Source organism: Chlorocebus sabaeus, chromosome 20 (genome assembly GCF_047675955.1).
Source record: "Chlorocebus sabaeus isolate Y175 chromosome 20, mChlSab1.0.hap1, whole genome shotgun sequence".
Taxonomy (NCBI): Eukaryota; Metazoa; Chordata; class Mammalia; order Primates; family Cercopithecidae; genus Chlorocebus; species Chlorocebus sabaeus.
This window is the reverse complement of record NC_132923.1, coordinates 4,576,580-4,720,758: the sequence shown is the minus strand read 5'-3', so window position 1 is coordinate 4,720,758 and position 144,179 is coordinate 4,576,580. Positions and strand designations below refer to the sequence as shown.

Here is a 144,179-nt window from a genome sequence, read left to right as displayed (position 1 = left end):
AGAAATATTGGCTTGGATCTTAAGTCTGCCTTCAGTTTATAAACTTGGGAGTCAGCATTAATAAATATGTAAAATCACAATTGATAAAATGTAACCAGAGGAACAGAGCTGAGAACAAAAAGAAAGAGAAAAATGGAAAGGAAATGCTTGAGAAATGCAGACCAAAGAAGGGAAAAGACTAAAAATTGTCCAAGACGGGAATTATAAGAGTACAGTGTTTTCTGGAGGTTAAGGGGCTAGACAATTTCAGGAAGGTGAGGGTGGTGATAAAACAAGAAAAAAGTATTAAAATTAAAAAGAGGAAGCTGTTTTTATACTTTTTCCTATTGGTGCAAAAAATACACAATTGCTATTTACTGAACAATCACTATGTAGTATATACTGGACATTTTGCTAAAAAATTTATACATATTTGTTTAATTATCTTAGGAATACAATGTAGCTGCAATCTAAACTACCAAGTTTAAATTGGTACAAAAATATAACTGCTTAAATCAGACAGAATTTATTTCTCTTTCATATAGCCCTACAGTGGTGAGTGGTCCATAGTTGGCAGGGCCTGTGGAACAGCTTGACTTCACAAGATTGTAAAAAGCACAGGCAGATGGTTGGTCCTCTCAGACTCAATAGAAGGCTTCTATTGGAAGTCCAAGGTACTATTCTGTTTTTCTATGTCCTTTCCATCAGGAAAGCAGAAAGAGAGAAACTGATCTTCAGAGAGAGGTATAGAAGTTTCACCCATCATTTCCACTTATATCTCATTGATTAAAAACTTCGTCACTTAATAGTCAAACCTGGCCACAGAGAAAGCTAATAAATGTAGTAACTAACTGGCCATCTGTGTACTCAGCTAAAATTCCAGAGGGTTTTATTACTAAACTCATAGCAAGAATATATATTATCACTGGCAGTTTCAGATTCAAGAAATTATGATCCTGTTAAAGAGGTAAAATGATGCTTTAAAAAGGTAAGTGATTATCACAGAATCACACAGTATGTGGCAGAGACAGAAATTAAACTCAGATCATATTGATTTCGAGTTTATTTTTATATGACTATAGATTCATATGCAATTATGAGAAATAATACAGAAAGATCTCATGTATCCTTTACCCAATTATCCTCAAGAGTAATGTCTTACAAAACTATACTATGCTGTGACAGCTAGGATGTTGACATAATTAGAGTGAAGGTACAGAACATGTCAGTCACCACATGAATCCCTCTTGTTGCTCTTTTAGAGGCACATTCACTTTTCTCTTACCCACATTTTTTTTTTTTTTTTTTTTTTTTTTGGGGAACAATAAAGCTTTTTAATCACCTGGGTGCAGGTGGCCTGAGTCTGAAAAGAGAGTCAGCAAAGGGAGATAAGGGAGGGGACGTTTTATAGGATTTGGGTAGATAAAGGAAAATTACAGTCAAAGGGGGGTTGTTCCCTGGCCAGCAGGAGTGGGGATCACAAGGTGCTCAGTGGGGGAGCTTTTTGAGCCAGGATGAGCCAGGAAAAGGAATATCACAAGATAATGCCATCGCTTAAGGCAAGGACCGGCCATTTTCACTTCTTTTGTGGTGGAATGCCATCAGTTAAGGCAGTGTATGGCTTTTGCACTTCTTTTGTGATTCTTCAGTTACTTCTGGCCATCTGGGCTTATATGTGCAAGTCACAGGGGATGTGATGGCTTGGCTTGGCTTGGGTTCGGAGGCCTGACATTCCTGCCTTCTTAATAAGAAAGATAAAACAAAATAGTGTTGAAGTGTTGGGGCAGTGAGAATTTTTTTGGGGGGTGGTATGGAAAGAGAATGGGCGATGTTTCTCAGGGCTACTTCAAGTGGGCTTAGGGGCGGCATGGGAACCTAGAGTGGGAGAGATTAAGCTGAAGGAAGATTTTGTGGTAAGGGGTAATATATGTAACTCACATTCTTAACCCTTAGCAGCTTGGCAACCACTAATCTATTTTCAATTTTGATAATTGCTTCATTTGAAGTATGCTATACACACACACACACACACACACACACATCTCTGTGTGTGTATATATATATGACAGAATCACAAACCTGGTATGTGACAAATACAAAAATTAAACTGAAATGTAAATATTTATGTATTTATAAATATATATGTATACACATAGCTGTATGGATTTATAAATATACATGTATACATTTATAAAGGTACATACATATATATTTTTAGTGCTCTTGTGAATTTTTCTCTTCAGTGATTATATTTTCAACTCTAGAGTTTTCATTTGGTTCTTACTTACATTTATTTATAGTATGTACCTTTAGTGATATTTTTCATTTAGCATAATTGTCTAGAGATTGATTTAGATTGTGTGTTTCTATCAACAGTTTATCCCTTTTCATTGTTGAGTAATATTTCAAGACATAGATATATACAGTTTAAGTAGTTTCTTCTTGAAGAAAATTTTGGTGATTTCCAATTTTGTGTGTGTGTGTGTTAGTTTCACTCTTGTTGCCTAGGCTGGTGTGCAATGGTATGATCCTCTGCCTCCTGGGTTCGAGTGGTTCTCCTGCCTCAGCCTCCCAAGTAGCTGGGATTACAGGTGTGTGCCACCATGCCTGGCTAATTTTGTATTTTTAATAGAGACAGTGTTTCACCATGTTGGTCAGTCTGGTCTCGAACGCTTGACCTCAGGTTATCTGCCTCCCTAGGCCTCCCAAAGTGCTAAGATTACAGGCTTGAGTCACCATGCCTGGCCTACAGTTTTTGATTATTTTAAAAGAAGACAATTTTAAAATCCTTGAGATTGAATTCTTAGTTGACAAGTTTTGTTTTGTTTTTTGAACACTGAGTATGTTATCCCACTGCTTTTTAGTCTTCGTTGTTTCTGCTAAAAAGTCAGCTGTTAAACTGGGGCTGACTTGTAAATAATGGGCCATTTTTCATTTGATGCTTTTCAAAATTTCCTCACTTCTTTGACTTTCAGCATTTTTGCTATGATGTGTCTTTTTGTGTAGCTCTTTGCATTTATCCTATGTGAAATTTGTTGAGCTTCCTAGATGTGTAGCTTTATGTTTTTCAATAAATTTGGAAAGTATTCTGCCAGTATTTCTTCAAATATTTTGTTTCTTATCCTTTCTCTTTGCTCTTTCTTCCTGGTACTTCCATTACACCAGTTTTGGTGTGTTTAATTGTGTCCCAGATTTCTCTAAGGCTCTATTTTTTTCATGTTTTTTTTTGTTTTTGTTTTTGTTTTTCTCATTTTCCTTTGAGCTGCATAATTTTTATCACTCTAACTTCAATTTCATCATTTTCTTTTCCTGTTAGTTCAAATTTATTGTTGAGTGCTGTTGTAAACTTTTCAATGGTTATACCTTCAATTCCAGAGTTTTAATTTGGTTTTTATTTATAATTTCTGTCTCTCTGTTGGTATTCTGTATTTGATGTAACATTGTCATATATCTTCCTTTACTTCTTTAATCATGATTTTCTTTAGATCTTTAAATATATTCACAATGGTTATTTGGAAGTCCATCTTTTAGGTATGGCATCTAGTCACACTCGTCAGCAGTTTTTGTTGTCTGGTTTTCTTTTTTTTTTTTTTTTTAAGTATGGGTCATATTTTTCTCTTTCTTTGCATAGTTTATAGTTTATATGGGAAACTGGAATTTTGTATAATATATTTTAGAAACTCTGGTTACTAGTCTTTCTCCTCTCTCTCTCCACTAGGTCTTGCTTTCATTATTTGCTTGCTTACTTGTTCAGTGACTGGCTGGATTATTTTTGTAAAGTTTATCCTCCCCTATACTTCTGCTGTGTTAAGTCTTTGATGTTGCTTTTCAGAGGACACACATATGCCTAGTCACCCTGGGGTGACAATAATTTTGGCAGAGCTTATGTTGTCCCCTTTCCTGACTATATCCAGCTTTTAATCTAATAATTACCTGCTGATTTCTCCATTGTTTCCAAAATGCCCTAGAACATAAATTTCTCTACTGAGTAATTCAATAAAATTCAGACTTCTTTGAAGGAATGATTACTGAAGTCAGAGTTTGCAATTTGTTATTACCCAAAGAGGGTTCCTCCTGGCCCTTTCTTTTTCCTGTTTAGAGGATGTATTAAATGATATTCAGGTAGAACAGTCTATTCTGGGGATGTTGGCCAACAATATGGGTAAATTCTATAGTGATCTTATGTGGGTACTATATCTCCTGAGTGCTGCCATAAATCTTTATAACCCTTAACTCATATTACATCATAATTTCTTAGCCTTCCCACTAGTAGAATGTAAGTTTTTTGAGAGAAAAAAATATGTCTTGTGTGTTTTTGTTTTCCTCATGGTTAGTGTGGTGTCTTGAACAGAATGAGTTTTTCATACATATAGAAGAGACAAATGGATATTTTTTCACAAAAAGCAATCTACATTTAATGTAGAACAGAAGTAAATTATCTCCTATTTTGATTCTTCATTAATGTCTTACTATATTGCTTATTGACAGGAGAGAATATTTTCATTTCTTCCCATTAAGGAAATTTCTTGGGTATAAAAATTTAGAAAACCCTAATGAGAAATTGGGTCAGAGATAAAGTCTTGAATTATAATAATATCTTAGATTATAGAAGAAAGATATGATATAAAGAGGAAAAAAAGAGTTTCACATGTATGCTGAAGTATATAGCTATAGTTTATTCATTTTTATTACTACATGCTGTTACATACATGAATATACCATAATTTTTCTATCTATTCTGTAGTATATTAGCTGAGTAATTTTCAGCTTTTGCCATTTTGCAAATATTGTGTCTAAGGACATCTATGTATGTCTTATGATACACATATGCCGACTATTCTTTAGGGCATACACATAAGAGTAGAAAAGTTTAACCACAGGGTATGAGAATCTCCAAAATAAGTTTATAATACTAGACTGTTTTCTAAAATGACTGAACAAGTATACACTCTTATTAAGAGCACTGTTGGCTCATGCCTGTAATCCCAGCACTTTGGGAGGCCATGGCGGGTGGATCATCTAGATCAGGAGTTTGAGATCAGCCTGGCCAACATGGTGAAACCCTGTCTCTACTAAATATACAAAAATTAGCCAAGTGTGGTGGCAGGCACCTGTAATCCCAGTTACTCGGGAGGTTGAGGCAGAAGAATTGCTTGAACCTGGGAGGTGGAGGTTGCAGTGAGCCGAGATCACAGCATTGCACTCCAGCCTGGTTGACAGAGCAAGACTTATTTCAAAAAAAAAAAAAAAAAAAAAAAAAAAAGCAAAAAAAAAAAAAAAAGCACTGAAGGGTTCTTGTTGCTGTTGCTTCATGTTTCCTTTTTTGACACTCGTTAATCTAGACTTTTAATTTTAGCCATTCAAGTGAGTATGTAGTAGCACCTCATTGGCTTTTTTTTTTTTTTTTTAATACTTTAAGTTCTAAGGTACATGTGCACAATGTGCAGGTTTGTTACATATGTATGCATGTGCCACGTTGGTGTGCTGCACCCATTCACTCGTCATTTACATTAGGTATATCTCCTAATGCTATCCTACCCCCTCCCCACAATAGGACCCAGTGTGTGATGTTCCCCTTCTTGTATCCAAGTGATCTCATTGTTCAATTCCCACCTGTGAGTGAGAACATGCGGTGTTTGGTTTTCTGTTCTTGCGATAGTTTGCTGAGAATGATGGTGTCCAGCTGCATCCATGTCCCTACAAAGGACACGAACTCATTCCTTTTTATGGCTGCATAGTATTCCATGGTATATATGTCCCACATTTTCTTAATCCAGTCTGTCACTGATGGACATTTGGGTTGATTCCAAGTCTTTGCTATTATGAATAGTGCTGCAATAAACATACGTGTGCATGTGTCTTTATAGCAGCATGACTTATAATCCTTTGGGGGTATCCCCAGTAATGGGATGGCTGGGTCAAATGGTATTTCTAATCTAGCCTTTTAAATTTAGCCATTCAAGTGAGTATGTAGTAATACCTCATTGAGATTTTTAAAATTATTATTGGGGTTTTAATGTTCATTTTCATGCTTACTAGTGAGACCCAGCACCTTTTAAGGTATTTATTGAACATTTGGATATTCTCTTTTATAAAAGATCTATTTGCATCTCTTAGAAATTTTTCTATTGTCTTTTAATTTATTTTTTGAGAATTTTATTTCTTTTAGAAATTGTTTATACAGCCATATACCACACAATAATGTTTTGGTCAATGACAGACCACAAAGACAGTGATGGTTTCCCAAGAGGATAAAACCGTATTTCTATTGTACCTTTTCTATCCTTAGATATGTTTAGATACATAAACACTACTGTTAGAATTGCCTGCAGTATTCAGTACAGTAACACGCTGTACACATTTGTAGCCTAGGAACATTAGGCTATATCATACAGTCTATGTGCGTTGTAGGTTTGTGTAAGTACATTCTGTGATGTTTACACATTGACAAAATCACAAAGTGACACATTTCTCAGAATACATCCTCATTGTTAAGTGACGCATGACTGTATATACCAAACGAGGGCTTTGCCAGTTACATGTCACAGACTTTTTTCTCTTTCTGTGCATTGCTTTAATCCTTACATTATAAAATAAAATGTAAACACAGAAAATTATCTAAACAAATACACAGCTTAGTGAATCTTTCACGAGCAAAACCCTTTGCAATTACTACCTAGACCATCAGGAGTTTTTCCTGTGTTGCCCAGGCTGAGGTGCAGTGGTACGATCTTGTCTCACCGCAACCTCCGCCTCCCTGGTTTAAGCGATTCTTCTGCCTCTGCCTCCCTAGTAGCTGGGATTACGGGCGCACGCCACCACACCTGTCTGATTTTTGTATTTTTAGTAGAGACTGGGTTTTGCCATGTTGGCCAGGCTGATCTCAAACTCCTGACCTCAAGTGAACCGCCTGCCTCAGCCTCCCAAAGTGCTGGGATTACAGGTGTGAGCCACCGCGCCTGGCCCAGGAGTTTTTCATGTGACCCTCGCCTTGCCCAATCACAGACCCTCCTTCTAAAAGTAATTATGATCCTAAATTTCATACTTATCACTCTGAAATTTCTTTATAGCTATATGATTTGGCTTTCTTTTCCACTCTCTCAATAGTGTCTTTTGATGAATAAAATGTCTCAATTTTGGTTTAATCTGCCTTTTTCACTTCAGTCAAAAATTTTACATACAATTTAAACAGTATTTTCTATCCCAAGTTGGTGAAGATATCTTCTTAATTACCTTTTAAAAGTTTTATTGCTTCACTTTTCAAATTTAGTTTTCGATTTCCTGAAATTGATTTTTTTTTTCAGATTTTGTTTTTCCCATATGGATATGTTATTTTCCTAGCACCAGTTATATTGAAAGTCTATCATTTTCTCACTGTACTGAAATGCTTTACTTGTCATAAAGCAAGTGCCCATATGGGCATGAGTCGTTGGGTATTTTCAGCTTCCATTTACTTACTTATTTCTGGCACCTAGCAATCCCCACCACAGTCACTATATCAGGCACAAGCAGGCTAATTGATCCAAATTTAGGTTCAGGATCTTGAGTCTAGACTTGACGTAACATCCTCTGCATCCATAATAAGGGAGTAAATAGTATTTATTTTTGAGACTTTTAGCTTCCCTAGATTGAATAACCAATTGTCAGGAGTGGAACCAAAGTAAAACAAAATGCTTGCCACTAAGTAATGGCTGCAGATTGAAGGTAGCAGAGATTTTTGTCTGCACTTGTGTCATGAAAATAATCCCAAAGAAAGAGTGTCATGGTCAGGGATAAATTTAATCAGTTAATGTGCAAAATAAATTTATCCATCATTTCATTTATTTCATAACATTCCCATAAGTAACAGAACTCAAAATTACATCAATACTCTTACATCTCTTATCAGAAATGATTTGTCTCATGGGAGGTGCATTTCAGTGCTTCATAGCTTTTGCCTAAAAAAAATCCTTAACTCTTACATCTTTTATTGTTATTATTATTATTGTTGTTATTATTGTTTGAGATGAAATTTTGCTCTTGTCACCCAGGCTGGATTGTAACGGCATGATCTCTGCTCACTCTGCCTCTTGGGTTCAAACTATTCTCCTGCCTCAGCCTCCCGAGTAGTTGGGATTACAGGCACCCACCACCATGTTCAGCTAATTTTTGTATTTTTAGTAGAGATGGGGTTTTACCATGTTGGCCAGACTTGTCTCAAACTCCTGGCCTCAAGTGATCTGCCCACTTCGACCTCCCAAAGTGGTGGGATTACAAGCCTGAACCATGGTTGACATCTTTAGATATTTAAACATCTCTCAGTGCAATGGTTTTATATGCTGTTTTACAAGCCTGAGCCATGGTTGACATCTTTAGATATTTAAAACATCTCTCAGTGCAGTGGTTTTATATGCTATTTTTTCCTTCCATGCTTTTTACTCAATTCATGAATAGTGCAGGACACCTGGAAGTTGATTATCAGAATCTTATATCTGCAGGGACATTCTTCTTCTGACACTGGATAGTAGAAGGGTTGAACAGCTTCTCTAACAAGCTAAGTAGATGCCTGTGTTGACTTAGTTCCCAGTCTGAGTCACTTGCTTTTTATATCCCAACCTCTGGAACAAGGCAAATGGTATAGGTTTCTCCAGAGGTCACAGGATAAATGCCCCTATTGAATTCTGGGGACATTGAGCCATTCTTCAAACAAGCAGCAACAACTTAAGATTATTTTTCAAGGCAATTGTGTTTCCCATCATTCTTCTAAAAGCATTTTTCATGTCCTTATTCCTCAGGCTGAATATGATGGGGCTGAGGAAGGGGATAATGACAGTATAAGGGACTGCTATGAGTGTGTCATCTCCTGAGGCTTCTGGCTTCAAATAAACAATAGATGCAAAACCAAAGTGGATTACAACCACTGTGAGATGGGAGGCACAGGTGGAGAAGGCCTTCTGCTTGCCCTCAGCTGAAGGAATCCTGAGGACAGTAGAAATAATGAAGACATAAGTCAGGATGATGAGCAGAAAGGTACCCAGCAAGCCGGACACTGAGATCAATGTTACAATGAATTCTGTCAGATTACTGTCTATACAGGAGAGCCTAATAACTGCCCGCATATGGCAGAAGAAGTGTTTGACAAGGTTGGATCTGCAGAAAGAGCCCCTGAATATCAGTGCAGTCTCTGTAAGAGAGATAAAGAAGCCTGCAGCCCAAGCAGAGGCCACAAGTTGTCCACATACAATGTTGGTCATAAGCAGTGGATATTTTAGAGGGTTACAGATGGCAAGGAAGCGGTCATATCCCATCAAAGTGAGGATGATACAGTGTGTACCACCAAGTCCCAAGAAGAAGCACATCTGTAAGCTACAACCTATAACTGAAATGTTTCCGTCCTTGGCCAGTAGATCTTTCAGCATCTTTGGGATGATGGTCAGTGTGTAGCAGGTCTCAGAGAAGGAGAGTGAACAAAGGAAGAGATACATAGGGGTGTGGAGGGACCTGTCCACCCAGGTTAGGCCCATGATGGTCAGATTACCTGCAAGGGTGAGAAGGTAGAGACAAAAGAAGACCACAAAAAGAAATGTCTGTACATGTGGGTACACAGAAAAGCCAACAAGAATGAATTCCTTCAGGACTGTCTGGTTGATCTTCATCATTTGAATGTCTGAAATTTGAAAGAAACAACAATAAACCTTCAACTTTTGAATGATACCATCAAATGAAAATTGTGATGACTAAGATAAATCATCAGAATTACAATTACCACTGCTTTTTCATGTAGTTTAGCAAAACTATTTATATGTAGATAATGTGTTTTTCTCATTTTTCATCCATTCATTGTTTCCTTTATTCAGCGGCTAATTAGTGATGACTTAGTAAATGACATCACTATGTATATGACAAGAAGGCTTGCTCTGGCCTATTTTTAAAAGGATTTTATGAGCAGGTGATATAATATGGGAGGAAACACTCCAGTTGATGCTCAGATAAAGGAGGTTCAGATGCATTAGGTGAGCTTTATTTGGATGAGCTTCTGAACACAGAGAAAACTTTTAGGTGGATAATAGACAGAGTCAGGGTCCAACACATAAACTTCCACACATTGTATGGTCTATAAATATTTACTGTGTAAATATCGAGAATTGATTTCCAAGTAATTTTAGGACAAAACTTGGACAATGACTTGCAACGTTTGAGAAACCCAAAGTCATTAACCCTTCTTGGAGAATATATTTAGGTCCTAGAATTTTAAAGGAAAGTGAAAAAAAAAAAAAGTGTCATTATTTCTACTCTGAGAAGAGGGAAAGAAGAAAGATAGGGAAGCCTAGGACCTTTAGGATTAATAGTAATTAATTAAATCTGTGGATGGTTTGATAAGCAGACTGCACAAGCGTAGTGCAGGTGGCAATTGAGATTGTGTCTATTTTGTTAATTCCAAGCTCAGCATTCAAAGAAAATAAGTGGCATTTAATAATTGTATAAATTTCTCAATAATGTTACATCTGATTTAATCGCATACTCCTCTGATTTTTATAGCATGTTGTTTGTCCTTATATTTGACACATTGTTTCAACCCTGTAGTATACTGAGCTACTGTTTTCTCTGCCCCATATGTCAACATATTTAATAACTAGCATTTATGAGGTTTATATTTTTCCAAACTATTTCAAATGTTTATTGATTTTACTCTTCACAGCATAAATATAAAGTGCATGGGACAGCTGTGAAATGGGTAGGACAAATGTGATTACTTATTTTAAAAATAAAATTGTGTCTCAGAAGTGGCATATTTGAGACTAGATGCAAAGATTTTTGACTTGAACTGTATATTCTTTTCATTTATCAATGCTGAGTGCTTCAAGAAAGGGACTGTAAGTCTTATATTTTTGTATTTTTCAGAGTAATAATACAGAACACTTTAAGAAGGTAATAATTCCTGGCGAATGTTAGATGGATGAGTTAATCATCAAAAAAGTGGTTAGTATATAAATGATTTTTGTTTTCCTTTGTTATTCAGCACTGCATAGCATTTGATTTTTGAGCATGGAGGTTAACAGACTTTCCACTCTAATTAAGTCTTGTTTAGGCTAAGATTAAGCATTCTTATGGCAGAGTCTAACTTATCACTGAGAGTCAGAAGACACAGTAGAAAAATGGTCTGAATTGTAAGTGGCTCCTGAAATAATCCACAACCCTCTGGACTCTACTTTAAAGGCGCCTTTGGTGCTTTGTCTTCTTAGACCTTACAAGATTCTTACTCTCTGACAGTCATACATGAATCACATGACTTAATCTTTTCTTATCTCCTATCAACTGTTTCTCTATTCTGTTTCCCTTTCACTCACTGTATCTATTCTTCTTAGTGAGCAGTTATTTCTCAATAAGAAGATCATTTTTCTGTTCTCTTACCTAAGGGAACATTATAGAGGACCATTTCTATTAAAACCCGGGGCGTCCTCGTGAGGCCTTTTGGTGTGAGCCTCTTTAGTAACCACATTCAGTATGAGTATCTTTGGTTTCCAAATCTACTTGTAGATGATTGTTCCACTTTTCTCTATGATCAGCATTCTGCTACATTTTCAACTATTTCAGAGGCATCTTTTTCCTTCCAGAAGTATTAGGCTTCAATAGGTTCCTTCTACTTATTCCTAAGCCACTGTAAAAAATTCCTCCTATCAGTAGAGTGCTTCACACACCAAGGCTCCAAAGCACTCTTGACCCGTCCCAGTAACTCTGTAAGAAAGGAAATTATGTGGATTCTAGAACTAAAGGATTAAATATAGCAAAGGGAAAATATGAAACAGATTAGCATAGCAATAAGTTATTTTAGTACTTGATGTCCTTGGTACAAAACCCAAGCTTTTTCTAACATACTACCAGAAAAAACAGTCTGATTTTACACGTGTTCTACCTCTTCCACCACAGCCCTGGAATTTGAGGCAGAGACTAGGAGGCAGCGAAGGGGTTGGAGGAGGTGCTGTTTTTAAAGTCACCATTAAATTCATAAGCATTTTGAAAATGCAAATAATCACCCATACAAATTCCAAGATAGCTCTTTCCTTATCTAGTCCTTACTTGACTGTGTGCTAAATATTTTCTTGGTGAATCATCAGCAGTAGAGTATAAATGTCAGAATCTCTACTTCTGGTATATTCCAAATGTGTGCAAGATTGTGTGTGTGTGTGTGTGTGTATGTGTTGTGAGGATATTATGTCCCACCCTACCTCATCTATCTCTGAAGTTGTCCCTAAATCCACCTGTGTCAAATTTAATTTGAGTTATGAATCCACTGACACACATATATATGTTATATACATATATGTGGTGGTATATATATATACACACATATGACACATATGACATATATATGACATATGTATGACACACATATATGTGTGTCATACATATACACACACATATGCACACACACTTTCCAAAGAGAAATGGTGATATGGAAAAGATATGTAATTTTATCCCAATGACCCTTTCTTTTTGTAGTGACAATTAGTTATGAGGAGAAGAGAGTAAAACCATCTAGAATAGTTTCCTACCTCGTTTATTTTATCAGGCTCCAAAGCCAATTCACTGTCACGATTATATTCTTCCAAAAGATAATCTTCACAATATCGCTGGAAGCATACTTTTTTCACCGCTCGAAAGAGACAGAGATTGATTTAATATGAAAAACATTGGTGTTAGCTTAGTGACATTGCGAAAGCTGCTGCATCTTCTGAATTTGAGTTTCCCCAGATGGGAAGTAAGAAAAAAGGTCCTGAGTTCATGCAAGCTGTAATATTCTACAGCTCTAGAGTTCTGTGACAGGAGTTGTGAGGTTAGGCCATACCTGATGTGATCAGCCCCCACTGCCCACTAAATTACAGTGGTTTAGAACCTCCTTTCTACGGATTTAGAGGTATGGTTTGATTATTATAAGCGCTTGAGATTCCTGAGCTCTAGAGGTTTGGTTTTGGTTAGGAGATCCTAAGGGAGTCCTCTCTCTTTCATCAGAGAAAGCAGATAACTTCCTCACCCAACTTTGTAATTTGTTCTCATTAGTTACAGTGCTTTGTGTAACATGTGACTTGTAAAACTCTTCTGGGAGTCTCTGGAGATTTTAAACTTGCAGAGTTTATATCCTGCCCATAAACAATGCTTTCTGCTACTTTATGTTTTGTTTTTGGCAGAGAGGGTGAATAAAATTTGCAACCCTAATGCTTATTCAATTCATTCTCTTGCTGACAAAAGTGCTCACCTAGGCCAGACTTTAGTCACACTCCTCTAAGCTCTCTTCTCAACTGGACTTCAGATTGTCCATCCTTGTTGAGTCTGTACCACCTAGTTGTAGCAAGAACCTTGCTAAGTCAGGTTGGAGAGAATCCCTTACCATTGATATTCAGTCACGCTCAATATCTAATAAAATTCCTCCTCCTCCACCAACCTCTGGGTAATATATAATCATCCTGACCTGTCTTTAGCAAGTGTTCTGTTAGATCAGTTCAGTGAGAATTCCTCCTTACTCCTGATGTGGAGTCATATTCACTGACTCCACTACCCATCCTTTGGCTATGGATCCCCGCTTTTCCACACTGTATTCAAAATTAAGCCCACTGTTAAATGGACATCTGTTTTTCTCTATTGCAATGGCTCCTGAATAAAATACATTTTGCTATCTTAACTACTGCATAGCTCTGGATTTCATTGACACCACTCACCACAAATATACTCACTATTTCCCTTTAATCACTGACTCCCTTTCTGGGTACTTAAGAAAGGTCTACAGTGTATAAAAGACTGCTCCAAATATTCCAGGAGAACTCAGAAAAATACAAGAAATGATATCTTCTAACAAGAGGTTTATACTCCTTTGGAGGAAAGAAGGTTGTGTCCATGAAAAGTGTATTGTAGTAAGTAGCACTGTAGTAAGCTGAGAACTGCAACAATGATTAGATGAGGTAAGATAAAAACAACTGGACCAGGTTGTCAGAAAGACATATAGAGTAGGGGTGTTAGGAAAGACTTCTAAAAATAAGCAGCAAATCAGCGGTGTTTGCTCATGCCTGTAATCCCAGCGACTCAGGAGGCTAAGGCGGGGAGGATTGCCTTAGGCCAGGAGTTTGAGACAAGCCTGGATAACATAGTGAGATCCCATCTCTAAAAATAAATAAAATAATAAATAAAATAGAGTTGAAATTCCCGTTTCCATTGTACTATAGGTTGTACTATCTTGTGGCAGTTCAGTACAAAGATATAATTAGATGGGAAATAAGTACTTGAAAAGATACTCAGCCTTATCATTTATTAGACAATACAAATTAAAAACACAATATGATTCTACTACATAAGTGTTCAAATATTTAAAATTAAGAAAAAAAGATTGACCATACCAGTATTGGTGAGGATTTGAAAGAACTATAACTCATACACTATTCTTAGAGATGTGTAAGTGATAAAATAGTCTGAAATTTTGAAAAATAATTTTTCAGTCTCTTGAAAAGTTTAATCTATTCAGGTTCCCAGACAAGATGATGTATATTCACTATTTTTCTGTCCTCCTTCTCTAAATACAACCAAATAACCTGGAAAGAATTCAATAGACAATCACAAAATGACTCTAAAAGGTGAAAAAGAAAGAGAAGGTGGACTGACCACATACCTCAGGACTTGAAGAACACCACCACAGTAAGCTTCCTAGGATTTATTTTATCTCTCATAAATCCCAGACTGGGATGTGGAAAGTCCTACAGCTCAAAACCTTGAACTGGCAACAGGCATAGACAAAAACAAATAAAGGAAAGATAAAATCCATTGTCTTTGGTCAAAGGAAAAGTAAAAGGAAGCACAACAGAGGCTTCATAGGGAGACTCATCACCAACGGCAATGAGAGCTGTAATCTGTTTGTAGCTGCACTACCAAGAAAGCTTGAATCCTAATTCAATCCCCATCTTGCACCAGCCATTTAGACCTCATCTGCCCATAGATGCATGGCCAGCAGTGCCTAGAAGAACAATCTATCCTCTGTCTCACACAAGCTGACAGTAGCAGGATGATCATTGCCCGAAAAACTTGGGAAGTTCAACTTGTCTCTTGGCCCAGTGTTGATAGGTGGTGAGCTCTTTGACTCCAGAGTCTGTGTCAACAAGGCCCGGGATGGTTTCCAGAACCAACGCACTAAGTCTAAATATGGAGACCTTACCAAACTATTAAACATGCCAAGATTCAACTGAAAATCATCCCTGATACCAAGAACCAATACAATCTCAATTAAGTGAGAAAAGACAACCAATTGATGTCAGTACCAAGTGAACCAGATAGTAGAATTGAAAATGATTTTAAAGTAGCCTCCATAAGATTGATTCAATAGTAATTACAAATTTCCTTGAAACATATGAAAAAAATAAAAATTATAAAAGCCATAAAAAATGGGATTACAGAAATGAAAAATATAATAAGTAATATCTCAGATTGTCTCAGATCGGCTTGGGAAGTTCCCTTTATATTGGGGACTGCTAAATATTTATTTACATATGGAGATAAATAACTATCATATATTATATATATTACTGTTTTAATATAGTCCTGTTAGCTCATTTAAAAAAAATGTATTCAATACAATTTAAATGCAAGAGTAATTTGTTTTACATATTCCATTAATATATATCTTATTTTTCTTTTTGAAAATTTCTAATACACACACACATACCCCATATATATTTATGTGTATACATCTTTTGTTGACTGCCTTATACCTTTACTTATACTTTTGAACATTTACTTATAGTTTTGAACATTTCTAATACACACACACACATATATATACACACATATATATACACATGTATACATCTTTGGTTGACTGCCTTGTACTTCTCTATAACAAAATCTTTGTTGGTTGATTGCAAAATAAGTTTTTATTATACATTATATAAAAGAGAAAATGTTAGTAAGTGTGATAGTTAAAATTTTAAAGTAAAATTATCCCCGAATAAAAACACTGCTTTAAAATTACTTCATATATCCATGATAAGTATTTATTTTTATAAAAACAAAACAGATCAGAATCCATTTTATTGCAAAATGTTTTATTTTTACAGACAGAAACACTGGAAATTCTTATTTATGGTAACATGAAGAAAATCATTAAAGGAGTTTTAATGAATTTATTTTTTTTAATAGTAATGCTACTCGATTCTTTGAATTCCATCCAAGTTATATACCATTCATAGATTAATGATCTATCACTTAAAGTTCAATTCAGTAATTTAAATGGAAGATAATTTTATCAGTTCCTTTTTCTATGTTCCCAAAATAATAAGGACTCTACTTGACTTGTAAAGAAAGGTATTCACTGTTTTTCATTAACATTCAATTTTCTTTCAGTTTCTGAGTAATTCATCATAAGTTTTCCAGTTATTATCAAATGATTGTTAAGTATGATTGTTCAGCTGTTTCTTCTGAACACTTTGTTTAACGTTTTATGTCCAGAAGTTTGGGAGAAATGAAAATACTGTTTATTTCAATCACCTTGATTCATAGATATTTTGGTAAAATCCTTTTAGCCTACAATATGCTTTAGCTATTTATACTCTTCTATTCACCCTATCTCCCATGGAGGTGTTTGTGGAGACCATGTAGGAACCTGGGATTTCCACCCTCACTTGGAAGAAGCAAGGCACTCTGTGGTGTCGAAGACACCTACTGCAGAGTCAGTACTTTCACCACTTCCCAGAGGTAATAAAAGTGAAGTACAGGTTCCTCTTCAAAGGCACTTTCCTCCCAGTCAAATTGAGAATAAATAGTAACCTCTCTGAGAAGCAAAATTTACTCGAATATCTGTGCTAATATTCTTAAATATCTGCTAGCCATAATAAAGAAATCAATATACTTTGTGTTTTTAGCTCCTACATTTTAGCCTAAGATATCTGCTCTGGCACGTCTAAAAAGGTCCAAGCAAGCATTAGGTCATAGCCTGTTCCTCTTGGTTATTTGGAGGTGTTTTTGCTTTTCTCAGCATTCCACAAGTTACTTCCTCTATTCCTTTGTTCTCCTCTGCTTTCACCTCTTTTGGAAAGTTCTAAGTTGCTAGCCAATTGGGACAAGGATAGAATGTGAGGTCCTGTTCCAGCCGATGGAAACTGGACACAGTCTAGGATGGATGAGTCAGGTTATAAATGACCCTGCCTCCTTCGTTCGTGTGTGCTCTCGTGGCAAGACTGCTAGCAAGTGGCACCCTTTCTGCAGAAGGTAAATTAGCCTTGCTGAGAGATCCTTTGTCTCAGTGTCAATTCTTATGACACCAAATACCCATTCCCAACATAATCCTCAATGATGTCAGTGGAGGTTAAGGGAGCCCCAAAGGGGCACCCGTTCAGAATGGTCAAAATAGGGTAAGCAAAAGAGAGTGGGGAGCTGGAAATCCCACCCAGCCCAGCAGTAAGGAGGATTCCCTCCTTAAGAGTATTCCCTTTTCTGAAGTCAACAGAGGCAGAATTGAGAATGGACTTCTAGCCTAATCTAGTAGTAAACGTGAACACTCCCACTTTCCCCTGTTGGAGCAGTGTTAAAAGAAGCAAGGTAAAACAGAAGGTTTAGGCCAGGCCTGGTGGCTCACGCTGGTGGCTCACGCCTGTAATCCCAGCACTCTGGGAGGCCGAGATGGGTGGATGACGAGGTCAGGAGATCAAGACCATCCTGGCTAACATGGTGAAACCCTGTCTCTACTAAAAATACCAAAAAAAAAAAAAATAAAAAAAAATAAAAAAAAAAAAAAAACATAGGCATAGTGGTGGGCGCCTGTAGTCCCCGCTACTTGGAAGGCTGAGATAGGAGAATGGCGTGAACCTGGGAGGTGGAGGTTGCAGTGAGCTAAGATCATGCCACTGCACTCCAGCCTGGGAGAGTGAGCGAGACTCTGTCTCCAAAACAACAACAACAACAAAAACCCAGAAGGTTTAAATTAGATCCAAAGGGTCAAAACAAGATAACTCAAATACCCAGGTTCCAATAGAAAACAGCTTATCATGCTAAAAACCAAGAAAGTTTCCACTTACTTTTTCTTTCCATTTTCTTTTGTTGTTGTTGAGCAAATACTAAACAGGATAAAATCAAATAATTCTATACCAAGACACATCATGGTAGACCTTCCAAAAGACTAAAGACAAAAATATCTTGAAATTAGCAAGAAAAAGTGATATTTTATCTACAGGGAAAAACATGTTTAGCAAAGAAGTGAACATTTTTGGCAGTTGATGAGTGATATGTGTTTTCAGTATTCCATTAAAGCATGAGATCTTAACAGAAAACTAAATTATCAGTTTAGCCAGCAGCTCCAGCTTAATATCATTTAATTGTCTGAATATCAGATACAAACGGTCTAACTCTGACAATCATCTCATTTCAAGCTTTCAGCATCGAAAAGAATACCAACTCATAAGTAAGACACAATTGAGGTATAGTTATAATGCAGTTTACTTGTCTCAAAGAACACATGTCTTTTTTAGGAACTAACATATATAGTATTTTGTTTAACTTAAACACAAATTCACATATTTACTTTTAATGGAAATAAGAGTTAGGTTTATGACAGTTATAAAAATAGAGAGTTGACTCATCCAAAAGTGAACATCACATTTCATTTTTAAAAGCATCATAAACAAAGGTAATTTTACAATGTATACTTTCTCTAAACTGCAAATATTTATTGATTCTCTCTTCAATGGAAATTTGTTTTCCTGGCTATTAAAAAGCCAAAAAATAACAGTTGTTTGCAAAGTTGTGGAGAAAAGGGAATGCTTAGTCACTGCTGGTGGTAACGTAAATTAATTCAGTCACTGTGGGGAGTAGCTTGGAGATTTCTCAAAGACCTAGAGGCAGAAATTTGACCCAGCAATACCATTACTGGGTACATACCCAAAGAATTTAAATAATTCTACCATAAAGACACAAGCATATTTATATGTATGTTCATCACAGTACTATTCACAATATGAAAGACATGGAGTCAATCCAGATGTTCATCAATGGTAGAGTGGATAAGGAAAATGTGGTACCCGTACACCATGGAATACTACACAGCCTTAAAAAAGAATGAGATCATGTCCTTTGTAGCAACATGGATGAAGCTGTAGGTCATTATTCTAAGCGAATTAGCATAGTAACAGAAAACCAAATACTGAATGTTCTCATTTGTAAGTGGGAGCTAAACATTGAATACATATAGACACAAAGAAGGAAAAAATAGACACCAGGACCTAAGGTGGCAGGAGGGTGAGGACTGGAAAATTATCAGGTCTTACGCTGATTACCTAGGTAACAAAGTTATCTGTACATCAAACCCCTGTGAAACCCAGTTTACTCATGTAAAAAACTTGCACATATACCCCCTTGAACCTAAAATAAAAGTTGGATGTAAACAAACAACAGCAAAAAGCCTAAAAAAAAAAAAAATAGCGATATTACCACATGCTGATAAGGCTGTGAAGACACAGGATCTCTTGTAAACTGCTAGTGAGAATGCAAAATGGTGCAGCTACTTTGGAAAAATAGTTTGTCAGTTCCTTTTTAAACAAAACATATACTTACCATACCACCTTATAATTACTTTGGGCTTTTCTCTCAAGGAGATAAAAATTTACATCTATACAAAACCCTGTATTCAAATGTTAATAACAGTTTTATTTTTAAATAACCCAAAACTGGAAATTAAAAGATATCCCTCAATAGATGAATGGTAAAACAAACTGTGGAATATCCATATCATGGCATATTTCTCAGCATTAAAAGTGAATGAACTATTGATATTGATTTAGATGAGTCTCAAGTGTATTATGTTGAGGGAAAAAATTGTAAAAGGTCACATACTTTATGATTCCATTTATATAAAATTCTGAAAATAGCAATTATAAAGGACGAAAACAAATTAGTGTTTGTCAGGGGTTATTAATGGTGAGGGTAGGTTGGTGAGTGTGACTATAAAAAAGTAGCACAGGAGAGATAGAATACATCTTGATTTTGGTGATGGTAAAATAAACCTACACATGCCATAAAATAACATAAAAATATACACACATATTCCAATATCAATTTCCTGGTTTTGTTATTGTCTTTTAATTATGAAAAATGTAATGATTGAAGTAAACTAAATTAAAACTTTTAAAAAAGAATCATTTTCCAAGAAGACCTTGTCAAGCTTCTGTATCTGCAATTCACATCAATAAGACAACATATTTTTAAATTGAGATATTATTTAATACATTAGGATGCACAGATCACAAGTGTAGAGTGAGTGTTGACATGTGTTTACATGTGCATAGGAAATCAGATCTGAATTCAAGATCCAGAACATTTTTATTACTGCAGAGAGTTTCCTCATATTTCTTTCCAATCAAAATGCCAGAGACAATCACTGAACTGATTTCTGGAACCATTATAACATTTTCTTATTCTGTAAACTCATACATGGAACCATACTGTATATGTACTCTGTTGCTTCTCTCTTCTTTCACTCAACATGTTTTTCAGATTTATCCATGCTGTTGCATATTGATTCCTTTTAATTGCTAAATATTATTTCATTGTATGAATATTCCACAACCTGTTTATTTACTTGCTTATGAACATTGGGCTATTTCTAGTTTTTCATTATTATGAACTAAACACTAAAACTTATTTCTACAACTCTGTGGAAATAAATATACTCATCCATGTTTAGCTAAATAGAAATGGGTATTTCTTATAAAGTAGTTATATAATTTCCTCTGTCTTTCTGCTCCTTGATGAGCAGTTTTTAATTTTCATACTTTCATTTGTTAATTTTCTGAGTCTATGTGTTTTATGTTCTGGCTAAAAAATCTTTTCCTACCCTACCATAATGAAGATATTCCCCTATGTCGTATTGTAGCCACTCTATATTTTTGTTTCTTCATTTAGGCCTGTGCTCCATTTTGTATAATTTGTGTATATAAAACAAAAGAGGAATTAGGTGTTTTGCTTTTCTTATACCAAAATGCAGTTTATTTTTGTACAATCTGTTGGAAAGATTTTCCTTTCTTCATTTCATTGCACAGGAACCTTTGTGGAAGTTAAATAGGAATATATGTATGAGTTTAGAATTAGTCTATGAATTTCTATAGCAAAACTTCTTGGAATTTTGATTAAGAAGGCATCAAATATGTGGATAAGTTTGGGGTATTCATATGTTTACAATATCGAGTTTTTAAATAAATTAATATTGCATTTGTTAATTTTCTAAGTCTATGTATTTTACGTTCTGGCTAAAAAATCTTTTCCTACGCTATGATAACGAAGTCATTCATATTTGGGTTTAACTTAATTTCTACCCATTAACTTTATAGTTTTAAGTATAGGATACTTTATCATTCTTGTTAAATTTAATTCTAATTGTTTTATATTTTTGATGCTACTAAAATTGACATTTTAAAATTTCATTTCTTATTTCTGTTACTAATATAAAAAATTAATTTGATCTGTCATCTATTTATTTACCTATCAATCTATCATAACCTGAGATCTTGCTAAATGAACTTATTAGTTCTAGTAGCTATTTTTGTAGATGTAGTGATATTTTCTAAGTACTCAGTCACATCATCTGCAAATGAAGAAAGTTTAATTATTCCCTCCAAATAAATGTACCTTTTATATCTTTTCTTGCACTAGCACACTGGTTTGGGCTTTTAATAAGATGTTGTACATAGCTGGCAAGAATGGACATCTTAGGAGAAGGAGTTCAATATTTTGCAATTAAGTGTGATGTTAGCTTTATGTTTTTCATAGAAACAAAGTATTTACCAAAAATAAATATTGATTTTTACAAATACATTTTTTCACAAACATTGAGGTGAATAGATCAATGTGTCACCTTTTGTCTGTTAGTGTAGTGAATTATATTAATGTATTTTCAAAAAATAAATCAGTCTTGCACTCTTAGCATAAATCTCCTTTGACATGGAATATTATCCTTCATATACATTGATATAATATGTTTTCTATTATTTTGTTAGAAACATTTTTGAAAGTATTTTAATATATTATAGTGGTCTCTAATTTTGTTTTCTGATAATATACTTCTTGGGTTTCAGTTTTAGTGCTATTCTGGTTTCATAAAACGAGATGTTAATGATTCTCCAACATCTTATTTCCTGAAACAATTTGTGTAAGCTTGTTTTATCTTTTCTCTTAAATAATGAAACAACCTTGAACTAGAGTTTTCATCCTGGGAAGTTTTATAGTTTAAAATCAATTGCTTAAACATAATTTTTATTTTTGGTAGGTTGTGGTTTTAAGAGAATTTGTTGAAATCTAAATTTTCTCCTTTATTGACAGTAACTTGTTCCCAATATTGTAAGACCTGAATTAATATTCTCTCTTTCATCTCTGCTTTTGTAATTTCTTTCTTTTTATTCCTGGTCAGTCTTCTTAGGAATTTATCAATTTCTCTAAGAACTGCAAAGACTCAAATTGTGATATTGCTGATTTCCTTTTTGCTCTTTTTTAATTCTTTACTTTTCATGTCCTTATTATTTTCTTCCTTCTCCTTATTTTTGGGTTAAATTTACTTTTTCTTTTACATTCTTAATTTTAAGCATAGATTATGCTTTTATTACTATCTTCTTTACTGATATCAGAATTTAAAACCATCTCTCTTTGCTGACAATATGATTCTATATCTAGAAAACCCTAAAGACGCCACCAAAAGGCTACAAGACAGATAAACAATTTTAGTGCTATTCCTACCAAACTACCACATCATTCTTCACAGAATTAGAAAAAAATTTTTCTAAAATTCATGTGGAACCAAAGAAAGATCACAAATAGCCAAAGCAATTTGAAGTAAAAAGACAAAGCTGGAGGCATTACAACACCCAACCTCAAACTATACTATAAGACTATAAGAATCTAGTAACCAAAGAAGCATAGTGCTGGTACAAAAACAGACGCATAGACCAATGGAACAGGAAAAAAAAAAAAAAAAAAAAAAACACCTCAGAAATAAAGCCTCACTCCTACAGCTATCTGATCTTTGACAACACTAACAAAAACAAGCAATGGGGAAAGGACTCCCTATTAAACAAAGAGTGCTGGGATAACTAGCTAGCCATAGGCACAAGATTGAAACTGGACTCTTACCTTTCACCACATATAAAAATCAACTCAAGATGAATTAAGGATTTAAAGGTAATACCCAAACTATAAAAATCCTATTTAAAAAAAATCTAGGAAATAACCCTCATGATATTGGCCTTTGTAAATAATTTTTGGCTAAGTCACCAAAAGCAATTTCAATGGAAACAAAAACGGACAAATGGGCCTAATTAAACTAGAGTTTCTGCATACCAAAAATAAAAATAAAATTAAAAAACCTATAAATAGAGTAGACAAATAACCTACTGAAACCTACTGCATGGGAGACAATATTCACAAACTATGCATCAGACAAAGGCCTACTATCTAAAAGTCTATAAGGAACTTAAACAAGTCAACAAGCAGAAAACGTATAATTGCATTAAAAATGAGCAAAGAACATGAACAGATACTTCTCAAAAGAAGACATACGATTTGCCAATAAACATATGAAAAAATGCTCAGCATCACTAATCAAGAAATGCAAATCAAAACCATAATGAGATACCATCTCCCAAAAGTCAGAGTGGCTATTATTAAAAATTCAAAAACCAACAGATGCTGGTGAGGCTCAGAAGAATAGGGAATGTTTATATACTGTTGGTTGGAATGTAAATTAGTTCAGCCACTATGGAAAGCAGTTTAGAGATTTTTCAAAGAACTTAAAACAGAGCTACCATTCAACTCAGCAATCCTATTACTGGATATATACCCAAAGGAAAATAGATCATTATACCAAAAGACACACGCACTCATACGTTCATCACCATGCTATTCACAATAGCAAAGACATGGAATTAACCTAGGTTCCCATCAATGAATGATTGGCTAAAGAAACTGTGCTACATATATACTATGCAATACCAAGAAGTCATAAAAAAGAACAAAATTATGTCCTTTGCAGAAACATGGATGGATCTAGAGGCCATAGCCCTAAGTGAATTAATGCAGGAACAGAAAGCCAAATACTGCATGTTCTCACTTATAAGTGGAGCTAAACGTTGAGTACACACGGACATAAACATGGGAACAATAGATACTGTGGACTATTAGAGGAGGAAGGAAATGATGGCAGCATGGGTTGAAAAACTACTTTTTGGGTACTATGCTCATTACCTGGGTGCAATACACCCATGTAACAAATCTGCACATGTACTCCCTGTATCTAAAATAAAAGTTGAAATAAAAAAAAATAAACTATAAATTTTCCCTTAAGCAATTTTTAGGTGCATTTCACAAACAAAACAATTTTTGTTTTTATTATCATTCAGGTATAAATGTTTCCTTATTGAACTTGTGTATTACTTTTTGGCCATAAACTATGTAAACAAAAAAAGAGAGAGAGAGAGAGAGATTAGCCTGACTTTCTTCATTTGCTCACCATTTGTACCAATTACTTCATCCAGAGACTTATGTACTCAGATTGGCCCGGTTAATATTAGGTGGTCATCCTAGATTGAGACATGGGTTGAGAAAAAAGGATATTAAGCAATAAACATGGGAATTAGGGATGTTGTATATGAAATAAAATAGAGATAGTAAGAATGGAGTGAGAAGGTCCAGTTATTCCTCCCATAGGTAAAAATTATGAAACATGGACAAAAGCACTAGAAACAACGATTTGAAGTCATTAGAAAAAACAAACGCTGTCAGGAACTTGAGAAGCAGCTAATAATAAAATATTGCTATTTTATCTTATCAGTAAGAACTATGGGTTTGAAGCTTTATTGTTTAGAAACAGTCTCCAGCATACCCAAACCAACCCCTAGAGGGCAGATTATAGAGTTTAAAGCAGACACAAAATTGGAAATTTAGAAGGGAAATTTTGTAAATGAGAGAGTTATTGAAGAGTTAAAATACCAAATCTGACTATTATTTCTGCAAAAGCCCTGACTTATCATGGGGAGCTCAGTGGAAGATAAAATACATACACAAGGAAAAGGGAATATACTCTTGAAAGACTGAATGACTCTTGGTAATATTTGTGAGTTTGATAGTTTATAAGCACTGCCTGAGTGTATTCCTTTTGTACCATACAGATTTGAAGGCTGCAAGTGAACACCATATTGGCTTAAGCTGTTAGACAGCAGAATTCAGAAGTGTTAAAGGAACTACAGAAGTAGGAAAATGCAGAGAGAAAATCTCAAGATCTGAAGATAAATTCTGTACAAATATTTACTGTCAGCTAAACTATATGCAGACAGCTAAACTATACATTCAGTGGAGATAATCATGAGGCCAGACTAGAAAAGTAAGATAAAAGAAATAAAGCAGCCTCCTGAAGCCAAATAACATGAAAAAATACATAAACTGCTGCAAGCAGTTGGTGATAAATATTTTGCGTTGCTCCAGAAAAATTAACTGCCTATTGAACACACAAAAAGAATAACTCCCCAAAAATCAGATTTTAGAATCACTACAATGTCTTTCTAAAATGTTCGATTTTCAACCGAAAATATTTACTAATACAAAAATTTTGTAAACTATTTACACACAAGAAAAAATATAGCCTATAGAAATTGATTTCAAGTGAACTCACAATTTGGATTTTGCAGTATTCACATTCAGGTTTTTTAGAAATATGATCAAAGAATAAAAGGAAAATATGCCAATAAAGAGTAAACATGTAGATAGTATAAAATTATAAAAAGAAAATAATAAAAAGAAACCAATTGGATATCTGGAGCTTAAAAGTCCAACAATGGCTGAACTGCAAAGTGTATGAAATGGCCTCAACAACAAATTGGAGATAGTAGAAAAAAGAATAAGTGAATCTGAAGCAATTTCAAAAGCAATTATCTGATCTGAAAAAATACAGAAGAGAAAATATAAATAAAATAATCAAATAAGACTTTTTTTTTTTTTTTTTTTTTTTTTTTTTTTTTTAACAGGGTCTCACTCTGTTACCCAGGACAAAGTGTGATCATAGCTCATTGCATCCTTGACCTTCTGGGCTCAAGCAATCCTCTTGCCTAAGCCTTCCAAGTAGCTGGGGCTACAGGCATGTACCATCATGCCCGGCTAATTTTTTGATTATTTGTAGAGACAGAGTCTCACTGTGTTGTCAAGGCTGGTCTCAAATTTCTGGAATCAAGCATTCTCCTACCTCAGCTTCCCAAATTGCTGGAATTACAGGTGTGAGCCACCATGCCCAGCCTCTTTCAGACTTGTGAGACAATATTAAGTGATCCAACATATATGTAATTGAAATCTCAGAAAAAGACAGAAAGAAAAAAGACTTCAAGATGGCCAATTAGAAGAATTTCATGCCTATATCTTTCATTTAGAAGAACCAAAATAGCATATAGACAGTCACACTGCACATACATTATCCAAGAAGGAACACTGGAATTCAACAGAGAAGCAACAGGAAACATCAAAAGCAGAGAAAGAGAAGGGACAGTGGTAGTGTGCCTGGCCAAGATCAACTGGGAGCCAGGAGTGACTTCCCATCATGGGCAAAGAGTAAGTGAGAGACTTCTAGCAGTCCACATTTGTACAATGGAATCATACAAACGTGGCCTCAAGAGAATCCCTTGATCCTCCCAACTCCTAAAATGAACATAGGGAGCTGCTGGGAGACTGTGGGATGGAACTGCTCCAGAAAGGGAACTCATGACATGTCCCACACCCTGTCTGAGACATAATTGGCTACAGCAAAATGCCAGCTTCAAAACTAATCTTTGGCAGATCCCATGCTTTCCTGGGGCCCAGAAATGCTAGAACTGAGGTGTTTCAGAAATTCAAGCTATCACTTCTGGAATGGAATAATGAACTAGGGGTACTCCCAATGCTGGAGCTAAGAAGTAAGCAAGGTGTGGGCTACAGCTGCCAGTGCCAGGAAGCAAGTGCTACCAGGCAGAGATGGGAATCTGAGAGGGGCACAAGTTGCCACTGAAACTTGGTCACTAGCTGGTTGGGGCTCCTGCAGCAGGAGCAGGAGTGTGAGCTAGTCATGGGCTATCACCACTAAACCTGGGAAGGAAGCCCTGTTGAGACAAGGGAATGAGAGGGACACTCTTTGCTGACCTTGGCAGTGGTCACTGAGGATGACACAACTCTCTCCATTGGCAAGGCCTCAACGTGGATGGTACTACCCCTCACTGAACACTCCACCTGGGGCCTGATGATTTCCCCTCCAAGCAGGCTAGTGCCTGCTCTCGTCATTGGCGGGGCTGGAGCACTGGGTGACCATGCATGGTTTTGCCCCCCACCCTGAGAGCACATCCCCTGAAGTCCTGGAAATTACCCAATCCAATCCACCATGTTGGACACCTGAGCACTCCTGGGTGTTCAAATTTTGGTATAAACTTCTAGCTGTTACCACCTGTATCAGTCCATTTTCATACTACTATGAAGAAATACCCAAGTCTGGGTAATTCACAAAGAAAACGGTTTAATGAACTCACAGTTCCACATGGCTGGGGAGGACTCACAATCATGGCAGAAGGTGAAGGAGGAACACAGTCACATCTTACATGGCAGCAGGCAAGAGAACATGTGCAGGGGCACTGCCCTTTATAAAAAACCATTAGTTATCATGAGACTTATTCACTATCATGAAAACAGCATGAGAATAAACTGTCTCCATGATTCAATTACCTCCTGCTGTGTCCCTCACATGACACATTTGGATTATGAGAGCTATCATTCAAGATGAGATTTTGATGGGGACACAGCCAAACCATATCCCCACCTCAGATGGCACCTATCTGAAGGCCTGAAGACTGGCCCACCAAGTCCATCACATTCAGTGCCAACATCAACACACACCATACAGGACCCAGAGAATCATCAAGCCACAGCTATTGCCATCACTCACACCATGCCAGCTTCCCTGTGTCCTGAGAACCTCACTACTCACCTAGTCTGCTACTGCCACTACTGAATACAAATAAGTCACCCGGAGGCCAAAGAATTGGCTTGCCAGTAACTGCTAACACAGGTGTCAGTATATATCACCCTGGTGCATAAAGATGGGCACTCACAGCCCACAGCTGCCACCACTGGGGCCTGACAACCAGCCCAACTGGCATCTTGGACTGTAGCACCATTTACCACAGCCTCCATTAATAACCACACCTTAATCCACCAAGGAAATCACAGATGCCACTAACCCTATTTGTAGGCAAAGAAATCATACAAAAACTACACTAATGCAAATACCTGGATTCAAAGCCAAAGTACCCTATCCAGCTAACACCATAGATACATCTTCAGGAAAAAGTCCTCCCCTACAAAAGTAAATTCAAAAATGGAAAGAAGTGGTGGTTATATCAGATGAGCAAATATAAATGTAAGACAAAAAAATTTTGAAAAAGCAAGGAAATATAACACTTCTAAAGAAACATGTTAAATTTCCAGCAATAGATCTTAAATTTTTAAAAATTCAAAATTTAAGAAAAAGAATTAAAAATATTTATTTTCAAAAAGCTCAGTGAAACCAAGAAAATTGTGCACAACAAAATAAAAAGCTACAAAAACAATAAAGGATGTAAATAAGAAATAGGTTGTTTAAAAATAAACCAAATACAAACTCCAGAACTGAAGAATTCATTGAAGGAAATACAAAATACATTTGAAAGTGTATACAATAGACTAGATCAGGCAGAAGAAAGAACCTCAGAACTTGAAGACAGGTCTTTTAAAAATAATCCAGCCAGACAAAAATAAAGAAATAGTTTAAAAAATGAGCAAAGCCTTTGTAACATTTGAGATAATATAAAGCAATCAAATATTCAAATTATCAGTGTTTTCAAAGGCAAAGAGGCAATAAAATAATTCAAAAACCTATTTTTACAAATGATAGATAAAATATTTCCTACTTTAACAAGATATGTAGACATTCAGATACAAAAGGCTCAGTGATCCCTAGCAAGGTATAATGGGAAAAGTGCTTCCCCGTGGCACATTATAGTCACATTTTCTAAAGTCAAAGAAAAAAGATGAATCCTAAAAATTGGAAGAGAAAAGCCTCTAGTAATCTATAAAGGAAAATCTATTAGATAAAGAGTGGATTTTTCAGTAGACACCTTATAGGCCAGAAAAGAATAGGATATTTTCAAAGTGTGGAAAGGAAGAGAAAACGCTAACAACAAATAATACCATGTCAAGCAAAATTATCTTTCATAAATGAAGATGAAATAAAGTCTTTCCCAGATAAGCAAATGCTGAGGAAAATCATTACATTGTACTGACCCTAAAAGAAATGCTCAAGGAAGTCCTAAATCTGGAAGCAAAAGGACAACATCATGGAAACACATGAAGGTATAAAACTCACCAGTAAAGCAATTGCACAAAAGATAAAGAGAAAAGACTCAAATGATACCATTACAGAAATCCACCAAATCACAATGGTAGTCAATATAGGAAAAAGAAAGCAATAAAGAATATAGAAAACAACCAATGATATGACAACCTCACAATTACTAATAACCTTGAAAGTAAATAGATTGAATTTTCTACTTAAAAATATAGAATGGGTGAATGAATTAAAAAACATGATCAAACCATATGCTGCTTAGAAAAAAACTGGCCTTAAGGAAAAACTTAAGAAGAATTTTTTAAAAAATCATGAAACAAATGAAAATGGAAGCACAACACACCAAAACCAGTGGGATACAGCAAAAGTAGTGCTAAGAAGGAAGTTTATAGCAATACATGCCTACATCAAAAAAATCGAAAGATAAATTAACAGTCTAACAATGCACCTTAAGGAACTTGAAAAGCAAGAACAATTCAAACTTAAATTTAGCAGAATAAACGAAGGAATAATGATCAGAGCAAAAGTAAACGAAATAGAGACTAAAAAATTACAAGGGTCAAAAAAATGAAAATTTAGTTTTCTATAGAGGCAAAAAATTGATAAACCACTAGCTCAACTAATGAAGAAAAGAAGAGAGAAGACTCAAACAAAATTGGACTTTAAAAAGAAGCCATTTCAACTGGTAAGACAGAAATTCAAAAGATCATCACACACTATGCTGACATATATGCTGACAAACTGGAAAACCTAAAGGAAATGGATAAATCCTGGAAATATACAACCTCCCAAGGCTGAGTCAGGAAGAAATAGAAAACATGAACAGTCCAATATCAAGTAGGGAAGTTGAATCGGTTATAAAAGGTCTCACAACAAAGAAAAGCCCAGGAGCAAATATATTCGCAGGTATATTCTACTAAATGTACAAAGAACTAATGCCAATTCTTCTGAAACTATTCTAAGAAATTAAATAGTATGAAATTTTTTTCCAACTCATCTGTGAGGTCAGCATCACCTTGATATTACAACCACATAAGGACACAACAACAACAGCACATCACATGCCAATACCCTGATGAACACAAATGTATAAACGCTCAAGAAAATACTAGCAAATGGAATCTTGGAGCTCATAAGAAATGTATATATGATGATCAACTGATATTTATACTGGGCATGCAAGGATGGTTCGTTATATGCAAATCAATAAACATGATACTTCACATTAATGGAATGAAGCATAAAAACCATATGATCATCTCAATAAATGTAGAAAAAGCATTTGCTAAAATTCAACATTGCTTTATGATAAAACATTTTAACAAACTAGGCATAGGAGCAACATATCCTAAAATAATAAACGTTATATGTGATAAACCCACAGCAAACATCTTATGAATGAAGAAAATGTGAAAGCCTTTGTTCTAAGATATGAAACAAGGATACCCACTTTCCCCAAAACTGTTCAACTTGACACTGGAAGTTTCAGCCAGAGAAATCAGGAAATAGAAAGAAGTCAAGGCATCTAAATTGGAAAAGAGGAAGTCAATGTCCCTCTCTGCTGTTAATATAATCTTATATATAGCAAAATCTAAAGACTCCACCAAAAATTACTAGATTTGAATTCAGTAAAGTTGCAGGGTACAAAATCAATGTAAAAAATTCAGTAGCATTTCTATATATCAATAATTATCTAGCTGATACAGAAATCAAAAGGCAATAACCTTTATAATACCTACCCCCCTCCAAAAAATACAGAGGAATAAATATAACCAAGGAGGTAAAAGGTCTCCACAAGGAAAACTATATAACATTGATGAAAGAAATTGAAGATGACACAAACAAATGGCAAAACATCCTGTGTTCATGGATGGGAAGAAATAATAGCACAGAACAAGAAAAAAAAAATTCTAAAATTTATATAAAGCCCCAAACAAGCCTGAATAGCTAATGCAATCCAGGGCAAAAAGAACAAAGCTGGAGGCATCACATTACCTGACTTCAAAATGTATTACAAGGATATAGTATCCAATACAGCATGCTGTTGGTAAAAAAAAAAAAAAAAAGACACAAAAACCCATGGAATAGAATAGAAAGTTCAGAAAGAAAGTCACATTCTTAGAGCCAACTGATCTTCAACAAAGCCAATGAGAACTTACCTTGAAGACAGGACATGTTCTTCAATTTATGGTGCTGGAAAAATTGGATAGCCACATGCAGAAGATTGAAATTAGACCCCTGTTTCTCATCAGAAACTCAAAATTGATTAATGACTTAAACATAAGACCTTAAATGATAAAACACTAGAAGAAAACCTAGAGAAATATTTCCTGGACATTGGTTTAGGCAAGTAATTTATCACTAGGACATAAGAAGAACAGGTGAAAACAACAAAAAAAATAGGACCACATTAAACTAAAAAGCTTCTGCATAGTAAAGGAAACAATCAACAAAGCAGAGAGCAATCTTTTGAATGGGGGAACATATTTCTAAACTATTTATCTTGCAGAGAAATTATATCCAGAATATACAAGCAACTCAACTCATCAGGAAAATAAACCCAAATAATCCCATTAAAAAGTGGGCAAAGAACATGAATAAACATTTTTCAAAAGAAGGTATACAAATGGCTAACAAGTATATGAAAAAATGGTCAACATCAAAAATCGTCAGACAAATGCAAATCAAAACCACAATGAGATATCATCTTACCTCAGTCAGAACGGCTGTCATTAAAAATAACATGCTGGTGAGGATATGGAGAAAGTTTCACATATTTGCTAGTGGGAATGTAAACAAGTACAGTCATTATGAAAACAGTATGGAGAGTTCTCAGCTATTTTATCCAGCTATCTCACTACTAGATGTCTATATAAAGGAAAAGAAATGGATATATCAAAGGGATAACTACTACACTCACATGTTTATTGTAGTACTATTTACAACAGCAAAGATATGTAATCAAGCTAAGTATGCATAGATGGATGAATGCATAAAAAACAAAAATGCGGTAGATATACACACTGAAACAATATTCAGGCATAAATGGATGAAATCATGCCATGTGCAGCAACATGGATGGAACTGGAGGTGATTATCTTAAGTAAAATAAACCAGACACACAAAAAGTAAATACTGCATGTTCTCACTTCTATGTGGGAGATAAAAAATTTGATCCCATGGAAGTAGATACTGGAAAGATAAATTAAAAATACTGGGAAGGGTTAGGTGGAAGGGTTGCATGAAGATAATTTTGTTAAATAGCATTAGTCAGGGTTCTCTAGGGGGACAGGACGAATAGGATAGATGTATATATGAAACGGAGTTTATTAAGAAGTATTGACTCAAACAATCACAAGGTGGAGACCCACCATAGGTCATCTGCAAGCTGAGGAGCAAGGAAGCCAGTCTGGAGTCCCAAAACCTCAAAAGTAGGGAAGCTAACAGTACAGCTTTTGGTCTGTGGCTGAAGGCCTGAGAGCCCCTGGCAAACTAATGGTGCAGGCCCAGGAATCCAAAAGCTGGAGAACTTGGAGTGCAATGTTTGAGGTCAGAAAGCATCCAGCACAGGAGAAAGATGGAGGCCAGAAGACAGCCAGTCTAGTCCTTCCACACCCCTCTGCCTTTTATCCTAACTGCACTGGCATCTGATTAGATTGTGCCCATCCACGTGGAGGGTGGGTCGGCCTCTTCTAGTCCACTGACTCACACGTTAATCTCCTTTGGCAACTCCCTCACAGAGACACCCAGGAACAACACTTTGCATCCTTCAATCCAATCAAGTTGACACAATAATAACCATCACCCAGCACAAATACACAGTGAGATGGAGTAAATGCAATGTTTGATATCAGAATAGGGTGACTATGCTTAACAAAAGTGTCTTGTGCTTGGATGACAGAAACTCTGAATACCCTGACTTGATTACTATGCATTATATACATGTAACAAAATATCTCATGTACCCTATACATTTGTACGAACAGAAAAGAAAAAGATAAAGAAAAATATTGAAGAAATAATAGCAGAAAACTTCCCAAATTTGGTGGAAAATATTAATTTACTGGTTCAAGGTGTTCCATAAGCCACAAGTAAGAGAAACACATAAGGTACATTTGAGTATATTTTAGTTAAATTTCTTATAGTAAAGAGAAAATATTAAAGCAAAAAGAGAAAAATGACACATTACTTAAGGGTAGAAAAATGATACAATTAATGATAGCATTCTCAACAGAAACTTTTGAAGACAGAGACATTGAAAATGGCATAGAAAGATGAAAGAAAAAAGCCCTGATGACTAGTAATTTTATATCCAGCAAAAGTACATTTTACAAATAAAGAAAAGGTGAAGATATTTTCAAATAAATAAAAATGTAGATAATGTATTGCTAGCAAAACTACACCATAAAAAATACTAAGAGAAATCCTTAAGGCTGAAGGAACTTAAAATCTGACTATACGAGAAAGAATGAAGAGCACTGAAAATGATAAACATTGGTTAAATATAAAAGATTATGCACAAAGGTAATTTTCTCTTAATCTCTTTATGATAGCATATGCCTGTTCAAAAATTACGACAACGTGTCAGTAGGTTTACATAACTGGGACTAAAACATTGCAAATTTTCTACATTTAACTGGAAATAATTCAATGTTAAGTTTAAGTAGAAAATGTTAAAAATACATGCTGTAATTCCTAGACCAACAACTAAAACAACATTGCAAGAAAAATAGTTATAAAATCAATTGTTATTTTATTCCGACATCTACCTCATCTTTTGGATCTTCCTAACCCCACAGCAGGATCCTGGGAATAGTATGGTGAACAAAAGAAAGGCTTCTTAAGTTTACTTGCCACTGCATCACCAATTGGCTGTGTTATCTTGGGTAAGTTATTTAATATTTTTCATGCCTCAGTTTTCTTATTGGAAAAAATAGGAATAATAATAATACTTATATATTTTATTAAATTTATATAATGAAATTAGTCGATATCTGGTGATGAATACATGTTGACAATTACCATTGTTGTTTCTATTGAATCAGTCAATGAGTGAAGATGTGTGTTGAAGGTACAACTATGTACACGATTAGTATATCAGAGAAACGTGCATTTTAAGAGTGACAAGTCAGATTAACCTAGTTGTAGGTAGACTTTTGGGACATTTTAAGGTTCCAGAACAATCTGAAGGTAGAAATATCACCTTCAGATTGTGAAGATTATATCAGATTATATCACATATATCACATATCTGGATGCAGGTATTGCAGCATAGTTGAAACAAAGGAAGAGGATGAAAATAAGCTAAAGTGGCTTTTAAAATGATGCATCTGGGTAAAAAATGGAATAGACAAATGAGGATGCAGGAATAGACTGACCCTGAAAGAGATCAGAATTTTCTTCAGAATGACTTCAAAACCAGACACATATCCAAAGTAGTTATAGCAAGCTCTTGAGACAACAGTGGGGAACAGCTGAATTCTTGTTTCATTTTTAAATTATACATCTTATGGCATAAATTTATAAGCATAAGTCCTTAGTTCTGTAATTTTGGACCGGTTATTTAAAGTCTATTAAGCTCAGTTATACTTCTATAAAGTGTAACTATTAACACTATCTCACTAGGCTGCTGTAAATTTTAAAAGAGATTTATCTTGTGAAAAAAATTAATGTAATATTTAGCACATGGTACCATATTTATTATTTAAATCATGATCCTAGTATCTCTTTTTCACATTCCCCTTTCTGCTTTCCCCAAAAGGATATTCCCAACTAATGACACAAAAACACAATTAGATGCACTTCCTGAGACAGCACCCATTGGGACTAGGGGGTCCTCCGAGAAAGAAGCTGTTTGGATGGAAGAAGATATTATTTACCACCTGGAAGTAGGGGTGTGGAAGAAGGTTTCTTGGTATCATTTGGAGACATCACACTGCTCAGAATAGGAGTTTCCAAAATGCGTCTCAGGTCCTCTCCTGTGGGCTAGCCTGCTGGGAGGCAGTCTAGTGCATGGGAACTAAAAGGCAGGACTTGCTTTATGAGCCTCTTCAGGTCAGTGTGAGCCTGTTCAGGCGAGGGGAGAATCCTCCCTTGACTTATGCTTTGGTTTAGAGTAGAGTTTTTGGAGGCAGCAGTACCTGATTTTGGACTGAGAGATGCCTGCTGCACAACCTGCCTCGAGCTCTGGCTTTTTCTTCAGTGCTCAACACAGATTCACAGGTAAAAGGTGTCCTACTCTGCCCAAGGAATTTGGAAAGGGTAAAATGGCTTGGAAGAGGGGTTGTATAGATACAGTGATTATTATTGAACAAGCTATTTCTTATTCTATGTTCATATTAGTGTGTGTTCCATAGTCTCTAAAGAGAGTCATCATTGTGTGGGGAAAATAAGGATAGGTTAAGACTCACCATACCTGTTTTCTAATCCTGGTTCTGTGTGACTTCAAGAAAGTCATTTCACCTCTGTTAGTCTTTGTACCTGATCTGCAAAACAAAATCCATCAAGATCAAGTCTCTCCACCTCCCCACAAAGTTTTAACAAGCAATATGGGTGTGTCCATATGTGTATTTTCACATGACAGTGTATGTATAAAGACAACATAAACATATATGTGGTGTGTGTATCTTTATATGTGATGTGTGTATCTATGAATTTGCACACTCTAAATACATATGTATTTGTAATGTATGTGCATGCCTGATATATTTGTGGATATGGCCATTAACATCAAATGTACAATTTATAGTTTTGAATGTGTCAAATATGCATAATTATGTGTAAATGCTATAAAGCATATATATGCCTTCATGTATGTAGTCATATGTATGTTTGTGTACAAGTATGTGCATATGAATGTCTGTGATTGTGTATCTATGTAGATGTATATGTACATACAGTCATGTGAGAATGGACCCATAAATTTGTGTCTAACAAATACGTTTTTGAAGTTTGAGTAGAGTCTAAATCAGAGTTTCCTTTTTAAGTTACAACAGGAACAAGAGAAAAAGAATCCATATCATCCACCTTTTAAAGAAGCCAGGTACCTACTAGCAAGGTGGAAGAAATCATCAAATCTATCCGAGATATATCTGTCAGAATGGGGCAAACCAATGTAACCTCCTGGAGGGATTTTGTCTTCCTGGGCTTCTCCAGTTCTGGGAAGTTGCAACACCTTCTCTTTGCCTTGTTCCTCTCTCTGTATCTCGTCACTCTGACCAGCAATGTCTTCATTATCATAGCCATTCGGCTGGATAGCCATCTGCACACCCCCATGTACCTCTTCCTTGTCTTCCTATCCTTCTCCGAGACCTGCTACACTTTGGGCATCATCCCTAGGATGCTCTTTGGCCTGGTTATGGGGGACCAGGCTATCTCCTATGTGGGCTGTGCTGCCCAGATGTTCTTTTCTGCCTCATGGGCCTGTACTAACTGCTTCCTTCTGGCTGCCATGGGCTTTGACAGATATGTGGCCATCTGTGCCCCACTGCACTATGCCAGCCACATGAATCCTACCCTCTGTGCCCAGCTGGTTGTTACTTCCTTCCTGATTGGATACCTCTTTGGACTGGGAATGACACTAGTTATTTTCCACCTCTCATTCTGCAGCTCCCATGAAATCCAGCACTTTTTTTGTGACACACCACCAGTGCTGAGCCTAGCCTGTGGGGATACAGGCCTGAGTGAGCTGGGGATCCTCATCCTCAGTCTTCTGGTCCTCTTGGTCTCCTTCTTCTTCATCACCATCTCCTACGCCTACATCTTGGCAGCAATACTGAAGATCCCCTCTACTGAGGGGCAGAAGAAGGCCTTCTCCATTTGTGCCTCGCACCTCACAGTGGTCATTATTCACTACGGCTGTGCCTCCTTCATGTACTTGAGGCCCAAAGCCAGCTACTCTCTTGAGAGAGATCAGCTTATTGCCATGACCTATACTGTAGTGACTCCACTCCTTAACCCCATTGTTTATAGTCTAAGGAATAGGGCTGTACAGACTGCTCTGAGGAATGCTTTCAGAGGGAGATTGCTGGTTAAAAGATGAAGGTTACACCAATAGGACACTTTCTTCTGTGTAGGCTGGGCATAGACCAAGAACCCAAGCCAAAGGACCAGGTATTCAAGTCCTCAGGCCAAAGCTTTCCTACCCCCAATCATCTGGAAAAGCCTTATCCTGCCTCTTGCCCTTCCCCACGACTGCTTGGAAATGCAAAGGCGGTGCTTCCTGCTCTGCTCACTGTGCACAACTCAAAATGAGCCCAAAATCTGAATTTTAACTTTCAGCCTCCTAGATGCCACCCCTAGTTACTGAAACCCGTTAAGAATTAAAAAATTTAATTAAGATAATCAAGAATTTTTTAATTGAGCTGAACAAAAGTTTGGAGTGTTCAAGTTCAAGGCAGGGCTGGCAGGAGCCTATCAGGGACACTGTAGAGATTTCTAAAATCATTACATAATTAGACTATTTGACCTGTAATGTTCCTCCAAGATTGGAAACCTGGTGAATATCAGCTTGACAGGTTAGTTTAAAGCTTTGTTAAATGAACAGGTGGGTCATTTTTACTCTCACTGGGTGTCTTTCATCTTTTTATGCTTTTACTATTTTTTTTAATTTCAACTTTTATTTCATATACAGTGGGGCACATGTGCTTCTAGGTTCATCATTGTGCTATTGACAGTAGCAAAAACATGGAATCATCTTTTTATATAGTTGTCTTCCCTATCTCTGACTCCATTGCTTTGCCCTTTTTGTTTTAATTGATTTTCCAAGCTGGGTGGATTCTATTTCAGAAAATGTATTTACTTCCTTTTTTTTTTGATAATTGTTAATGCTCTCTGATAGCTTCAGAATCTTGCATGTTAAAGACCCTTCTCATTTGGGTCACTCACTAAACTAGATACTGTTCTTTTGAATCTATTGCAGTACTATCTATTCTGCCTATTTCACTTTCCACATATAATATAGTTATATATAGTGGCAGACATTATTTGAGAAAGTGTCATGAACTCACAAGACCGTCAAGCAGGAATTTGAATCCAAACTCTTCAACTTACTAGCTGTGTGACTCTAGGTATGTTATTTAACATTTTTCAGCTTCAGAGTTCTTATCTTTAAAATGGTTATAACTTCAGTTTTGTGTTGGTGGCTAAACAGGATCATGCATACAAAGAATTTAGCACAACCCTTGGATCATAGTGATCTTCCAATAAATTCCAGTTGCTACTATTAAAATGTGTGAAGGAAAAAGATACTGGCTTTGAGTTCAGGTAGAGTTTACTCTAGGTAGAGGATCAGAGAAGACTTCATGTCTTAAATAGTATTTGAACTTATTCCTAAAGGATGGATGAGCTTTGAATGCACTGACTGGGGGGGGAGTACATTATCAGAAGAGAGAACATAAAAGCCAAAGGCTTGATGGTAAGACAATATAGGCCCGTTTCAGAGTGTGTGAGTTCCTCAGAGGGGCTGGAAACACCTCACAAATGATGCTGAGAAGTTAGTTTGAGTCAAGGCTTACTTGTTGAAAGAATTTGAATACCTTGCTTCAGACATGGTCCTTTTGTCTATAGGAGATAAGGCACAATAAAACGTTGAACAGAGAGTGGATCTGGGAAGGGATTTAGGAAGATTAATCTAGCAGCAGAGGGGATGATAGATTTCAGCAGAGAGAAACCAGAGGCAAGGAGACCAGCAAGAAATCCATGGATATCAGCTTAAAGAAAGGCAAAGAGGCTTTAATATGGATAGTGACATTCAGAGACTGAAGGAAATCACAAACATGAGATTTTGAGAAGATAGAATTCATAGGATTTGGCAGTGAGAGAGAAGTGGGACATGGCTTGAAAGACGAGGAAAGAGCTTAGGCTGAGAAGATATTTTTCAGACAGCAATCTATATTTTTCTATGCTCTCAGGAAAGAAACACATACTCTAGTTGGAATTTGATGAAAACCGAATTTGAGAGGAAGGAAGCTAGATCTCAGAGAACGGGATGAAGACAAGTAGATGAGTTAGACAGCCAAAAGGGCCTCATCAGAGAGAAGGTCATCTACTCTAGAGTTCTCCATATAGGGAGAAGTAATCTCTCATTGCACTGAGGCCATGTGAGCAAATTCATTTCACCAATTCATTCAGTCTGCCCAACATAACATTGCCTAAATGCATAGTGACCAGAGGTTAGTAAGGATGTTTCAAGTATTGCTAAGTAATACTTAATGGTCTAGCTTCCACATGTAGTAGTCTTAAGTATGGAAGGGTATAAAATCACTTGGAGGGATTTTTCAAAATAGGTGTTTCTGGAATCTATCTCTATTTGTTTCTACCTTGAAACAATTGATCTGGGATAGGGAAAACATAATAGTCTTCAAAATCTCATTTGGTGATTCAAATTTCCTCCCTTGATTAAGTATATGACTATGTGCTTGAAAAGGGCAAACTCTTCTTCCGGGTACACACATTTGACCCACTAAAATGACTAATAATTTGATCTAGGTCTTGAAAATTTTTGGCAGGGTTAGCATTGGGGGAATGGAACCACATCCACTTTTGCTTGTGATTATTTTCAGCACAAATAGTTTTAGACTATCCATACATGATAAGTGTGATATTAAACGATGCTAATTTTTGATGGCCTATATCTTTTCCAACTGTACTATTTTTGGTAACTCATAATTAGACAATTTAGACATTTGTGAACATTAATTTTGAAAATACTTTCTGCTTGTTATATTCCATAGTATTTGACAATTTAAGAAAAGAGTCACTAAAATACCTGTATGTTGTTAGTATCAATGATAACATTTTAGCTTTAACGATTTTTTTGTTTAAAGAAAGGCTCTTATGACAGGATTTGTCCTGCACAGATTCATTTCTATGCAGAGGAAGGGACTGAGACTTAAGATGGTAATCAAGGGGCAACATTAATGGATTGGTAAGTGGGGACTATTTGTGCAGAATGCTAGCAGTTTTATACACAGCAAATAAGTGATCTAAGAATTCTCACCAGCTAATGACACCATTACCTTTTATAAATCAAATCAGAATGTCGGCATGTAAACCTGTTCAGACTAAACCTGGCCTGAAAATTTATGAAGATAGTATCACCTCTTCTTTTTTTTAAATTAATTCTTAATTTTATAAATAATTCTATTAACTTACTTTAATTGGATATGGAAGTATTATTTTTATTACATTAAAACTTAAGAGAAAATACGGGTGCTTGGAGGACAAGAGAAAGCTCTGCTATGCTGGAATTTTGTCATTCTGAGAGTAATAACAGCTACCATAATTTTGAATTATGGAAAAAGAAGTTAAGAAGAAAACAAGTGTTATGTTGATCTGTGTGTTGTTTCATTGTACAAACTAAAATATTCATGTTCTCCAGAATACCAAATATCTTTATTTTCAAATTTAAATTTAAACACATTCCAAAGTTTAAAAAAAATTGTTTGCAAATTGCCTTGGATTTTATTTATTTACTATACCATGGCCCTTCTTTACAGTAAAATTAGCTGCCCACTCTTATATAAGTACAGTTCTCAGAAATATAGAAGCTCAACATTTCACTTAACTTTGCCCCAAAAATATTTTTAAAAAGAATTACTATATAATAGGAATAAAGCATAATGATAAAGACATGCAAAACAAAACAAATAAAAACAGAAACTTTGACACCCCTCAGCAGTGACTAGTTGCATACAAAATAGCATCCACTCCTCCAACTCTATTAACCTTTCTATCTCCCACCCTTGAGATTTTTTAAGATCCTGCAATAAATGTAATATGCACACAAACACAAGCACACACACACACGAGGCCATCTTTATCTTCCACATTTGCCTGTACTCTTCACCCCCCAGTAAATTTCCCACAACACTAAGATTTTCTGTGATCCACGAGGAGCTGCTTATGAGTTGCCAAAATAGGAATTGGTGAAGCCAACGTAGTCATAGCCAGAGAGATGGCTTCGACCCTGTGGGTCCATGTATTGCTGCATATGTGTGGCACAGAATGATACTTGCTCTGGGGTAAGGGCCTGAAAAGTATAAAAAGAGAAAAATACGGTTATAGGGATTCAAAATAGCTGGTTCCTTGGGGCTTCCCATATTATGCCTTAAATGCAGGAGATGGAGAGTCTCTGGAAGATGCAAGCACTGTTTCTATTACACACAATTTTTTTCTCATAAATGTATAACATCTAATGAGTAACTTAACTTTTAATCTCAGCCCTTTCTTGAAAAAGAGCTTACTTACTTTGATTATTCTGTAAATCTCATTCCCTAAAGTTGTTTTATTAAATAGAGGGAGTTATATGCCTAACAACATTTGTTGACCACTTGATCTATTTCATCCTCCTGGCTGCTTTGAGATGTGGGGACTAGCATGTTTTATGAGTAAGGTAAAATACTCAAGAAGGTAGAATAACTCACCAGTGGTCACACTGCCAGAAAGTGGCAGAGCTGGGACTTGAACTTACGATCCTCTTATGCCAAAGAGTTCCTCTATTGGCTGTGCTGTTTGACTACCAAGTAGATCCCTAAAGATTCCAGTAAGTTAGCACGTGGGTGGGTGGATGGTGAGTTCCAGATATTGTCTGAAAGACCACATCATTTTCTTTTTGTAACAGCTTTGTCGAGTTATGATTGATAAAGAATTGTACCTTTAATGTGTACAGTTTGATGAGTTTAGACAATTGGATGAGTTTGTGCAAAATGATACCATTGTGTATGTGACCCTTTGTAATCTGGTTTCTGCTTAATTGTTTTACCTTCCACTTCCTGTTACCGTCTTCCTACTTTAGGTATTAGGAAAACATGTTTTTTTCAAGTTCCTTTGCACACACACTTGCCTTTGCCTGAAACACTTAAGCTTTCCTTTGGTCACTTGATGAGTTCCTGCATGTCCTTCAACACTCACCCTGTATTAATCATAGATGATACCTTCCCTGATGCAAGTATTTTAAGGAGAGGAATGAAGAAAGCTCTTGGAATCAGAGAGAAGAGAGATTACTTCTGGTTGTAATAAAATCCCCCACATCTTTGTTCCCATGACAGATGTGTTTGCTTCTGTCACAGTGTTTTTAACTTGTAAAGTTCTGTCTTCCCCACTACACCTGAGTCTAGGGACTGTGTCTTACTAAACTGCACTCCTCATGCCTGGAACATAGTAAGCATTCAATAAATGCTCTTTGAATTAATGAGAAAAAAAAATATCCTTAAAAACCGAGTTGCAGATTTTGAATGGACTCTCATATTCAATAGAGAACCACAGTACATTTTTGAGTTGGGTCAAGACAAATTGAAGTGGTGATCAAACCAAATGACATCTTGTGCAAGGGGAGGTCTGAAAAAAAAAAAAGTGGGTGGGTTTTTTCAAAGTAGGCCACCGGGCCTGAGATGACCAAAATTCAAATTAGGATGACAGTGTAATAGTGGAAGCAACCAGAATCAGACCTGCTTCATGTCTTCTTTGGTAATATATGACTTGCCCTCCGCCAGGGCTTGGAAAGCATTCTCTATTTCATTGCTGGACTTGATGTTTTCTGACTCCTTGTGAATCAGGAAAGCGGTATAGTCCTCCAGTGAGACGTAGCCCTTCCTGTGGGAGAAATGGATCAGGAGCTGAGCCTTCTCAAGGCAGAGAAGGAAGGCCCCTTTTATATCCTATTCAGTGTTGTGGAAACAGAGGAAAGCCAGATTCTCCAAGTGCCTCTTCCAGCTAAGCTTTCTGGGATGAGATGGGTTATGCTCTCCATTTTGGCTCCCCTTCATCACAATTTTACAGCCAAATATACACTGTTTACTAAGCTCCAGACTCTGTTTCAACATGGGTCATTCAGCCTGATTCTCGGTGAATTTTGAAATTTTCCATCCGCACCTCAAATAATTTCTGGTTCTTTGGTTTTTAGTATTAGCAAGAATTAGTCCCTAACAGTAACTTGATCTCTTGATGATCTAACACACTCCCATAAGCACATAACAACCCCAACCCCATGTGTTGGTCTGTGAATCACCTATGTCTCCTTAAAATCTCACATACATGAAGGGATTCTTCTCTCTAGTCTCATTCATAAAAGCAACTGAAATTCATAGATTGAACATAAATCATGAATTGGAGAAATTGTAAAGCTAGTCCTTGAGTTAAAGTTAGCACAATTTACTGCTGAGCTAATCTTGAAAGGGCACCAAGAGCTGCCTAATTCATTTATGGTTGCCTATTTCTTCCTATTTTCAGATGAGTTAATTTCACGTTTTATGGATCATTTTACTCTCTGTGCTTCTCCCTCCAAACCCCCATCCCTGCTGTGGTCTGACCCCCTAGTCTTGTTCCTACCTCCCTGGATCCACAGCATTCAGGAACTTCTCAAACTCGGGCTCATGTTCATCCTCCTCCACCATGGGCAAATAGTAATTGAGTCCTCTCAGGCAGGACAGGAACTCTTTGTGAGTCAAGTGCCCTGTCAAATTCTCATCAAAGTGTCTAAAGAGTAAAAAAAGAAAAAAGTTTTTTTGTCAAGCTCAATAGAAAAACCAAGTGAGAACAGAAAGGAATATGTCTTATTGTGTCAGCTGAAGCTTTATTGACCTGTCATAAAGCTATCGGAGGACTGAATAGAAAGCCTGTCTGTGTCCTGTACATTTTTTTTAACCTAATGGATAGAAAGAAAAGCACAAAATGTTGAGAATGAAGAAACATATTTTTTGAAGTCTGAAAATCTCACAGAAAGCCATGACTGGAGCTAATGAGCATATCTAGATCTTCATTTAAGATTCCATCAAGCCTCATAGAGTGAGAGAAACCTTATTTGTAGCCTCATTCTGAATAGTCTGAAAAACAAAGAAGCAGTTAACTATGAAATTATACTCACTTATAGATTGTACTAAACTCCTTCAGAGTCTCTTCACTCACACCTATCGTGTCCCTGAAAGAAAAAACAAAAACATGAATTTACCCTGTATATAAAACACAGGGTAGAAGAATACAAAGCCACATGGAAGAGAGAGAAATTTGAATGGACAATTTGCTATTTGAGTCATCTAGTTCAAGAACTGGCAAACTATAGCCCATGGGCGAAATCTGGGCTGTCACCTGTTTTTGTATAGTCCAGGAGCCAAGAGTAGCTTTTACATTGTCATATGGTTGAAGATAATCAAAAGAATAAAATTTTTTGAAACATGAAAATTACATGCAATTTAAATTTCAATGTCCATATACAAAGCTTTATTGGAACATGGCCATGGTCATTTACTTATCATAGCTGCTTTTTTCACTATAACAGCAGAGTCAAGGAGTTACAGCAGAAAATATATGAGCCTCACAAAGTCTAAATTATTTATTATCAGGCCATTTACAGAAAAAGTTTGCCAATCCTTATCTAGATAAAAATGTTGCCAAAATGCTATTGAGACCTGCAGCTGCTTTGATATGATGAATTTATATAGAAAATAATGTGTTTCTGCCCTTCTGCTCTATTTGGCCATGTTTTAAATGTTTCTTTTTAGACATTACATTTTAGATAAAATTCTATGAAAGGGAATGGTTTCCTAAGAGATCACATAAGATGGTGAAAGAACTCTGAGAAATTGGGTATAAAAGTCAGTTGTTGTCCAAATGGGTGATGAGTAGGCTCAGGTGGATGGAGAGCACTGTCTTTTATTTCATGATGGATTTCAGTATAAAGAGAAATAGTCATTCCGTGGGGAAGTAAAGACCCAGAACGTTGGTTCTCTGAAGCAACTCTTTTATCTGGTGCACCAAACTCTAACCCTTAGTTAAGGTCCTAGCACCTAACACCAGCTGCACCCCTCCCTGCTCTGGCGCATTCCCTCAATACTTGGCCTGGATCTGTTGCTCCAGGTTGTGTTGCATCCGCAGCCCAAGCTGGTATAGCTGGTCCCACTGCTGGGCCAATCCAATGGTGCTGTATTTGATATCAAGGATCAGAGCATCTTCCATGTTGTCTCCCAGGTCCTCAATCTTGGTTAGTTGACGCTTCATTGCCTGGATCTCCTTCTGTTTTCTCTGGAAAAACGACAGAGAAGAGAGACAGTCAGTCGTCCAGGTTACCAGCTCAAAACCTAGAGGTGAAAGAGGAGATAACTGGCTGATTTTGTTTTCAGGGATATTCTTGTTGTCTGTGAAAAAATGAACTACTCAGGAAAATCACTTCACTTCTGTTGCCCTCATTTATAAAATAATGGGAAGTTTGGGTGAATAAAACCTGTCATTCTGGTATTCGGTGATATATAAATCTAAGAGTTAGTAGTTATACGTACACACACATACATCTATATCCATATATTCTATCATCTATCTATCTATCTATCTATCATCTGTCATCTATCAAGAGAGCCAATAAAGAAAAATAAAGTTTCCAGAGTCCATGCATCATCATTGGCTCACAGGGATCTGCACTGAAACTTATCTGCAACATTGATTGTGGCTGAGCTCTCAGGCTCACTTAAGCTCCACAGTGTTCACTCCTGGGCTGCCTTCGTCAACTTGGGATGATGTTCATGGGCTGCTCCTGCCACGCAGACATGTTATATGCCAAATTTCTGGATCTTGCCCATGCTTTCTCAATGAGGGAATATTACTCCCCACAGAGGGCAAGTGTGAATTGATTCTGATGATTGTGGAGTGCAGTGAAAACAATCTGGGATATGACAAAGCTTGTAACCCTTCAAAGGTCAAATTTGCCTGACATCTTTTTTTAAGTTTTAATTATATATAATAGATGTACATATTTCAGAGTATATATGACAATTTAATATGTTCATATAATTTGTAAAGATCAAATCAGTATATGTTGGATGTCTATTACCTTAAACATTTGTCTTTTCTTTATGCTAGAAACATTCAAATTATTTTCTTCTAGCTATTTTAAAATATACAAGATATTATTGTAAACTATGGTCACCCTACTGATCTATCAGTTACTAGTCTTATTTCTTCTATCAAACTGTATATTTATACCCAATAATCAACCTCTCTTCATTCCTCTGTGTCCCCCTACCATTCCTATCCTCTAGTAACCTCCAATATACTCTCCTCATGAGATCCATTTTATTTAGCTCCCACTTATGAGTGAGAGCATGCAATATTTGACTTACTGTGCTTGGCTTATTTCACTTACTATAATGACATTCATTTCCTTCCATGTTACTGAAAATATCAGAATTTCATTTTTTAATGGACAAATAATATTCCATTGTGTATACCATATTTTCTTTATCAGTTAATCCATTGATGGGCAGTTTAGGTTGATTCCATATTTTGGCTATTGTGAATAGTCTCCCTGTTATCTCCTGTCATAAACATGGGAGTGCAGATATTTCTTTGATATATTAATTTCCCTTCTTTTAGATATATACCCAATAATGGGATTGTTGAACCATATGGTCTTTCTCTTTTTAATTTTTTGAGGAATTTCCATAGTGTTTTCCATAGTGGCTGTACTATTTCCACTTTCTCTACATCTTCACCAGCATCCATTATTTCTTGTCTTTTTGATAAAATAAAAGGAACTCATCAAGTGACCAAAGGAAAGCCTAAGTGTTTCAGGCAAAGGCAAGTGTGTGTGCAAAGGAACTTGAAAAAACTGTTTTCCTAATACCTAACGCATAAAGTAGGAAGACAGTAACAGGAAGTGAAAGGGAAAACAATTAAGCAGAAACCAGATTACAAAGGGTCACATACACAATGGTATTATTTTGCACAAACTCATCCAATTGTCTAAACTCATCAAAATGTCCACATTAAAGGTGCAATTCTTTATCAATCATACCTCGACAAACTCACTTTAACTCAGGTGAGATGACAGTCAGAACTACCTGACATTGTATTCTTTAGTATTTCATTATTTTGTTAGAAAAATAAATAAATATAATTAGTTTTTTTTCTGCTGCAAGAATGATAGTAAAAAAAATGTTGAGAAATGCTGTTCTAACCCATTACTTTGCTCAATTGTCAAGAGATGATTAGATTCAGTTGTATCATCTTACTACATCATATAATATCAGAAATTTGCCAGTGTTAGGCACTTTTACATTTGCTCCTTTACTTCATCATTATATTCTAAATCCTTTGTAGCCACAAAACATGAACCCATCCAGTTACTGTTCCCAAAGCCTCTCCCACTCTGGGCAGATCAGAGTCTGCCATAAAATTCTTTCTTCAGGGCAAACAGTGAGTCTACAATGGATACTAACTCTATTGTATAGATGCAGAGATTGAAATTCAGAGATTTAAGTAGACTGAGGTTTATATTCATGATGTGGTGGCCTATGGTTAAAACGGACTTTAGGTGATACATACCTAAAAGTATCTCCTGGGCTGCCCTTAAGTGATTATTTTTACACTCTTTATAATTTTGACAATATCTTCAGCTAATGAAAAAACAATACTTACTTTATTTGCTTCCAGCTGGGATTCCAGAGTTCCTGTTTCCTTGAGCAATGATCTAGTTAAGAACCAAAGGAAAACATTATGTATCACATCACAGGTCAATATTTCATACATTCATACCAACTCAAAGCTCCTCTGTTTCAACTTCTTCAAGGTTACGTGGCTTCCATGAAGCAAAGTTTCACAGAGCCAAATTTTCACAACCTTGCCAGACTGATGAGAAGGGAAGACTTTCCCTAGTTGTTCTCTGACTAGGAGAAGGCTTTCATGTACCCCTCTTAATTATTCTTCTTAAATATTCACTTAAGCAATGTAGGCAAGATTCCATCTAGTGAAGTATAAAGGTAGAATGAAATATAATGAGCTTTTCCTTCTCACGCCACATTTTTATTTCCATACTACCAGATTACAATGGAATGAAGATGCCTCAGCACTAAGTCCTTCTTAATGAATTCTTCCAGAATAATATAATAAAACAAACATGATGATAACATAAAATACTGACCCATCCAGAAAGTAAGCCCTGGACATGGAGGTCCGGAACAGGAATCACATGAGAGAAAAGGGAGATGATATGTTAAAATGGATTACTTTAACGATCTCATTTCCTCAGATTTATGAAACATTTTAAATCTTTTGTTGCCACAAAACATGAACCTGTCCACCCACTGGTTCCCAAGGCCTCTCCCAATCTGAGAAGAACAGTCTCCCATAAAGCTCCTTGCTTCGGGACAAGGAGCACCAATGTTAAGGAATATGCTTGGTATTGGACACACACAGCCAGGATGTGATGAAGTCATCCAGAAAAGAGTAAGAGAAGGGTGTTCTGTATCTTCTCTGCTTTCTGTCAGATGGTTTAGACATGGTATAGGATTTCTTTTTGTTCATTTGTCATTGTCAGTGAGTATGTAGAAAAGTATATATTATGAATTGTCTAAACCACCACATTAACTCTCAGAAGACCACAGTTTTGACCCACCTACTGGATACCATCTACCAACTTTGACCATGTATTCTAACATATTACATCTTCTAAGTCTCCTTTTTCTAGATCATTTACCCCAGAAGATGTGATGTACGTTATCTTCAGGTGCAGAACAGTTTGCTACTAATAAGTACAATTAACATAAATTATCTCACTTGATTCTCATTAGAACTTTAGTAGGTACACAACAGAATGGCTTCATAGGAGGTATTCATAGAAGGTTCTGCTTCTGGTTGTGCCAGTAAATACATTTGTGACCTTGAGCAAGTAAATTTATCTACTTGAACTTTCCACACTTGGAAACAGAGCTAATAAGATCTGCTCTGTACACTTTTCAAGGTTGCTCTGACAGTTAGGTGAGGTAATGGATATGGAAGTACTCTGTAAAGTGCAATGTGTCATGCAAACATAAGAAATTGTTATTATTTTGGACTGAAATTACAGGCAACAGAAAGAAAGGTGAGAGTATCAAGGAGAGAATACAGAAGTGTACAAAATAAGCAGAAGGATGAAATTGTCATTTCTTGTTTTACCAAGGATTGATTCAGAAAACAGACAACTCCAAATATAAAGCATAGGCAAGATATGGTGATTTTAGGGCAGAATACATGCTGTCAGAGTCTCTCCTCTTCCCTTCAAATACATATTTCATCCCTAAGGCAAATGGAGGTGGTGTAAGGGTCATGGTTTGGGATGTAGCACAGCACACCTGGTTTCCAGGATCCACTGAAGGAAGGCACTGGCATTCTGTTCAAACTCCTGACACATCTCAAAGTTCTTGACCTGTCTTGCCTCTTCCTTTTGCAGCTCTTGCTCCCGTTCCTAAAACCCCAAATCACAGACAACGTGACTGACACTGAAGGCCTTTATTTGCCATAAGAGAATGGGTTTGTAGGCTCAGCTGCATATCTTTCCTCTCTCAAGTCTATCATGTCTTCTAGAGATATGTGCCTGTGTGCTCATATTTTATGTAGTCCACCTCTGTTACCTCTAAAATGTAAAGATAGCTCATGTATTTCCCAAAAGTACTTGCAGGCTCCTCTAAGGCCAAGTCCTGTAATAAGTATGCTGGTAATAAAGGCAAACCTCCCCTCTTTGTAATTTTTTTGGGGGAAATTTAATTTAAATGAACACAAAAGCAGCCTTAAGGGCTTGCTACCCTTAGAAACAACAGTTACTATCTAAAAATGGTGACATTATGGTTAGTTTTCTATTACACATTTTATGTTTCATAGTTTTAGTAATGAACATGATTATACACAGACAAAAGTTAAAAATACATATGTAGCAAGGCACTTTTGGAGGTGTATCTAAAAAAGAAAATGCCTTGAATGAGGGGGATATGTCAACTCTGAATACATGTACAACCCTCATGAACTTTTCATAGCTCATCATTAGAACCACGTCTCGGGGCTTCTGTTTGCTTCTCAGAATCATTGTTCAACACTCAGAAGCAGGAAACTGCCCAAATTATGGGGCATAGGGTATACCTATTGTAAACATGTTTTCCAGTTTTTCTTAGACTGTCATGTTTCATGCCTGCTCTCCCAGTATAATTATTAATAGTGTTCCTTCTATCTCAAAAGTCTCTTTACTTGGATAATAAAGTGGTTATGTTCACTGTAGCCAAAGGACATTTCTGCCGTGTCCCAGGTTACCTCGATGATGTCAGATAGGTGCTTCCAGGTCCTTTCCAGCACCTCCACTGTTAACCACGTATAAGGGCTAGAAGGCACACCTAAGGCCTTAATCTGCTGGTCTAGCTCCAGCAAACATTTAAAGTCTCCTTGAGCCCCAGCCAAGGAGGCTAAGAAGTCCTCATGGTCTTTCTGCAGCTGCCGAATTTCATTCAGGGAGACACAGTGCACAGGCTCTGACAAATTTTCTTCTGTCTTTTCACACCAGTTGTTGAAAGCTGAAGCCTTATGTGCAAATTCCATGAACAGGTCCTCAGCCTGCAGAGAGCAAAAAAAAGACACTACCATCTTTCCTGATAAAGCCTCTCAGCAGAAGAGAAGATTGAGGATAAAAATAATGCCTGTCTTTAAATATCTGCAGGGCCAGCAACCTAAAAGGGCAGAGCTAAAACCAATAGGGACTGTGTACTTTTATGGTTGAACATGTGAGTTAGTGGAACGAGCCTTGGTTCTGGCGTTTTCTCATTGTGTGAAGCTGTTTAAATCTTCCATCATTTACAAATGAGGGAGGTCGAATGATTTCTGAAATTATTTCAGTTTTAAAATTCCAAAAGTAGCAAAGGTAGTTTCCAGTTATATGATTTCTTATTCTAAAGTCTATGCTCCAGTTCTGCCTGGCAGGAAGTAAACATGAAAAAAAAAACAAAAACAAAAAAAACCAAAAAACCAGGCATTGAATGAATGTATGATATAATGATTAAATAAACAAACCAAGAAAATCTGTTATCTCCTTTATCTACTTTATCTTTTTATCCTACAAGCTTCTGTAGACCACACTGAGCTGATTTCTCTTTGACAAGCCTAGGTCATTCTCCTACCTTCCTTTTAAACCTTGTTCAGGCCTCATTTCATGCCCGAAACCTTTCAAACCACTGCTTGAACTCATTTTCTACCCTCTAACCTGAATCCTTAGCACAAATATGTGTATTATTGTATTACTGTCTGGCATTATCCAAATGCTCTGAATAGCTCCGAATTTTCTGTATTACTGAATGACAGAAAAAGCATGATTTTTTTCAAACAGCAAGTGATCAAAAATACTTTTATACTTAAAATACATCACAGATTTTGGGTCAGCAGATTGTACTGCTAAAGAGATTTGTCTTGAGCAAACATAAAAATGAATTTTTCATTCCCAAATACAAGAATTAAACAGAAGAACACTGGCCCAAATGGAGGGAGCATTTCAAAGGTATTAAACCATTACATCTGACTCTGTACTCATTTCAGCAATCTATATGCCAAAATAGATCAATACAGAGAAAATTAACATGACCTCTACACGGAAAAGACACAGAAACCTATAAAGTATTTCATATCATTTTCATAATATTATAGATTGAATGAACACTTTATAAATATTTTGTAATCAGAAAATAAAACTCCTTGCAGTTTGAAACATTTTTTTAAAAAAGATTAAAAATATGAAGGAGTTTCCTATGCAGAATGCACATATATGTGTAAAATTGCCCACTTAATTGATTTAATTTTTCACCTAAGATTTATTTGATGTAGGCCTGTGTTTTTCAAAAGTGTAGAAATTAAGAATCTAACTGATTTTTACTCTTATGTTATTTCCTAAATTCCTTAACTCCTTGACTTAATTCACTACCAAGTACAATGATTCTTAGGGTCTAGGAGTGCTCAGTAATTCCACTGATCATTCTGATTTCCATTTATTTATTTATTTATTTATTTATTTATTTATTTATTTATTTTTTCAGATGGAGTCTTGCTCTGTCGCCCAGGCTGGAGTATAGTGACCACAATCTGGGCTCACTGCAAGCTCCATCTCCTGGGTTCACGCCATTCTCTTACCTCAGCCTCCTGAGTAGCTGGGACTATAGGCGCCTGCCACCATGCCCGGCTAATTTTTTGTATTTTTTAGTAGAGACGGGGCTTCATGGTGTTAGCCAGGATGATCTCAATCTCCTAACCTCGTGATCTGCTCTCCTCAGCCTCTCAAAGTGCTGGGATTATAAGTGTGAGCCACCATGCCTGGCCTCCTTCTAGTATTGATATTTTTATGATCAATATCCAATGCCTTAGCAGCCAACATTTGAGGGAACATTTTGATTACATATTTATATGGAACTTAGGGGTCTATATTGCACTTTTGATTCATTATCTTTTTTAATAGTAATAACAGAAAGGCAGAATAGAATGGTGATACTACTCTATTTTCTAAATGGGGATATCAAGGTTTAGGGATATTAAGTGACTTTTTACAAGGTCTTCAACCTAGGAAAGCTTGATATAAGGTGAGAACATGTTTTATGACAACTTGTCCAGTGCTCCTTTTATTTGGGTTAGGAAAAGCACAGGGACAAACTTGACTTTTGCCTGACAGTTTTAATTCTACCTCATACAAAGACCTCCCATCCTCTTGTTCCATCTACCTCTTCCACTATATTTGCTTGGTTTCCATCTCAAGTTAGTGATGCAACTAATCAGTCATGCTAAAAAAAATTTTTTTAAGCTTCTTTTCAATCTACTTTTTGCTCAGTAAGAATGTCTTCTTGACATCTTTCAATGCAATAAAAGGTTTATGCATTATCCAAACAGAGTTTCCAAGGTCTATTTCTGAATTTCATGGCTAACATACAGGTAACAGAGAACTGATTATGCCTCATAATTTTTTTAAACCTTCTGTAGAGGCAGCTGTTTCTCCAGCAATTTCTGTCTGTGGACTGCCGAGGCTTCCAGCAGCTGCTCCCAGCGCTTCAGCAAGGCGGCATAACGCTCTTCAATGGCTTTCGACTGGCTGTGTTGAGCAGCAATCAATTGATCCTTCAGGTCAGTGATCTCGGGAAGTCTCTCTTGCTGGAAACTCTGCAAACTGGCATCCAGAGTGTCCTGAGAAACATCAGGAGAGAGGCCATGAACAGGAAAATGGTGCAAGGATCATTCACATCTGGGTTCCACCAGATTTTAATCATAGATAAGGTTAGGCAAGAAATAAGATGATGATTAAGAAAAAGGAAATATAACTTAGAGATGTAAGCAAACATTTGGGGCTGAAAGCTCCAGTTTATGTATATTTTACAGTTAGATTTTATGCTAGATATAAAATTAATTGATATGGTTTGGTTTGACTGTGTCCCCACCCAAATCTCATCTTGAATTGTATTCCCATAGTCCCGACATGTCGTGGTGGGGGGAGCCAGTGGGAGGTAATTGAATCATGCAGGCAGTTACTCTCATGCTGTTCTTGTGATAGTGAGTGAGTTCTCACATGATCTGATAGTTTTATAAGGGTTTTTTTCCCCTTTTGCTCAACACTTCTTTCCGCTGCCTTATGAAGAAGGATGTGTTTGTTTCCCCCTCTGCCATGATTATAAGTTTCCTGAGGCCTCTCCAGCTGTGCTAAAATGTGTCAATTAAACCTCTATTCTTTATCAATTACCCAGTCTTGGGTATATCTTTATTAGCAGTGTGAGAACAGACTAATACAGTACATTGGTACAGCAGAGAGTGGAGTGCTACTGTAAAGATACCTGAACATGTGGAAGTGACTTTGGAACTGGGTAACAGGTAGAGGTTGGAAGAGTTTGGTGGGCTCAGAGGAAGACAGAAACGTGTGTGAAGGTTTGGAACTTCCTAGAGACATGGAGGGCTCAGAAGATAGGATGATGTGGGAAAATTTGGGACTTCCTGGAGACTTGTTGAATGGCTTTGACCAAATTGCTCATAGTGATATGAACGATGAAGTCCAGGCTGTGGTGGTCTCAGATGGAGATGAGGAACTTGTTGGGAACTGGAAAAAAGGCCTTTCCTGCTAGGCTGTAGCAAAGAGATTGGAAGCATTTTGCCCCTGCCCTAGAGATCTGTGGAACTTTGAACTTGAGAGAGATTATTTAGCATATCTGGCAGAAAAACTTTTTTTTTTTTTTGAGACGGAGTCTGGCTCTGTCGCCCAGATTGGAGTGCAGTGGCCAGATCTCAGCTCACTGCAAGCTCCGTCTCCAGGGTTTATGCCATTCTCCTGCCTCAGCCTCCTGAGTAGCTGGAACTACAGGCGCCCGCCACCTCGCCCAGCTAGTTTTTTGTATTTTTTAGTAGAGACGGGGTTTAACCGTGTTAGCCACGATGGTCTGATCTCCTGACCTCGTGATCCACCCATCTCGGCCTCCCAAAGTGCTGGGATTACAGGCTTGAGCCTAGAAGAAATTTCTAAGAGCAAAGCATGCAAGAGGAAGCAGAACATAAAAGTTTGGAAATTTTGCAGCCTGATGATGCAATAGAAAAGCAAACCCCATTTACTGGGGAGAAATTCGAGCCAGCTGCAGAAATTTGCGTAAGTAACAAGTAACTGAATGTTAATCACCAAGACAAAGGGTGGCGGGGGAGGAATGTCTTCAGGGCACGTCAGAGACCTTCAAGGCAGCCCCTCCCATCTCTGGCTAGAAAGCTAAGTAAGGAAAAATCATTTCCTGGGCTGGGCCCAGGGGCTCCCTGATTTGTGCAGCCTAGTGACTTGGTGCTCTGCATTCAGCTGTTCCAGCCGTAGCTAAAAGGGGCCAAGGTACAACTCAGACCATGGCTTCAGAGGGTGCAAGCCCCAAGCCTTGGCAGCTTCCATGTGGCATTGAGCCTCCATGGACACAGAAGTCAAGAATTGAGGTTTGGGAGCTTTGTAGATTTCAGAGGATGTACGGAAACACTTACATGTCCAGGCAGAAGTCTGCTGCAGGGGCAGAGTCCTCATGAAGAACCTCTGCTAGGGCAGCACAGATGGGAAAAGTGGGATTGGAGGTCCCCCACCCCACACAGAGTCCTCACTGGGGTACTGCCTAGTGTCCTCCAGACTCCAAAATGGTAGATCCACCAACAGCTTGCAACATGGACCTGGAAAAGCTGCAGACACTCAATGCCAGCCCATGAAAGCACCTATGAGGGAGGCTGTACCCTGCAAAGTCACAGGGGTGGAGCTGCCCAAGGCCATGGGAGCCCACCCTTTGCATCAGTGTGCCCTGGATGTGGGACATGGAGTCAAAAGAGATCATTTTGGAACTTTAAGGTTTAATGACTGTCCTATTGGATTTCAGACTTGTATGAGGCCTTTAGCCCTTTGTTATGGCCAGTTTATCCCATTTGGAATTAGTGTATTTACTCAAAGCCTGTACTCTCATTGTATTTAGGAAGTAACTAACTTGTTTTTGATTTTACAGACTCATGGACAGAAAGGACTTACCTTATTTCAGATGAGACTTTGGACTTAGACTTTTGAGTTAATTCTGGAATGAGTTAAGACTTTGGGAGACTGTTAGGAAGGGCATAATTGTGTTTTTAAATGTGATGACATGAGATTTGGGAGAAGCCAGGGGTGGAATGATATGGTTTGGCTGTGTCCCCACCTAAATCTCATCTTGAATTGTAGTTCCCATAGTCCCCACATGTCATGGGAGGAACTCAGTGGAAGATAATTTAATCATGAGGGCAGTTACCCACATGCTTTTCTTATGATAGTGAGTGAGTTCTCAAGAGATCTGATGGTTTTATAATGTGCTTTTCCACCTTTGGGTTGGCACTTCTCCTTCTTACCACCATGTGAAGAAGGAAGTGTTTGTTTGCCCTTCTGCCATGATTGTAATTTTCCTGAGGCCTCTCCAGCCATTCTGAACTGTGAGTCAATTAAACCTCTATTCTTTATAAATTACCCAGTATTGGGTATGTCTTCATCAGCAGCATGAGAATGGACTAATACATTAATATAAGGAAATACTGGAGTATGATATGACATTCTAAATTTTCACAATGAAAACTAAATCTCTCCTACAGCACACACCTTTCCAAGACTTTCTTATATTACTTATTATATTCTTTGTTCTAATTAGTAGCAGTGCACTAGTAGGGACCTTGGAAGTACACTAACAAAAGACCTCCTAGATGTGCCAATTATACAAATACATTTTTTGCAGAAACATTCATATCAAAATCACACAAAATTCAGGAAGTTCCCCTTTCAGTTTTGATAGAGTGGCTTGTACTTGTCTAATTGGGCAACTTTATTAATGGCTAGATAAAGGTACAAAAAGTCAGCTGCTTGAAATGAATCAGAATGAAACAGAGGTAACTACAACTCAAGGGACTAAAATTCCAGACAGAAAGGAACATCACTGAAGTCAAAATAAGTCTCTCCACATTTCCCTTTAAAGTATAAGCTGTACAAGTTCTTATATATTGAAGTATTAGAGGGTGAGGAGTCAGCATTGCTCAGAGCATTTGAAAATCTCATGGTGTTAAAGAGACATAATTTGGCATAATGAGGAACTGTGACAGCCAGAATTTGAGGGGCTATAATAAGGAAACTGAAGAAAAGTAGTCAATATTCTGTCGTCTTTTCCCCTCAAAGCATTTTAGATGCCAAAACTGTATAGCACACAAGTCTAGAGGTCAAGCAGAAATGGTAGCTAAAAATGTAAAATCCTAACTAGAATTTTCAGTAGTGACACAGGGCTTACTTCAGGACCCATTAGGTAGGAGCAGCCCTGGTTAAAGGGCTTCCACTGAAATGCCTGAAAGGCCACAGGGCAAAGGGAAAAAAAAAAGTGAGTCTTCAAAGAGACCGAAACTGTGTCCTGGATTATTTCAATCCCTGACCAAAAAGTAGGGGGTTGGATGGCAAAGGGTGTTTAGTTAAAGCTTTAAACCAAAGTTCATGAGTTAGTTATAATACTTTAAATGTAAACAGACTCACTTTTTCCATAAAATTATCAAATTAGGTAAAGTAATAGCCAACTATATAATATTTACAAAAGATACATACAGAATATGGAGACAAAAATGTTTTAAAAAGCCCTAAAATGTGGAAATAGATATTTCTGCAGATACTAAAAAAAAAAAAAAAAAAAAAAAAAAAAAAAAATATTAGTGCAATGTACTGGTATCTGAAAAAGTAGACTTTAAATCAAGAAATGTAATTCAAGAGAAAGAGGAAGATTTTATAATTAAAAGTATCAGTTCATCAAGATGATTTCACAGTTCAAAATGTCAACACAACTTTTAGCCTATCCTCAAAATTTATAAAAATAATGAAGTATTTAAATAACATGATTAAAAATGAAAATCTGGTTGGTAATATAAACCACTGCAAAATACACATTCTTTTGAAACGTACTTACAATATACAACAAAATAGACTGTTACTAGATATAAATCAAGTTTCTGAAAAATATAGAATATATTTTTAAAATACAGTGGAATTAAACTAGATATAAATGTCAAAAATATAATGAGAAAAGTCCCAAATATTTGAAATTAAATAATACACTACCAAATAATAAATAGATAATAGAATAAACCAAATAAGAAATTTCAAAAAAAATTAACTGAATGATAAAAGAAATGACAAAATTTGCAGAATGCGACTAAAACTTTGCTTTGGGAAAAACTTATATATTTAAAATCGATACGTTAGAAAAGATGAAAGGCTAAAATTTTGATAATCTAATTGTACATCTCAAGAAATTAAAAGAAAACATTAAAGTAATCCCAAATAAAGTAAAAAAACATAATAATATAAAAAGCTTTTAATGGAATAGAATACACACACAAAGAAAACCCAGAGAAAAATTAAAAAGCTGAATGTTGGTTCTCTAAAAAACAAAAATAATGAAAACCCAGTAGCAAGATTCATGAGAGAGAGGGAAAAAAATAATAATTAGGAAATTATAAATATTAAGAAGGGAAAATCTTACAGAGGCTACAGACAATAAAATCCCACAATTCAGAAGTAATCATGGAGGATGAGCTTCTGTGTGAAACAGGTCTTAGGCTTACCTAACATCTATCAATCTCACCTGTTTTGCCAGGAGAGTGAGGAAGTCACCAAGGTCTGCACCATTACCATTGGTCTTTAGGCTTGTTTCCTTATCAGCTAAAAGGCAAAAATAATTAATAAGAGAAAGACATTTGGTCTTGTTTGAGTCCTGGTAAGCAGAAAAGAAATATTTACAATACACAACAAGAAAGCTTCTTGACTCTCAAAGTTGATGATTCATTGGAATATGTGAGCAGTGGGACCAATGGATCGTTTTTCTACTTAGGCAGGATAAAACTTAATAAAACAGAGCTAGAGTCATGAGAGCTTTTGAGTACTTCATAGAAAAAAAAAAAAGAGAGAAAAATCATACATTAGATATGAATTGTAAGTAAATCAAACAAACATTGTAGATTATTTCTTAGAACATTTTGCTATGGCTTTCCCTTTCTGAATATCACACACAAAATCTCCCATTCCCCAAAAACGCGTTCTATGGATTATGGTACATAATTACGGCATCATCATATCTATCTCTTTCTCAATTTTTGTGTGTTTGTGTATGTGTGTGTGCACAAATGTGAGTGTAATTCTGTCCAGAAAGGATAAGAATGAGTAGTGATGGAAACACCTCCTTTCATATGGTAAAAGGTCCAGAGACCATTCTATACATGGGATTTATTAGGAATTCTCAAACCCAACGACCCTGGACCTGACACATCATACCTATCCAAGCCTCTACCACATCAGCCTTCCAGTTGAATTCCTGAAAGTCATAATCATCTTTCAATTGCAACTTCCAAGCAGCTATTGCCTTGGCCAGAGAAGGGGTCTTTTCATTCAGAGCCTCTATCTTGGAAGAAATCTCTTTGTTCTGACTTTCCTCCTGCAACACCTGTGAGAAGGGGAGAGACAAATATATTTATGAATGTGCAGGGTCAGGAATGTGAATCTTTTAGTACCAATAGAAAGCACTCATCTCTCTCATTTCAAATATATAACCACAGTCCTCTGGCCTAGTGTAATTATTTTATTATTCATTCATGTCCAAGAAGGTCATTTCCATTCCAACATTTGGATGATCTTCTCATGGTTATCTGTGTAAGTATGACCTTCTTAGTTAGTGTAAGTTTCTAGGAGGTAGGGAGTCATCTCTGTTTAATGGTCTTTTTGTAGCAGTTAGATCAATGAGGATTTATTAAAAACTACATTTAAACAAAGAAATGATTCTCAAATTTAAAAGAGGTTTCAGTGTTGTTTTCCTCTTAGAGGCTTAGAAAGCAATTTCTTCAAATTTTTATAATATTCTATGGCCAAAGATAGTGATAAGACTTTTATAAACACCATGTTCTGCATAGGACAACAAAATGTCAACAAAAGATTTAAGGAAAACTGAAATATGTATGTATAAGAATTCGAAAAAAAAATTACAGCAATTGAGTAGATAATTATTTGCTAACCACACCAACAACAAAAGGCAGTTTAGAAGAGATTGTTAAAGTTCTGCATATGATCTTAGCACTGCTCTCTGCATATAATCTTAGCATTTCTATATTTGGGCCAGTCCTTTTTGGAGAACGGAAGTTTGAGCTGGAATTCCTGAACTAGCTCACCTTATTTAGGATATCTTCTCCTTGTGCACACACATTTTGAACTCGGGTCTCATGGACAGCAAAGTCGTTTTCCAAAGCTTCATGCTTCATTAGCAAGCTCTGCATAAATGAGTCAGTAAGAATCAAGATATCCAAAGCTGGAAAATCTATTTTCACTCATATTCAGACTCTCTGTGATACTATTCCCTAGGGTTGATTCAATGACATTGACAGACTAGGTGAATGCCCACTTTTTCTGGAACAACTATACTCAATTACTTTCTCAAAGTCTCACTTGTCAATGAGTGCAACTTACTGGAAAAAAAAAAAGAGTCAAAGATATACAAGTGACACTCTTTCTAACTTATTACGTGTAATCTTATTTTGATTTTGGAATAAGGGTTTTGATTGAAGTCATATATAAAGATTCCTCCATATTGAGATTTATCTAATTCAGTGAAACAATGTGTCTAGCAGAAAAAAAATTAGTAGAAAGAACATCCTAAACTAATCCCCCATCCTAGAGAGAAGTCAAGGGGAACATAGAGCTGCCATTGACTATTACTACAAAAGTTCTCTGACTGCTTTCTGGAAACATGATGTCTGTGTAGCTGGCAGAATGAAAAGAGAAGTGTGGCTGAAGCACGAAGAGTGGTACTTTGTCTTCTGTTGTACTTTCCAGAGAAATATCTAAATAAGCCCATAATCACCACCACCAGGACCACCCACGACTGCCACTGCTCCCACTACTGCCTTCACCTCCCTCTTGTCATAACAGCACTCTGTCATTTTTTTTTTTTTTTTACTATGCAACATAGTAACTCAGGCTAAAGGAAGAAACAGAATTTCTATGACTATTATACTTTTTCAAAATCCCTTTTGAAAATAAAAGAACTTTCAGTTCATTGTGTTGAGGCACTAAAATAAGATGGTTACTCATTGTAAAGCAAGATGGACTACATTGTATATTATGACTGTATTACATTTCAGTTTTTGAAGAAACTGTAAATGAATATTGGAAAAGTGATTGACTTTGTATGAGTGAATGCCTGAATGAATCATGTTTTTATATATGTATACTGCATGAAGTAAAGTCTCTTCAACATCTTCACCTTCTATTTTCAAATAATAAATGCAAAAATAAAAGAAGAAACGTTAGAACTGATGTCAAAGAAATAAAAGAGATCACAAGAAATGGTTACAAACAATTATATGCCAATAAACTAGAATATCTAGAGAAAATAGATAAATTCCTAGAAACAGACAACTAACCAAGACTAAATCATGAAGAAAGTCCAAACAGACCTATAACTACTATGGAGACTGAATAAGAAATAAATCTCTCAACAAAGAAATCCCAAGACCAGATGGCTACACTGATGAATTAAATCAAACATTTAAATCATTAATACCAATTCTTCTCAAACTGTTTCAAAAAATTTAAGAGGAGGGAACATTTCTAAACATCTTCACAAAGTCAGCATTACCCTGATACCAAAGCCAGGCAATAATTTCTCGATAAATAGATAGATAGATAGATAGATAGATAGATAGATAGATATGTCTATCTATCAAGAGAGACAAACTGTATCTCTATCTATCTATCTATCTATCTATCTATCTATCTATCTAAATATATATAGAGGAGCTAATATCCTTAATATCCTTATTGAATAGAGATGCAAAACTCCTCAACAAAATACTAACATATTGAATCCAGCAGCACATTAAAATGATTATATACCACAAACAAGCAAAATTTATCCCTGGGATGCAAGGATGGTCCAACATATGCAGATCAATAAATGTGATACAACACATTGACACAATAAAAGATAGAACCAAATAATCATCTCAACAGATTTCGAAAAAAATGGACAGAATTCAGCACTCTTTCATGATAAAAACCATCAACAAACGAAGAACAGAAGGATATTACTTCAAAGTGATAAAGCACATGTATGAAAAGCCCACATTTAGACTTTATTATATATAAATTGTGAATTTAGATTCTATTGTTGATCAGGGTAGGGCTATAAGGTTAGCAGAGACGCTCTAGAGTTCTAAAACTTGTAATAGCTTTGTACTTACAGCAGAAGAAAACAAATGTAAACTGGGTTACAGGATTTGGGGTGGTAAGATAATTATTTTTTTATTTATACCTATCTATCCTAAGGGGGCAACAGTTTTTTTGTTTGTTTGTTTGTTTGTTTGTTTGGTTGGTTGGTTGGGATTACATTAAGCACAGCAAGCAGAGAGAGACGAAATGGAAAGTCATCAATTATCTGTATATTGCCACATTTCTGGAGTGTGACCAACATCAAATATTTGTTCAAATGCTTAATATATTCACATTTTTGTTCTTCAATGAAATCAACTTCTCGACAACATACTTTAGAGCTGCATGACCTGAGACCCAGCTCTGGTTATGTCACTGCCAGTTACTTAACTTTGGGCTGATTGCTTCACCTCACCTAGTAAATGAGAACAATGGACCCTTCAGAGGAATGAATTGAGAATAAAACGTGAGAAAATGCTATGAAATTTGCAGAGACATATGTAGGTAAACGATATTTTTAAAAATATGGGATTATCATATTGGTCATATTTATAAGAATAAAAGTATTAACTATAAGATATAATTGAATTACCTAAGACTTACATTTTAGTGTAAAAATGAAGTGAACATAATTTTCTATTCAAACCGTTCTCTTTTTTAAGGAAATTTAGTTTCTATTCTATTAATAATACTAAATATAGTAATAAATTTAGTAGCTATAATCATAGGACATCTTTTGACCACCTCTGAGATTGCCAGGTGCTGTTGTGTTCATCTCACCTAATTGTTACAAAATTTCTGTTTGGAAGATCTCTGATTGAAAGGCAGTCTGCTAGTTGTCTTTCAATATTTAGTCTCCCCTTCCTCTACAATAAAAGCATCTGTAACAGACACATAATCATGCAGAAAGAACGACTACATTTTCCAACAAGGTATGGCTCAGCTCTAGCCAATGGGTTATAGAGGAAGTACATTGCTATTGTTTCTGGGAACTGTCTTGTGACAGACAGACACTGGAGAAGCCCCCATGGTACCCACCCCTTGCTGTTCAGTCCTTGTAAAATACACTCCCCCGGAGTGTGGACAGGACCTGTGACTTATTTATAACTAATAGAATATGACAAATATGATAGGATTTCATTTATGTTATGTTATGTTATGTTATGTTATTCTTTGTTATGTCACATAAGACTTCATCTTGCTACCAGACTAACTCTAGTGGCTCTCCTTTCTGGCTTAATGAAGCAAATGGCCACACTGGGAAAGCTCATGTGGCAAGAAACTGCAAGAGGTCTCAATAAATAAAGGATCGCCTCTAGGAATTGTGAGCTCTAGGATATCAGGGAAGCCTCCAGCCAACAGCCAGCAAGAACCTGAAGCCCCTAGTACCACAGCCACAAAAATAAATTCTGATAGCAATTTGAGTCAGCTTGGAAATGGATTCTTCCTCAGTTGAAATCCCAGATTGTAATGCAGGCCAATCAACACCATGATAGCAACATCATGAAACCCTAAGCATAGTAACTAGCTAAGCTGTTTTTGTACTGCTGACCTAGGGAAACTATGAGATAATAAATGTCTGTTGTCTTAAAAAAAAAAAAAAAAAAACATATTTAATGGTGAAACTAAAAGCTTTTCCTTTAAGTTTATGAACAAGGCAAAGATGCTCACTCTCACTATTTCTGTTCAACACAGTACTGGAAGTCCTAGTGAAAGGCGTCTAAATAAGAAAGGAAGAAGTAAAATTGTCTTTGTTTGGAAGTTACATAATCTTAAATACAGACAACTCTGAACACTCCATAAAAAACTGTTAGAACTAGTAAACCAATCAGCAAAGTTACAGAATAAAACTCAAAACATAAAAGTCGGTTTAGAAATTGTAAACAATAAACTATCTGAAAAAGAAATTAAGAAAATAATTCCTTTTACAACCACATCAAAAAGAATAAAATATATAAAAATAAATATAACCAAGGAGGTGAAAAGCTCATACACTGAAAACTATAAAACATTGATAAAAGAAATTAAGCCACAAACAAATGGAAAAACTTTCTGTGTTCATGGATTAGAAGATTTAATATTGTTAAAAAATGTGAATACTACCCAAAGTGATGTACAAAGTCAATGAAATCCCTATTAAAATCCCAATGACATTTTTTACAGAAATAGAAAAATCAGTAAAATTTATATGGAATCAGACAAGACCACAAATAGTCAAATCAATCCTGACAAAGAAGAACAAAGCCGAAGGAATCACACTTCCTGACTTTAAAATGCATTAAAAAGCTACAATAATTAAGAGTATGGTACTGGCATAAAAACAGACATAGATGAATGAAACAGAATAGAGAGTCCAGAAATAAACCCATGTATATGTAGTAAACTGGTCTTTGATAAAGGTGCTAAAAATATACAATGGAGAACAGATAGCTTCTTTAACAAACAGCGCTGGGAAAACTCCTTTACACTTGCAGAATAATGAAATAAGACCCTTATACCATAACCAAGAATCAACTCAAAATTGTTTAAAGACTTAAATGTAAGTCTTGAAACTATAGAACTCCTGAAAGAAAACATAGGGTGAAATCTTCACGATATTGGTGTTGGCAATGATTACATAGATACGACACTAAAAGCACAGGCAACAAAAAGAAAAAATAAACAAGTGGGAGTATATAAAGCTAAAACTTCTGCACAGCAAAGGAAACAATCAACAGAGTGGAAAGGCAACCCACAGAATGAGAGTTAATACTTATAAATGACTTTTCTAATAAGGGGCTAATCTCTAAAATACATAAGGAATAAATATAACTCAATACTAAAAAGTAAATAAAAAATAAAAATAAAAGTAAAAAATCCCTACTAACTTGATTTTAAAATTGGGCTAAAAACAAACATGAAAAAAATGTTCAATATCACTAATTATCAGAGACATGCAAATTAAAACCACAATGGAATATCACCTTACTCCTGAAATAATGGTCATAATAAAAAGTCAAAAAATAATAGATGCTGGTGTGGATGTGGTAAACAGGGAACACTCTCACACTGCTGGTGAAAATGTAAGCTAGCACAACCACTATAAAAAACAGTATGGACATTCCTTAAAGAACTAAAAGTAGAACTACCATTCAATTAAGCAATCCCACTACTGGGTACCTACCCAAAGGAAAACAAGTCATTTATGAAAAAGACACATGCACACTTGTGTTTATAGCAGTACAATTCGCAATTACAAAAATAACCAACTAACTTATTGCCCAATTAATGAGTGGATAAAGTGTGGCAATATATATATCATGGAATAGTACTTTGCCATGAAACGAAGCAAAATAATGGTGTTTGCAGTGACCTGGATGGAGTTAGGGGGCCACTCTAAGTGAAGTAACTCAGGAATGGAAAAGCAAATGTCTTATGTTCTCACTTATAAATAGGAGCTAAGCTATGAGGATGAAAAGGCATTAAAATGATATAATGGACTTAGAGAAATTGAGGGAAAGGGTGGGAAATGGGTCAGGGATAAAAGACTACATATTGGATATAGTGTACACTGCTCGAGTGATAGGTGTACCAGAAATTTAGATATCACCACTAAAGAACTTATCCATATAACCAAAACCACCTGTACCTAAAAAAAAAACTATTGAAAGAAATAAATTTAAAAATAATAAAAATGAGCTAAGAAGTTTGATAGAAATTTCCCTTAAAAGGCATGTAAATGCCCCTCAGGTATATGAAAAGATGCTTCACATTATTAACCATTAGGAAAATGCAAAGTAAACCACAATGAGATATCACTTCACACCTGTCGGGATGGCTATTAACAAAAAAATAAAAGACCAGTGTTAGTGAGGATATGTAGAAATTGAAACCCTTTCACAATGTTAGTGGGAATGCAAAATGGCACAGTTGTTATGGAAAACAATATGAATATTCTTCAAAACATTTAAAATAAAACTACCTATGGTCCAGCAATTCTATTTCTGGATATTTATCCGAAAGGATAAGGAAATAATGATTTCAATAAGATATTAGCATGCTTATGTTCATTGCAGCATTATTAACAATAGCCAAGATATGGACACAACCTAAATGTCCATCAACAGATGAATGGTTGAAAAAAGTGTGGCATATTCATACAACAAAATACCGTTTAGTCTTAAAAAATAAGAAAGTTATGCAATATATGACAACATAGATGAACCTTGAGGACATTACGCTAAGCAAAATAAGCCAATTATAGAAAGACACGTGCTACATGATTCCACCTATATGAGGTAGACAAATTTATAAAATCGGAGTGGAATGCTAATTACCAGAGGCTGAGAAAAAAATTGAAGTTTTACTAATCATAAAGCACAATATATTGTTAGTAGAGAAAGGGTTTCACCATAAATGGGATATTGACATTGTCAAGCAAGATGAAAACGCTTGAGAAAGTCTCTACACAGCCTACAACATTGTACCTACAGTCAACAATAATATGTTATATACGTATAAATGTATTAAGAGAGTAGATCTCATGTTCAATGTTCTTGTCACAATAAAGCAAATCAAAATGAACAAACTAACAATTCAATTAGAAAGTGGACAAAGAGATTCATTGAAGAAAATATACAGATTTCAAATAAAAACATGACAAACATGTAAAACATCATTATCCATTAAGGAAATGCACATACAAACTACAATGAGATATCATTATATATCTATTTGAATGGCTAAAATAAAAGTAGTGACAACACAGACTGCTAGCAGGGATATAGAGAAACTACATCATTTATACATTGTTGTTAAGAGTGTAAAATGTTATAGTCATACAAACAGGAAAGCAACTTGGCTTTCTTTTTTTTGGTCCAAAACTAAATAGGCAGTTACCATATGGCTCAGTGATTGGGGTTCTGTACATTTATCCCAGAGAAATAGACTTATGTTTACATTAAAATCTGTGCATGAATATTTATAGTGGCTTTTCTCACAGTCATCAAAAAGTAGAAACAGTCCAGACACCCCTCACCAGGTGAGTGGTTCAACTGTGATATACTTTTACCATGACACCGCTCAGCAATAAGAAGGAATGAACTATTGTTACACACAATAACCAAAATTAATCACCAGAGTATGTTGCTGAGTGAAAAGGTCAATCTTCAAAAGTTACATCATACTATATGAGTTCATTTGTATAGCAGCATGGAAATGACAAACTTATAGAAATGTAGAACAGGCTCGTGGTTGCCACAGTTTAAAGAGGCAGGAAGAGGAGGTGGCTATAAAAAAGCAACATCAGCAATCCTTGTAATGATGGTAGCCTTCTGAAACTTAACTGAATCTTGACAATGTCAATATCCCATTTATGACGTACTGCTTTTCTGGATGTTTCCATTAGAGAAAACTTGGTAAAGGACATGAGATTCTGTCTGTATTATTTCTTATAACTGCATGTGAATATATAATTCTCAAAATAAAAAGTTCTGTTTTAATGCCTGTAATCCCAGCACTTTGGGAGGCTGAGGTGGGTGAATCACGAGGTCAGGAGATCGAAACCATCCTGGACAACATGGTGAAACCCCTTCTCTAATAAAAATACAAAAAAATTAGCCTGGCATGGTGACAGGCACCTGTAGTCCCAGCTACTTGGGAGGCTGAGGCAGGAGAATGGCGTGAACCCGGGAGGCAGAACTTGCAGTGAGCTGAGATCACATCACTGCACTCCAGGCTGGGAGACAGAACAAGACTCCATCTCAAAAACAAAACAAAATGAAACAAACAAAAAAAAGTTATGTTTTAAAGAAAGGGAAGCCTTTGAAAGCATTTGATAAGAAGCTTTAAAATGCTTGAACGTATGCAGTGGGGTGCACACACATGATCCAAAAGACTTACAAATAAGAGGAACTGATAATTTGAATTATATGTTGTATAGGTTTAAGCTATCTTTTGCAAATCTAAGCCCTTTCCTCATGTCATCACATTAAAGTGAATTAATCTCTACAAAGAGTTCTTGGTAAATTCCCAATTTTTAGGGTTACTAGGCATAGTTTCCAAACTCCTAATACATTATTGTTTGTAATCACTCTCAAAAGCTGTCAAAATTTACATCAACTCAAGATCACACTGATTACTTGTTCATTTCTTTATAGAGAAACCCAATCCTGCATTTAAAAGGATGTCTATAAATTGTGGAACTATTTTGTCCAGTAAGACCTTCTTCCTAAAATTATATTTTGTTGAAACTGCAGCCAATGTCCATACATAAGATTTTTTTCCAAATCAATTTAACATGAAAATTTAAGGGAATCCTTATAAAAGCTATAATCTACAAGATATCTGACTTGTAAGGAAAGGTCTTTAACCATTATTTCCTTGACTCATAGACAGATTAAAGATTATGGAATTAAGATTTGAGTTCTGCCTTCACACCTGATTGATTGCTTAATCTTGGGCAAGTTACCTACATGCTTGGACTTTATTTTTTTGTATTTAATACTGTCAGGATTATTCATATTTCCTTCATCTTCTTTCACCAGAAAAACATCCTAATATTACAGGTAAAAACACTGACTACCCAAGAAAATAACCAAATTGAAGAGAAGAAAATTGATTCATTCTTCCTGTTCCTCACCTGAGTAGCAGCTAATGTATCTCCAGAATCTCCTCGGACAGCCATAGCATTCTTTTCATTGATCCAAGCTTCCTCTTCCTCAGCATTCTGCATGAATTGCAAGTATTCAAGGGATTCTTCCAACTGAAGTCCTCTATAACAAGGTGACAAGCCCCAGTGAGGATAAGAGCAAACTGGTAAGCAGTGGGAGTACAGTGGGGTGAAACAATCTCATTCAGGCAGACCAGCTTATTCTCACAAGGCAGCCACAGTTGAACTGGGCCTCAACGCAATATGATATGTGCCTACTACTCAGTGGTGAAGATCTGCTGTGAAATGGAGGAGACTCTTTCCCTAGAAGTTCATTTTGTGGCACCTTCTACTGTCTAAGAAACTTTGTTGGAGGGAGGAAACCCACCCTAGCCAAAAAAGGGAAATGATGACTTCAGTGTTGGAGAATATCAGCAGTGACACAATGTCTCTTTCTACTCTGAGCACTGCCTTCTTTCATATATGATGAAGGCACCACAAAGTGCCAGAATCTCCCTTTTAGCCCCCCAGGAAAAATGGAATTACAGAGACCAATTGTTATATTTGGCTGTATGTGTGATGTGGTTTGACTCCGTTTCGCCACCCAAATCTCATCTTGAACTGTAATCCCTATGTGTCAGTGGAGGGGCCTGGTGGGAGGTGATTGGATCATGGGGGCAGATTTCCTCCTTGCTGTTTTCATGATAGCGAGTGAGTTCTTGCAAGATCTGATGGTTTAAAAGTGTTTAGCACTCCCCGTGCCCACGCATGCTCCCTACTCTGCCTTGGTAGGATGTGCTTCTTTCCACTTTGCCTTCTGCCATGACTAAGTTTCCCGAGGCCTCCCAATCATGCTTCCTGTATAGCCTATGGAACTGTGAGTGGATTAAACCTCTTTTCTTCATAAATTGCCCAGTCTCAGGTAGTTCTTTACATCAATGTGAGAACGGACTAATACATTGTGTATGTGGTTCAAATTGGCTATATGACTATAGAGGAAAATCATTCTTCATCCTTACATTACTAAGGGCTGCATATAATATGAAAACTGGGAGATAAAGCAAAACAGATGTGTGGCTAGTAACCTGATATGAAAGATAACACATGTAGGAAAACAATAGTAAAAGACGGCTGCATGTAAATGCAGAAGGAGAGGTAGATTTAGAACAGAGGCAGTGATCATATTGCCTGGGGTATATGGAGGAAAGTTTTGTGGTAGACTTGGCATTTGAGAAAGGACTTAAGGAGATAGATGGGTAGTTGGGGAGAGCTGACAATGCAGAACAGGCACGTAAGTATCCTCCCAACATCCAAAATCCAGGATGCGAACGGTGTCTTCTATATCCCACTCACCGGGCCTTGGCCAACTCTTTGAGCTTCTCCCAATGTTCAACAAACTGAGCCAGCCGCAACTGGATCTCCTCTTGCCCCACAGCAGCCTTGTCTTTCAGCTTCTCTGCCATATCCAGCACATTCTGAAGAACAACTCCGATTCATGTTCAATTACCTCACAATCTCTCCCCATTTAGCCATAGTCCCTTATCAAAGTATGTAGCCCATCCTAGCCTCCAGATTATCCATAAACTCCACAGGACTTTGTGAGGGTCCTGAAAGTCCAGGGAGAATAATGAAAACTGCAACAAGATTTACTATGCTAAACGTTCCCAAGTATTTTGGCAAATATATCAGTACTTGCACTAGGTTACTCTCCATAATCTGCTTTTTGGTCTATTCATGGTCACAGAGTGATCCTGCTGCCAAGTCAGACCCAGAGTTGCCTTCTTCTCAGTTGGCTCAAGTATAGTTTTCCCAGATGTCCCAATCTGCTCCCAACTGTCAATCACTCCCCAGGAGTGTTAGAAGTGCTCCTTCCAGGGAAGAGCATGGGTTCTTGTTCAGAACTCTTCTACTTATAGGAGACTAAAGGTGGAAGAGAAAAGAATATTTGTAAACTCTTTGACTAATTCTCTCTGACCTTGACATCCTACTTTCATATTTTATAGCACCCTCTTATTTATCTGTAACATGACAGGTTGCTATAAGATGATTTCTATATTTTCAGGTCTGGTATTCTATTCCTACCTGGATGGCAGGCTCATGTGCCACCAGCTCCCCCTCTAGGCGTCTGTGCTTCTTCAGCAAGTTCTGAACACCCTGAAGATCTCTCCCGTAGTCCTGGGAGCTCACTCGTAACAACTTCTCCCTAAAATCAAGGAAGAAAACAGAAAGTTTGGAGTCTAGACATCCAAGGTCATCCTACAGCAATAGCTTTCTAAGAGTGTGTGTGACTGGTGGTGAGGGTGGTTGTAAATTCTGTAATACCCTGTTGCCAATGACTGAAAATATAATTAGTGGAAGAGGCTTGCAGCAAAACTTCTGACTTAGCCAATACAAATTAAAGTAACATACTGATCTCCACCATAGGCACAACTGTAACAGTCTTTCCATTAGTCCCTTTGCCTGTCCACCTGTGTATCCTCTGTTGTTTGCTCAAGAATATACACTAATGTTTCCTATTTCAGAAAAATGTGAAAGTTATAAACGACCTCCATGGATTTTGTTATTTTCATTTATTAATGTCAATAATAAATTCAGCTAGAATGGGTATAAAGAGCTTCATAGGAGTCATGGCAGTTGGGATGCTTCCAAGTATAAAATGTTTGAGCGTCACCATGAAGCACAGTCAAAGACTACATGGACAAGATTATTCTATCTTATGGTCTTATCCAAAAACGATTTGAAAACATGTTGTTTGTTGCCCTATGCACTGTGCTTCCCTCTAATTTATTGATTACTCATAAGAATTAGCAGCTTTGTAGAAGAGAAGCATGATGAGGCAGGTTAAATTGGGAGTAGGCAAAATATTGTGATTTGCTAAGATTTTCCCATCATATTTTACAACAAAAATAGGATGAGTAATGAAATCATGGAAGATACTTTGTAATATTCTCTTTTGGGTGTCCAACTCAGCATCATATAAGATATACTGGATATAGAATGACAAGGATCTGATCAGCTGTGTAAATGCCCAGGTGTCTCTGTGAGTATTGCACATCATTCTATGAACTACAGAGCAAATGCAGATGGCTTCTTAGTTTTGTTCCTGTCAAGTATGTTAACTGCTCCTCACTTCCCCCACATCTGTCTTTCTCTGGCTTGCATCCAGTAGGGGAATTTGGGAAAAATAAAACCAATGTTAACTTTAAGCTGAGGCAAACATGAAGTAATACTATCTTCAAGAAACAATTACACATTTCATTTCAGCATAAATTGGAACAAGTTTGGTGGATTATCTACTTGTTTGGATTATCCACACATTTTGAGCTGGTGGCACATACTGTATCCAGGATTCCTCATCATCTAGATCCTGGAAGAACTGGAACAAGGCATAGGCCTCTTTCAGTTTTTCATGGTGTGCAGCTGCTAAGTCTTGGACATTCAGGAAACGCTTGTTGACACTATCTTTTTTCTCCGTAATCTGATCAACGTTGAAAGTCCCGCTGGAGAGCAAATCTTCAGCCAATGTATTCAGGTCCTTGAGCGCATCCTAGAAAGTCTCAGGATACTCAGTGAATAGTATAGTACAGGCATTACTCAGATCCTACAATTTAACAATAGCTGGTCTGGCTCAAAGATTGGGCCAAATGGATAGCTTTTAAAGATATGGAATTTGATTATGTGTTATACATGTTAGCATATGTTCAGGTTGGAGAAGGACCATATGTGGGAGCAATAGAGTAAGCATTACTACATTACTCAAACTGTGTAATTAGCCTGTGTCCTGTTTCTCCTTCTGATGTTTTCAGTATTTGCCTTCTCTCCCCAACTAAAAAAGAAAATCGGCTGTGTGCGGTGGCTCATGCCTGTAATCCCAGCACTTTGGGAGGCCAAGGCAGGTGGATCAAGAGATCAGGAGTTCAAGACCAGCATGGCCAACATGGTGGAACCCTATCCCTACTAAAAATACAAAAATTAGCTGAGCATGCTGGCGCATGCCTGTAATCCCTGCTACTCGGGAGGCTGAGACAGGAGAATTGCTTGAACTGGTACCAAAAAAAAAAAAGGAAAAAAAGAAGGAAAATCTTGGCAGGCAATCACTTGTTCCCATACAAGACTGTCTTATACTGACTTTGACAGCCACAGATTGATTGATTTGACAGTACCAACGTTGGCAGCCACAGATTGATTGATTCAATATTCAGCAAGAGATACTCTATGGGCAACATTCTTAGCTGCCCATTGAACACACCTATCTCTTCTGTGTCTATTCCTATTCTAACCCAGCCCGCTAGTGATGTCATAGGAAACATCACCAAGTCCCAAGGCCTTTGACCTCCTTCCTTTTCTGTATCTGTATTATCAAGTAAAACTGATAATTATAAAATTCTTTAGTATAAAATTAACAACTGTCAGCATTTTCATCACTGCTCTCAAGACAAATTTTTGGTTGCTATTAGGGTGCAACTGGAATCCTTGACAGGATTTCCAGAGTGTATGTGTAGTTCAACTTCATTTCACATGCCCCCGTTTGATTTTTTGTTTGTAATTCTATAAACTTCTACTTTCTTTTGAAGACTAGATAAAATATATAGCTTGAAAGATAATTGGCTTATATGTATGCATCAGTAAAAGATAAAAAAGATAGTTTTTAGAGTCCACTTTCTGGAATCTTAGAGTCTATAGTTTAGTGATAATTGATTATCAGTGACAGTTTTAATGGCTTCACAGCCCATTAATTTTACCTAGTTAAAATGATTGCTGGTTGAGAACACTAAGAACAATTTTGCAAGGCTGTGTTTTCAAAAGATCTCCTAAAATGGGAGGGAGAAAAGCCAGAAATATTTCTATTCTGCCCAGAGAAATGGTATGCTGCCAGCACTACTTACCTCGCGAGCCAACATCTCTGTCTCCAATAGCTGATGCTTCTTGAGTAGGTTTCCTGCTGAAGCCAAGTCCCTGGCCTGATCTTTCATGGCCAGCAATGTCTCTGCCTGGAAATAGAGAAATAAGCAATAAAGCTGCCAGGTGAAACTGCCTTTAAGGAAAATAAGATCAGCAGCTATGTCTCCAAATTTTTCCCAGGAAAATTCAAGGAAATTGCCCATGTAGATATTCATTTGTCTGACAAGTATGTGTTAAACTCTTTTGCCTCTACTGTTTCCAGGTGCAATTACCTCTGAGAGCCAGAACTCAAAGTCCTGGATGCTTGTGTTGAACCTCTGTTGACGACTGGCCTCATTGAGCTTCTGCCCTTTGTCAGTTGTTTTCTCAAGCAGATAATCCCAATGTTCCTTCAGCTGTTCCAGTTGCTCCTAACCCAAGGACAGTGAGGAGTCATTACAATCTTTAGGATCCTGGGCCTTGTGACTACTTGAGAGAATAATGTAGAAAGGTTGTGAAGGCAGAAACTAGCCAAAATTTGCTGATATTTGAATGTCATACATTTCAAACCAGTCATACTTAATCTGGGAAAACAATAGGAGTTGTTGGACAAAACAGAAAGTTCAAAAAAAGGGTCCTGTGTTGAGTAAAGAGACTGACACACAAAGGCCAAAAAACTATTGGCAGAAGGGATAGAAAATGTAAAACAAGCGTGATAAGACTTTGGAATTAAGCCTAGAGCTTTCTTAGAGTTCCAGGTACTGAGTATGATGGGAGTGACAAGGTCTGGGCATCACTCCTTTTCTCCTTCTTTGTGCAACAATCAGAGGGAAGATTGTTCTTCTGTGATATGGTCACAGAACATATTTTGTAGCTCTACTCATGGAACACTGAAAGAGTAAATGATTCCTCCTCATGTGCCTTTGTAGCCCAAAACTCATCCTGAGCTTTACCTTCATGGCCTCTTCATCGCAATCACACGTGCTACGCTCAATCAGGGAGCGCCCCAGGTTGATGGTGGCATCCACCTGGTCAGCTCGGCCATAGACTTCATTTGCAAAGGCCTGGTGCTTCAGGTATTTCCTCTGAAAGGAAACGAACAGAAATTATATGATATTTTTATTTATGGAGACAAGATAAGGTAAATTATATTTAAAAGGAAGGGCTAATATTTCTATCACAACTGAGGTGATGGTGACTTCTGAGGAACCTGCTCCAAATCAGACTCTGAAGTCTCTGAGAGCAGGCATGGTAACCTCAACAGTCAGAAAGTGTTAAAGTATCAAGGGTGATGACTATCCAACCAAAAAGCTCAGAATGGTGAAATTTTCCAAGGTTCCTATTTTGAACTTGCCTGAATGTTAGTGGGGTCTTTGTAGGATTCATCACAGGCTGTGGGCAGCATCTCACTGATCCATTCTTCCAGCTCCTCAAGATCACGGTAGAACTGTTTTAGGTCGGCTTGGTCTCCAAGCTTTGTCTTCTCAGCAATCAGTTGTGCTTTGAGAGCCTTCCATCTAGAGGATGGAGCCAAATCACTCTATGCCTTCCTCCACCCTTCCCGTGCTCTGATGCCATATCCATAAATCTTCCCATTTGCCAACATGCCTCTTTTCTTCTCACACAGTCTTATTATTTTCAGATATAAAATGCAGTGGTAAAGCCAGTTAATTTCTAAGGTATCTTTCATGTCTTTCATTCCATAAATCTAAGTCAGAAAGTCTGCATAGGTGTCAAGATAGTTTTAGGCACCTAGAAATGACAGGAAGTCAGAGTATTCTTCCATCTCAGTGCTAGCAAAGAGGTCAGTTTGCTACATCTTTCTGTAGTACATAAAACAATCACTCAGGCCTGACCTGTCTAGTACACGTTGGAGCCGAGTAGCAATCTCTTCTTTGGCATAGTGTTCATCAGCAATGAGGCGCTCAGCAAAATGTTCTAGGTCAGTGATCTTCCCTTCCTAAAAAGGAAAAGGAAAGAGCCCAGATGCCTGGAGATTAGGCCCTTGGTGCAATCCCAGGCTCCCTCCTAGAAAAGAATAAAGGTATTATCCTTTGTGGATTCAGAAGATATACTCAGGGTCAAACAATAAATGCCTTACAGGGAGGTGGGTTTCAACTTAACAGGCGGAGAAACATCTAATAATGGGCTACTTGTGTGGTACTGAGTTCCCTAAAGAACAGACACTTCTCGTGACCATTGTAGAGGGTGGATCCTGTATTGAATGAGATGTTGAAATACTATATAAAGTCATTTTCAATGCTAAAAGTCAGAGTTTAGAATGCTGGATTTAAAGTAAGAGAGTCCACTTGCTGCGTGTGACTTGGGTGAAACAATGTCAAGTGTCAGGCTGCCCTGCCTGCCTCAGTTTTTCTGTAAGAAGCAAACAGGAATCAGGGCTGGGCATGGTCGCTCACACCTGTAATCTCAGCACTTTGGGAGGCCGAGGTGTGTAGATCACTTGAGGTCAGGAGTTCGAGACCAGCCTGGCTAATATGGTGAAACCCCGTCTCTGCTAAAAGTACAAAAATTAGCTGGGCATGGTGGTGGGTGTCTGTAATCCCAGCTATTTAGGAGGCTGAGACAGGAGAATCACTTGAACCCGGGAGGCAGAGGTTGCAGTCAGCCGAGATCACACCACTGCACTCCATCCTGGGTGACAGAATGAGACTCCATCTCAAAAAAAAAAAAAAAAAAAAAAAAAAATGCAAATCAAAATGTTTGTAAATTATAAAACCAGACAAATGTATAGGATTTCTGTTATTACTACTATGGATTATTATATTAACTCCTTTACTAGTCATCATTACCTGGGCAGTGATTGCTTTGTGTAAATCATCCTGTTTCTTCTTCAAGGCCTCCAGACTGTTTAAGGAATCTTTGCCATCTGACCTCAGGGCATTCTCACGTGCCACCATCCAGTTCTCAGCTTGATCACAGTTCCCCTGGAACATCTATGAGGAATTAAATGAGAGGGGTATGGTGTCGTCCAGGTGGTGTGAAGGAAATGATGTTACACCTTTCATGATCGTGACACAAAGGGTTTTGCAAGGAGTACTTAGCATCTTCCAAGACACACTCATGTGACAAATCTTAGCTGTACTGGAACTTTTCCTCTTTCCCAAACATACACTTTATGTTTATGTATAAGCTACCTCCAATTCCTGGGGTGCTGTTTCCTAGTTCTTAAACCTTGTTAATACTGTCTGATCATTTCCTTAAGATTCTGTGAAATGTTATCCTTCAGGGTAGCCTGTGACACAACCGCTTATTTCCCCCAAAAGCTTTAATCACTTCTTGTTCTTTAGCCTCAAACCACTCAAATGTTTTGTTTTATTAATAATCATCTCACTGCACTAGTAAAATCTGTCTATATGTCTAATTTCACTATTTAAGAAATGGGAAACTATCTTACTAATCTTTGTGGCACTCCGAGCCTCCACAGGATAGAATCTTAACAAAAATCAGACAATCAATTCCTCAATCAATCAACAAATGATAATCAACCCACCTCATGTTCAGGACTGATCACCATCTTGTTCGACTCTTCTAACAGGAAAGAGCGGAGAATATGACAATGATAGGTATAGAAAGCATAGTACAATGCTAGGTATTTAAGAGATGAGCTCCCTTTGTGTTTATAATGTGGAAAGTCTAGTGAACTGAGCATGTAATGACCATACAAAATTGCATAGAAGAAACAGACTACTGAACCTGCTTAACAATTGGGAAATTTGCTGTACCTGCAACTCCAGGCACTGGTCTAGGATCTTCTTGCGTTGTTCCCAAGCCTTCTCCAAATCATCTCTCTCTAGCCTGACAGCTTGAAGCTTTTTTTCAATTTCAGGGCTAGCATGGTGCTCACTGTCTATAAGTTCCGCACCGAAGTCCTCTAAGGCCTGGAAGGTGGGAGCCTCTGCCTCCATGTCAGCACGGTGCTCCTGTGGGCAAAAGGGGGAAGAAATCAGTGAGGCCAACTCCGTTGGAAATTTTTAAATTAGTAGAGGTTTCAGGTGAAGTGATCAGTGGCTATGGCTTTTGTAGTTACACCTGATGTCTCTCCAGCAAGATCTCTATGCCAGTTAAGTCTTCGGCCAGCTCCTGTGATGATACCATGCCGCCAATGCTGCTGATCCAATTCTGCAGATCCCTAGATAAATAGACACATTGGAATCGACAAGAAAACTTTGCAACTTGCTACAGTGCTGTTTGTCCTACAGCTTTCCATTCTCCAGAAAACATTTCCAGAATAACATTTTTTATCTGGCTTTATATGCTTCACAGATCTTAGGTTTGCTGTTTTTATTGTATTACTTAATGGTAACAATCCCTTGTATTTGAAAGCCTCTTCACTTTCATTACCTTTATCAATTCTTGCAGTAATCCTGCAGAGATTCTGGGAATTTTTTGTTTTCATTATGGAGATAAAGAGGTCAGCTTAGAAAAGATAATTAATTTGCCCATGTGATTTAACTAAAAGCAGACCTCTTCAATAGAACCCAGACCTCTGGAATCCTGGACTGTTATGTATTTCATTACTTCAGTTGGTTACTGTTCCTTTTAAGTGGTTTCTAGGGTTTGAAGATACATCTTATTATAGAGTCTCAAAGAAATCATGTCTTTCCTCTTACTTTTATTCTCAAGAGAATCTAGCACATATTTTGGCAAACATACACATACACACACAGGCCTCCACACTGTTGATTAAATCAAGGTCTAATTCCCTACCCTTTTAGTAGTCAGGAAGTTAGACAAGCAAAACTAAGGTCTATCTTCTTAAAAGGCAAATTTTAACCATGCATTAACTTTAAAGCATATATAATGAATAAATTAAGCATCTCATAAAGAACGTCATTACTCTTATTTGCTCAGTAGGAACCCTTAGCTCTAGGAAAAGAGAGGTCTCTTCTTTTGTAAATTCATTTATTGAAGCAACTAAGTTTTATTGGGTGCTTACTAAGTACCAAACATTGTGAAAAAGGCATATGTGTGCCTTCTAGGAATTCATACTTTAGGTTAAGAATGGAAAACAAAAAACAGAGCATAGGCACTAATAGCAATTAAAAAACAAAACTGAAAGCAAAAGTATCATATGGGGTAAAATAAGACATTAATGTTGCTCAGGGGCTGGGAACACTACTTTGAAATACTGAGGAGTACAGCTTCACAACGGGAAGGAAGCACCGTTGGAATGGGTGTGAGTGCTATGTATTTAAACTGTGTCAAAAACTATAGCTTTCCAGTGCGGAACTGAGGAGGGGATTTCCAAGAGGAACTACAGTCATTTGCCAAAATTTACCTCCTTTTTTCTTGAAAAGCATTGCATTGAGAGCTACAGCTTCCTGGACCCTCAACTCTAATGCTCCTCCCAGCGAACTGATGTGATGGAGTCGAACGTGGGAACTGTTCCACAAACTATATGTTTGTGAGGTGAATTTTGGATTGTGATAATGTCTAGACTTCAGTAAGATATTCACAATTCTCTGGAATTTGGTCCCAGTAGTTTTAAGTTTATCTCTTACTACTTCTCCTACCACCCAAACATGTTCTTATTCTTATTCTTCTTTTCTTATGATTATGTCTTTGTTTGCACAGTTCGGTCTACATGACTTGTTTTCTCTTCTGTTAAAATTTTGATTGATAAAGTATAATAAAATGTTACGTTATCTGCAGTGCATCATCTCTTCTACCCAACTGTGAATTCTCACTGCTGTTTGTTACAATGTGTGTTTTGGGCTTCATTATGTTCTATCATAGTTATCTGTATTCAACAGAATACTGAATACAGTAGAAGACTGAATACTACCGTCTCCTCAGTAGAACAAAACTCTAAAACCCCACAGCATAGTACTTTATATATAGTATACATTTACAGAAGCTTACTGAACTGGCCTAGATGGCTTCAGATTCTTTCAGACTTTGTATTTTATTGCTTCAAGTTTCAAACCTGAAATTTTTACACCTTGCAAGAGGTAAGACTTGAACATAGTGGTGCCCTCCAAACCCAGCAGTGAACAGCAACTGTACCCAGACCACTCCTAGACAGTCTACTTAGAGGCCAGACACGGACATTACCCACCCCACTCTACCTGGCCTTGCTGAGGAACAAGTAGAATTTCTGGGCCTCATTTAGGCTCTCCTTACGATCCTTTGTGCGCCCCTGCAGGTCTTCCCAGGCCTCATTCAGCTCCATTTTCTGTCTCTGCAGGTCCTCAGTGGCATCTGGATGGGACTCACTGAGTCGCTCTGCTGTCTCCCCCAATATGGTCACCTGGGGAGGTATAATAGCTCTGATAATCAGCCTAGATACACACCTGAATCTTAGCAAAAGGAGACTCCTAAGTCCCAGTATTCAGCTCCTCAAATAGACATCAGTGATGTATAAGTATGTCATAATACTTTATAAGATAATATCAACCTTTTAGTCCACATAACTCCCTAAGGTAGTTACAATCGGCATTACCATACTTCTTTTTAAAAATAAGAGGGTTGTGGGGAAGAGTGGTTACGTGACTCTGCTGGTTAGTGGCAACCTCAATTAGGAAACCCAAGGGTCTTGATTCTTCATGCGAGGAGCTTCTTTTTGTTCTGCATGATAATACCAAGCCTCTGAGTATATCTGGCAAGCTCCAGAGTACACTTTTGGGTTGAAACAGAATTAAACAACTCATTCAATTCCTTGCTAAGAAAAACATGCACCATGCTCAGGCATTGGCCTGATCATCCTGGATATGGACATTTGCTATTTCTCCTGAGCTACTGACCTCCACCTAGCTGCCACAAGGTCTGGTCACTTGTAATCTACCAAAGAGACAAGGGGATATAGGGTGCTCACTCAGACAGCAGGAGTTGAACAAGTTTTTCCCCATGTTAATGGTCATGGGGCATATCCTTTTCATGGTCTTGCCTTAGGGACAGTGTACAAAAACAAATATGAAACAAAAAGAAATATAAGAATAAGAGACCGAGAAAGAGAACCAAAGAAGAGGGCTAAATATAAAGTGGAAAATGTTGGAAAAGCTTTGAAGGACCTGTCTCACCTTATCTCCCAGGGGTACGAGGTCCCTTTCAAAGCCCTCATGCTGTCGCTGAAGAGCCTGAACACTGAATAGATCTGAGCCAGGGTCTGCAGCACTGAGGGCCTGGCACTTCTTCTCAATCTGCTCCTTCGTGTCATCTGCTTCTCTGGTATACAAGAGAGTAGAGAGTTCAAAAGGAAGGATATGTACCAGAGGCAGGCTAGCGGGGCTCACAAGAAAGTTGTCATCACTACCACTCACCACCCTCACACCCCCCATCCCCTACCCCCAACCCCCACCAATTATCATCATTCTTTTTATGTGCTAGAAACTTAGGCTCGTTTAATCTTCACAACTCCAAGAAGCATAGTTACTATTACCATTCCCATTATATAGATCAGAAAACTGAGGACTAAAGAGGATAAGTATTTTCTCAAGATTATATCACTGCTGAATGGCGGAGCCTAAGCTTGAACCAGGCCATCTGACGGCAGTCACATGCTTAACTATCATATTTCATAACTTTCTGTCTTAAGCGTTCTGAACACACAGACCTGTCTGAGTCTGTTTTTCCTTCCCTACATCATCAAAAATACATTTATACACAATGAAGGTGTTTGGTTTCTGTTTTGTTTGTTTGTTTACTTGTTTGTATGTGTCTTTGTGTTTCTTAGTTTGAAAATCAAACAAGAAAAATGTTGAATGAGCTGTTAGTCAATGTGATGTCTGTTGCCCTCTACTGTTGACTTCTAGTTCAGAAATGTAATTACTTAAACTTCTTGTTTCAACTTCAAGTTTCTTTCTTTCTGTTTTGATTTTAAAGACAGGGGTCTCACTCTGTTGCAATAGGCTGGAGTGCAATGGTGTGTTCAAGGCTCACTGCAGCCTCAGCCTCCTGGGCTCAAGTGATCCTCCCAGTCCAACCTCCCAAGTAGCTGGGACTGCAGGCCTGTGCCACCACACTGGGCTAATTTTTCATTTTTTATTTTTTTGTAGAGACAATGTCTTGCTTTGTTGCCCAGGTTGGTCTACAACTCTCGGCCTAAAGCAATCCTCCTGCCTCGGCCACCCAAAGTGCTGGGATTACAGTTATATGCCTTTGCACTCAGCCTAAGTTTTATTCATTTTCATGGAAACATATATAGACTACTAATTATGTTCCAAGGCCCAAGCTTAGGCATTAGAAAATTGAAGTTGGTTGTCTGGGACCATCCCATCTGCGAAGTGAGAATTATACTACTAAAAAGCCTCATTTTCTATTGGCACATTGTCTCCATCTCAGGAAGAAAGATTATATTAATATCTATGGTTCCGCCATAGTAATAGACTTAGAAGTTTTGTGAGTGGGTTGTAAAACAGCACTGCTTTTTAGAGTTAAAATTCTTACCTGTGAAACACCTCAACAGCATGGGCACTGCCCAGCAGTTGCCGCTGTTCATCTGCAAGCCTCTGCAAGGAACCCCAGCGGGCATTCAATTCCTAAAAGAGTCAAAAACATCAGACTTGAGATGGAGAACTAACTCACATGGCTCAGTGGTGTCTGAAGACAAGACAAGATTTAAATCATAATTGTTCTTATGTTATTTTCTTCAGAAATTGCATAGCTTTGCTCCTTTCTTGGACAGCTTGAGCTTGGGTCTCATTTTTGCCAGTGCCTCAGAGAAACTGATTTCTTCTGAAGTTGATGTTAGAGGGTGAAACCATCAACTCTGGAGTAGTAATCAGTGCTTACTGTTACAAAGACGACACAATAAACACCAAAAAAATGAGTGGAAAGTGTTACCTTGGTAGTTAGAAGTGATCACATTTCTCTAAGCAAATAATTCTGTATCCGGAATTGAATAAACCAGGTAGCCTCTTAAAGTCCTACTTTCTATAGGGGGTAAGTACATTGCTCCCCTTCATATTTCTTCTCCCTCATATCCCATAACAACCACTATAAAAACAGGCAGAAAACTCATCCCCACTGACTTATGGCAATCCAGAGAACTAACCGAACATTTATTAATGTTCATTAGATCTTTTATGGAATCACAGATCCAGATTTGAATCAGGTCAAGAATGGCCTCTCCTCTGTCTCTACTGACCTATATTCTCCTTCTTCAGCACATTGATCAGAACCTGTGTCTTCCAGTAAATTTTCTTAATCAACCTCTTCCCACTATCATAGCTTCTTTATCTGCATTTTCTTTGCATTCATGTAATTGAGTATCTCTTGTGTGTGTGACAGTGAAAGGGAGGTGAGTATGTGTTGTAATGTAAGAATTTTAGGTCAGTTCCAATGTACATATTCTAAAATTGCAATTCAAATTCAATTATATTATTGGGTGGACATGTAAGGAAAAAACTTTATGTTTAATTTGATATAGGCTGGTACAGAAGATTAAAAGGAGGTTTGGATATCATAATTTGGATATTGTGCTATCCAATGTTTGCTTTTCAGATATAGAAACTGAGGTTTTTAGAAATGAAGAGACTTGTCTGAGGACAGAGTCAGACAAGAATAGAGCTATGATGTAAATCTAATTTAACTAATGTCCAGTGTAATATTACCTAAACCTCCTAATACTGCCGCTTAAAGCTACATCTTAATTTCTGCTACCTATACTTTTGTCTCCTTTCCCACTCCATCCATGAAATGACAAATGTGAGGGCATGGAGGACACTCAATATATGTTAACAAATGAGCCTGCTTTAATTAAATTAATTTAGACAACAAAAATACAGGGATTTGGGGGGCTATTGTCTTTGGTCTTTCCTATAGCCAATGCCATACAGCTGTTACTTTCTGCATGATCTAGTGGATCTGCAGAATATAAAGTTCCATTCTGAAGTGAAATGAGGACTCCCAAAGCCCAACCTGGTAGTGAGGAGGAATGGAGGGAGCCTTAGTTACCTGCCGGATTTGAGCTCCTTCTGGTGTTAGAAGTCCTTCAAATAGTAGATCATCAGCTACTTTGTTGATATCCCTTAGCCGAGGCTCATTGGTCTTCAAATCCTGAATGGGAAAATTCATCCAAAGCAGTATAAATCCCCTCATCAAGAATCTACCATACTTACCTGTCCATCTCTGCCCCTACTTGGCTAAATAGCAAAACATTGCTGACATCACCTGTAATACACACCAAGCTCCTCTTCTCCAATCCACCACTGAGAAGAGTATCCTTAAAGATCTTGACACCTAGTGGCTATCCAAAACTTGTCAAGAGAACTATTATTTATCTGCGGTATGAAGCATAGCCATTTTTCTAGATTTCTTTAAATCTCCCCTGGGTTAAGTTATACCATTAGAGGGATTGATAACATAAAAAAAAAAAAAAAAAAAAAAAAAAAAAAAAAAAAGCTGTGTAACATCCTTTTCTACCAGTACAAACTCCAGCTTTATAGAATTTCTTTAACTGAGTCACTATCTGCCTGTATTATGAGATATTTATAAGAAACAGTTTTAGGGAGTTCGCTCTCTCTCTCTCTCTCTCTCTCTCTCTCTCTCCCCCCCCCTTGTGTGTGTGTGTGTGTGTGTGCGCGCGCGCGTGTGTGTGTGTGTGTTAAATCCCACGCGGAAGATATCAAAAGAAAAAGAAAGAAAAGAAAGAATGTACACTCACTGCTAGTTAAGATAATGGAAAAATATCTAATGGAAGAAAGAATGCTGAAAAGGTTTTAGGTAGGCAAAAAATTAGAAATTGTTTGTCAGGTCAGGTTCTTCCTTTTTCCACCCCAAACTCTGCCCCATAATTAAACTTTACACATGGTACAACAATACCTTATCCCAACCTGGGCATTGGAAACAAAGTATAGTATAGGGCAAGTTGTGAAGAATTCAAGAAGACCAGCACTCCAGGGAGGATTTTAGAGTGGCAGGCACTGAAGGCTGCAGTTAGGGTAACTAGTTTTCTCTGCATTTCCCTTCCAATTATTAACAACTACAATACCTAGAGGGAGATCTGAGCCACAGAACTGCCAACAGCTTTGGGGAGAATATATAACAAGTGCTAAATAAGTTAAAAGATCATGTAGGATAAGCTGTGGGATAAAAGGAAATGGTGGCAACCTTCAAAACGGTGTCTGGAGAAGGTTCCTGTTTCTCACCTTTTGGAACTCATCAAACTTTTTCTGCAGCTCCCAAACATCATCTAGTTCCACCCCAGTGTTTTCTGCCTTTTTCTCTTGAATCCATTCCAGCATGTCTCCTGCCTCATAGGCCAATAAAAATTCATTGTAACGTTGCAATAGACGACGTCTGCGTTCTTCTGCCCGATCCAAGAGGGAGCGGTATCTGGATGGAGAAGTGGGAAAAGTGGAATAAAAGAAGGAGAAAATACCGAAGACTAGAGGGTGAGTGACAAACAGAGAGAAAAAAGGAACAAAAATGAAGGGGAAAACAAATCAAAAGCAAAAGAACAGTAGAAGAGAGGAGGAAATAAAGATAGAAGGAAAACAGCGTTGGAGGCAAAAAGATAAACACATAGCATTGCATTTAAAAATAGTAAAAATGCCAGTGACCCAAGAGTATGACTGGCAGCATTCCTTGCCCGTTTCTTAAAAGTGACATTTTTACATGGTAACTGACAACTGGATATGAAAAACCTGGCGCAGTAAACGAAGTTCGTGTAGATGTCAGGAGACTTTAACTACCTTGAAACAATGTGGGGCAGGGAATCAGAAGAGCTCTGTGAAGTGTCTGACCTTAGGAAATTGATAGAATGATTCTGGGGTTGCCTTTCCTCAAAAAGAAACTGAAACATTTAAAGGATTCTAGGTTTACTTTCAGTTCTTAAAATCTTCAAATTTTCTGTGGCATCTCGAATCTAACAGATGCAGGGTCATGAGAAGAAATGTCTTCGGCCAAAAATGTCTGGCCAAGTACTGTTCAGTTCTCCAGGCTCCAGAACTTACTGGTTCTCAATTTGCTCCTGGCGCTGGGCGATGTTGCCTGGCTCTTCTCGTCGCCGCTGTGGGAGCATCGGGAACTCATCGTGGGCCAGTCTTTTGACATAGACAGCTGGGACAAAGCCCTGATGATCATCAGCTTCCACCTTCCACCAGTCCTGAAGGGAGAGCAGATCCCCACTGCTTCATTAATTCTTGGAAAAGCAACAAATGGGAGAGACTTCAATACTAAGTCTCTTGGCGCAGGCACAGGTTAATGGCAAAGATAAGCTAACCATGTCTAATGGGTAGCACATAATTTTCATATATGACCAAGAAATGAAATGAAGAATTGCATAGACAAGCCCCTGAAATCAAGTAATTTGATACATAACGTTAGACCCTTAACTTTGGAGAGGTTTTCAAACACCCAGGACGGCTCTTTTAATGATGGGGCACTTTGTTCATCAGGAATTTACAAAAACCACATGGATCCAGGTTCTAGCTGGACTTCTTGGCAGTGGAGCGTCTGTGTAGGGGGATATTGCACTAAAGTTTCTTCTCCCCTATTCTTTTTGCAGAGGTCTGAAAAATGTGAATTGCTCTGACATTCATATACCTGGGTGTTATTTTATTTTTTTATTTTTGAACTGTTGCTACATCTGCCAAAACTCTGAGGTTAATTTTGTCAAAAAATAATGAAGAGGCCTAGACAAAGAAAAAAGGGACTAGCACACATTATTGGATAAGGAAACATCTGCCGCTCCAAAAATTTACTTGTCTTTGGAATAACTATAGCCCAAACTATTTTCTTTTCTTCTTAAGAATTTTTGTAGATTAATTAGGTATCAGAGTATAAAAAATTACTTCAGTTTTTATGAAAAATATATTTAAAAATCTCAACCAGTATTTTATCATTGTTCTCCTAGGCACAAGATCCAAAGAAAATCAAGTTGACAAAAGCCTCATCTTTCAGTAGGCTCCATCTAACCCCAGACATTGTTATTTTATCACTAGAAATACTGGCACAGAAGAGGAACAAGCAAAGAGGAAAAAAGAAAGGGACAGCTTAGCCCTTTAAATACATTACAGAATTTTCACTCATACTTTCTATATCTTTGGGCTGATTATATAACTTCAACTCTTTATGATTTTAACTGTCACACTGGGATTTTAATTCCAAAAGAAATGTGTAGGATCCTGCGAAATATCTACAGGAAAAAATACTACTTAATCAGTTCTAGTTATTCAAGAAATAAAATAATAAAATAAACGTTGGATGGTAAAAATGTGAATATCTGGCAAGATTGGGAGAGATGGTTCTGAAAGAGCCACTTTTTGATGGAAACATTAGAAGGAAAAGTCACCTTATTGATGGAACTGAGCAGCGTTAAGACATCACCTTTCTTCATGGTGACCTCTCGGGGGCTGCGGGCCTGGAAGTCATATAAAGCCATGACCCTTTGTTCTCCAGCAGCTCCCTCCACTGGTGCAGCCTGTTGTTGCTGAACAAAAACAGGAAGCAGGTGTCAGTCACGCACTGCAAATATCTCCCTGTACAGCCTACCAGGGGTGAGCAGTCCTTTAGGCTTCCCAGGAGAAAAGAGCCTCTGGCTGGAACCTCTTACATGGCTGCAGAGATTAAAGTATGTGGTCTTCAGACTGTTCCATTCTGACACTTATCAGGGGACAGACAGGTTGGGAACTATAAACCCAAAGCAAGGAAGCAAATACATGATTTGTCAGAAACATATTAAATGCTCTAAGCCATCAGTTCTTAAAATGGGAGGAATACATTTTAAGAAGTGTACTCCCTTAAGAAGGTCCAAAAGGATTATACATATGAACATTTCAGAAAATTATTTGAGAAAGTGAAAGACCCGTTATCTGTCTTTCCCCTACAGGGAAAGGAGGTACACCTTTCCCCGTACCTCCACTGACAATTCTTCCCATTCCTTCTGGCCTTTAAGTTACTATGTCAAGAGCTCTGGACCTTCTGTTTGAGAGATGAGTGATCAATAGCACAGGAAAGGCCACAGAACTTTAAAAATTGAGAATATTAACTGAGATCATTAAAAATATCTTGTGTCTCTGTTTAGTAAGCAGTATGCATTCTAAGGTAGAATTTTCTCTGATTTTTACTTTCTGCCAATTTCATGTCTCTGAGAAATCAAGCAAAACATAAACCCTCTTCCTAAGGAATGACCCACCCCTTCCTCAAGTTGGAGTTGAATATGCACCTCCGCCGACAGAGCCCCCTGATTTCATCTCTTTTAGGTAACGTGTTTCCTCATACCACACAATGTATAAATCCATCTGTTCTTGTTTAGGCACCCACTGTGCAGAGCCTGGTGAAGGCACAGCATAAGAGGTCTGTAAATAACACTGATTTGACAGACTGAGTCTATGTCTTTTGTTTACTCTGAATATGTGGATTAGCAACCGCTCATTAGAAATAATTTCTTGAAGGTAAGAAGTGTGTCTCTTTTTTTCTACCACTGCCTACAGGAGACATTGTTACAACATTAATTTGATTCCAGTTCAATGAATCTTCATGACACCCCATTTTACCTTGTACCTGAGCCATTTCATATTCTCAACCAATTGCATCTTCCATTCTCACATTCTTAACCAACTGCATTTTCCACAAAACTTGATTGTTTTGTGCCTCAGTGCATTTGCTGTTATGGTTTATTGACTAGAAAAACTCTTATCCTCTTTCTCTGCACAGTAAACCACCCATCTGTTTTTCCTTAATAATTCAGATCAGGTGGTTTCCCTCAGCTACGAAAATTTTCCTATTTTCCAGTACTGTTATTTCAAGAGAACATAAGAGTCCTTTCTTTGAGACTTTTTGTCCTGTTCATACATCTGTTATATGCACTTACTGCTAAATGTCTGGCCTCCTAATAGGCTGTAATTTTCCTGCAAATCAGGATTTTTTTATTCATACTTGCATATAGTAGACATTTAATATGCTTTGGCATTAAAAGTTAAGGAATAAAAGGGAATAAAGAAGAAAGATAAGAAGGAGAGACATAAATGAAGAAAAGTAAGAAAGAAAGAGGGTAGAAATATAAAAGGAAGGAAAGAGGAAAGCCAAAAATACATCAGTGAAGACATGATACCATTTATCAAAAAGTTCTTTTGGATGAAGTCTCCTTTGCACTAAATTGTAGATGCTACAGTTCCTGCATACCAGAGTCATAGAACTTAATGTTTTCTTTGTCATTGTTTTTGGGTTGTAGAAAGTAAAAAATCAGCAATAAAGACAATTTCTTTTTCTCTGTGGTGGGAAGTGTGATTCCTGTCATCACTGAGTTAGTCTTACCTGGCAGGCGTCTGCCTGATTCTGTAGAGCTTTCATACTGTCTCCAAATGAATTGAGATCCAATAGAAAGGCCTCATGCTTCTTTAGGAGAGCCTGGATTTAATGATGGAAGATCATCAGAATGAATACAGGAGGAACACTATTATTTCAACTACTATTATTTTGGGTTATGCTTTTCGTCTTAAATCCCGGTAAAAGCTACTTTCCATCTATTATAAAGTTCTTTTTAACACTAAATTTGCAAGCATTAAGGAAATAGGAGTTAATAAATAAATTGTAATTTCAATATGTTTACTAAAATCAAAATTAACTCAAACTCGCAAAAGTATTTTTATCAACACAGATTATAGCTGAAAAGAGGATGCTGTTGATATTGTTACTTTATAAGATAAACATTAGTGTAACTTAAAATGTGCATACCAATTACTTCTAGTGCCAAAAGTTTGTGAAATACTATACCAGCTTCCTATAGGGCGATGAGCAAAACAAATAAATGGATAAAAAGTGTGATTATAACCTTTGAGGTTCTTCTTGCCCCACCATATCTCAACGCATCTGTCTAAATTTATTTTAATAAAGTAATTAAAGTGTCTATGTCTTAAAACCGTGATTAATTTATAAATGCTCAAGGTTACTCTGGAAAGTTTAGGATGGGATTATGATGATGACTCTGATCACACTTTTTTGATTTAGATAATCTCTAAAGAATGTATGAATCTCTATGAGATGAGAAAAATGTAGCATATCTTTGGTGATTCCTGTCAAATCTGAGGGAGTCTCAGCAGATGAAGGCCAAAGGTGATCACTCTGGAAGCCCCAAATAATCTGGCAGAATCTGTAGCTGTCCCACAACCTAAGCAAACCCTAAATTGACAATTTGGTTGCATTTGTTGAGGATTCACAATGTTAAACCCACCCCCACCTTACCCCAGCCGCTTCTTCATCAGCTCCATAGTTAGTATTGTCTACGATAGGCTCCTTCTCTCTGATCCATGTTTCTGCTTCATGCAGGTCAGCCAGGTACTGCTGGAACTGGACATTGGCTTCCAGATCATTTTGTCGCCTAGCAGCTCGAGCACGGAGAGACTCCATATTCTGATTCAAACTCTTGACCCTAGAGGCCACATCTTCTGCAGCAAAGTGTCCTATGGAGTAGTTATAGAAAAGGTGAGTATGATCCTCAGGAGTGGTTACCATTCTCTAATCCTTTTGGTACCTTGGAAAAGAGAAAGGAAGTGACAAAAATGGTACCTTATTTAGTCAACGTTATATTTTTCTCGAGTTACCTGGGAATTGAAATATCCTGAGTGAGATTAAGTAACAAAAGTTACTAATGGGAGATATGCATGTGGTGGTGAATGGGTTGGCATTATCTGACAAATACAGACTTGAAAACAGAATACTAATGTATGGGTGATGCTCAGAGTTCCAAAATCATGTCTTCTTTAGATGAAGCAGAAAAATCAGCTGATTTCCATTTCTTCCCATAAAGGAGTTATTATTATGAGAATTGCTCTTCCACCCTAAACAACTAGAAAACAGGAAAAGCTATAAGAGAAAATGATTTTCAGACAATGGATGGAGGACTGTGATTCCTGAGAGAAGGGAAATAAATGAGATATGTTCTATAATTGCCAAGCTTATGCCTCGGGAGGTTTCTGGGCTATAGGCCTGGGGAGCTAACCCAAATAGAACCACCAGTCACACTGAATTGAGGACACAGAGATCAACATTTGGGAAAGACAAGAGAACTAGGATTTGTGAGGTTGAGTGTTAAAGAGAAGGGTGTTACAGAGAGATAGAACTTATCAGAGAAGTTCCCTAGAGTATTTGTCTGATTACTCACACGCACACATGTATAAGGAAATCCTGGACGGTGAGAAAAGAGTGACTTAAAAGCAGTGGCCAAACAACTTCTAGGCCTCAATTAAGAATGAAAATAGTTAACATCACCACCCATCAAAGTGGAAAAAATATTGTAATACATGAGATAGGGTCCTCAGAAGAGTAATATATCAATACTATGCTCATCTCTAAATCAGTCCCTGAACAAAGGCTGCCCCAGGAGTACCATAACAAAACAGATCCAAGAAGCTCAACAACCACCGAGCTGAATAAACAAGGAAAACCCTATCGAGTAATCGCATAATCAAATTATTTAATACCAGTGATAAAGAGAATAGCTTTAAAACAGTTAGAGGGGGGAAAAAAGATATATTACATACAGAGGAGCAAAGATCATGATGACAACAGACATCTTATCAGAAGCTTGCAAAGTCAGAAGACAAGGCAGCACATCTTTAAAATACTGGAAGAAAGAAATTGTCAACTGAGAATTTTATATGTAGTTAAAATATATTTCAAAAAGGAAGGTAGAATGAAGACTTTTAGATGAACAAAAATCTAGAGAATTTATGGATAGAAGACCTGCAGTATAAGGAATGTTAGAGGAAGTTCTTCAAGCAGAAGAAAAATAATACAAATGAAAATATTAACCTAAATAAAGAAATTAAGAACACTGGAAATGGGAAATATGAGGGTGAGTTTTTTCTCATTTAATAATTTCATTCAAAACCAGTTGACTATCAAAGCAAAAATCATGACATTGAAATATAGGGTTTATAACATGTAAAAATATGTGACACCAATAGCACAAGGGTGAAAACAAAGGGAGATATCCATTTAAGAATCTTATATTAAACATGAAATGCATAATATTATTTGAAATTAGACTATGATAAATTAAAAATCTATATTTTAATTCCTAGAATAGTGGGCTCTCAAATTTGTGCTTTTGGGATCCCTTTACAATTTTAAAAATTATTAAGGATGCAAAAAATGTTTTGCTTATATAGTTAGACTCATTAATAGTTCTCATATCAGAAATCAAAACAAGAAGCTTTGAAAGAAAAGAATGTACAAGTATATACTCCATTAAACAGAATAGTGACATCATCACCCATCTGTAGGCTCTGGAAAACTCCATTCTGTGCTTATAAAAGGATAAGTCTGTAAAAGGAAATAATAGTCTTAGCACTACTATGAAAATATTTTAACTTTGTGAACCCACTAAAAGTGTGTCAGAGACCCCAAAAGGACTCCAAATCACAATGGCAAAATCACTGCACTATAAAAAACCACACACACACAAACACAAAACAGCAATTGTAGCTACTAAGCCAATTTGAAGATAAGATGGAATCACAATAAATACAAAATTGATCTAAAGGAGACATAAAGTGATAGATAAAAAGAAAAAATATAGCAACATGACAGATTTAAAATAAACCATATTGATAATTGCACTAAGTGTAAACTGTCTAAATATCACAATTAAGAAAGAAAAATTACCAGATTGAATAGAATAAAAACAAGGCCTGATTATATGCTATTTATAAGAATCCCACTTTAAATATAAGAAACAGAGTACAAGCAAAAACATGGAGAAATATGCAGCAAAAACTTATCAACAGATAGCGTATGTGGCTTTTATTAAAGTCACAGTGGGTAGGCTTCAGAACAAAGAAGCTCCGCCTCCCGGGTTTACGCCATTCTCCTGCCTCAGCCTCCCGAGTAGCTGGGACTACACATGCCCACCACCTCGCCCGGCTAGTTTTTTGTATTTTTTAGTAGAGACGGGGTATCACCGTGTTAGCCAGGATGGTCTGATCTCCTGACCTCGTGATCCACCCGTCTCGGCCTCCCAAAGTGCTGGGATTACAGGCTTGAGCCACCGCGCCCAGCCCAAAGATTGATATTTCATAATGTGAAGATTTAACTTCATCGAAAAGACATAACAATCCTAAATGTATATGCATGTAATAACAGAGCTTCAAAATATATGAAACAAAACCTGATAGAACCGAAAAGAGAAGACAAAATCCACAAGTATAGTTGAAGATTTAAAAAACAGGCGAATTTCTATAGTAACACAGATATTCCAAGTAAACATTTGTGGGTTTGAATCACTCAGTTGGGATCTGAAGTTTTGCTCAGCAAACTGAATTTTAACCTACACTTTTGAAAACTAGATATTGGTTGGCACCAATTGATTCTTCAGTCAATAGAGGGAAAATCCCAATGTAATCTGCATTGCATATGCCATACCTGGCTTATGAGGTTCAGAACTGAACATCATACTTAAGCACCAGGAATTTCTGAATTGGATGAAAAGAATGAACAGAGGCATTGAAACTATATGAAGTGAGAAACTAAAGAAATGGAACAGTTTACTATAAAAATAGGTCAGCACTGTATAACTAAGGTCTGCCTTCACAGATCTGGAAGCTCCCATATGTAAAAGAGACATGATTTAATTCACAGTGCTTTGTAAATTACATTCTGAATTCTGGAACTTCTACAGAGAAGCATATTAATGATTAGGGTAAAGACATTTTACTTTAATAATTTTTGTTTTACAAACAAATACTGGTTCACAGGATTGGAATATTCCTGTTATTGAAATATACAAACAAAACCATATGTCCATTTGTCAGAAATGTCAAAAGAGAATTAAGTGGGAAAATGGGTCAGATATTTTTAAATTCCCTTGAAACCCTAAGAGAATACAAACTTCTTCCCAGAGGTCTGGCCTGGTGATGTTTTGGCCAACTGAATCTCAATCATACATACCTTCCTCTACCATTTTGTTTCCCCTTTCTGTTATCACTTGAATGCGTGGTTCATGGCTGGCAATGTTCTCCAGGATGACTTTGTGCCTATTCAGAAGCTTTTTGGAGGCAATCAAGTCCTTTCCTGCAGGAGAAAGGAATTTCAAAGTTTGGGATTATCCTGGTTTATGGAAGCAGCATACCTCACTTTTTTAGAACTCTTGGACCCAGTGTTCTTCCCTTTGAAGTTCTAACCGTTGAGTGAGATTCTTTAAATTTTTATCATCTGTCTGAATTCACTCCACTTATCTTTGTTCTTCCCCTAGCCTCTTTTTATTAATAAATTTCAATTCACTATTATACAACAGATAATGAAAACATCACTATTTTTGTTGAAAGACAGGTAGGAAGGCAAGTAACTTCTTAGTTCAAATGTCCAATATTATGCACACAATTGTCTTTCAGCATATTGTGATGTACAAGGAAGGAACTTCTACTTGCTAATTTCTATGGACTTCAGAAAGTTTTTAAATCTTCTATGCGTAAGTTTTCTTACCATGAAAAAGGCACAGTGTAACTGGTTTGAAGATCTATTTTTAATCACTAGAAATAACTTACAAAAAGTGCCTCATTGACTGCATAGCATTAAGAAGCAAACAATAAATACTACTTACTATGAATTTCCTTCATCTTCTAAGATCCCGAAATCCTGCTGTCTGCTTTATCCTCCCTGTATCCTAACCATGCTTTATCTCTTTTCCCTCTAAACTTTCTTTCTTACTATTTCCCATTCAAAATATACTCTCTAGAAACTTTCTATGCCTTTCCAATAAGCCTCAGGCTTTTTTCTTCCAGGAAGTTTTCCCAGACTAACCCTTTCATTGCCCTCATTGTCCAGCCTTTCATAGATGTTTCCAAAATATGCATACTAAGTTGCACTGTATTTGCCTACACATTTTTCTGTGCCTCATTGTAAGTGTACTGGCTTTGACACTGGTGAACTAGCAGCTTCTGAAAGAAAGGACAATATGTGCTATATTTGCTACTTTTTAAAATTTTATTATTTTTATTTTGCTATTGTCAGAATAAAAAGCTCATATAATTTATAAGAAGGGGCCAACTACAACCTAAACGCAAACACTTAGTAACTCAGACATTAACCATGACTGTTCAAAGACCTTCACAGTTTTAGAGCAAGCAACAAAATGCTGAGCACTCTGGCTCTTCCCAGAGGCCCTAAATTCATGGCATTGCTCACGTCTAGTTTTAGGAGGTATATTTTTTAATATAATTTTAAAAAATCTTTTTATGAAGGACTGGACAAATTTTCATGAGTGTGAGAAGAAACAGCTAAGAGCAAGCTTTTTAGGCTCCAACTACTATACCTCAGATCTCTCAATCTATAGACTGTGGTCCTTTCCTAATGGTTCAGCCTGCTCAGGCTATACTAACCAAGGTAGGTGGAAGTCGCTGAGGGTTCAGTCTCTTGGATCCAGGCCTCCTCATCCTCTGTGTCTCTACAAATCAGCTGCAGATGGAGGAGGTCTAAGAGCTTCTTCTTTCGGGTGGCCAGTGGCTCTTTCAGAGCTTCAAATCGGCATACCAAGGACTCTTGCCTTGCCTGTATGTCCTTAGAATCAGGATGGCCTATTTTTTCAAAATATGCAGCCAGTTCCGTAAGGATATTCACCTGATCCTAAGGGAGAAATAGAATGAATGCCAAGAAATCCCATCATTTAGTAGGAAGTGATAGGAGGTTGTCATGGTGGAAACGGGGGCATGGGAAAATCAGTTCCCATATGCACTGTGTTCTGATCTCTAATTAAATCAGTGAAATGGAGTTGGAGGGGTTGCTACATTGAGGACCACCACATCAGGTGAGGGCTATTCATATGAAAGTAGCTCTCAAAATATAGTTTAGAAACATCAAAATCTTTATAGAATGCTTCAAGGAAATCAGAAAAATTAGAACTGCAGAGTTTGATGGTTTAAGAGTATTGAGAAACTGGGACCCAAGGAAAAGAGCTGGAAGTGTTTTTCTCTCTCAGTTCACCTTCTGTGTTCTTTCTTTCTCTTTAAAATGAGCTATAACTGCAAATAAATGGAAATTTCTCAGGCTTAAGTTTGTTGCATAGCAGAAACAATACCTATGAGACGAAATGTGATGTTATAAAAAATTCTCAGAAGTTCAGAAAGATAAATTGAACGGAATGCCTTGCCACCAGCTAGTTGTCCTCGTTTGAGCCATATCTGGGAAAGGAGGGATACAGAAATAAGATTTTGAAGGCTCTTCCCAGAAATAAAATTTTAGTTGTGTACCTATATGGTGAAATAGATACAATACGTACATTACATTTTTATTAGTGAGGTAAACTATACGTGGCCTGGCAGACACAGTACCAGGATTTTTATTTGCTTGTTTTTCTCGCTTGTTCATTGGGTATAAGAGTGGCACATATGCAAGTTCATAGTCCTGGTTCTGCTGTTAATTTTTGCTGTGACATTGGGAAAGTCGCTTTACTTCTATGGGTTTCAATTTTCTTTATTTTTTTTAAAAAAGGTAGGATTTAAAGTATTTTTAAGTTTTGAATCACAGAATACCCAAACAGGAAAAGACAACTTTATCCCAAACCTTATTTTATAGGTGAGGACAGTGAGGATACTGAGATGCAAAAAGTGAAATGACCTATCAGAGATCACATAACTAGTAAGCCGCAAGGATGTATACGCAACCCAGATTTCTCGATTGAGAGAAGAGTTTATGTTTAGAAAAGTCAATAAAGCCTTACATCAACCATGAGGTTCTGACCAAAGACACGGAGCACCCAGCACCCCTGGCTAGACTGGAGGAGCTTTTGGGAAAAGGCAGTCGGTTTACTAAAAATTTTGAATTTTTACCTTGGGTTCTTTGCTCTTTTGCTCTCTGAATAATAATAATTACTTATTAAGTAATTAATAAGTAGTAGTTACTTATTACTTAATAATGAGTGTGCTCAGAGCATATACACCCATTGCTTATGGCTGACCAAAGAGCTAACAACAAACCTGACGAGCAGCCACAGCCGACTCCAGGAGGCCATGTTTCCTGAGTCGATTCTGCACGTCGGCCAGGCCTTTCCCATAATCCTCAGAGGTGACTTGCCACTCCACCTCCTCCAGCCAGCGCTGCAAATCTTCTGCATTATTTTCAAATTGCAAACGCTGGTTGGCCTCATCCAACTGGGTCCCTGGGAGAAGACATCAGGTAGAAGACATTAGGTACCACAACTACTCCTCTTACACTATAATATACCTTCCTCCAATTAAAGGATCAATATAATATTTTAATATTGCAAAGAGGAAAATATAACTGTCTCACATGGCTCACAAAAATTCATCTTAAATTTGTGGAATTCTGATAATATTTGTTTCTGAATATGGTAATGTTCTCAAAAGAAAAATAAATAAGAAGTTATATTGCCTGATAAGGTATAGTTTTGCTGTGTCAGATTTTAACCATCTTGGGTGTTTCCTTACGTGATTTTTACTCTCTATCCAGACCTCCTTTTCAAGGAAATTCAAATCCAAACACTCTATTTTCTAGGAGAAGCATAATGAGTTTGGTTCAGTTTTAAATTGGTAAGCTTCTTTTTACAAAATTATTTCCCTGAACTTTACTTTCCCCCTTTAGTGCCTGTCTTTCATTACCAACCGTTCCCCACTATTTTATCTTCCAGAAAATGTCTTTATTCGCACTCTGCTCAGATCGATTCTGTACTATGATCTTATTGCAATTATTTACATTATTTCTGCAAAGCAATTGCTGTATCTCCCGATGGTGAAGAGTAGCAGTGATATATTGTCATAGCCAAGTTCGATTTTGTTTTTCTAAACCAAAAATAAGGATGGTATCAAAAAAAAAAAAATCACTATGACATATTTATTATGTAATAAAGGAAAAGTTATGTTTATAGATGATGTTTATAACAAAGGGCACACTAATAGAAAACTCATTATTTGTGTTAATTACTAAAAAATGATTAATTTTCCAAAGTAAGGGGTAAAATATAAGTGAAGACTCTCCAAGAAGACATGTAGGATTGTTTTAAGAGCTTATAGCAGAACCTAAACACTTTCAAACAGGTTTAAAAAGATCAACAAGTCATCAGGCACTATAAGAATAAAATGTAGGAAAATCACATGTGACATCAACAATCTTTTAATGTCTAATGTAATAACTTGGGTCATAATATCTTGTCTAGATTATAGAACCAAAATATCTAAAACTCATGGTTCAAAAATACTTGTTCAAGGGAAAGAAAAACAACAAAGTAGGAAAAAAGTGAGGAAAACAAAAGTAATTTCAACTCACCTGCCTCTGCCAAAAAAAATTTTTTTCTAAACCCTACACACTTGAAGAAAACATAAAATTGTGTTAATATACAGTGTTATAAATTCAGGTTGGATTTTTAAAATTTTACCAATAAAAGAAAGACATATGGAAGCAAATGAGTAGTATACCTTCTCATAGAGGTCACCAGATAAATTTACAGTGGTAAAGATGAATGTAGTAGATTTCAGAATTTAGAAAATGACTTTTCACCAAAAGCTCTGCCTTTTACCTTTCTGTTTTGTAGCCTCCAGCAACTCCTTCCAGAGGCTGGCAACTTCACTCAGACGAGTGGTCACATTGTCAGAGGCGTAGTGACCACTATCAATCATCTCTTGGCCAGTTTTCTGTATGTTTTCCAGCAGGATCTCATTAACTGCCAATTCCTTTTCAAAGACTTGTTGCTTTTGAACCCTGCTCTTCAAGTTCTGTGTGTCCTGAGATAAGATGAAACAAAAAAGAACCATTACTTGAAGAATTTGAAGAATGAGGGACAGAAATTTTGAGAATAAGAGGTTACTTCTCACTGTAAATCTAACGATGCTAACGAGAAGATAAAAGGGAGAACTTTCATAGTCCAACGTTTGAGAAACTCATGCAACCAATCCCTCTTTCTACATGTGGCAGACATGGCAAACTAATCTGGCAATTTTTTTCCTGGACTTAGATATGGCTTGAAGATCATTTTGAATACAACACCCCATTCAAACACTAACAATCGGAGTTATCATGAAAGGTGAAAATTATCTTCCATTCTTCACCTCATACATGAACCTGCCATCCATTTGACCCATACAGAGATCTGTTTATTAAACATATACTGGAGCCATAACTCATCTAGTGAATGCAAACACGTACTAACAAGCTTCATAAAATGAAATGCAAGGATAAGATGTTCATAGCTCTATCAAGATAAAAGAACAAAAGGATCAGAAGTGTACATTTAAGACTAAATAATATCAAGAAAATAAATATTTTCAATAGATACCGCCCTAGAAATCAAAAGCCTAATTCTTGCCCTGATGGTAAATGTGAAGGTTTGTAAATATACATGTGTGTACATAATAGTTTATATTATATAACATTTTGAGTGCAAAATATGTGTTAGTACAACCCTAAGGAAGAGGAATCTATGGCTCAGAGATAATTCAGGAATTTCCATAAACAAACTAAAGCAAAAAGTCAAGCCCAGGTTTACCTGCTCCAGAGTTTATGCTTCTAACTTTTTGTTAAACCACCTTCTAAATAACTGGATAACTTTAGGCAACTCACTTCCCAACTTAGATCCTGGTTTCTTTATCTATCAAATAAGGGGCTTTCTCCTTCAGCTACAAAATTTTGTAAGTTTATATTATACCAAATATTTAGGTTACTTTTGAGTCCCTAGTAGTTTTCACAAACTTTAAATGTATTGGTGGGATTAGACACAATATTTACCTACTGTAGGGATGCAGAGGGGAGCAGAAAAGGTGAGAAAGGGGCAACAAGCAGCTCAATAAGGAACATTCCCCACCTTCCCCCATTTGGCTAAGAATCACCAGAAATTGTGCCAAAGGAAAGAGGTGAAGAACATTAGAGTACAAGAAAACCAAAATCTAGATCCTTGATATTTAACTGTATAAAATAGCCTTCAGGGAGTCATTACCCTTTTCTGAGCCTCTGTTTTGTCATCTATAAAATGAGGATCACCAGCTGAATTCCAAAATTTCATTTTACTCCAAGACTGTACTTCCAATGAAACGAACTCCTAATAAGTACATCCAGCTCCTGAAAACTCTGCCTACCTTGTAATCTTCATCATCTGCCAACTTTTTCTTCTTGTTGATCCAGTTCTTTAGGTCATCTGAGTCCTGATACAGTTTTTGCAGAAGCAATGAATCCTTCAGCAATCCACGTCTAGTGGCAGCCCTTCCACGTAGGGCATCCCGCCGGGCTAACAGCTGCAAAAACCATGAGTAAACTTACTGTCAGCAAAACCAAATATGGATACATGAGATCCACTGACCACCCTGGTCACCATGCCCACCAACACTTTTCCGATTCTGGTGCGTAGGCACATAGAAGCTCTAGGCCCTTCGACATACCCCGTCACGGATGGCAGCGATATTCTCTGAATCATAATGTTTGTCACCAATCAATTTGGTTGCAGTCTTGTCTACAGTCTGAAAAAAAAATAAAAATGAATACTATGCCCTCAGTGACCACTGAGTAAGTGGCCACAGTTTGGGTAGTTGTTTAAAGATGAAGCATAGCAATGTGGGAGGAGAAGTTTGAAGGCCAGCAGATGTAAGTCCTCATTCAGGTTTCTGTTATAAATTGTATTTCAAAATAAATACCTCAGGGCTTGTCAATTATATTCTCTGTGCCACACTATTTTTTAAATACAGGTTGCAGTAAATGAATGCAGATGTTACTATGATTGATTTGTTCTTGTCTTCAAGAGGAAGCACTACCAATGATACAGCCATGTCCATAGCCAGTCTGTCCATCCATCTATCTGTCCATGTATTCATCGCTCAAATATATCTCTATCTCTGTGTCATCTCTACCTCTATCTCTATCTCTTTCTATCTCTGACTCTAGCTATATCTCTATCTCTATCTCCAGTTACATGGGAGAAGAGTCAGAAATTGTAGAGGTAAGTTTTTACCCTTGTTTAACCAGAAGTCCCCCAAATTACTAGAGCTCAGAATAATTGATTGGAACAGGAAAATGATCTAAAATAAATGATAATACTTTATAAACAATAAATTATTTTACACTGTTAGCTTTGACAAATGAGAATCAACAGAAAGGACACACGTATCAATTAATGAGGGACTCGATATTAATTGGACTTCCACCTCTTCATCATATTGATTTAAGATTAACAGAGAAGACTAGGAATTTGCCTGTTATTTTTGTTGTTGCTGTTGCTGTTGGTGGAGGTAGTGGTATGTATGTGTATGTGGCAAGGGTGGTGTTAAAGTCAGCATCATCCTAGGAACAGCCAGAGACATACAATGTATTGGACCCATGAAGTCTTCCTTTCACTTCTCTGAGTCCTGCCTTTACATTCACCAGCTTTCTGGGACATTGTTACTTAAGGCTCACAGGAAAACTCTGTAGTCGCATTTGATGAAAAACCGAGAGATAAAGGTATACTATAAAGGAAAAATATGCTGTAAAGGAAAAGAGTAGACAGTACTTAGATATCTAGATGTTACTAAGGAATAGAAAATTATATTAAGATATTGCTAGAGGGGAAGAAACAAAAAAATTAAAATTTCTGAGTAATGATTCTATATTTAATAAGAATTCAATAATTTTTATTTACACTGTAGAAAATATAAAACAAAATCATACACTTCATCAGAAAAAAAAAAAATGGCCTACCATCTCGAAAAACTTTCCAAATATGCTTTGTAGAAAAAGAATTGTGTGATAAAAATTGATATGAGTATTTTTCTGGCTATTTTCACTTTTTTCCTAAAGATTAGTATTAAGTTTTTGCTTTCTCACTATATAAACATTTTATGTTTTTAAAATTAAAGAGTTTGAAAAACACACAAATAAACACACCGACAACAAAAGAAGAGATGCAACTTGATTATGGATAATCCTCAGGCTATATCTGGTAGTTAACAGGACCAGTGCTGTCTAGGGACAGGTATTGTGTAAAATTACGTATACAAAGAGGGAGCCAATGCCCAAACTAGGGTCCATTTCTTACTGTGATCTTCTCTTCCTGGGCAGTAAAGGCTTCCTCAAAGTCATCATGCTTCTGAAGAAGGGCTTCTGCACTGCCCAGTGAGTTTCCCAGATCCTCATTTTCCAGGAAGGCCTATAGAAGACAGAAAGACACACCTAAGCTGTGCCTGACTGGTAAGAAACATTCCTCTTGGTATATGTCTGAGACAAGGACTAAGGCAGGAGGGAACAAGGTGGGAATTAGCACACATTATGATAATGGGTAGAGATTAACTTTAAACAGCAGGAGCTCCAGGCCTCCTTCCTGATACTCATACAATTTTCTCACCTATGTTTCTGGGTCTGTCCACATGGAATTCCCCAACCAGTCTAGACATTATTCTGAGCTCTCAAAACTGCCTCAAGTGGCCTACTCACCTCCACTCTGATGTACCCTGCCTGACTCATCAGTTTTCTCTTCTTGACTCTTTCCCAATTTGGTATTTATTTTGCCTCATTTCAACTGTAGTTAAAGTCTCTCTGCTGTGTATTTAAGTATATATGCTTTTGTTATGAGGGAATTGTAGGAGCCTTATAGAAAGGGCCCATCTTTTCTTTTTCTTGCGGATCACCCTGTAGTTCCCAAGACAAGCTTCGACTCACAGGAGTGGTTGTGAGAGAACTCACAGCAGTCACGGTGGCAAATGAAGGGTGAGAGAAATGACTTCTAGAGATGGTATGGACCCCTCCCGTTACCTCTTGTCGACTCATCCAACTGTCCACTTGCTCACTGTCTCGGTAGAAGAGATGGAAATCCAAGCACTGCTCATACTGACGACGACGCTGCTCCCACAGTTCCCGCAGGGCAGCCCAGTTGCTGGCAAGTATTTCCATCTTTGGAAAGAAGGAGATAATGTATATGGAAGACAATTAATTTATTTTATTAGATATTTATTGAGCATATAATAAATGCAAAGCCATTTGAAGGATACAAAAATAAACAGGAAATGGGCTTTTAAGATTCCAACATTTAAGGAAATGATTGTACTATAGGAAAAAATGGGATAAATTCCATAAAAGAGGTAAAACAGTATATGTATAAGGAAATGAAAAAGACTAATTCTAATTAAGAGAGCCAGCAAGTAGAAGTATGAGAAAGCATGGAAAATCTCATACCAAACAGAGATTTAAAAGATAGGGAATGGGTATCAGGACTTAATGCCATAAGCAAATGAACTGCAAATAATTGTTAGATAATGTAATGTGAGCTAGAGAAAAGTGCAGTGTCTAAAAAAGTGTAGACAGTCAATGAAATCCAAGTTCATAGAGCACATAAAACATCACACTGAGACGTTTGCATTTTATTTCCAAAACAAATAAAAACCATCAGGGAAAGAGAGAAGAGATATTCTCAAACACACGAAAAAGCCTTTGTTTCTGGTCAGGCATATGCCCAAGAATTTCCACCTTATTACACCTGCAGCTGTATTATCTCCATCAAAAAAACAGAATAGGGCCAGGTGCTGTGACTCATGCCTGTAGTACCAGCACTTTGGGAGGCCAAGATGGGTGGATCACTTGAGGTCAGGAGTTGAAAACCAGCCTGGCCAACATGGTAAAACCCAGTTTCTACAAAAAAAAAAAGTAAAATAAAATAAAAATACAAAAATTAGCCGGATGTGGTGGTGCACACCTCTAGTCCCAGCTACTCAGGAGGCTGAGGCAGGAGAATCACTGGAACTTGGGAGGCAGAGGCTGCAGTGAGCTGAGATTGGCCACTGCACTCCAGCCTGTGTGACAGAGTGATACTCTGTCAATAACAAAAAAGCAGAATAAATTATCAGATTGCAGGATAACTGTTAAGTTTTTAAGGACTTTGAGTTCTGCTCTTTCTTTGACAGAGCCTTGTTTAAAAAATGAAACAAAACAAAACAAAACTATATTATAATGTCCCCACAGAGTTCTGGGAGAATTCAAAACTTGGTTTTCTCAACCTCATCCACTGCCCAGTGCTAGACGCTACGCTTGGCATCTAGTGAGATGCAAAGAGGCATGCAGATCTTACTGTAACTACCATTCCAAGGTATGCCTAGACTCTGCCACTGGTGCAAAATCTCTCTGGGTCAAGGTGCAGAGTTGAAGCCCTGTGATGTAGGAGGTTAGGATGATGGTAAAACTGATTTCTTCATTCAGTGGAATTCTGGCTGTTTAAGATTGTCCTGTTATTTAATGTAAATTTGAAAATCACAGATGCAGGAATGTCAGCTTAATTTGAGATTGTATAGAGGAAAGAAGTACAAACACAGATGTCAGCCATGCCAGACGCTGTACTAGGCACTGTGGGGGACCCAGAAATGAATAAGGTGCAGTCCTCTTGGAGTTTACAGTCTAGAGATGAGCGTGGGAAGGTCACGAAACCGGGCATATGTCAGGAGGCAAAATGCAATGAAGGTTTCAAATTAGGTAGAAGTCAGAGGGTTGATGAAATAAAGGCTCAGAGATGAGGAAGCACACATCATGTCTTGAAAATTTCAAGTGACTAAATTTAGCAAAACAGTAGAGTTAACTCTCCATATCTGTAGGTTCCACACCTGTAGATTTAACCAACCATGGATATAAAATATTTTCTAAAAATTCCATCTGTACTGAACATGTGCAGACTTTTTGCTTCTTCCCTAAACAATACAGTATAACAATTATTTACATAGCATTTACATTGTATGAAGTATTATAAGTAATCTGAAGATAATTTAAAGTGTATAGGAGAATGTACATGCATCGTATGCAAATATTATGCCATTTCTTGAGCATCTGCAGATTTTGGCACCTGAGGGAGGTCCTGGAACCAATGCCCCATGGATAATAAGTGACAATTGTATATGAAAGGAAACAGTGTAAAAGTTTGATTCATATTATTAATACATTTAAATGACTTCTATCTTTTTCCCATTCAGAGATTATCATATTATTGTGAGATTATGTAATGACTACATATATAATTGGAACTTGGCAAACTCTATTAAACTAGGTTACCTTTTCCCGAACTTCATCGGAGGCTTCATGATTGGCATCCAGGAGGTCTTGACCAGTCTCTTTAGCAGATTGAAATCGGTCATCGTAAGAGTCAATCTCATGCTGTGGCCACAAAACAAAATGTCTGAAAATGCAGCAAGAAACCTGGCATTTCTGGCATTCAGCCTGCCCCCTCCTCCTACTGGAAAGCCTTTCTTCTCTACCTTATGCTGCTGATGCCTGTCCAGCAGAACTTCCCCACCAGCCACATCTGTTGGTAGCTCATCAGCATTGATCGCAGCAGTCTTTTCCTTCATCCAGCCTGAGAGTTCATCAAAGTCAGATGAGAATCGATGGTACCTGTGGGAAAAGTGAGGTAAAAGACAGGAAGGAGAAACCAAATATGAAAGGACATTGAACAAAGAGTTAGGTTTGGGATGAGGTAAGATGTGTGAGATGCTCCTTACTCTAATCCTAGGTTCCCTTTTTCCTGATATATTTCCTGTTATTTACAGTCAGAGATTAGTGTTGCAGGTTGTAAGTCCTTCACCCCAGGTTGTATATTTCTAGGGTCGGTGTGTCACTGTGGGATGTGACCCAGGAGCATCACACCTCCACCACCTCAAGGTCACACCTACCCTAGAGGTACTTAAAATGGAGGAAGGTGCTCACAATGCAGCCAATAAACAATACATATTGTTGTATAAATAAGAAGCGTCTTGTGGGAAGGAGGAACTAGAATTAGCGTTAGGATTCCTCATGTATCTAGCCCATCTTTAACCCTGTTAATAAGAAACAAGAGCTGCAAAACAGTTACCTATTTTAAAAAGTTAAATGCTCATCATTTGTTTTGAAACCATAACCATATGAGAAGCACTGTCCTCTGATTATTTAAGGATTAACCATAAGAATTAATACTGAAATGATGCCTGGTTATTAGGGGTTTTTGTAAGCTTGTAATCCACATTCAGAAAATAATACTGAAGTTATTTTGATGCTCTTCAGCTTGTATTGCATGTCTTTCAGTTCCCTATCTAAAGCCAGAATTTTGAAATGTTTCTTCAGTTGCTTTTCCAGCTTTTTGAGCCACTTCATAGCATCCCACAATAATACAAGCAGGGGAAGATGGAAATTTGCAGATGAGTGGAGGTGGGTTGCTGATCACAGTAGTCTCCCTTTATTTGTGAGAGATACATTTCAATATGCCCAGCAGGTGCCAGAAACTGCAGATAGTACCAAACACTATATACACTACGTTTTTTCTTATACCTATATGTCTATAATAGAGTTTGATTTATAAATTAGGTACAGTAAGAGATTAACAATAACTAATGATAAAAATAGAACAATTAAATAAAATAAGAATTACTTAAACATAAGCACTGTGATACTAGGACAGTCAATCCATAACTTAGACTGCTACTAAGTGACTAACGAGTGAGTAGATATACAGCACGGATATGCTGGACAAAGGAATGATTCATCTTCCAGTGGGACAAAGTGGACCAGCCAGAAATCTTATCATGCCTCTTAGAATAATAAGCAATTTAAAACTTATAAGTTATTTATTACTAGAATTTTCCATTTAACATTTTCAAACTGTGGTTGACTGGTGGTAACTGAAACCACAGATAAGTGGGTACTACTATATTATATCAGTCACAAAGGACTTCCTCTGGCAACTTGAATCTTTTGTCTCTACTGAGCAGGCAGGAGAGCTGATTCTCTCGCTATATGACCCCCTTTACTCTTATTTCTGCTCTTGCGGTTACATCTGGGCCCTGTAGAGATAGATAGAGCAATAAAGGGGAGGGATTTCCCACCAATAAGTTGCCTGCAGTTTTTCATATCTGCTGGTGGCCAGGGCACGAATGTGCTCCCAGTTGGAGACCAGATCTTCTTTCATCTCCTGGATCTGAGGTGCATCTGAAGGATGGGAAAGTGTCAGCTTCTCTGCTTTCGCACATAACTCCTTCACCTTTGGGATGAAAAAGAAACCTAGTAGGAAATCCTAGTACTTTGACTCCCCTTGGCAAAGCTTTGTGGGAGAGGTATAAAAAATCATATGAATAATAATAACTTAGAAATAGACATACAAATATATTTCTATTAATATACTAATGTACTATATCGATAATTACAATTCACTAAGTACTTTTCAATTTCTCATTATGCTAAGTACTTTACATGAATGTTCTCATTTTATATTATTCATTTAATAATACCATGAAGTAGCAATTATTCTTATTTTTCTTTTATGTGAAAACTGAGAGATAAAGTATTTTATTTGCTTAAGATCATTCAGCTAGAAAATGTCAGGAGTAAGCTTCCAAGCTAAGTTTTTCCTTCCCCACTCCTCTATACCATTTCCCTAAATATTACTGCGAAGGCAGAAAGATATTTCTGTCCAGAAGGCCAAGAAAATTTCAGTAATGCTGGATTATTTTCAGGACAACCTCTGAGGAGCAGGGTTACTAGGGCAAAATGTGGATATGGGTGGCTTTTCACATGTTATTAGCCCTTTCATTATACTCAACTATAATCAGATGATGTCTAGCGATTGGAATTTCAATACCACTATTTGTCAAATTATGGGTTTTATTGTTCATTATTAGGGAAAAAGACCAAAAACAACAACAACAAAAAGGAAGAATGAAAGAAAAAGTAGAATGGTGGAAGTTTGCAGAAAGTGGGCACAGGGATAGGCCTAAAATTAAATTACAGCAAATGTGGATCTTTCTGGAGGTTGACTCCCCTATGCACTCTCAGTAGCAATTGGTTTACGTTCTGGCTACATTTGTGAGGGGAAGAAGTAAAGGATGGAAATCATTTAAGAAAATAGGCTTGTTCTAAGTTCTAGTGTGCCTGAGGTTTTCCAGGTTTTAAAAGGAAACCTAAAGGTAGGTTTAGCATTAAGTGTCTTGAAGTTTATTTTAAAAGGAGAAGAAAATGTTTTCTGATCTGCTGAGTATAAAAAGAATCAGGATTCAGCTGCAACAGAACAAAGTGTGGTTAGATGAAAGGGTAGAGTTTGGCCACGGTATATTTTACTCAGTGAGATTAAGAATCAACCTTGGAGGTATAAATATTTTTGTTTTTAAATTGTGAAATAAGTTAGGAAAACACAAGAGAATATAAAACATATATGTATATTTAAATAAAAATAATTCAAATGAAAATAAGCTATATCCAGTATCCATGTACGAGTTATGAACTAGAATGAAGAAGAATATCCAGGTGCACGCAATTTCTTCTTCATTGAAAACAGTGAACTTTCTGTGCCCTCTGGAGGCATAGCAATAGGCAAGATAACAATTGCCTCTTCCAGCTCAAGGGGCTAGCCATTTCTCTAACAGCACCTTACCTTGTCACTCATGACTGCAAGATTTCTCTCAAGTCCTTTGTGACTGTGAAACAGTCCTTCAGAGGCAACAAGGTCTTTGCCATAGTCCTCAGAGGTGAGTACAGGTTCCTTCTCCTTGATCCACTGGATGGCGTCAGTCATATCCCTACAGATATTAATAAGAGCTTCAACCAAAGAAGATAGCAGGCATTGCAGGGCAAACGGTCCAACAGAAGTCACAGCAAGGACCATCCGAGTTGACCCAGGAGCGATTACCCTTTCTTCCTATGTACTAGTAAAAAGTAATATAAAATGTTCTTGCTTAATGGTTATTTCTATTGAGATGTTAAGGTCCTGGGCTTCTTGACAGCTGAGCCTCTAGAGATATGCTCCATATCTGGGTCAGCTCTTTACGAATGCTTTTCTTCTTCCTAACTCCACCTTCCATTTAATTATTAACCTGTTTCCCTTCCCTTTGCAGCGCTTCCATTCCTAAATCACCAGTGCTACTTTTTTAGTTATTTTGATCTCCAGTCTCTACATCCTTGGCCGTAGAGTGGGTCACAGATTTCTTTACCCTCTCCTTTGCTGTCTCAAAGGCAAGTACATGATCCACTTTTGTTTGAAGTGTTGACCACTAATTGTTAGCAGAAGTAGAAAGAGCCTAATACAAATGACACAGTTTTTATAAAGCACTTCAAAGTTTTCCATAAAGCAGTGGCCAGGTCCACACCTTTTGAATCGCTGTAAGTCTGCAGCACTGGACAGAGCTTTCTGTCTCTGGAGAGCCAGACCACGAAGGCGCTCCCAGGCAGCATTCACCTCCTCTTGCTTAGACTGAATTAAGGGTAGTTCAGGATGCTTTTCCTGCCAAAGGAAAACAACACTGGAGTTATACAGAGAAGAGATTATATTTTAAAAATGATTCAAACACTTTTCATTTTACGCTGGTTCGTGCTTTTTCAGAAGTGAAAACTGACCATTGTAGCTAGGCACTGAGCTTCATCATAGCCCTGCTCCCTAGCTCCAACTTGATGTACATTACCAAAACCCAGAAAAACAACCTGCCAGATGTTGCCTCTGTGCCCACAGCAGTGTACTAGCCTGTTAGCACAGGTTGCCCAGCCCTGATGTTATTTTGAGAGCTCCACCTTGTCAATGCTTGAAATCTCCCTGAGATCCTGGAAACCAAGGAAAAGAAGAGGAAATTCCTTTTTATGAAATATGACTTTATTTTCTCAAAGATTAGTACCGTGAGTCTTAACTTTTTTGTGGTCCTCACACCTTTGAGAATCCAATAAAAGCTATTTTTCTCTTCCCAGAATTATAGACACATGCTTTCACGTATGATTTTGCAGGAAATTTCAGGCATGTTTGCAAACCATCCAAAGTAGTGAGATCTGTGAGTACTAGATGAAGCTAGAAGCATCAGTCTGTGTTGACACTTTGTAATTTTGAGGCATTCCCATATGCTTAAGTCTCCTTACTCTTCCTGTCCCTGTTTCTCTCCATTTCATTTCCATTCCCAAGTCTCTCCAGACAGAATTTTCCACATTCTCCTTCTCAAGTACATGGTTCTTTCTATTACAGCAGTGTAGGCCCCACTCAAGAGCACAGAATATAATCTAGCTGTGCTGGATTTATTCTTTCTGTGATAGACTGGAAAAAATGGCATGCTGTTTTGCTGTTCATCCCTTCAAAAGGTCGAGTATGTTTCCTCAAGTCTTGGATCTTGGATGGTCTTTAACTTGCTTACTGATAGAGAAGTAATTTTCTATGACTTCCAGCACCTGGGCCTCAAGAAAACTTTCATTTTCTATTCTCACACTCTTGTAACACTGGTGTGTAAGAAGCATGGTCTACTATATGATGACAGGTCACCCAGAGATCTCCTCAATCCTCCCAAATCATCCTCACCAGGGCCCCAGATATGGGATTGAGGCCACTTTAGATCCTTCACTCCAGCTGAGCCACCCGATAACTTCACACACATAAAAATGCCAGGTAAGATCAGGAAAACAGCCCAGCAGAGCAGCTCAATCATCTGACTCACAGAGTCATGAACAAGTAAGATGTTAAGTTTCTTGATTAGTTAGACAGTAATAGATAAATGAAAAACTTCCACAGCAAGAGAAAAGTGATGGAGGTAGAAAATTGAGAAACTACTGGAAATATGGCCTGAAAGAAAAATAGGGAAATATAGGTTATTTTTCCTACTCCAGTACTCATTCATTCTGAAGTCTTCTTTTTATTAAGTCAGGACAATCATTCTCATCATAGAGCTGCAATCATAATGAAACTATAAATGGAAAAGCAAAATGTAGATAACAGTTGGAGTTTATTTATTTTACATATATATACTTACATATACATGTAAACTTATATATATATATACACACACACACACACACACATCACAAACTCAAGTATTTTCTTAAATAAAAGTAAAACTGCTTCCTTTCCTTCCTCAATTCTCCCAAATAATCTTGCATAATGATATTACATATGCACATATATGTATAAATAATGATAGCTCAACATTATTTTATATGCTCTGCTACTTTATTTTTGTGCTTTTTTCATGAAGAAACAGTGCCCCATTAACATGAGTAATCAGTGTACTACATGGTACAGGAGCTATTTAAATGGCAATAGCTTTGCTGCCTGTTGTGTATTTAATTCCTCCAAACACACAAAAACACACTCTCTCTTTCTCTCTCAATCTTCCATTTCAATAGACTTGTAAGGGGTGGGTCCAGAGAGGAGAGGAAACTGCTCAGGGTATGTTACTCCAGGGACATGCCAGTCTCTGTTTTCTCACAATGCCCCATCTCCCTCATATCCCATCTACTGATGGCCAGAAGTTATTCTTAAGGATCAGAACCCTTTCCACGGAGTGAATATTTTGCTCCCACCTCACCTTGGCACACTCATTGGCGTATTGGTTCACGTCATCAACTCTCCCTTCTTTAGCTACCAGGTCCACTTGGAAGTCTTCAAATTTCTTTTGCAGAACTTCTGTGCGCTCCCAGTCTTCACCTAGCTCCACTGATGTCGCTATAGCCTCCTGTAGACACATGCGTTTACTGAGTTGCCAGCAAACATTTAGGAGTTTCTGTAGTTACTCAAAACTCAAAACCCCTGCTTGCATTCCCAGGATAACTCAAATGGAGATACTGGGGGAGACTGGGAGAAGCTCTCCTGGGAAAGGCCAGCAGTAGAAGTATATGTGTTAAGGCAGCACCTTGGCACAAGGGAAAGTGCTCTTTTGGGCAGTTCTTTAGCGAGTTTGTAGCATTATTGGCAAGAGACCCTGAAAGTATCCTTTTGTGTTTGGAAACATGAGAGATAAATGCATACTGTTTCTACTCAATTCAATATACTCAGTATCTGCGAAAGTATTTTGTTAGGCATTTGCTTATCTACATCTTTAGTCCTATTAAATTATTCCTTAAGTATTCAGAAAAATGAAACCATCCATCATTCCAGGCACTGAGACACAAAGGAGTAGAGAAAGAGCTGTCAATAGTCTAGGCCAGACCCCAGAGTCAGAGCAAAAATATAGGAGAAGTAGTTACAAATCATGGAAGTGGAAGAGGGATGAGCTTCATTATCTTTCATTGCATGGTCTTTGTGTAAGTCATGCCTTTTTCGTATTCAGATCCATATGTTCAGACTTACTTCCACACAATGTTAACCTCCAGATACCCCTAAATTTTGGCCTCAATTTCCTCTTGTTCCAAAGAACAAAGGCCAGGAACAGACATCCTGACTTCCTTGTGAGTAGTCTGTGGTAATGTGCTATAGGGTACCTGGGATAGAGGAGTGGGAGGCCCTATGTGATTGCTATTTTAAGTTCTGTACCTTGTCTCCAATCCACTCTAAGATGTCAGCACACTCCTGTACGTACTGCTGGAACTTCAGGGCCCGCAGCAACAGGGCACCCTTCTCCAGGGTCAGCTCTAACAGCAGGTCCCACAGGCGGCGTAGTTCCTCTATATGGGCCTTTAGGAAAGAGGGGCAGAACCACTCAGCCACAGACACTGTGAGCAGGGAAACACTCAGAGACTTGTACAGAAAGAGACTGGATAAAAATTCTTCTCTCAGTTACTCATGCATTAGTTGCTCAACATATATTTAAAAGAGGAAATAAGATAGATATATGGAAATAGCTAATAAGCCAAGCCAAATGTGATCTTACATAAGAACATTTTGTAAAAATGCTTTGAAGTTTTAAAGGATGGAATAATTACAAACAATAAGATGGGAAGGAGGAAGAAAGCATGGAAAAGTGTTCATTTGAACTAAGCCTTATGGAGTAGAAAGATTTTTGACAGGTCAATAATAAGCATAGCATGTTCTAAGAAGAGCCACAGAACGGAAAAGGCATAGGAGAAACTTAGCATGAATTGTCTGCCAGAAAGTGTGAGAGAGATAATTTTTACAAGTTATAAGGAACCATTGGCACCAAAGCAGTAAGAGTGTTTTGGGACTATACAGTTTGAGACTCCACAGAGGGCTTTGAATGCCAGATTAACTCAGAACTTTATGTATTAGCGGTCTTATATAACTGAAATTGCTGCCTATGTCATATCTTCAAGAATCTTATATTTTTCAACTACTCCATTGCTCTGGGTAGCATGGGGACCACATATGTCTTTAAACCCTACAATGGTACCATTTGCTACAGCCCCAGTGATTCTGACAAAAATGAAGATGTTTCAAACATTTCTCAAACATTTTAATTAATGTAGATGCTGGTTGCATGCAAAACTGTGCATAATACAAAAGTTAGTTCTACTATATACAAATAAACAAGTTTTGAAATTTTCCTTTTATGGGTTCTTCTTTAAAATAAGATTCTACTCTGGCTAAAATCTGTGTTCCTTGACCATATTTTGATGACAGAATGGGCTAGAATTGTTATGCTATATATAGAAAAGTCACACCCAGTTTTAACATATATGATGCAAATTTGTTTTCACAATTTAAAAAATACATAAACAGTAAAAAGTTCACTCACACACAAAAAAACTGAATTGATGATATTAGCACCAACATTTGGAAGAGTTCATAGATTAAGTCCAAAAATAGCTGTTACATTAATAATAGGTTACAGAGTATGAATACTTATTGAAATAGTGATGATCTTCAGTTCTAGATGTTCAGAAGAAATTTTCTGAATACATGACATTTTAGGAGTTTTTAGAAGTGATAAGAAGGGATAGTTTGGAGAGATGCAATAGTAGTCATAGGGTATGGGGTATGAAAAGAAAGGCATCATAGCCAATGGAAAAATATTTTGGAAAACATTCAAATGAGAGAGCATTCCTTGTTTGGAGAAGTTAAGAGACAAGGACATTGAGGTTAGAAGAAATAATTAGAAAGAACATTGGAAGATACTAATTGATCTGGGCAATGTGGAATAGGTTTAAGAGGGCTTGATCTTGAGCCAAATTATCCTGCAATGTTATAGGAGGAATTTTATGCCCTTTAATGACAGCTCTCATATCACAGCTCTCTTCACCCCAAGAAACACAAAGATATCCCATCATTTTTTCTGCCTCAACCTCAAGGGAAGATAAGAGGCAGGAGGCCTGGGTACAAGCCAGTCACTTCAAGGTTTATATCTCATATAATCAACTAAAACCCTGAAAACATAATCAATAATGGGAAACTTCTTCAAGGGCCCATACATATACCTTCGTTTCTTCATGGGCAGAATGACCCATAGTAAATCGTTCTTCCCTTGTTTTTTCCAGTTCAGACATGACTCTTGATTTTGTTTGCACCTCTGCTTCAAAGGATTGATGCTTCTGATATTTCCCCTAAAGTTTAGAAATCAGAGATTTTGGCTAATGAAGCACAGTCTTCACAGGAAATGTTCACTCTATGTAGAGCCACTGAACACAGGTTCTCAAAGGGTCCCAGACTCAGTTAGAGGCCATAAAGAGTGTTTTCCTGTCCCCACTGGCTTTAGGAAGTTTTCAGTAAATACTATCCTGAGCTATGTTGAGCCTTATGACCTATGCTGAGCCTTATTTTAAAGGCTCAATAGACTGCCATAGGAATAAAAGAGTGTAACACACAGTGTCCTTCCTCATCAGGAAAGAGGAATAACTGATTTTTTTTCAAAGTAGAGCACAATGAGAAAGATGATAGTTATAATAATGTTTTTTTTTTAATTGAGAGTTTTTCTTTTCATGCTGTGCCTGTTCTTGTAATCTATAAATTGATCCATTCAATATGGCACATTATTTTGCTCTTGTTCTAGGTGTTTCCTGTCCAAATCAATTGTTTTTGATTATGCCAATGTCACATGCTATAATTTTAGGTGAACAGAAAGGGATAGGCGCTTTCACCAAATTTCTTCTACTGAAACCTCTCCTTTGAAGTTAAGAATCATGAACAGCAATTGAAGGGGGAAAAAAAAAAAAAAACAACTCTGGTTAACTCATCTTTCTGAGAGGAGTGGAGAACAGGTACCACATGCTATAATTTTAGGTGATCAGAAACGGGTAGGAGCTTTCACCAAACTTCTACTGAAACCTGTCATTAGAACTTCAGACCCATGAATAACATTTTAGGAAATACTTAGGAGCCATGAATAGCAATTGAGTTAACCAGGTTAACTAAATTAGATTTTAGTTAACCTGGTTAACTCTTATCTTTCTGAGAAGAGTGGAGAACAGTTGCTTCAGAAGTATTGATGACTCTTCACCCTATTTCCCTTCGTAACGTCCCAAATTATCAAAAATCACATGGTTTGTCAGACATTTCTTGAATTATCAGTTGCTGTTTTGCCAGTAGATCAATTTTGGATGAGTATTATAACCATCAAATTCTATATAGAATAAATCTCCTTCGCAAATAACATCCGATGTTTATGAAGTTGAAGACATGGACTATTTAGAGGCAGAATTACTGTTTCTAACAGATAGCCTAATTTTTCTGTTACATCACTTCTGCTACAGTTAACCAGATATACACTTACATTACCATGTTTGTGCTGGATCTGAAAAAAAAATGATGTAATTTTTTACTTTTGGCATTGATGAATGCTTTACCATGAAAATATGTGAAGTATCCTATGCCCTTATCAATAAACAATATTCTTGGTTAATGATTTAAAAAATGCATATTCTGAATAGAAGTTCGTTGTAAGAAACTGTTCTGTGCTTTCAATAACTGAAAAACTGCCGCTTTTTGTTTAATTCTTATTTTCTCAGTCTCACCTCTCCAACTTCACAAGGGAAAATGCACTTTTAGATTTTCTCTTAATTCAATTCTTTAACTTCCCACTCCACTGACTTATTTTTGTTTCTAAATGGAATCTAATTGTACCCACACATACCCATTAACATTAACATAAAGAAAAACCTATTTCCTTCTCTAGAGATCTTAGGGTCTGCTCTGGGGCAATCAAGAGAAGTGAGTGACCTGTATATTAGTTGGGTCTCCATAGCTCTCATCATTTAAAATATTGACTTTCTCCATGATCCACTTCCCCAGATCATCAGCATCTCGCTTGAAAACTTGTAAGTGATAGGAATCCTCAAGCTTCTGACCCCTCTCAGCGACCCGCTCCTTGAACCTTTGATACCGAGTCAACACTTCCTGACGCCTCTCCTGGATCTCTTCTGCTGTTTCCAAAACCTTTGGCCCACTGCTCTCCACAACCTGCAAGTTAAAAAGATTCTGTTAATTGCTAGTTCTCAAATATTTAAGGTGTTGCCCCGCTTATATGTGCCAAGGCATTTACTCATGTTAGACCTATATTCAGATATCCTGAAGTCTGTAGGGACTGGTGTTAGAAGAGCTGTAGTATATTTATGTAACTTTTAACCAGATATAGCTACTGTTTAGGTTAAAAATTCTTGATTATCCAGAAGACTCTCCCCATTTTTTACATAAATTTGTGCTAGCATTTAAGTTCTAGAGATAGAATTAAATTGAACTGATCATGGAGCAAGTTTAAGTTAGCAAAATCACAGAATTTCAGATAGATAAAAAGAAATACAATGTTATTGCTTTCAAGGACTAAAAAGGTGTTGAGAAGTGCTTATTATTTTTAACTCAATTTAGTAAATAATTAAGAATGACTTGCAATTAATTTAGTTAATGATATATGTAATAGTTTGAAAATTTTTTCTTCATACTTAAAAATAAAGCTCATATATTGTTTACTCTTTACTTGCTTTACTCACAAACACTATAAATCAAAAGTTCAGCCATCTTCTACCCAATTATCACAAATTTCAAATTATTAGCATGTCTTCAATTGATTTTTGAAATATACAACCTTTTACTCTAAAATAATATATAAGTATCCTTTTCCCAGAGAGGGACCCAATCTGTTTGTGACAATATCCAGCAAAATCACCATAGGGTTCACCTTCATTCATCCGGATATAGATACCATTTTCCCTAGCTTACCTCAGCCAAAATGTTTCATATAGAGTTTAAATTTTAATCTCCCGTTATTCCTCCTAATTGCTACTCTGCGAATTGCCATTACTGGCATGGCTATAGAATTAGATCATTCCATGGAGACTCATGTTGTTACCGGGTGTTATTTTGCTTCAAGTTCCCTACTTATTCTCTATGGGAACAGACTTAAGTCATTACTGGGTCTTGGTGTTGCACAGACATAAGCTCAAGGTTATTGTTCACAAAAAATAGTTAAAATTAAAATTATCTACTTGTTAAAAGCAAAAGTAATGATTAATGTTCTTGGGAAAGATAGTATAGAAAGTTTAAAGGAGACACCTTTCCTAATAATATTAGTGACTAATTGCATGGAAGAGAAGTATGTACTCACGGTTTCCTTTGGAAATTGCTCCATTTTTTCAAAAGGTTTAGAACCTGGCAAGATAAAATGTGTCAGAGAGAGAGAGAGAAAATGAGAGAAATAATTCAGATGGAACTGTCTAGTTGAATGCAAATAGAAATACAGAAACGTTAAGTATGTGGGGGGCGGGGGGAACACCTCTTGCTTGGTCCTAGAATCTCACCAGCCCCACACAATCAACATTATCTTTCGAAGACATATTCAGCTGAGGCAACTGCTAACTATTGCAGATACTGGGTGACTCAGCAGTTTTGGGAGGCTCTGGCTCTCAAAGTTACTCAATGAGACTTAAAAAATGAAAGTAAGGTTTTTGGATGAAAACTTAGGGGAAAAACCCCATATATTGCTGGAAATACAGTTCAACAACTTCATCCAACTCAACTGCAGATTTTTGACAGCCTTTAGGTCAATGAATTATCCTGGCTTTTTCTATAGAGTCTTTCACAAAATAAGATTTTATTTCTAACCTCATCAATTTGGTATTTAAAAATCTGATTTAGTTGTACCCTTGATCATTTAAATGGAAGGAACAAAAAAAGTTATATGATGTGTTCACTAATATTTTGTAAAACAAAAATTAGGATACCTTATTTGAAAACTAATGATGTCACAAAAATGTTGAAAATATGGCTGACTTCTAATGTATATGGTACAAATTATCATATTTTATGTACTAATTTTAATGGAGAACAAAAAGAGGTAGACTTTTTTCCATAGGTATAGTTATTTTAGACTAATTTACAACAGTGAAAGAAATAAGGAAAAAGAAAATAGTGGGGCGCTCTTAGACCTCTCTACAAGCCAGTGGGGCTATCCATGCCAAACTTCATTCCAGTGTAAATACAACTTGAATAATCTAACTTCCATGATCTACAAGAGAAGATTTTGATTCTACGTTTGTGGTTTCCCCTGTTCTTGGACCTCACAGAGAAAAACTGAGAGTCCTTTACATTCTCTTCTTGAAAGTCTGGATTACTTTCCTTTTCCATATAGTTTCATTATATTCAAGTCAAATTTAGTAGTAAAGGCAGGAACATAATTTTAGAGACTGCACTATAACACATGCACTGAGGAATATTTGCCTGAAGTTGGGATAAGGAGAGGAAATTATTTTATCTTTAAGAGAAAAGAACCAATATCTATGAAATATTTACATATTAACATGATCAATTTACATTAATTTCTAATCATTAAAAATTCTGTGAGGCAGGTATTATCATACCCATTTTTATACGAGAAAACATTTTATATGAGAAAACTAAAAAACAAAGTTTCATTCTATGGTTATTTGGTTTGAAAGCATTTAAATAGTCAAATCCATATCAATATGACTCTCATGGCACTCTGCTCCTCATTTTTTTAGTCAATCTTCTCTTTGTCCGTCAACATTATTTATTGTTTCCCTGTTCCAGAATCATCTTACCAAGAATGTCAAATATGTGATAACCTTGTGACCAAAGAAATTGTATGGCCCATTGTGAATAGTGCCGTAATAAACATATGTGTGCATGTGTCTTTATACTAGTATGATTTATAATCCTTTGGGTATATACCCAGTAATGGGATTGCTGGGTCAAATGGTATTTCTGGTTCTAGACCTTTGAAGAATTGCCACACTGTCTTCCACAATGGTTGAACTAACTTACACTCCCACCAACAGTGTAAAGGCATTCCTATTTCTCCACATTGTCTCCAGCATCTGTTGTTTCCTGACTTTTTAATGAATGCTATTCTAATTGGCATGAGATGGTATCTCATTGTGGTTTTGATTTGCATTTCTCTAATGACCGGTAATGATGAGCTTTTTTCATATGTTTGCCGGCTGCATAAATGTCTTCTTTTGAGAAATGTCTATTCATATCCTTTGCTCACTTTTTGATGGGGTCATTTGTGTTTTTTTCTTGTAAATTTGTTTAATTTCCTTGTAGATTCTGGATATTAGCCCTTTGCAACCAACCCAAGTGCCTATCAATGATAGACTGGATTAAGAAAATTTGGCACATATACACCATGGAATACTAGGCAGCCATAAAAAAGGATGCGTTTACATCCTTTGCAGGGATATGGATGAAGCTGGAAACCATCATTCTCAGCAAACTATCATAAGGACAGAAAACCAAATACCACATGTTCTCACTCATAAGTGGGAGTTGAACAATGAGAACACATGGACAGAGGGAGGGGAATATCACACACTGAAGCCTCTTGGGGGGTGGGGGTGGGCTAGGGGAGGGATAGTATTAGGCGAAATACCTAATGTAGATGACAGGTTGATGGGTGCAACAAATCACCATGATATGTGTATACCTATGTAACAAACCTGCACATTCTGCATATGTGTCCCAGAACTAAAATATAATCATCATAATAAAAAGAAAATAAAAATGCTTACTAATTCTATAATGTTTATTTTTTATAAAAGAAATAGTGTGGTCCAATCAGCAGAACTGATCATAAGGAAATAAAAATGTCTTTTCAACATATGTGCTGGAAAAATTGCATATTCACATAAAAAAAAGAAATTGGACCCTTATGCTATGTACAAAAATCAATTCAAATGGGATTAAAGACTTAAATTACAACCTGAAACTGTAAAACTGCTGGAAAAAAAAACAAAAGGAAAAAGCTTCATGACTTTTATCATATATAATGAGAATTATATATTTAGTATTTTATACAATTTTAAAAGGGTGGGGATAATTTGGAGGGCTGTTGTATCTGGCCATGGTTATCACCTCAGGGAGGGTTTGTACTTTACATAGTAGTTTAATCAGCACTAAACAGCTTGCCTTAGCCTCTGCTCAGGCACCAGAGCAAAGTGATCTGTTTGGTCTTGCCAGTTACTTCTTGGATATGGTACCAGAAACAAAGGCAACAAAAGCAAAAATAGACAAATTGGACATCTTCTGCACAGCAAAGAAAACAGTCAACAACAACAAAAAAGTTCACTGACGGAATGGAAGAAAATATTTGCATACATCTAACAAGGGGTTAAAATCCAAAATGTACAAGGAGCTTCTTCAAATCCATAGCAAAAATGAAAATTAGAAAATGAGCAAAGGACTTGAACAGATGTTTTTCCAAAGAAGATATGCAATTGGCTAACAGGTATAAGAAAAGGTGCTCAACATCACTAATTATCAGGGAAATGCAAATCAAAGCGATACTGAGATATTATCTCACATCTGTTAGGATGGCTATTCTCAAAGGAATAGAAAGATAAGTATTGCTGAAAATGTGGAGAGGTTGGAACAATTGTACACTGTTGACAGAAATGTAAAATGGTGCAGCCACTGTAGAAAACAGTGTAGCATTTCCTAAAAACTAAAAATAGAACTATCATATAATCTAGCAGTCTCGCTTCTGGATACACATCCAAAAGAATTAAAATCAGGATTGTAAGGAGATATTTACACTTTTGCACTTTTATGTTTATTGCAGCACTATTAACAAAAACCAAGAAATAGAAACAATTGAAATGTCTATGACTGATGAAAGTGGCATGTACATGCAATTGAAATAATTCAGTCATAATAACAAATGGAATCCTGTCACATATGACATGAGTGAACCTTGATGAAACTATGCTGAGTGAAATAAGCCAGTCACAGAAGGACAAATAACTGCAAGATACTACTTATATGAAGTATATAAAATAGTCCAACTCATAGAAACAGAGTAAGTCGTGCTCGTCAGAGGCTGAGGGAAGGAAAAATGGGTATTAAATAGGTATGAAGTTTTATCCATGAAACATGATTGAGTTCCAGAGCTGTGCTGTACAACACATCACATAAATGTTAACAATACAGTATTGTACACTTCAAAATGTGTTAAGAGGATAGATCTCATGTTAAGTTTCTCACCACATTAGGAAAAAAGTATATAAGAATCATAGTCTTTTTTTTTTTTGAAATGGAGTCTCGCTGTTGCGCAGGCTGAAGTGCAGTGGTGCGATCTCGCTTCACCACAACCTCTGCCTCCCGGGTTCAAGTGATACTCCCGACTCAGCACCCCAGTAGCTAGGATTACAGGTGCCTGCCACCATGCCTGGCTAATTTTGTATTTTTAGTAGAGACAGGGTTTCATCATGTTAGCCAGGCTGGTTTCGAACTCCTGACCTCAGGTGATCCACCCGCCTCGGCCTCCCAAAGTGCTGGGATTACAGGCGTGAGCCACAGCACCTGGCCAGAATCAAAGTCTCTAGAGCAAAACTGCAGTGTGGAAGTCCACAGGAGACATTCAGGGGAAAGTTTTGATACATAAAAACTGGTGAATTCCTTGAGTTTTCCGTCATTGTAGGCGGCAGAGATTCATGGTAAAGTTTGCTCTGACAGTACTCTGGCATTTAATGACTTAAAATTCAGTCCTACCCTGCACTCAAAGTCCCTCGAAACCAACATTGATTCTCTAGTCTCTAAGCATTGTTTATGATTATTAGTCCACGTAACGAGGCATGTTCCTGAGACAGATGGAAGGGCATGATGAAAAAGTCTTATACCTTGAAGGTTTAACACTTGGACCTCTGACTTTCTTTTTCTACTTCTACAACCTCCCAGGAGTATTCATTGGTTCTCATCACATAGAGACCCTTATTTAAAAGGACTCAGGAAAAAAAAAAAAAAAAAATGGATGGCAAATACCATGGAAGTATAAAAGGAAGTACAATCTATGAAACTGCATGCCCCAAATGCCCATCAATGATAGACTGGATAAAGAAAATGTGGCCCATACACACCATGGAATACTATGCAGCCATAAAAAAATGAGTTCTTGTCCTTTGCAGGGACATGGATGAAGCTGGAAACCATCATCCTCAGCAAACTAACAGGAACAGAAAACCAAACACTGCATGTTCTCACTCACAAGTGGGAGCTGAACAATGAGAATACATGGACACAGGAAGGGAAACATCATACACTGGGGCCTGTTGTGGGGTGAGGGGCAAGGGGAGGGAGAGCATTAGGACAAATACCTAATGCATGAGGGGCTTAAAACCTAGATGATGGGTTGATAGGTGCAGCAGACCACCACGGCACATGTATTCCTATGTAACAGACCTGCATGTTCCACACATGTATTCCATAACTCAAAGTAAAATAATAAAATAAAATAAAATAAAATAAATAAAAACTGCATGCTATGCTATATAAATTGGTGCTGAGAGGTTACAGGAGACACCAGTGTTTGTTACAGACAGATTATTTAAAGAGAAAATTGGAAAAGAGCTCTATTTTTTATTAGAGAATTACGAACTTGAGTAATAAGTAAATTTTCAAATAAAGTTAAGGGGTAAATAATCTTAGAGGACTTGAAGTGAAGTGAAAGTGAATACAGTTAGCTGTAAAAAGAAACCCTTTATTTTTTAAATTGTATTATCTAAATGCTCTGGCCCATTTAGAAGTCAAAAATTAGAGAGATTTTAAAGTGAGAATTATATATTTAGAAATATTTTACACCACTTTTTTACAAGGGCAGGAATAATTTGGAGGGTTGTTGTATTTGGCCATGGTTATCACCTCTGGGAGGGTCTGTACTTTACATGGTAGTTTAATCAGCACTGAACAGCTTGCCTCAGCCTCTGTTCAGGCATCAGAGCAAAGTGATCTGTTCGATTTTCTAGACTCAGAAACTTTAAGAGATGTTTTAGTTCCAAAAATTATAAAGTCTTCTCAGCTGGAATCACTAAAATCCCTACCTGTTTTCTGTGGATCTTTTGGAGTTCAGCTTTTTCTGCGGATTACCAATAAAGACAAATATTTTAACTTAAATGTAAAACTATTTTTTCTCATAAAAATTTTATTATTTTAAAGTTTTACTTTTTGTTCTGCAGAAATAGTTTTTGTTTTAAAATTTCTCAAATTTTGACTTATAAATGGGCTAGAACAGTAGATAATGTCATTCAAAAAAATTTACAAGGCCTTTTGCAGTTTACTGTAGCCACTTTGATTTATCACTTTAGGTCTTCTAAGGTTATCTGTCCCTTGACTCTTTGCTTACAAAACTGCAAACTTGAGGAATATATAAGTTATCAAATGTGTATATTGCTCATTTATAATTCTCTAATCAACAAAATAGAACTCTTTTCTTTTCCTATCTTAATCATCTCTCACTTTCTTATTTATTTTATTATTTTTCTGTTAACTTACTTGGTTTTACTGCTTTGAGTAAGAAAAATCCTAAAAGCATGGTTTTCCTAAACGCAATTAACTATGTAATTGAAATTGGAAGACAGCTTAGGCCAATAGAACATACACTGCATTTGAAGGTGAACCATCTGATTTAAATTCTTGTTCCAGCATTTAATGATCAGATGATTACTGGAAATTTACTTAAAATTTATTAAGCATATAATAATTACAGTATGACTAATGCCTATTCCAGAAAATCATTATGTGGTTCAATTTAGTTAGAAGACTAAAAAGCATTTTGCATATAAGTCTACATAGTAAAAGAATTATTATTGTAAACTGATTTGAATAATGTCAACCACATATATTTAAGCCTTTAAATTTATACATTTCATTGTGAAACATTCAATTTTTAAAACCAGAGGGTAAAGAACAGGGATTTAATATGGGATAATTTCTCATAAATCTAAGTACTTCTTTCTTAAAGAATAATTTTTCAATGTATCATTAGCATGTCTTGCACAAAGTTGCTTCATGCTCCTGTCCACTAATAATTATTTCTGATTACAACAATCCTGAAGGGAATTATCTAAGCCTAAATTATCAGAAGTTTTACAAAACCAGCATACTTGGTCCATTCAGGGAAATACACTTAAAAAGAGCTCAATGGAAGAATATAATTTCTCATTTGAATAGAGGCAAGTAGGAAATAAAGCTCAGTGTGGAACTAAACGTATCACTGCCTTCAAAACTATGACTAAATGATGAAGTTTAATTACTATGTTTATGGTACCAGAGTCTCAAGATATTAATGAAAGGCCCCTTTAACATCTAGGTTTATGTCAGTCATACAAATCTAAGTGGATTACCTATTGTATAGCTTCATTTCACTATTAAACATTGTCTCTATGGGCCGGGTACTGTGACTCACGCCTGTAATCCCAGCACTTTGGGAGGCTTAAGTAGGCAGATGACTTCAGGTCAGGAGTTCAAGACCAGCCTGGGCAACATGGTGAAACCCCTGTCTCTACCAAAAAAAAAAAAAAAGAAAAAAAATGAAAATTCGGTGGGTGTGTGGCAAATACCTGTGATTCCAGTTACTCAAGAGACTGAGACACAAGGTTCACTTGAACCCAGGGAAGCTGAGGTTGCAGTGAGCAGAGATTGTGCCACAACACTTTGGTCTGAGGGACAGGGCAAGATTCTGTCTTTAAAAAAAAAAAAAAATTATCTCTAAGTGCAAATATACTCTGCATCTTATCTTTACACATTCTCTCTCCCATCCCTGCCATTCTCTGTTGAATATGAAATAGCCTGAGTTTCCAAATTAAAAGCAGGGTCTTGAAGAGATATTTGTACACCAATGTTAACAGCAGCACTATTCACAATAACTAAACAGTGGAAACAACCCAAGTGTGCATGGATAAATGAACAGATAGACAAAATGTGGTATACAAGAGAATATTCCGTGGCCATGAAAAGAAAACTCTGACACATGGTATGAACACAAGACTCAACATGGATGAACCTTCAAGAAATTATGCTAAGCGACATAAGCCAGTCACAAAGGACAAATACCATATGATTATTCATATGATACACAGAGTGGTCAAATTCAGAAAGCAGAAAGTATTATAGAAGGGTCATTGCCAGCAGCTGAAGGGAGAAGATAATCAGGAATTATGATTTAAGGCTAAAGTTTCAGTTTTGTAAGATGAAAAGAATTCTGTAGACAGGCCAGGAGCAGTGACTCACACCTATAATCGAGCACTTTGGGAGGCCGAGGTGGGTAGATCACTTGAGGTCAGGAGTTTGAGACCAGTCTGGTGGTGAAACCCCATCTCTACTAAACATGGTGAAACCCCATCTCTACTAAAACTACAAAAATTAGCCAGGAGTAGTGGCGCATGCCTCTAGTCCCAGCTACTCGGGAGACTGAGGCAGGAGAATTGCTTGAATTCGGGAGGTGGAGGTTGCAGTGAGCTGGGATCACTCCATTGTACTCCAGCCTGGGCAACAGAGCAAGAGTCCGTCTCAAAAAAAAAAAAAAAAAAAGAAAGAAAGAAAATTCTGATAATAATAGTTGCATTACAATGTGAATATACTAATGCCATGAAACTGTATACCTAAAAGTTTCAGGTTATGTATAATTTAACACGATTAAAAAAATATTCTGACATACACGCACCCAGAGATACCATGTGTAAATGTGGGTAAACATAGTTTTGTTAATCCTGGAAGTAAATACAGAGAACTTATTAATGGCGTTACCTCTGAGAATGAGAATTATTGTTAAAAATATTTTTAGTGTATCTTAAACTTCTAAATTCTTAAAAGAATACTGATTTTATATATTAGGTATAATAAAAATTGATATAAAAATACTATTTTATGGACTCATGAGAAAGAAGATAGGAAAAATAACTGTTTCTATAAAAATACCTTTCTACCCAGGAATACTATAAAAGCTTACTATTAAAAAATGACATTTCTTAAAAAAATAAACAAAAAAGAAAATTGAATTTCCTTTCCTATAATGTATAGCTTCAAGACATAAAGACTGCCTCTAATTATTCATTTATTCATTCAGCAAACTATTACCAAGAGTTTCTATGGGCAAAGCATTCTGTTAAGCTTTGGGAATGTGGAGATGAACGAAGTAAGATACCTTCTTTCAATTAGCATACAGATTAGAGAGACATAAGATATATAAACTGTGACATAAGAAAGTATAAAAATCATGCCAAATAGAGAGTCCAAACAATGTGTTAAAGAAACAGAGAAATGTGTGTTTACTACTATATGAATATGCTGGAGAAGACATCAGGGGAGAGACCCTATTTTATGACTCTCGCTGGATTCAAAAAATAGTAAACCAAGGACCTGTGCATAGTTTTATCCTAGTTTCTTTGAATTCTGTGGTAGTCAACCCCTGAGGACATTTACTAAGTCCACAGAGATAATCAGAATGACTAAACATCGTTTACTACCTGTACATCAAAAAAGGACACACTGAACATGTTAATGTAAATATTTGCATAAATATTCCTGGGTAATTAGGAGGTGTGAATTTGGTCTTATTTGACATGATGTGTGAATATCATTGATTGGCGCATGTGCTTTTTTATTGCTTTTTTTTTATTTATCTCTTTTTTCCTCAGACTACAGATAATTGTGTTGAAGAATGGTGACAGCACTGCAAACATTAGACTGGATGGATGCAAACTTTAGACTGGACTGATCCCAGAAAAAGGAGTACTTGGCAGAGAAGAGCAGGTACATCAGGGCTACATTTCCAAAAAAGAATAAGAAGATAGCAAGGTGGGAAGCACAGGTAGAAAATGCCTTTTGGCATCCACCAGCAGAGCAGTTTCTTAGGATCACTGCAATAATCAGGATGTAAGCCAAAATCACAAGCATTACAGCTGTGATGATCTCCACAGCATACACAATATTCACAACTTTGATTAATACAACTGCGCCAGTGTCCACACACACTAGATTCAGGATAGGATCAAGGTCACAGAAAATATTCTGGATTTGATTTGGACCACAAAATGGCAGTGTGGATATCCAAGCAATCTCAGGGAGCAGCGTGAAGAAGCCACAGATGCAACAACCTAGAGTCACCTGAGTGTGGTGCTGAGGTGCCACGATTGTGGGATAGTGAAAGGGATTACAGATGGCCAGGTATTTCTCCATAGCCATGGTGGTGAGCAAGCAAACCTCAGTGATGACGAGGGAGTGAAAGAAATACATCTGCAAGAGGCAACCATCCAGGGAGATGGTCTTCTGATCATTGGCTAGGTTGAAGAGCATCTTGGGGATGGTGATGGTGGTATACCAGATCTCTAGGAAAGAGAGGATACTGATGAAGAAATACAAGGAGCTGTGCAAGCAGAAATCCAGTTCGATGGCAAAGAACGCCATAAGACTGCCAATGATGGTGAACAGATAAATGAGCAGCAGAAGGATAAAAAACAAAAGCCAGCCAGGCGTGGTGACTCATGCCTGTAATCCCAGCACTTTGGGATGCCGAGGCAGATGGATCACCTGAGGTCAGGAGTTGGAGACCAACCTGGCCAACATGGTGAAACCCTGTCTCTAGTAAAAATATAAAAATTAGCTGGGCGTGGTGGCAGGCGCCTGTAATCCCAGCTACTGAGGAGGGTGAGGCAGGAGAATCACTTGAACCTGGGCGGTGGAGGTTGTAGTGAGCCGAGATCATGCCACTGCACTCCAGCCTGGGTGAAAGAGCGAGACTCTGTCTCAAAAACAAAACAAAAACAAACAAACAAAAAACCCCAGCTCACCCTCCTGCAAGCAAGGAAAGCCAGTGAATACAAATTCAATCACGACTGTCTGATTCTTATTTATCATCTTCTCAGTTGTGAGGCAAAAAAGAAATGAGGATTCCGGATGTCTAGTTTAGAAAACCAATTGGATATTCAATTTATTAATTTATTACATTTTCATTAGTTTATTCAAATATTTAGCAAGTGCTCACTTTGTTCCATGTACTGTATACTATGCCAGAATGAAAAGGGCCGCTATTTTAAAAGCCAGCATTCCAAATACATAAGTTGCTGCATTTGTCCTAGCCAGCCACCCCATGAGATTCACCTCCAGTAGAGGTGGCAGGGAGTGAAATGGACTCCATGAGGGTTGTTACTTTTGGTGGTTTAATGCTCTATTTTGGTCCGGTTGGCGTCCTGCCAGGAGGTGGCGCTTTCCAATGAGCATCAGCTGTGGTAGTATGGAGAGGAACTGGTAGTGGGTGGGGCCCTAGAACTCCCAAGGTTATAAGCCCTTTGCCTTCGGCTACCAGAGTGGGAAGGACCATCAGGTGGGGGCAGGGCTAGGCATGTATAAGCTTAGACTCTCCCTGGGCCATCTAACTACGGCTGCTGTTGGGGATGGGGGTGAGGTTCCCAGGTCAATGGAGTTGTGTACCTAGGAGGATTATGGCTGTCTCTGCTGAGTCATGCAGGTTGTCAGGGAAGTGGGAGAAAGCTGGCAGCCACAGGCCTCACCCAGCTCCCACACAAATGAATGACTGATCTCATTACTTCCACTGTGCCCTCACAATAGCCCCGAGTCTGTTTCCAGGTAGTGGGCAAGCAGGGCTTGAGAACTTGTCCCAGGCTACCCGCCTCTAGCTTCGAAAGAAAAGGGCTTGGTTCTTCCCCTGCCTATGGAATCTGCACACCAGATTCGAGTCCTCCCCCAAGTTCTGACCAGGAGGTTTCTCACCCCATTCAAATTGTTAAAAAGTTCAGCTGGGGATTTCTTTCTCCCTGTGGTGTTTTTTCCCCTTCTCCTGTGGCCACCCTCCCAGTGGATCCCTAGTTACTTAGTGGATAATGAAAAGCCAAAGAACTATTTCAGTTTCTTCTATTTCTTAAGCCCTAATTCCCCCTGAATTATGAGATTCTGGACATCAGAGAATAAACCTTGGACCTATGTTGTTCCAACACTTAAAACACTCTCCAGCACATAGTAAATAATATACATATTATCTACCTCTAATTTGGGATGGAAAAATTCTGATGATTCTTGGGAAATTGTGCTCCTAAATTCCGATGAGCCTTTTTTTGCCAATGGAAGTGGCCTCCCTACCCGCAGTGATATCAGCCTTTCTACTTCCTTCTGAGGTAATTAACCTTGTTTTGCTGAGAAAATTGCCCCTGAAGCAATTGCCATGCAAAACAATACAGATTCTCCTCAGGACCCATCCCCACTATTCCTCTTTTCTTCTAGACCTAGAGCTAGATTCAAGACCCAGGAGGTCTCCAAAGATGAGGTATAATATGCAACTGGTCAAGAAGTGTGCTACATTGTTTAAGCTCAAGTTTACACAATAAAGAGAACATATATGAGAATAGATAATAAGGATGTGGAAAAATAGTGGAAGGAACACAAAGTTGGATCAAATCAAATTTATTGATATGGGCTCACTAAGCAGAGATTTTGAATTTAATGTTGCAGCTCAGGGAGTAGGAAAGGGCTCTAATAGTTTGGTTGGTTGGTTGGTTGGTTGGTTGACCTGTAGAAAGGTGACCCAAAACATGACCCACCAAAAGCAGAGGAAATGCTTGAAATTGGACTGTTATTCCACAGATTCCACAGTGAAGGGAAGGAAGAGTATGTCTGGTATACAGGAGATTCTTTAGGATATCTTTTAGTATTTCCGTGCCCTGTGATTAAGGCCAATAAAAAATAACAACACCCCAATCCAGAAAGGACTACTAATGACCAAGATCCTTGAGGAATTAATGTTTGGGTCACCATATCAGTTAAGGAACTATGACCAACTGACGTGCCTGATGAAGGCAAAGTGAATACAGAATGAGTAGTAGAAGAAGGTAGTTATAAATACTAGCTATGATAACATGACCAGTTATAAAAATGGAAACTGTAATTATAATTGCCAGGAGTGTTTCCTCCTTATTTTGTTGTGAACATGTTTATATATATACACACACACACATATATACACACACATTAGCAAATGTGCTTTCTTCTCTTACTTTTATCATATAAGACACATTGCTTTATATCAATATTTAATCATTGTTAATTTTACACCATAACGTTTAAGTTATGAAATATTAAGAAAAATAAACATCACTCAAGGACTTTACTAACTCTTCTGATCCATTGAAACCCTAAATAGAACAAAAAAGTAAAGGAAGGGCAAATTTGTTTTTGTTTAGACGGGATATTCTTCTCCTTCTGCCTTTGGACACTGGGTGCTCCAATTCTCAGGCCTTTGGACTTGGACCTGAGTTTATACTATTGGCTTCCCTTGTTTTCAGGCCTTCAGACTTAGGCTAAATTACGTCACCAGTTTTCCTGGTTCTCATGAAGTTCTTGGTCTCCATAAGTATATGAGCCAATATTTAAAACACATCTTTGTAGATAAATAGATAGACATTCTATTAGTTTGGTGTCTCCAAAGAATGTTAGATAATACATCTCTCTATTTCTCAAGAATATAGCTAGAATATTAAAAAATGTAGCACGGTAGTTAAAAGAAATGGTTTTGAACAAGCACAGACCTGGGTTCAAATTATAACAGCCTCTTACTAAATGTGTATCCTTGGACAAAAGCTTAAACCCTATAAGCTATAGCTTCCTCCTTCTTAAAGCAGTACTGATATCAACACCTATTGCAAAGAATTTCTATAAAGTAACATATGTGTATGTGTGTGTGTATGACAATGTCTTAAATGTGAAGAGTGCCCAATAAGTGGAAAATTGCATTAATATTATTATCGATAAATATAATTACAATTGTGAATATACTATGGTGTATTAGTCAGGGTTCTCTAAAGGGACAGAACTAATAGGATAGATGTATTATTAAAGTGTGTTGACACACTATCACAAGAAGAGGTACCACAATCGGCCATCTGCAAGCTGAGGAGCGAGGAAACCAGTCCAAGTCCCAAAGCTGAAGAAGAACTTGGAGTCTGGTATTCCAGGGCAAGAACCATCCAACACAGAAGAAAAGTGTAGGCCAGAAGACTAAACCAGTCTAGTCTTTCCATGTTCTTCTGCCAGCTTTTATTCTGACTGACCTGGCAGCTGATTCAATTGTGCCCACCCAGATTGAGGGTGGGTCTGCCTCTCCCAGTCCACTGACTCAAGTGTTAAATCTCCTTTGGCAACACCCTCACAGACACACCCAGGAACAATGCTTTGCATCCTTCAATCCAATCAAGTTGACACTCAGTATTAACCATCACATATGGTATTTTATTATTACTAGTAAAAATTTGATTAATAAATGCAGTGAAATTTTAGGTAAAATAAATATATTTAAAACTATCAGGGAATAAGTTAGCAGCTTCTATCCTCTCCAGGCCAGAAGACGTATGTTTCCTTAATCCAGTGTATTCACATTTACAAGGTAACGGGAACATCAACACATGATGAACTTTTTTTCTGTTTTATTTTCTCTTGTTTTTCCCTCAGCTTGAAATATTTTTTCATTACCTGCACACACACACACACACACACACACAGAACTAGTAAAATTACTTTATGTTCATAATTTGAAATGAAGGTATGTTTAATCACAGAAGGTTTTAAGGCAGGCTAATAAAGCAATCAGATCTAAGTTGTAAGAACAGCTCAGTTTGCAAGGGGGAAAGAAGCTTGAAGTTGAGAAAGTATGCATGTAAAGCAGGTAGTGTTAGCTATATTAACTTTTAGGGATATTGATAATATTTAGGAAATGATTGTTGCAAAACTTAAAAGTGGAAAGGACAGAGAAAAAATGGTATGCCCCTTTCATATAATGGAGCTTTATGTGTATCAGCTCTGTAACAATATTGCACTTACAATAGCATCAATTAGTCAACAAATTAGAAAAACAATGACATTTTTCATGTCATTTGAAGAAGATTAAAAATACTTGACTTAAACTCAGTGATACTTCTTGCATTTCTTTTTCCCTCTGTCCTCCTGTTCTTAAACCAAGTATCCCCTAAAGCCTTTCTTTTACCCAGACCCCCTGCACTCACAATCAACAGGTTTTCTCTGATTTTTCTTCTCTTCTGTATCCCAACTTTTATTTGATAGCATTACCCCTTTTTATAAGGTCTCTCCTTAACTTCTATCTTCCCATTTGGTTTTAAAATATCATAAGATTTAGGAGTAAAAGTAATGGAAAGATTGTGGCACAAAAGTGGGGAAATCACACTGATAGCTATAGGATTTGTGTTGGCCGGCTAGAGAAGGGTAAAAATTTATTAACATTTGCACAGTAATAAGCTTTATCCTATCTTAGCTGAATAATGAGCCCTGGAGAAAAATCGCTTTTTATAAAGCGTGTATGACATGAAAACTCAGCAAGAGAAAGAAGCATCACCAAGGTAGGATAGAAATGAGTTTGGAATTCTAAAGCCAAAGAAGAGAGCCTGAAAGATTGTTGCCTAACACAATTGATCGATTGTCTAAAACAATCAGAGTGCAGCATGGTGGCAGGTTGGTTTATTCATTCAACAGATAGATTTTATGTTTATTACTTAATATGTACAATGCATTTGATCACAGTGAATGCAACATCTGGGTTTTTTTATTTATCATGAAAAACTGATTATTTAATGAGTAACTTAATTAAATCGCTTATTGATCAATACTTGGATACTCAATTTATAAATTTGAATCATTTTTCAACTATAGAAGCTGAAGGCACCATGTATAAAACTTAGTCTTATGAAGGATACTTTTTAAATGACCATGTCTTACAGACAAATATGTTAATTGCTTTAAAATTAAAGTAGATATTTACACAGAACATTTCAACACGATGAATTTACTACAAATAACTTGAGTGGCAGAAAGTTTAATTAATAAAATCAGATTGAAAAATATGTCTAACTGAGTAAAGATTAAATAGAAGCTATTGACTTTAGCTATTACTGAATTGGTTCTTTTTTTTTTTTTTTTTTTTTTTGTGAGCTTTGGGAGACCAGTTTCAATAAAAGGCTAATAGGAAAAGACAGATTGCTGAGAGTTGAAGGTGAAGAGAAACCACCAACTATACAGGATCTCAACTAAAAGATCTTACTGGAGGTCCCTTGTCTTATGGAAAAAAAAATACTTTAGCTTGACCTATGTGCTTTTTTATAGTTTCTTTTATTTCTTTATTCCTCAGGCTATAGATAATGGGGTTGAAGAAGGGAGACAAAACTGCAAAGGCCAGAGCAATGGCTGTATCCCAGAACAAGGAGTAGGTGGCAGAGAAGCGTAGGTACATGAGAGCCACACTGCCAAAAAAGAGCAAAAAGACTATGAGGTGAGAGACACACGTGGAAAATGCTTTGCGGCGGCCTCCAGCTGAACGAATACGTAGAATTACAGCCACAATACCAATGTAGGACATGAAGATGATCATGACAGCTGTAATAATCTCCACTGCATGGATGATGTCCACTACCTGAATCATGACGATGGCTCGTGTGTCTGTGCAGGCCAGGCGCAGCACTGGGAGGAAGTCACAGAAGATATGCTCAAGGTGATTCGAACCACAAAATGGCAGTGTAGAGATCCAGACAATCTCAGGAAGGGGTGTGATAAAGCCACAAACACAGCAACTTAAAGTCAGTTGGGTACATAGCTTGGGGGTCATGATAGTGGGATAATGAAGTGGGCTGCAGATGGCCAGGTAGCGGTCAAAGGCCATAGCTGTCAAGAGACACACCTCACTGATGCCGGTGGAATGGAAGAAATACATCTGTAGGAGACAACCATTGAAGGAAATGCTCCTCCTCTCACTAAGCAGGCTAGACAGCATCTTTGGAATTGTGGCTGTGGTATACCAAATCTCCAGGAAAGAAAGAGCACTGATAAAAATATACATGGGAGTGTGGAGGTGAGTATTCAACTGGACCACTGTGAGGATGATCAGGTTTCCAACAACAATGAAAGCATAGATGAAAAGCAGTGGAACAAAGCAGACAACAGACTTAACCCAGGAATAAGGGAAGGCAGAGAAGATAAACTCCTGAGCGGTGGTTTGATTGGGGCTCTCCATCTCCAAGTTGGAAGTGAGAGTTTCAATTTCCAGTGCACTCAAGTCTCCTAGGAGGCGTCTACTATTGGATAAAGAAATACGCTTACAAGAAGCCAGCCTCTGAATAGAGCCCTGTAATGGGAGTAGAAAGGAAGACAAGGAAGAAGGACATGGTCCATATTCCATAGTTGCTTAAGACTTAAGTTGTAGTGTGGGAAAAACCCAGTCGGAAAGCACAGTCAATATTTTGGATGTGAAATTATCAAATATTGACATGCATTAGAATCACCTGGAGGGTTTGTTAAAACTCAGATTTCTGGTCCTCATACTGAGAGCTCGTTCCTAATCTGTAGTTCTGAGGTAGGGCCCAAGAATTTTCATTTCTAACAAATTTTCAGGCAATGGTGGTCCTGCTGGTCAGGGGACTATATTTTAAAACGATTTTATTTAGGTAAATATAGAATTAGACGAGGCATTGAAGGAATAACAAATAATTAAGAGGATGTTCTTTTTGATATTTAAATCTTATTGATTCCCTAATAATCTCCCCACACTGTTCCAAATATTTTTTTTCAAGCTCCCACTTTACTGGATTCTTGGCATATGATTTGACTGGCATATTTTTATGATAAAGACAAAGCCATTGCTGGTGAATTCTTTCAACCCTCTTTCTCTGTCTAATAACTCTCCCTCTCTTCATATGTATATTCTTAATCATAATTCAGAGAATATTTGGAGAAGAAAAGCTATGGAAATAATCGTAAGTTATTTTACTTTCTTTTATAAGATGGTCTATTCTATCTCCTTCCTTTCCTTCTCTTCTACATCTTCTCGGTAAGGAGATCTTGAAGTAATTTATGAAAACTAACTATATTAATAAATAAATGCTTAATATGGTTGTACACTTGCTCTGGTACAATTGAATGGGGGTAGTTAGAAGGAATGGCAGAGCTGCAGTGCCCTGTAGAATACAATTTCAACTGCACACGCACACATTATAGGATATTGTCCTATTAATTTATTCTCTTTCTAGAATGTTTTTTTTTACTTTATTTATCTCTTCTGCAATCAAACATGCATGTTTCTTCTTATCTTGGGAGAAAATGCTGTTTCTATTCAGATTATTTCCCTCCTTTGTAACAACTGCATTATTTTTCTAATGTATAAAAGGTATTTATTCTATTCATTCTTCTTTGAATCTCTTTAAATAATTTATCCACCCTCAACTTCCCATATCTCTTTTCTTAAGGTATATCAGTGACTTTCTCATTGAAATTTAATGGCCTCTTTCTGTCTTCATTGCCACTAACTTCCAAAGGTCAATTGCCCAATGTTTGAAACTCTCTCCTTTCTTCGCCTATTTGATGCCACGCTATCCTGGTTTTCCTCATTGGTTATTCAATTTTTTATATCCCAAGTGTAAACATAACCCCAAATTGTGTGATCATTTTCTCTTTTCTCTATATTTCCTTTCACATAGAAGAATCTATTGTTTCAAGATCTTATTTATTCAAGATTATTTATCAACTTGTATTGGCCTTCTATTCTCGGTAGTTATTATGACTCCAGAATTCCTTGTTTTTGATATCTCTCATGAGCTCCACATTTTCTTCAGGACTCGCTTACTTAGAAACCTCACCTTGAGGTTTCTAAGTAAACCCAAACATACCTCCTCACCTATTATGGGCTGTTACATTGTGTCCCCTGAAAATTTGTAGGTTGAGTTTCTAACCCCCAGTTCCTCAGAATGTGACTGTACTTGGACATACAGTATTTAAAGAGGTAACAAAGTTCAAATGAGGAAATTAGGGTGGCCCTTAATTCAATAGGGTCAGTGTCCTTACAAGAAGAGTAAATTGGCTGGGCGCAGTGTCTCACGCCTGTAATCCCAGCACTTTGGGAGGCTGAGGCAGGGGGATCATGAAGTCAGGAGATCGAGATCATCCTGGCTAACACGGTGAAACCCCGTCTCTACTAAAAATACAAAAACAAAATTAGCCGGGCATGGTGGCGGGCACCTGTAGTCCCAGGTACTCGGAAGGCTGAGGCGGGAGAACAACGTGAACCGAGAAAGTGGAGGTTGCTGTGAGCCGAGATTGCACCACTGCACTCCAGGCTGGGCGACAGAGCAAGACTCTGTCAAAAAAAAAAAAAAAAAAAAAAAAAAAAAAAAGAGGAAATTCAGATACAGTTTCAGAGGGAGAACCGTGTGAAGACTCAGTAAGAAAACAGCCACCTACAAGCCAAGAAGAGAGGAGTCAAAAGAAAGCAACCCTGCTAAAAACTCAATCTCATACTTCTAGTCTCCAGAATTGTGAGAAATTAAATTTCTGCTGTTTAAACCATTCACTGTGTAGTGCTTCTTATGGCAACCCTAGCAAACAAATACAATATCCTTACCCTCATTTCTAAACCAGTTTCTCTTGCTGACTTTTTAAATTTTTGTCCACCTAGATAACAACTTTACTCATTTTATGTCTATTATTCCTTACACTCTAAAACCAAATTCATCAAGGTCTGCACAATTTATTTATTTTTTACTATATCACTAATATCTTTTATTTCCACTCTCTTCACCCTAATTGGATGCCTAGTCATAAAGTATACACTATTGCAATGAGTTTCCAGAAGTTTCTGCATCCAGTCTTACTTTTGGCTACCCAAGCCTCCATTCTCTAAAGGTCATCTTTGTGAAGCTAGTTTCCTCTTGTGATTCTCCTCTCATATCTATACTTAAGTATCGTTTTCTCATCATTTCCTTCATCCCAATTGTCTTTTCTTTAAAAGTGAAACAACCTCAAATCCTCTAGGATAACTCTTTCCTAATCACTGAATCAGGAAATAATAAATTCCCTTTATTGTCTGGCATTGATAATTGTCTTGCTTTCTACATGCTTTAGGAAATGGAAATTTATTAATAACTTCCTATTTATATTAGCTATGCATGCATTTGTTAATTGATTTTATGACTAAGTCTCATCAAGCTCTTATTTTTTTTACACACAAAAGTTAGCATCATCTTCCTTTAATGTGGTCCTAAAATGTATCTGTTGCTATTTTCTGCAGAAAACAAAGAGACCTTGTCTTCTGTTGCTATTGAAACTGCAAATTATCTATCCAGTTTAGCAAAACTGTTATTTCAAACATGTAACATATGTTTTTCTGGTCTCTGAACATTCCTAAAAGGAATCTGTCCTTCCTCTCCTTTCCCCTCCAATTTCTGAATTTCTGCCTCCATGTTTTCTAAGTTCTACATGTCTTTTCTAGTTTTGACACGCATGTGTGCGTGTGTGTGTGTGTGTGCGTGCTCGCGCATATATATATAGAGAGATGATGTGTGTATTATATATATATATTCCTATAAAAATATTTTTCTTTTTAAGTGTTCTTGAGTTTTTACATACTCATCTGATTTTTCCGTAAATCTTGATGTCTCTAAAAGTAGTCACCACATCTAACTATGGCCCTCAGAACAGGGTTTTACAAATTGAATCGGCTACGAATTCAAGCAGGTGTCTTCTGAGCAGACCCAGACCTAATTCTCTAATCTTTTGAAGAAATGCAATTATGACACAGAAACGATGAGTAAGATTTTAACCAAGAAGAAACACATTCAACTTTACCTATTGAACACTGTCTCCATACAAAACTGAGTAATGGTAAGTCTAGTGCACATGTCAATGACATTAAATGACCAACAGATAACTGGAAATCTCACCTGATTACTGTAACATTTATTCCTGAGATATATCAGAAGTTAATCACAATGCTTATTTGTGGTCTTAAGGATATCCTTTGAACTTTGACCCTGTTTGAATCCCACCCATTCCCTAGGATATTTAGTAACTGAAATCTTTACACTTTGTACTAACGTGCCCTGTAATACTTTTTCCTAAGTCCTCCTCACTCAAAACCTTCCCAACAGCTATTCTGAATATGTATAGGCCTATTTGGACATCAGTTTTTACACAATTGTTTTATTCTTCCTTTAGTTATCTCCTATTCCCCAAAATGAGTTAATTCACTGACCTTGCTGCTGTTCGGTTCCGGAGTTAAAATAAACATGGATGAAGACTATCTTTTCTACCCTAATATGGGGCATATAGAGCTACTAAGACAAACTTTCTCTGCTCTTCTGTCATATTTCTACCTTGAGTCCCTCAAGATGAATTTCCCTTATTCAGTGATATATAGATCTGACTCTTTCTGTAGAATTATTCTCTCTCTCTCATTCCCTCTCCTCTCTGTCTTTGTCTCCTTCTATCTCTCTTTCCCTCTGTATGTGTGTATGTGGGTATCTTTTCCTAAGCATTACTAGAATGAGAAAATAGACTCTCCTGGGAATTCTACACGATGACTCTAGATTTGAGAGAAAAACAACTATCCCTATAATGGCTCCAATTAGGTAAAGCAGTTTAGGCTGGTAATTAGGGAAACCCTAGTCCCAGGGAACTCCAACTCACAGAGCTGTCGGCATCAGAATAAATGTTCTTTTTAAAAACTTCTTTTTTTCTGTGGCGCTTTTTGTTGGATTGAATTTTTAATGAATCAAAATACCAAAATCCAAGACCCAGATTTGAGGGATGTTCATACAGTAGAGGGAAGGAGATAATGAAAGGAGGGAGCTAGACTTACATCCTGTTTGTTTCCAGGACATTCCCCCACCTTAGGAAAACCAGTTGGTCTTCCACGTCTTCCATCTACTAGTTCCTATTGAAATTTGGGGCCAATATTTTATCTAATAGTGTTGATTTTCTCTTGTTTTACTTTCTTTATGCACAGAGGTCAGAGACATTTCTAGGCAGAGAAATAACTGTCAGGGAAGTCTCTCAAGGCTAAAGCAAATTAACAGCATTGTGTGCTAGTTCTATGCTAGTCCTATCAAAATTGTTTCCACTTTCCTTCATTTATTCATGAAAATTTTGAGAATAAAAAGATTAATATAATATGATTCCCTTTAGAGTAAAATCAATATCTATAGTAAAATCAATATCTAATATAAAATATAGAAATCCTGACAAATTCGTATTTTGCAAAATGTTAATCTCCCAAGTAGATATCAAAACAAAGTGCTGGAAGGGGGCAATTAATTCTCCCTCATGAATTCAGAGGAGGCTTGACCAAAAATAACTACATCTGAAAGAACATAGCTTGCTAAGATCCCTGACCTGGAAATGGTGAGATGAAGATCCAATTTCAGCTCTGTTCAACTCCCAAAGAACACACTCTTGTGTAGGTAAGGATCAGAAGAATGAAAAGCAGAAGGCGTGCCTGCAGGCACTGGTGTCAGTAGGGTGTGTGCTCCCTTCCTATGCTCTGCAGAGCCGTCTCTGCGTAGGTGCTATCTTAGGAAATCAGGATCTGACAGACAGATCTTACCTTTCATTTTAGGAACCAAGGTCCCTGTTTCCTTTTCTAGCTCTTCTCTATTGACTTTTAACACTGTTTAGAGGTTTCTTTTATAAAATTCACAAAGTCGAGGTCCTAAAGTGCTGCGTTTGTTCACTTTTAATCAAAAATATCTGTTATTAAAACCAAACAAACACACACACAATTATGTTCAGGAATACGACTCTTCCTATGCTTTCCTCCTGTTAGTTTTTTTTTTCATGTGTGTTTTGGATGGGAAAGGGAAAAGTAAATGGGTAAATTTCTGTGAATTTTCAGACTTGAGATGAGGTGGGTTCTATCAACATAATGAAGACAGCAATGCAATGAATTAACCAAGAGGGTCTGTCTGGCAGTCCACAAGTGATATGGATAAGAAGAGTTGAAGATCAAAGACCAGTGGTTACAGATACCTTCAGACAACGTTGTTTGTTGACTGAAAGAAAACTAGGCAAACTAGGTTGTTATAAAGATGACCTTAATAATAAAAGATAACACCTATTAAACACTTACTCTGGGTCAGGAATTGCATGTACTATGTAAACTCATTTAAGAACTATGATTATGCCAATTTTACAAATGAGAATACTGTGGTATAGAGAGGTTAAGAATCCTTCCTAGGGTCACACAACTAAGAAGCGTTACAATTAGAGTTCTACTCTAGAAGTTTAACGTCAAAGCCTCTGCTGTACTTTACTGTCCTTGTCTCTGTTATTTGAACTGTGTCTTTTTTAACAGAAGAGTGGCTACTGGGCTAAAACAGTTGCTTTAGCTTTGTGCTCCAAGTCATAGAGAATGTTTCAAGAAAACCTACTCTCTGTCCCATGAGGGAGAAATGATTAACTACTTTCTCTAACCTGAAGAATGGTCATAAGAAGTATCTTATATTTTCTGGAATTTTAATAGCATCGGATAAAAAAAGAATAAAATATGGGGTGCTCAGTAATCTGGAAAATAGCAGAGTGGTCCTATGAAAGTAGGCAAATGTGGAGACCCTGGTAGGCCTTACAGTCCTTTCATTGTAATTGCTAACACTGTTTAAAATATGTCTCTGGAGGAAACTTGACATGAATTTAACTTACAGGTTATAAAGATAATAGCACAGACTGTTCTTGTCTATTAAAAGAGTTTTTAACATCTATGAGTAAAACACTTTAAAATAGTTTCACTTTTTTTACAACCTACTTTATCACTGTCTAATATATTAATCTTAGGTGAGCACATGGCTATTCAATAGAACAGAATTTTTCAGGGGGCTGTCCAAAGTGCTAATCTCATTCTAGCTTTTAGGGAAGATATAGTAATAAAAGATGCAATTGCATATTGAAAGTCTTAAAATGTTTTTATGAGGGGCGGAGCAAGATGGCCAAATAGGAACAGCTCCAATCTCCAACTCCCAGCACGAGCGACACAGAAGACTGGTGATTTCTACATTTTCAACTGAGGTACTGGGTTCATCTCACTAGGGAGTGCTGGACAATCGGTGCTGGTCAGCTGCTGCAGCCCGACCAGCGAGAGCTGAAGCAGGGTGAGGCATTGCCTCACCTGGGAAGCGCAAGGGGGAAGGGAATCCCTTTTCCTAGCCAGGGGAACTGAGACACACAACACCTGGAAAATCGGGTAACTTCCACCCCAATACTGTGCTTTAAGGAAATGGGCACACCAGGAGATTATATCCCACACCTGACTGGCAGGGTCCCACGCCCACGGAGCATCCTTCATTGCTAGCACAGCAGTCTGTGATCTACCGGCAAGGCAGCAGTGAGGCTGGGGGAGGGGCGCCTGCCATTGCTGAGTCTTAAGTGGGTAAACAAAGCCCCTGGGAAGCTCAAACTGGGTGGAGCTCACAGCAGCTCAAGGAAACCTGCCTGTCTCTGTAGACTCCACCTCTGGGGACAGGGCACAGTAAACAATAACAAACACAGCAGAAACCTCTGCAGATGCAAACGACTCTGTCTGACAGCTTTGAAGAGAGCAGTGGATCTCCCAACACGGAGGTTGAGATCTGAGAAGGGACAGACTGCCCGCTCAAGTGGGTCCCTGATCCCTGAGTAGCCTAACTGGGAGACATCTCCCACTAGGGGCAGTCTGACACCCCACACCTCACAGGGTGGAGTACACCCCTGAGAGGAAGCTTCCAAAGCAAGAATCAGACAGGTACACTCGCTGTTCAGCAATATTCTATCTTCTGCAGCCTCTGCTGCTGATACCCAGGCAAACAGGGTCTGGAGTGGACCTCAAGCAATCTCCAACAGACCTATAGCTGAGGGTCCTGACTGTTAGAAGGAAAACTATCAAACAGGAAGGACACCTACACCAAAACCCCATCAGTACGTCACCATCATCAAAGACCAGCGGCAGATAAAACCACAAAGATGGGGAAAAGGCAGGGCAGAAAAGCTGGAAATTCAAAAAATAGGAGCACATCTCCCCCGGCAAAGGAGCGCAGCTCATCGCCAGCAACGGATCAAAGCTGGACGGAGAATGATTTTGACGAGATGAGAGAAGAAGGCTTCAGTCCATCAAACTTCTCAGACTAGAGGAGGAATTACGTACCCAGTGCAAAGAAACTAAAAATGTTGAAAAAAAAGTGGAAGAATTAATGGCTAGAGTAATTAATGCAGAGAAGGTCATAAACGAAATAAAAGAGATGAAAACCATGACACAAGAAATACGTGAAAAATGCACAAGCTTCAGTAACCGACTTGATCAACTGGAAGAAAGAGTATCAGCGATTGAGCATCAAATGAATGAAATGAAGCGAGAAGAGAAATCTAAAGAAAAAAGAAGAAAAAGAAATGAACAAAGCCTGCAAGAAGTATGGGATTATGTAAAAAGAACAAATCTACATCTGATTGGGGTGCCTGAAAGTGAAGGGGAAAATGGAACCAAGTTGGAAAACACTCTTCAGGATATCATCCAGGAGAACTTCCCCAACCTAGTAGGGCAGGCCAACATTCAAATCCAGGAAATACAGAGAACACCACAAAGATACTCCTCAAGAAGAGCAACTCCAACACACATAATTGCCAGATTCACCAAAGTTGAAATGAAGGAAAAAATCTTAAGGGCAGCCAGAGAGAAAGGTCGGGTTACCCACAAAGGGAAGCCCATCAGACTAACAGCAGATCTTTCGGCAGAAACTCTACAAGCCAGAAGAGAGTGGGGGCAGATATTCAACATTCTTAAAGAACAGAATTTTAAACCCAGAATTTCATATCCAGCCAAACTAAGTTTCATCAGTGAAGGAGAAATAAAATCCTTTACAGATATGCAAATGCTTAGAGATTTTGTCACCACTAGGCCTGCCTTACAAGAGACCCTGAAGGAAGCACTAAACATGGAAAGGAACAACTGGTACCAGCCATTGCAAAAACATGCCAAAATGTAAAGACCATCAAGGCTAGGAAGAAACTGCATCAACTAACGAGCAAAATAACCAGTTAATATCATAATGGCAGGATCAAGTTCACACATAACAATATTAACCATAAATGTAAATGGACTAAATGCTCCAATTAAAAGACACAGACTGGAAAACTGGATAAAGAGTCAAGACCCATCAGTGTGCTGTATTCAGGAGACCCATCTCACATGCAGAGACATACATAGGCTCAAAATAAAGGGATGGAGGAAGATTTACCAAGCAAATGGAGAACAAAAAAAAGCAGGGGTTGCAATAAACCATCAAAGATCAAAAGAGACAAAGAAGGCCATTACATAATGGTAAAGGGATCAATTCAACAGGAAGAGCTAACTATCCTAAATATATATACACCCAATACAGGAGCACCCAGATTCATAAAGCAAGTCCTTAGAGACTTACAAAGAGACTTAGACTCCCATACAATAATCATGGGAGACTTCAACACTCCACTGTCAACATTAGACAGATCAACGAGACAGAAAGTTAACAAGGATATCCAGGAATTGAACTCATCTCTGCAGCAAGCAGACCTAATAGACATCTACAGAACTCTCCACCCCAATTCAACAGAATATACATTCTTCTCAGCACCACATCGCACTTACTCCAAAATTGACCACATAATTGGAAGTAAAGCACTCCTCAGCAAATGTACAAGAACAGAAATTATAACAAACTGTCTCTCAGACCACAGTGCAATCAAACTAGAACTCAGGACTAAGAAACTCAATCAAAACCGCTCAACTACATGGAAACTGAACAATCTGCTCCTGAATGACTACTGGGTACATAACGAAATGAAAGCAGAAATAAAGATGTTCTTTGAAACCAATGAGAACAAAGATACAACATACCAGAATCTCTGGGACACATTTAAAGCAGTGTGTAGAGGGGAATTTATAGCACTAAATGCCCACAAGAGAAAGCAGGAAAGATCTAAAATTGACACTCTAACATCGCAGTTAAAAGAACTAGAGAAGGAAGAGCAAACACATTTGAAAGCTAGCAGAAGGCAAGAAATAACTAAGATCAGAGCAGAACTGAAGGAGATAGAAACACAAAAAACCCTCCAAAAAATCAATGAATCCAGGAGTTGGTTTTTTGAAAAGATCAACAAAATTGACAGACCACAAGCAAGACTAATAAATAAGAAAAGAGAGAAGAATCAAATTGACGCAATAAAAAATGATAAAGGGGATATCATCACCGACCCCACAGAAATACAAACTACCATCAGAGAATACTATAAACACCTCTATGCAAATAAACTGGAAAATCTAGAAGAAATGGATAATTTGCTGGACACTTATACTCTTCCAAGACTAAACCAGGAAGAAGTTGAATCCCTGAATAGACCAATAGCAGGCTCTGAAATTGAGGCAATAATTAATAGCCTACCAACCAAAAAAAGTCCAGGACCAGATGGATTCACAGCCAAATTCTACCCTATGTACAAGGAGGAGCTGGTACCATTCCTTCTGAAACTTTTCCAATCAATAGAAAAAGAGGGAATCCTCCCTAACTCATTTTATGAGGCCAACATCATCCTGATACCAAAGCCTGGCAGAGACACAACAAAAAAAGAGAATTTTAGACCAATATCCCTGATGAACATCAATGCAAAAATCCTCAATAAAATACTGGCAAACCGTATTCAGCAACATATCAAAAAGCTTATCCACCATGATCAAGTGGGCTTCATCCCTGGGATGCAAGGCTGGTTCAACATTCACAAATCAATAAACATAATCCAACATATAAACAGAACCAAAGACAAGAACCACATGATTATCTCAATAGATGCAGAAAAGGCCTTTGACAAAATTCAACAGCCCTTCATGCTAAAAACGCTCAATAAATTTGGTACTGATGGAACGTACCTCAAAATAATAAGAGCTATTTATGACAAACCCACAGCCAATATCATACTGAATGGGCAAAAACTGGAAAAATTCCCTTTGAAAACTGGCACAAGACAGGGATGCCCTCTCTCAACACTCCTATTCAACATAGTGTTGGAAGTTCTGGCTAGGGCAATCAGGCAAGAGAAAGAAATCAAGGGGATTCAGTCAGGAAAAGAAGAAGTCAAATTGTCCATGTTCACAGATGACATGATCGTCTATTTAGAAAACCCCATTGTCTCAGCCCAAAATCTCCTTAAGCTGATCAGCAACTTCAGCAAAGTCTCAGGATACAAAATTAATGTGCAAAAATCACAAGCATTCTTATACACCAGTAACAGACAAACAGAGAGCCAAATCATGAATGAACTT

The 144,179-nt window shown here is 37.2% G+C and overlaps 4 protein-coding genes across 4 annotated transcripts; 1 reads left to right on the top strand and 3 right to left on the bottom strand.

Moving 5' to 3' along the window:
- Positions 1–8,660: 8,660 nt before the first annotated feature.
- Positions 8,661–9,647, bottom strand: OR10X1 (olfactory receptor family 10 subfamily X member 1). The gene has a single exon (XM_007976612.3). It carries the CDS (start codon positions 9,615–9,617, stop codon positions 8,661–8,663), a length of 957 nt encoding a protein of 318 aa, XP_007974803.3. The 5' UTR covers positions 9,618–9,647.
- A 25,653-nt stretch (positions 9,648–35,300) lies between these two features.
- OR10Z1 (olfactory receptor family 10 subfamily Z member 1) lies at positions 35,301–42,513 on the top strand. Its single transcript, XM_037997713.2, has 2 exons — positions 35,301–35,433; positions 36,346–42,513. The coding sequence occupies exon 2, from the start codon at positions 36,459–36,461 to the stop codon at positions 37,398–37,400; it is 942 nt and encodes a 313-aa protein (XP_037853641.2). The 5' UTR covers positions 35,301–35,433; positions 36,346–36,458; the 3' UTR covers positions 37,401–42,513.
- SPTA1 (spectrin alpha, erythrocytic 1) lies at positions 41,262–116,637 on the bottom strand. The gene is made up of 52 exons (XM_007976610.3): positions 116,409–116,637; positions 115,028–115,267; positions 113,290–113,415; positions 111,452–111,592; positions 110,508–110,654; positions 108,321–108,454; positions 107,609–107,753; positions 106,068–106,222; positions 104,469–104,604; positions 104,266–104,367; positions 101,989–102,126; positions 101,276–101,386; positions 99,648–99,725; positions 99,348–99,503; positions 97,796–98,000; positions 96,240–96,421; positions 94,647–94,890; positions 93,217–93,339; positions 89,512–89,729; positions 88,585–88,677; positions 86,621–86,758; positions 85,281–85,432; positions 84,474–84,660; positions 83,281–83,382; positions 81,772–81,863; positions 80,406–80,550; positions 79,455–79,636; positions 77,416–77,515; positions 77,109–77,306; positions 76,176–76,319; positions 75,222–75,325; positions 74,720–74,882; positions 74,319–74,450; positions 73,659–73,796; positions 73,371–73,475; positions 71,823–72,031; positions 70,567–70,687; positions 69,838–69,959; positions 68,476–68,608; positions 59,819–59,917; positions 58,932–59,100; positions 58,246–58,322; positions 53,090–53,299; positions 50,405–50,701; positions 49,456–49,568; positions 48,267–48,284; positions 47,765–47,816; positions 45,189–45,376; positions 44,223–44,276; positions 43,688–43,834; positions 42,808–42,952; positions 41,262–41,390 (listed from the first exon to the last, which is right to left on the bottom strand). The coding sequence occupies exons 1-52, from the start codon at positions 116,430–116,432 to the stop codon at positions 41,262–41,264; spliced, it is 7,263 nt and encodes a 2,420-aa protein (XP_007974801.3). The 5' UTR covers positions 116,433–116,637.
- A 15,495-nt stretch (positions 116,638–132,132) lies between these two features.
- Positions 132,133–133,295, bottom strand: OR6K2 (olfactory receptor family 6 subfamily K member 2). Its single transcript, XM_007976609.3, has one exon. The coding sequence runs from the start codon at positions 133,275–133,277 to the stop codon at positions 132,162–132,164; it is 1,116 nt and encodes a 371-aa protein (XP_007974800.3). The 5' UTR covers positions 133,278–133,295; the 3' UTR covers positions 132,133–132,161.
- Positions 133,296–144,179: the final 10,884 nt, after the last annotated feature.

Bases quoted from the DNA above. Each gene is read 5' to 3' on its own strand.
- OR10X1 (XM_007976612.3), bottom strand. From the start codon at position 9,617: ATGATGAAGATCAACCAGACAGTCCTGAAGGAATTCATTCTTGTTGGC.
- OR10Z1 (XM_037997713.2), top strand. From the start codon at position 36,459: ATGGGGCAAACCAATGTAACCTCCTGGAGGGATTTTGTCTTCCTGGGC.
- SPTA1 (XM_007976610.3), bottom strand. From the start codon at position 116,432: ATGGAGCAATTTCCAAAGGAAACC. The intron at 77,516-79,454 runs GTAGAGTGGGGT...CTATTTATCTAG, and splicing joins TTGTTCCTCAGCAAGGCCAG to GGATCTGCAGAATTGGATCA. The intron at 70,688-71,822 runs GTATGTGCCACC...CCTTGATTTTAG, and splicing joins GATGAGGAATCCTGGATACA to GGAGAAGTTGTTACGAGTGA.
- OR6K2 (XM_007976609.3), bottom strand. From the start codon at position 133,277: ATGGAATATGGACCATGTCCTTCTTCCTTGTCTTCCTTTCTACTCCCA.